Here is a 124,882-nt window from a genome sequence, read left to right as displayed (position 1 = left end):
GAGGGATGACAGGAGAGAGAGAGGAGAGATCAGAGCTAAAGGATAGAGGGATGACAGGAGAGACAGAGAGGAGAGGAGAGAGATCAGAGCTAAAGGATAGAGGGATGACAGGAGAGAGGGGAGAGATCAAAGCTAAATGATAGAGGGATGACAGGAGAGAGAGAGGAGATAGAGCTAAAGGATAGAGGGATGACAGGAGAGAGAGGAGAGATGAGAGCTAAAGGATAGAGGGATGACAGGAGAGAGAGAGGAGAGATCAGAGCTAAAGGATAGAAGGATGACAGGAGAGAGAGAAAGAGAGAGATCAGAACTAAAGGATAGAGGGATGACAGGAGAGAGGAGAGATCAGAGCTAAAGGATAGAGGGATGACAGGAGAGAGAGGAGAGAGATCAGAGCTAGAGGATAGAGGGATGACAGGAGTGAGAGGAGAGATCAGAGCTAAAGGATAGAGGGATGACAGGCGAGAGATAAGAGCTAAAGGATAGAGGGATTACAGGAGAGAGATAAGAGCTAAAGGATAGAAGGATGACAAGAGAGAGAGGAGAGATCATAGCTAAAGGATAGAGGGATGACAGGTGAGAGATCAGAGCTAAAGGATAGAGGGATGACAGGCGAGAGAGAGGAGAGATCAGAGCTAAAGGATAGAGGGATGACAGGAGAGAGATCAGAGCTAAAGGATAGAGGGATGACAGGAGACAGAGGGGAGAGATATCAGAGCTAAAGGATAGAGGGATGACAGGAGAGAGAGGAGATAGAGCTAAAGGATAGAGGGATGACAGGAGAGAGAGGAGAGATGAGAGCTAAAGGATAGAGGGATGACAGGAGAGAGAGAGGAGAGATCAGAGCTAAAGGATAGAAGGATGACAGGAGAGAGAGAAAGGAGAGAGATCAGAACTAAAGGATAGAGGGATGACAGGAGAGAGGAGAGATCAGAGCTAAAGGATAGAGGGATGACAGGAGAGAGAGGAGAGAGATCAGAGCTAGAGGATAGAGGGATGACAGGAGTGAGAGGAGAGATCAGAGCTAAAGGATAGAGGGATGACAGGCGAGAGATAAGAGCTAAAGGATAGAGGGATTACAGGAGAGAGATAAGAGCTAAAGGATAGAAGGATGACAAGAGAGAGAGGAGAATCATAGCTAAAGGATAGAGGGATGACAGGTGAGAGATCAGAGCTAAAGGATAGAGGGATGACAGGCGAGAGAGAGGAGAGATCAGAGCTAAAGGATAGAGGGATGACAGGAGAGAGATCAGAGCTAAAGGATAGAGGGATGACAGGAGAGAGAGGGGAGAGATCAGAGCTAAAGGATAGAGGGATGACAGGAGAGAGAGAGGAGAGATCAGAGCAAAAGGATAGAGGGATGACAGGAGAGAGAGAGGAGAGATCAGAGCTAAAGGATAGAGGGATGACAGGAGAGAGAGAGAGAGAGGAGAGAGATCAGAGCTAAAGGATAGAGGGATGACAGGAGAGAGGGGAGAGATCAAAGCTAAAGGATAGAGGGATGACAGGAAAGAGAGAGGAGAGTTCAGAGCTAAAGGATAGAGGGATGACAGGAGTGAGAGGAGAGAGATCAGAGCTAAAGGATAGAGGGATGACAGGAGAGATAAGAGCTAAAAGATAGAGGGATGACAGGAGAGAGAGGGGAGAGATCAGAGCTAAAGGATAGAGGGATGACAGGAGAGAGAGAGGAGAGATCAGAGCAAAAGGATAGAGGGATGACAGGAGAGAGAGAGGAGAGATCAGAGCTAAAGGATAGAGGGATGACAGGAGAGAGAGAGAGAGAGGAGAGAGATCAGAGCTAAAGGATAGAGGGATGACAGGAGAGAGGGGAGAGATCAAAGCTAAAGGATAGAGGGATGACAGGAGAGAGAGAGGAGAGTTCAGAGCTAAAGGATAGAGGGATGACAGGAGAGAGAGAGGAGAGATCAGAGCTAAAGGATAGAGGGATGACAGGAGAGAGAGAGAGAGAGGAGAGAGATCAGAGCTAAAGGATAGAGGGATGACAGGAGAGAGGGGAGAGATCAAAGCTAAAGGATAGAGGGATGACAGGAGAGAGAGAGGAGAATTCAGAACTAAAGGATAGAGGGATGACAGGAGAGAGAGAGGAGAGATCAGAGCTAAAGGATAGAGGGATGACAGGAGAGAGAGAGAGAGAGGAGAGAGATCAGAGCTAAAGGATAGAGGGATGACAGGAGAGAGGGGAGAGATCAGAGCTAAAGGATAGAGGGATGACAGGAGAGAGAGGAGATAGAGCTAAAGGATAGAGGGATGACAGGAGAGAGAGGAGAGATGAGAGCTAAAGGATAGAGGGATGACAGGAGAGAGAGAGGAGAGATCAGAGCTAAAGGATAGAAGGATGACAGGAGAGAGAGAAAGGAGAGAGATCAGAACTAAAGGATAGAGGGATGACAGGAGAGAGGAGAGATCAGAGCTAAAGGATAGAGGGATGACAGGAGAGAGAGGAGAGAGATCAGAGCTAGAGGATAGAGGGATGACAGGAGTGAGAGGAGAGATCAGAGCTAAAGGATAGAGGGATGACAGGCGAGAGATAAGAGCTAAAGGATAGAGGGATTACAGGAGAGAGATAAGAGCTAAAGGATAGAAGGATGACAAGAGAGAGAGGAGAGATCATAGCTAAAGGATAGAGGGATGACAGGTGAGAGATCAGAGCTAAAGGATAGAGGGATTACAGGCGAGAGAGAGGAGAGATCAGAGCTAAAGGATAGAGGGATGACAGGAGAGAGATCAGAGCTAAAGGATAGAGGGATGACAGGAGAGAGAGGGGAGAGATCAGAGCTAAAGGATAGAGGGATGACAGGAGAGAGAGAGGAGAGATCAGAGCAAAAGGATAGAGGGATGACAGGAGAGAGAGAGGAGAGATCAGAGCTAAAGGATAGAGGGATGACAGGAGAGACAGAGAGAGAGGAGAGAGATCAGAGCTAAAGGATAGAGGGATGACAGGAGAGAGGGGAGAGATCAAAGCTAAAGGATAGAGGGATGACAGGAGAGAGAGAGGAGATAGAGCTAAAGGATAGAGGGATGACAGGAGAGAGAGGAGAGATGAGAGCTAAAGGATAGAGGGATGACAGGAGAGAGAGAGGAGAGATCAGAGCTAAAGGATAGAAGGATGACAGGAGAGAGAGAAAGGAGAGAGATCAGAACTAAAGGATAGAGGGATGACAGGAGAGAGGAGAGATCAGAGCTAAAGGATAGAGGGATGACAGGAGAGAGAGGAGAGAGATCAGAGCTAGAGGATAGAGGGATGACAGGAGTGAGAGGAGAGATCAGAGCTAAAGGATAGAGGGATGACAGGCGAGAGATAAGAGCTAAAGGATAGAGGGATTACAGGAGAGAGATAAGAGCTAAAGGATAGAAGGATGACAAGAGAGAGAGGAGAGATCATAGCTAAAGGATAGAGGGATGACAGGTGAGAGATCAGAGCTAAAGGATAGAGGGATGACAGGCGAGAGAGAGAGGAGAGATCAGAGCTAAAGGATAGAGGGATGACAGGAGAGAGATCAGAGCTAAAGGATAGAGGGATGACAGGAGACAGAGGGGAGAGATATCAGAGCTAAAGGATAGAGGGATGACAGGAGAGAGAGGAGATAGAGCTAAAGGATAGAGGGATGACAGGAGAGAGAGGAGAGATGAGAGCTAAAGGATAGAGGGATGACAGGAGAGAGAGAGGAGAGATCAGAGCTAAAGGATAGAAGGATGACAGGAGAGAGAGAAAGGAGAGAGATCAGAACTAAAGGATAGAGGGATGACAGGAGAGAGGAGAGATCAGAGCTAAAGGATAGAGGGATGACAGGAGAGAGAGGAGAGAGAGGAGAGAGATCAGAGCTAGAGGATAGAGGGATGACAGGAGTGAGAGGAGAGATCAGAATTAAAGGATAGAGGGATGACAGGCGAGAGATAAGAGCTAAAGGATAGAGGGATTACAGGAGAGAGATAAGAGCTAAAGGATAGAAGGATGACAAGAGAGAGAGGAGAGATCATAGCTAAAGGATAGAGGGATGACAGGTGAGAGATCAGAGCTAAAGGATAGAGGGATGACAGGCGAGAGAGAGGAGAGATCAGAGCTAAAGGATAGAGGGATGACAGGAGAGAGATCAGAGCTAAAGGATAGAGGGATGACAGGAGAGAGAGGGGAGAGATCAGAGCTAAAGGATAGAGGGATGACAGGAGAGAGAGAGGAGAGATCAGAGCAAAAGGATAGAGGGATGACAGGAGAGAGAGAGGAGAGATCAGAGCTAAAGGATAGAGGGATGACAGGAGAGAGAGAGAGAGAGGAGAGAGATCAGAGCTAAAGGATAGAGGGATGACAGGAGAGAGGGGAGAGATCAAAGCTAAAGGATAGAGGGATGACAGGAGAGAGAGAGGAGAGTTCAGAGCTAAAGGATAGAGGGATGACAGGAGTGAGAGTAGAGAGATCAGAGCTAAAGGATAGAGGGATGACAGGAGAGATAAGAGCTAAAAGATAGAGGGATGACAGGAGAGAGAGGGGAGAGATCAGAGCTAAAGGATAGAGGGATGACAGGAAAGAGAGGAGAGATCAGAGCTAAAGGATAGAGGGATGACAGGAGAGAGAGAGAGGAGAGAGATCAGAGCTAAAGGATAGAGGGATGACAGGCGAGAGAGAGGATAGATCAGAGCTAAAGGATAGAGGGATGACAGGAGAGAGAGGGGGGAGATCAGAGCTAAAGGATAGAGGGATGACAGGAGAGAGAGAGGAGGGATCAAATCTAAAGGATAGAGGGATGACAGGTGAGAGAGAGATCAAAGCTAAAGGATAGAGGGATGACAGGAGAGAGAGAGAGGAGAGATCAGAGCTAAAGGATAGAGGATGACAGGAGAGAGAGGAGAGATCAGAGCTAAAGAATAGAGGGATGACAGGAAAGAGATAGGAGAGATCAGAGCTAAAGGATAGAAGGATGACAGGAGAGAGAGAAAGGAGAGAGATCGGAAATAAAGGATAGAGGGATGACAGGAGAGAGGAGATATCAGAGCTAAAGGATAGAGGGATGACAGGAGAGAGGAGAGATCAGAGCTAAAGGATAAAGGGATTACAGGAGAAGACCAGACCTAAAGGATAGAGGGATGACAGGAGAGATAAGAGCTAAAGGATAGAAGGATGACAGGAGAGAGAGGAGAGATCAGAGCTAAATGATAGAGGGATGAGAGGAGAGAGAGAGGAGAGATGAGAGCTAAAGGATAGAGAGATGACAGGAGAGAGAGAGGAGAGATCAGAGCAAAAGGATAGAGGGATGACAGGAGAGAGAGGAGAGATCAAAGCTAAAGGATAGAGGGATGACAGGAGAGAGAGAGGAGAATTCAGAGCTAAAGGATAGAGGGATGACAGGAGAGAGAGAGGAGAGATCAGAGCTAAAGGATAGAGGGATGACAGGAGAGAGAGAGAGAGAGGAGAGAGATCAGAGCTAAAGGATAGAGGGATGACAGGAGAGATAAGAGCTAAAGGATAGAAGGATGACAGGAGAGAGAGGAGAGATCAGAGCTAAAGGATAGAGGGATGAGAGGAGAGAGAGAGGAGAGATGAGAGCTAAAGGATAGAGAGATGACAGGAGAGAGAGAGGAGAGATCAGAGCAAAAGGATAGAGGGATGACAGGAGAGAGGGGAGAGATCAAAGCTAAAGGATAGAGGGATGACAGGAGAGAGAGAGGAGAATTCAGAGCTAAAGGATAGAGGGATGACAGGAGAGAGAGAGGAGAGATCAGAGCTAAAGGATAGAGGGATGACAGGAGAGAGAGAGAGAGAGGAGAGAGATCAGAGCTAAAGGATAGAGGGATGACAGGAGAGAGGGGAGAGATCAGAGCTAAAGGATAGAGGGATGACAGGAGAGAGAGGAGATAGAGCTAAAGGATAGAGGGATGACAGGAGAGAGAGGAGAGATGAGAGCTAAAGGATAGAGGGATGACAGGAGAGAGAGAGGAGAGATCAGAGCTAAAGGATAGAAGGATGACAGGAGAGAGAGAAAGGAGAGAGATCAGAACTAAAGGATAGAGGGATGACAGGAGAGAGGAGAGATCAGAGCTAAAGGATAGAGGGATGACAGGAGAGAGAGGAGAGAGATCAGAGCTAGAGGATAGAGGGATGACAGGAGTGAGAGGAGAGATCAGAGCTAAAGGATAGAGGGATGACAGGCGAGAGATAAGAGCTAAAGGATAGAGGGATTACAGGAGAGAGATAAGAGCTAAAGGATAGAAGGATGACAAGAGAGAGAGGAGAGATCATAGCTAAAGGATAGAGGGATGACAGGTGAGAGATCAGAGCTAAAGGATAGAGGGATGACAGGCGAGAGAGAGGAGAGATCAGAGCTAAAGGATAGAGGGATGACAGGAGAGAGATCAGAGCTAAAGGATAGAGGGATGACAGGAGAGAGAGGGGAGAGATCAGAGCTAAAGGATAGAGGGATGACAGGAGAGAGAGAGGAGAGATCAGAGCAAAAGGATAGAGGGATGACAGGAGAGAGAGAGGAGAGATCAGAGCTAAAGGATAGAGGGATGACAGGAGAGACAGAGAGAGAGGAGAGAGATCAGAGCTAAAGGATAGAGGGATGACAGGAGAGAGGGGAGAGATCAAAGCTAAAGGATAGAGGGATGACAGGAGAGAGAGAGGAGATAGAGCTAAAGGATAGAGGGATGACAGGAGAGAGAGGAGAGATGAGAGCTAAAGGATAGAGGGATGACAGGAGAGAGAGAGGAGAGATCAGAGCTAAAGGATAGAAGGATGACAGGAGAGAGAGAAAGGAGAGAGATCAGAACTAAAGGATAGAGGGATGACAGGAGAGAGGAGAGATCAGAGCTAAAGGATAGAGGGATGACAGGAGAGAGAGGAGAGAGATCAGAGCTAGAGGATAGAGGGATGACAGGAGTGAGAGGAGAGATCAGAGCTAAAGGATAGAGGGATGACAGGCGAGAGATAAGAGCTAAAGGATAGAGGGATTACAGGAGAGAGATAAGAGCTAAAGGATAGAAGGATGACAAGAGAGAGATGAGAGATCATAGCTAAAGGATAGAGGGATGACAGGTGAGAGATCAGAGCTAAAGGATAGAGGGATGACAGGCGAGAGAGAGGAGAGATCAGAGCTAAAGGATAGAGGGATGACAGGAGAGAGATCAGAGCTAAAGGATAGAGGGATGACAGGAGACAGAGGGGAGAGATATCAGAGCTAAAGGATAGAGGGATGACAGGAGAGACTGGAGATAGAGCTAAAGGATAGAGGGATGACAGGAGAGAGAGGAGAGATGAGAGCTAAAGGATAGAGGGATGACAGGAGAGAGAGAGGAGAGATCAGAGCTAAAGGATAGAAGGATGACAGGAGAGAGAGAAAGGAGAGAGATCAGAACTAAAGGATAGAGGGATGACAGGAGAGAGGAGAGATCAGAGCTAAAGGATAGAGGGATGACAGGAGAGAGAGGAGAGAGATCAGAGCTAGAGGATAGAGGGATGACAGGAGTGAGAGGAGAGATCAGAATTAAAGGATAGAGGGATGACAGGCGAGAGATAAGAGCTAAAGGATAGAGGGATTACAGGAGAGAGATAAGAGCTAAAGGATAGAAGGATGACAAGAGAGAGAGGAGAGATCATAGCTAAAGGATAGAGGGATGACAGGTGAGAGATCAGAGCTAAAGGATAGAGGGATGACAGGCGAGAGAGAGGAGAGATCAGAGCTAAAGGATAGAGGGATGACAGGAGAGAGATCAGAGCTAAAGGATAGAGGGATGACAGGAGAGAGAGGGGAGAGATCAGAGCTAAAGGATAGAGGGATGACAGGAGAGAGAGAGGAGAGATCAGAGCAAAAGGATAGAGGGATGACAGGAGAGAGAGAGGAGAGATCAGAGCTAAAGGATAGAGGGATGACAGGAGAGAGAGAGAGAGAGGAGAGAGATCAGAGCTAAAGGATAGAGGGATGACAGGAGAGAGGGGAGAGATCAAAGCTAAAGGATAGAGGGATGACAGGAGAGAGAGAGGAGAGTTCAGAGCTAAAGGATAGAGGGATGACAGGAGTGAGAGTAGAGAGATCAGAGCTAAAGGATAGAGGGATGACAGGAGAGATAAGAGCTAAAAGATAGAGGGATGACAGGAGAGAGAGGGGAGAGATCAGAGCTAAAGGATAGAGGGATGACAGGAAAGAGAGGAGAGATCAGAGCTAAAGGATAGAGGGATGACAGGAGAGAGAGAGAGGAGAGAGATCAGAGCTAAAGGATAGAGGGATGACAGGCGAGAGAGAGGATAGATCAGAGCTAAAGGATAGAGGGATGACAGGAGAGAGAGGGGGGAGATCAGAGCTAAAGGATAGAGGGATGACAGGAGAGAGAGAGGAGGGATCAAATCTAAAGGATAGAGGGATGACAGGTGAGAGAGAGATCAAAGCTAAAGGATAGAGGGATGACAGGAGAGAGAGAGAGGAGAGATCAGAGCTAAAGGATAGAGGATGACAGGAGAGAGAGGAGAGATCAGAGCTAAAGAATAGAGGGATGACAGGAAAGAGATAGGAGAGATCAGAGCTAAAGGATAGAAGGATGACAGGAGAGAGAGAAAGGAGAGAGATCGGAAATAAAGGATAGAGGGATGACAGGAGAGAGGAGATATCAGAGCTAAAGGATAGAGGGATGACAGGAGAGAGGAGAGATCAGAGCTAAAGGATAAAGGGATTACAGGAGAAGACCAGACCTAAAGGATAGAGGGATGACAGGAGAGATAAGAGCTAAAGGATAGAAGGATGACAGGAGAGAGAGGAGAGATCAGAGCTAAAGGATAGAGGGATGAGAGGAGAGAGAGAGGAGAGATGAGAGCTAAAGGATAGAGAGATGACAGGAGAGAGAGAGGAGAGATCAGAGCAAAAGGATAGAGGGATGACAGGAGAGAGAGGAGAGATCAGAGCTAAAGGATAGAAGGATGACAGGAGAGACAGAAAGGAGAGAGATCAGAACTAAAGGATAGAGGGATGACAGGTGAGAGGAGAGATCAGAGCTAAAGGATAGAGGGATGACAGGAGAGAGAGAGGAGAGAGATCAGAGCTAGAGGATAGAGGGATGACAGGAGAGAGAGGAGAGATCAGAGCTAAAGGATAGAGGGATGACAGGAGAGAGATAAGAGCTAAAGGATAGAAGGATGACAGGAGAGAGAGGAGAGATCAGAGCTAAAGGACAGAGGGATGACAAGTGAGAGATCAGAGCTAAAGGATAGAGGGATGACAGGCGAGAGAGAGGAGAGATCAGAGCTAAAGGATAGAGGGATGACAGGAGAGAGATCAGAGCTAAAGGATAGAGGGATGACAGGAGAGAGAGGGGAGAGATCAGAGCTAAAGGATAGAGGGATGACAGGAGAGAGAGGAGAGATAAGAGCAACAAGATAGAGGGATGACAGGAGAGAGAGAGGAGAGATCAGAGCTAAAGGATAGAGGGATGACAGGAGAGAGAGAGAGGAGAGAGATCAGAGCTAAAGGATAGAGGGATGACAGGAGAGAGAGGGGAGAGATCAAAGCTAAAGGATAGAGGGATGACAGGAGAGAGAGAGGAGAGTTCAGAGCTAAAGGATAGAGGGATGACAGGAGCGAGAGGAGAGAGATCAGAGCTAAAGGATAGAAGGATGACAGGAGAGAGAGGAGAGATCAGAGCTAAAGGATAGAGGGATGACAGGAGAGAGATCAGAGCTAAATGATAGAGGGATGACAGGAGAGAGAGAGGAGAGATCAGAGCTAAAATACATAGGGATGACAGGAGAGAGATCAGAGCTAAATGATAGAGGGATGACAGGTGAGAGAGGGGAGAGATCAGAGTTAACGGATAGAGGGATGACAGGAGAGAGTGAGGAGAGATCAGAGCAACAGGATAGAGGGATGACAGGAAAGAGAGAGGGGAGAGATCAGAGTTAACGGATAGAGGGATGACAGGAGAGAGTGAGGAGAGATCAGAGCAACAGGATAGAGGGATGACAGGAAAGAGAGAGAGGAGAGGTCAGAGCTAAAGGATAGAGGGATGACAGGAGAGAGAGAGAGAGAGAGAGAGAGAGAGAGCGAGAGAGAGAGAGAGAGAGAGAGGGGAGAGAGATCAGAGCTAAAGGATAGAGGGATGACAGGAGAGAGAGGAGAGATCAGAGCTAAAGGATGAAGGGATGACAGGAGAGAGGAGAGATCAGAGCTAAAGGATAGAGGGATGACAGGAGAGAGAGAGAGGAGAGAGATCAGAGCTAAAGGATAGAGGGATGACAGGAGAGAGTGAGGAGTGAGATTAGAGCTAAAGGATAGAGGGATGACAGGAGAGAGAAATGAGAGATCAGAGCTAAAGGATAGAGGGATGACAGGAGAGAGAGAGGAGAGATCAAATCTAAAGGATAGAGGGATGACAGGAGAGAGAGAGGAGAGATCAAAGCTAAAGGATAGAGGGTTGACAGGAGAGAGAGAGGAGAGATCAGAGCTAAATGATAGAGGATGACAGGAGAGAGAGAGGAGAGATCAGAGCTAAAGGATAGAAGGATGACAGGAAAGAGATAGGAGAGATCAGAGCTAAAGGATAGAAGGATGACAGGAGAGAGGAGATATCAGAACTAAAGGATAGAGGGGTGACAGGAGAGAGGAGATATCAGAGCTAAAGGATAGAGGGGTGACAGGAGAGAGGAGAGATCAGAGCTAAAGGATAGAGGGATGACAGGAAAAGATCAGACCTAAAGGATAGAGGGTGACAGGAGAGAGGAGAGGAGAGAGATCAGAGCTAAAGGATAGTGAGATGACAGGAGAGATAAGAGCTAAAGGATAGAAGGATGACAGGAGAGAGAGGAGAGATCAGAGCTAAAGGATAGAGGGATGACAGGAGAGAGATCAGAGCTAAATGATAGAGGGATGACAGGAGAGAGAGAGGAGAGATCAGAGCTAAAAGACAGAGGGATGACAGGAGAGAGATCAGAGCTAAATGATAGAGGGATGACAGGAGAGAGAGGGGAGAGATCAGAGCTAAATGATAGAGGGATGACAGGAGAGAGTGAGGAGAGATCAGAGCAACAGGATAGAGGGATGACAGGAAAGAGAGAGAGGAGAGATCAGAGCTAAAGGATAGAGGGATGACAGGAGAGAGAGAGAGAGAGAGAGAGAGGAGAGAGATCAGAGCTAAATGATAGAGGGATGACAGCAGAGACAGAGGTGAGATCAAAGCTAACTGATAGAGTTTTGACAGGAGTGAGAGAGAGGAGAGATCAGAGCTAAAGGATAAAGGGATGACAGGAAAGAGGAGAGATCAGAGCTAAAGGATAGAGGGATGACAGTAGAGAGAGAGAGGAGAGATCAGAGCTAAAGGATAGAGGGATGACAGGTGAGAGAGAGGAGAGATCAGAGCAACAGAATAGAGGGATGACAGGGAAGAGAGAGAAGAGAGATCAGAGCTAAAGGATAGAGGGTTTACAGGAGAGAGAGAGAGAGGAGAGAGATCAGAGCTAAAGGATAGAAGGATCACAGGAGAGAGAGAGGAGAGATCAAAGCTAACGGATAGAGGGATGACAGGAGAGAGAGAGGAGAGAGATCAACGCTAAAGGATAGAGGGATGACAAGAGAGAGAGATCAGAGCTAAAGGATAGAGGGATTACAGGAGAGAGAGAGGAGAGATCAGAGCTAAAGGATAGAGGGATGACAGGAGAGAGAGGAGAGATAATATCTAAAGGATAGAGGGATGACAGGGGAAAGAGAGAGGAGAGAGATGAGAGCTAAAGGATAGAGGGATGACAGGAGAGAGAGAAGAGAGATTAAAGCTAAAGGATAGAGGGATGACAGGAGAGAGAGGAGAGATCAAAGCTAAAGGATAGAGGGATGACAGGAGAGAGAGAGGAGAGATCAGAGCTAAAGGATAGAGGGATGACAGGAGAGAGAGAGGAGAGATCAGAGCTAAAGGATAGAAGGATGACAGGAGAGAGAGAAAGGAGAGAGATCAGAACTAAAGGATAGAGGGTTGACAGGAGAGAGGAGATATCAGAGCTAAAGGATAGAGGGGTGACAGGAGAGAGGAGAGATCAGAGCTAAAGGATAGAGGGATGACAGGAAAAGATCAGACCTAAAGGATAGAGGGTGACAGGAGAGAGGAGAGGAGAGAGATCAGAGCTAAAGGATAGAGGGATGACAGGAAGAGAGATCAGAGCTAAATGATAGAGGGATGACAGGAGAGAGAGAGGAGAGATCAGAGCTAAAAGACAGAGGGATGACAGGAGAGAGATCAGAGCTAAATGATAGAGGGATGACAGGAGAGAGAGGGGAGAGATCAGAGCTAAAGGATAGAGGGATGACAGGAGAGAGAGAGAGAGAGAGAGAGAGGAGAGAGATCAGAGCTAAAGGATAGAGGGATGACATGAGAGACAGAGGTGAGATCAAAGCTAACTGATAGAGGTTTGACAGGAGTGAGAGAGAGGAGAGATCAGAGCTAAAGGATAAAGGGATGACAGGAGAGAGAGAGAGGAGAGATCAGAGCTAAAGGATAGAGAGATGACAGGTGAGAGAGAGAGGAGAGATCAGAGCTAAAGGATAGAGAGATGACAGGTGAGAGAGAGGAGAGATCAGAGCAACAGGATAGAGGGATGACAGGGAAGAGAGAGAAGAGAGATCAGAGCTAAAGGATAGAGGGTTTACAGGAGAGAGAGAGAGAGGAGAGAGATCAGAGCTAAAGGATAGAAGGATCACAGGAGAGAGAGAGGAGAGATCAAAGCTAACGGATAGAGGGATGACAGGAGAGAGAGAGGAGAGAGATCAACGCTAAAGGATAGAGGAATGACAAGAGAGAGAGATCAGAGCTAAAGGATAGAGGGATTACAGGAGAGAGAGAGGAGAGATCAGAGCTAAAGGATAGAGGGATGACAAGAGAGCGAGATCAGAGCTAAAGGATAGAGGGATTACAGGAGAGAGAGAGGAGAGATCAGAGCTAAAGGATAGAGGGATGACAGGAGAGAGAGGAGAGATAATATCTAAAGGATAGAGGGATGACAGGAGAAAGAGAGAGGAGAGAGATGAGAGCTAAAGGATAGAGGGATGACAGGAGAGAGAGAAGAGAGATTAAAGCTAAAGGATAGAGGGATGACAGGAGAGAGAGGAGAGATCAAAGCTAAAGGATAGAGGGATGACAGGAGAGAGAGAGGAGAGATCAGAGCTAAAGGATAGAGGGATGACAGGAGAGAGAGAGGAGAGATCAGAGCTAAATGATAGAGGGATGATAGGAGAGATCAGAGCTAAAGGATAGAGGGATGACAGGAGAGAGAGAAAGGAGAAAGATCAGAACTAAAGGATAGAGGGATGACAGGAGAGAGGAGAGATCAGAACTAAAGGATAGAGGGATGACAGGAGAGAGGAGATATCAGAGCTAAAGGATAGAGGGATGACAGGAGAGAGGAGAGATCAGAGCTAAATGATAGAGGGATGACATGAGAAAGATCAGAGCTAATTGATAGAGGGATGACAGGGAAGAGGAGAGATCAGAGCTAAAGGACAGAGGGATGACAGGGGAAAGGAGAGATTAGAGCTAAAGGATAGAGGGATGACAGGAGAGAGGAGGGATCAGAGCTAAAGCATAGAGGACTGAGCCGACTGACAGGAGAGAAGAGAGAATATAGTGAAAAGGGGTATTTAGAAGAGATTAGTACAAGAGAAAAGAGAGCAGAGAGAGGAGTGGTGTATTGAGGTCTACTATCTGACTGTACTGACTAACTGACTGTACTGACTATACTGACTAACTGACTGTAACTGACCGTACTGACTAACAGACTGTACTGACTAACTGACTAACTGCACTGACTATCTGACTGTAACTGACTGTACTAACTAACTGACTGTCATTGACTATACTGACTAACTGACTGTAATGACTAACTGACTGTAATGACTAACTGACTGTAACTGACTAACTGACTAACTGACTGTAGCTGACTGTACTGACTAACTGACTGTGCTGACTAACTCCTGTGAAAGATTCAGGATCCTCTTATGAGAGATTATAGATCTACCCTATGAGCAAAGAGATTGTGAGAGAGAGAAAACACACATACACTTACATAAACAGTCGTAGAGCATACATACTTTAAGTCATTTAGCAGATGCTCTTATCCAGAGAAATTAAGGTTAAGTGCTTTGCTCAAGGGCACATTAACAGATTTTTTTCACCTAGTCGGCTCGGGGTTTTGAACCAGCAACCTTTCGGTTAATGGCCCAAACCTTTCGGTTAATGGCCTTAACCACTATACTACCTGCCGCCCCACACACACAACCCTTGTCCTCTCTTACCTTCAGTCACATAGTTGTGGTCTCGGAGGAAGCTGTGGTTCAGTGTTCGGGTGGTGTCAGTGTCCTCGCCCATCAGCAGGGGTGCGGTGTGCGCCCGTCCCAGGGGGGCAGCTTAGATCCGTGGGGGGGGTCCCGGCCAGCGCAGGGTCCATACTGCCCAACGCCTCCTCAGCACAGGGGCGCAGAATGAATCATTCTGGGACAGGGAGAGGGCCGACGACACGGATACGCAGGCAGAGCAGTGAATGACACAGCAGCTCTTACACAAACACACATTCAATGACACACACACAGAGGTTGAGAGCGATGGATCTTCGTTTCTCCGTCGATGCTCCAAGGGGGAGGGGAGGAGGAGGTGTTGAACCGAGCCCCGGACTCAGTCAGTATCTGCAGTGCTGCTTCTCCTGCTGGGGTGCTCTCTCTCTCACACACACACACACACACACACAGAGAGACCTAACACATTAACACACACAGCCCATTGCCTCTGGTCAGGTACTCCTCGACCGAGCATCCATGAAGACAGTCCTTCTCTCTCACAGCCGATGGAGTCCTTCTCTGTCGCTACAGTCGGGATGAAATTCTGTCAGCCTGTTTTTCTGCTGCAGAGTCAGCTCTGGCGTATGTGTGTGTGTGAAAGCATGTCTGTGTGTGTGTGTGAGGGAGAGAGAGTGGTAGCGAGAGAGGGGAATGGAGGGATGGAGGGAGGGAGGGTTTGGGAGGGAGGGAGGTTCTATCCTGCTGATGTGGTACGTGTGTGACACATCAGAATAGACTCCTCCCAGCTAAGCCAATCAGAGACAAGCTGCAATCTGCATGGCCACTGACTGCAACTGATTAGAGACAAGAGGGAGAGAGAGAGAGAATTAAAAAGAGGGAGCGGGGAATGGATGGATGGATGGATGGGAGAAAAAGAGGTGAGGAGAGAGATAGTGGGGGATGGAGGAAATAGAGAGAGAAGCAGTGGGAAAAGAGTGGGATGGAGGATGAGAGGAGAGAGGAAGGGCTGTTATATTGTACCAGTTCAGTGAATGAAATACAGCAGATGTGAAGTATGAACTGGAGGATTTACCTGGAGGCCTGACTACTCTATCTTCCATTCACACACATTATTACAAACTATAACACACGTAGAATCAGAAAGGGGGGGGTCGAGGAGAGAGAGGTAAAGAGAGGTGGAGTGAGATGGGGATGGAGGGTGAAAGAGAGGAGGAGGGGGGGGGTTGAAAATGGAGGGCAGAGAGCATGGAAGTCCCAGTGATATTTGGTTCCATCTCTGCTTCTGGCCCAATACCATTAGGTTTTAACCCCAAACAGGGAACATAAGGCCTGTTTATCAGCTACAACCCCCAATCATCAGCTTTCACCACCATCCCACCACCCTAAACACAGCTACAACCCCCAATCATCAGCTTTCACCACCATCCCACCACCCTAAACACAGCTACAACCCCCAATCATCAGCTTTCACCACCATCCCACCCCCCTAAACACAGCTACAACCCCCACAACCAATACAGCCCCCCACACACCTCATGAAACTAAGATAACCCACTTGATAACTAAAATAACTAAACTAAGATAACCCACTACCATACAGTCTTGCCATCCCACTTAAACATTTTAATATCCATGAGCAATATCTATCATCTCAAACACACACACCTTTCATATCCTTCCCACAATCCAGCTCGATCATCATCCACTCCAGCGCAGTATGTCCTTCATGGGCTGCCATCCCTGACCCTGGCTGCAGACGAGAGGGTTAGACCTCGGGCCTTGTATCCCACAACGACACCGCCACTCAGCCGTGAAGGCTTGCCCACAGACTGTGCCTGTTGCCTTGGCGATGCTGGAACGCAGCCACTAGGTTGGACCCAAGGCACAGAGCGCATCTCAATAGTCTGATGTGGCTTCCTCTCCCCTTCATCTGCACTGATCTGTAAAGGCAGAGGAGGTGACAGCAACGTGGTGGGACTATATCTGCCAGGCATTCAATTCCACCACTCCAGTTGGTTCATGGCAGTACAGATTAAGGGAACAAGACAAGGAGAGGAAGACATTTTAGACTATTGAGATGGAGCCATGGTGTCCCAAACTACAGGGAATATCCTCCCTAAGGGATAGACTGGTAAGGGGGGGTTGGATGGATCAGAGGAAGAGTCAATGAACAGACTGATGTTGTTGGAACCAGTCCAGACAGCATTGCCAAAGTTCAACCCTCAACTGATACATAAACCTCAACATGAATCCCCGGTTTTAATAAACAATTAAAATATATGATGGGATGATTTGATGATAAACTGTTGTTTTATGAATCACTGATAATTAATTAGAATCTCACATCACAAAAAGCATTATTCATAGACAGTCTACAGGTTGAATATTGCTAGACATACTAACTTTCTCACATAAAGCAAACACCATGATAATGGTCTAGCACTTGGTTTCCCAAACTCGGTCCTGTCCTAGCACTACACAGTTGATTGAAATAATCAACGCTTGATGAGTTTGGGAAACCCTGGTCTAGCACTATCATTTATCATGATCACCAAACGGTCCAATCAGAGAGCCTGATGCTGTTGGTGACGGTCTGTTCTAAGTGACCCGGTGTTCTTCCCTCATCCAATCCCCACTCCACTCCAGAACACTCTGCTCCGCTCAGCCACAGAGTTGCCTAGCAACCCACAGAGCAAAGAGCCACTCGGAATACACAGGAACTCCAGAGCGCTGGGATAATGAACTCCCACTCCATCCTGGCATTCCTCTTCCCAACCGGAAGCACATTCACTGTAATTATATTTCCATCATTCTTTTTTCCATGTTTTTCACAAAGGGGGAATATGCTACACACCAGCCTAGTCAGTGCATGGTCTCACCCCTTCCATACACACTGGGTTGATGTGGGTTATAAATTGTTATAAATCTCATAGATAAATCCACAGTTGTGTGAGGACAGTGATAGAATGCTCTGGTATTTAGAATGCTGTACAGTAAAAGATGGTTCACAACGTCAAAATCCACATTTCCACAGACACAAAAGGGCTTACAAGATAGTTTTTTGTATATATTTTCTTATTTGACCCCTTTTCTCCCAAATATCGATCTTGTCTCATCGCTGCAACTCCCCAACGGGCTCGGGAGGCGAAGGTCGAGCCATGCGTCCTCCGAAACATAACACGCCAAACCGTGCTTCTTAACACCCGCCCGCTTAACCGGAAGTCAGCCACACCAATGTGTTGGAGGAAACACCGTTCAACTGATGACCGAGGTCAGCCTGCAGGCGCCCGGCCCGTCACAAGGAGTCGCTAGAGCGCGATGAGCCAAGTAAAGCCCCCTCGGGATCGAACCCGGGTCTGTAGTGACGCCTCTAGCACCGCAATATAGTGCCTTAGACCGCTGCGCCACTCGGGAGGCCAGTGATGAAAGTTTTAAACCAGCATCCGCTGACACCATTAAATCAAATAAAATTAAATTGTATTTGTCACATACACGTGTTTAGCAGATGTTATTGCGGGTGTAGCGAAATGCTTGTGCTTCTAGCTCCGACTGTGCAGTTATCTAACAATTTCATATACCTAAATACACACAAATCTAGTAAGGAATGGAATTTAAGAATACATATACAGTGGGGGGAAAAAAGTATTTAGTCAGCCACCAATTGTGCAAGTTCTCCCACTTAAAAAGATGAGAGAGGCCTGTAATTTTCATCATAGGTACACGTCATCTATGACAGACAAAATGAGAAAAAAATATCTAGAAAATCACATTGTAGGATTTTTTATGAATCTATTTGCAAATGATGGTGGAAAATAAGTATTTTGTCAATAACAAAAGTTTCTCAATAATTTGTTGTATACCCTTTGTTGGCAATGACACAGGTCAAACGTTTTCTGTAAGTCTTCACAAGGTTTTCACACACTGTTGCTGGTATTTTGGCCCATTCCTCCATGCAGATCTCCTCTAGAGCAGTGATGTTTTGGGGCTTTCAACTCCCTCCAAAGATTTTCTATGGGGTTGAGATCTGGAGACTGGCTAGGCCACTCCAGGACCTTGAAATGCTTCTTACGACGCAACTCATTCGTTGCCCGGGCGGTGTGTTTGGGATCATTGTCATGCTGAAAGACCCAGCCACGTTTCATCTTCAATGCCCTTGCTGATGGAAGGAGGTTTTCACTCAAAATCTCACGATACATGGCCCCATTCATTCTTTCCTTTACACGGATCAGTCGTCCTGGTCCCTTTGCAGAAAAACAGCCCCAAAGCATGATGTTTCCACCCCCATGCTTCACAGTAGGTATGGTGTTCTTTGGATGCAACTCAGCATTCTTTGTCCTCCAAACACGACGAGTTGAGTTTTTACCAAAAAGTTATATTTTGGTTTCATCTGACCATATGACATTCTCCCAATCCTCTTATGGATCATCCAAATGCACTCTAGCAAACTTCAGACGAGCCTGGACATGTACTGGCTTAAGCAGGGGGACACGTCTGGCACTGCAGGATTTGAGTCCCTGGCGGCGTAGTGTGTTACTGATGGTAGGCTTTGTTACTTTGGTCCCAGCTCTCTGCAGGTCATTCACTAGGTCCCCCCGTGTGGTTCTGGGATTTTTGCTCACCGTTCTTGTGATCATTTTGACCCCACGGGGTGAGATCTTGCGTGGAGCCCCAGATCGAGGGAGATTATCAGTGGTCTTGTATGTCTTCCATTTCCTAATAATTGCTCCCACAGTTGATTTCTTCATACCAAGCTGCTTACCTATTGCAGATTCAGTCTTCCCAGCCTGGTGCAGGTCTACAATTTTGTTTCTGGTGTCCTTTGACAGCTCTTTGGTCTTGGCCATAGTGGAGTTTGGAGTGTGACTGTTTGAGGTTGTGGACAGGTGTCTTTTATACTGGTAACAAGTTCAAACAGGTGCCATTAATACAGGTAACGAGTGGAGGACAGAGAAGCCTCTTAAAGAAGAAGTTACAGGTCTGTGAGAGCCAGAAATCTTGCTTGTTTGTAGGTGACCAAATACTTATTTTCCACCATAATTTGCAAATAAATTCATTAAAAATCCTACAATGTGATTTTCAGGATGTTTTTTTCTCAATTTGTCTGTCATAGTTGACGTGTACCTATGATGAAAATTACAGGCCTCTCTCATCTTTTTAAGTGGGAGAACTTGCACAATTGGATACTTTTTTCCCCCCACTGTATGGACAAGCAATGACAGAGCGGCATGGACTAAGATACAGTAGAATATTATAGAATAGAATAAAGTATATACATATGAGATGAGTAGTGCAAGATATGTAAACATTATTAAAGTGGCCAGTGATTTCAATTGGCAGCAGCAGCCTCTAATGTGCTAGTGATGGCTACTTAGCAGTCTGATGGCCTTGAGATATAATCTTTTTTTCATTCTCTATGTCCCAGTTTTTATGCACCTGTACTGACCTCGCCTTCTGGATGATAGCGGGGTGAACAGGCAGTGGCTCGGGTGGTTGTTGTCCTTGATGATCGTTTTTGGCCTTCCTGTGACATCGGGTGCTGTAGGTGTCTTGGAGGGCGGGAAGTTTGCCCCCGGTAATGCGTTCGGCAGACAGCACCACCCTCTGAAAAACCCTGCGGTTGTGGGCGGTGCAGTTGCCGTACCAGGCTGTGATACAGGCCGACAGGATGCTCTTAATTGTGCATCTGTAAAAGTTTGTGAGGGTTTTAGGTGCCAAGCCAAATTTCTTCAGCCTCCTGAGGTTGAAGAAGCTCTGTTGCGCCTTCTTCCCCACACTGTCTGCGTGGGTGGACCATCTCAGTTTGTCAGTGATGTGTACGCCAAGGAACTTGAAGCTTTCCACCTTCTCCACTGTGGTCCCGTCGATGTGGATAGGGGGGTGCACCCTCTGCTGTTTCCTGAAGTCCACGATCATCTCCTTTGTTTTGTTGAAGTTGAGTGAGAAGTTATTTTCCTGGCACCACACTCCATTAGCACATTGAGTGCTTAAGTACAGTCTGGTAGATGGATAAACACAATGCCTTCAGCTAGAGACAGCACTGTAATCCCCTAAAGGCAGGATTCAGTACAATCAGTAATGGCAACCTAAATGAAAACATGGACCCTGGGGACCAGACGGTAGAGCAGATTACGAGCAGCCTTGGGCGACAATAAACCTCTAACACCCACTGCTGTCTGTCTCAGTCTCGCTCTCTGACACACACACAGGGGTTTGGTGCGTGACATATTTATTTAATTTTACTGCTAAGGGGGGAAATGGTGATGGAAGGGAACCTTGGGCGGGGGAGAGGCAGCAGAATAGTTTTCTGGAGAATTGAACAAGCAGCCTGAGGCAGAGAAGACACCAAGTGTAACAACATCTATGAAAACAGTTGTTATAAACTCAGCAAAAAAAGAAACGTCCCATTTTCAGGACCCTGTCTTTCAAAGATCATTCGTAAAAATCCAAATAACTTCACAGATCTTCATTGTAAAGGGTTTAAACACTGTTTCCCATGCTTGTTCAATGACCCATAAACAATTAATGAACATGCACCTGTGGAACGGTCGTTAAGACACTAACAGCTTACAGACTGTAGGCAATTAAGGTCACAGTTATGAAAACTTAGGACACTAAAGAGGCCTTTCTACTGACTCTGAAAAACACCAAAAGAAAGATGCCCAGGGTCCCTGCTCATCTGCGTGAACGTGCCTTAGGCATGCTGCAAGGAGGCATGAGGACTGCAGATGTGGCCAGGGCAATAAATTGCAATGTCCGTACTGTGAGACGCCTAAGACAGCGCTACAGGGAGACAGGACGGACAGCTGATCGTCCTTGCAGTTGCAGACCACGTGTAACAAAACCTGCACAGGATCGGTACATCCGAACATCACACCTGTGGGACAGGTACAGGATGGTAACAACAACTGCCCGAGTTTTACCAAGAACGCACAATCCCTCCATCAGTGCTCAGACTGTCCGTAATAGGCTGAGAGAGGCTGGACTGATGGCTTGTAGGCCTGTTGTAAGGCAGGTCCTCACCAGACATCACCGGCAACAACGTCACCTATGGACACAAACCCACCGTCGCTGGACCAGACAAGACTGGCAAAAAGTGCTCTTCACTGACTAGTCGTGGTTTTGTCTCACTAGGGGTGATGGTCGGATTCGCGTTTATCGTCGAAGGAATGAGCGTTACACCGAGGCCTGTACTCTGGAGCGGGATCGATTTGGAGCATCATCGGACTGAGCTTGTTGTAATTGCAGGCAATCTCAACGCTGTGTGTTACAGGGAAGACATCCTCCTCCCTCATGTGGTACCCTTCCTGCAGGCTCATCCTGACATGACCCTCCAGCGTGACAATGCCACCAGCTATACTGCTTGTTCTGTGTGTGATTTCCTGCAAGACAGGAATGTCAGTGTTCTGCCATGGCCAGCGAATAACCTGGATCTCAATCCCGTTGAGCATGTCTGGGACCTGTTGGATCGGAAAGTGAGGGCTAGGGCCATTCCCCCCAGAAATGTCTGGGAAGCCTTGGTGGAAGAGTGAGGTAACATCTCACAGCAAGAACGGGCAAATCTGGTGCAGTCCATGAGGAGGAGATGCACTGCAGTACTTAATGCAGCTGGTGGCCACACCAGATAGTGACTGTTACTTTTGATTTTGAACCCCCACCTTTGTTCAGGGACACATTATTCAATTTCTGTTAGTCACATGTCTGTGGAACTTGTTCAGTTTATGTCTCAGTTGTTGAATCTTGTTATGTTCATACAAATATTTACACATGTTAATTTTGCTGAAAATAAATGCAGTTGACAGTGAGAGGACGTTTCTTTTTTTTGCTGAGTTTATAAGTGAGTTATACCCAGTCTAGTAGGTGGCGTGTACATACGCAGGCCTGTGCCTATCAGAGTTACAGATAGTTACTATTACTATTGTAACTGCAGAATATATTGACAGTTAAGGACATTCCCACATACTGAAGTTCTCCAACGCCAAAAAACACCCCATTTTACTGTAGGTCATGAAAATGTCAGACAATATTTGGGTGACAGCCACGGTGTGTCTAATTAAATGTGCATTTGTTTCCTCTCCCTGGGGGCAAAATATACACACCAAAATATGCACACCAAAATATACAGAGGTTAAAGAATGATTTTCAAGCCTTGAGACAATTGAGACATGGATTGTGTGCCATTCAGAGGGTGAATGGGCAAGGCAAAATATTTAAGCGCCATTGAATGGGGTATGGTAGTAGGTGCCAGGCGCACCGGCTTGAGTGTGTCAAGAACTGCAATGCTGCTGGGTTTTTCATGCTCAACAGTTTACCGTGTGTATCAAGAATGGCCCACCACCCAAAGGACATCCAGCCAACTTGACACAACTGTGGGAAGCATTGGAGTCAACATGGGCCAGCATCCCTGTGGAATGCATTTCACACCTAGTAGACAATGCCCCGACAAATTGAAGCTGTTTTGAGGGCAACTCAATATTAGGAAGGTGTTCCTAATGTTTTGTACACTCGGTATATATACACAAAAATATATCAACAGAAAACACAGCAAAGCCTCTGTGACCCTCCTCATATACACTCACAGAGCAAAGCGATTTTAAGATGTATCTGTATATTTGTCTGACCCCATTCTCTCTAGCACCCACAAACATGGATGACAAGATGAACCTCTAAGTCAGATAGGGGAGAGGCGTTGTGCCGTGATGTGTTGCTTTATCTGTTTTTTGAAACCAGGTTTGCTGTTTATTTGAGCAATATGAGTTGGAACGGAGTTCCATGCAATAATGGCTCTATATAATACTGTACGCATTCTTGAATTTGTTCTGGATTTGGGGACTGTGAAAAGACCCCTGGTGGCATGTCTGGTGGGTGTGTCAGAGCTGTGTGTAAGTTGACTATGCAAACAATTTGGGATTTTCAACACATTGTTTCTTATAAAAAGAAGAAGTGATGCAGTCAGTCTCTCCTCAACTCTTAGCCAAGAGAGACTGGCATGCATAGTATTTATATCAGTCCTCTGATTACAATGAAAAGCAAGACATGCCGCTCTGTTCTGACCCAGCTGCAGCTTAACTAGGTCTTTCCTTGCAGCACTGGACCACACGACTGGACAATAATCGAGAATAGACTAAACTAGAGCCTGCAGAACTTGCTTTTTGGAGTGTGGTGTCAAAAAAAGCAGAGCATCTCTTTATTACGGACAGACCTCTCCCCATCTTTACAACCATTGAATCTATATGTTTTGACCATGATAGTTTACAATCTAAGTTAACGCCAAGTAATTTAGTCTCCTCAACTTGTTCAACATCCACACCAGTCATTACCAGATTCAGCTGAGGTCTCAAATTTAGGGAATGATTTTTACCAAATACAATGCTCTTAGTTTTAGAGATGTTCAGGACCAGTTTATTAGTGGCCACCCATTCCAGGGGCTGGGTGGGTAGGATTGGAGGAAAGGGAGACAGAAAAGGAAACTAAGTAGTGATCAGAGACCTGGAGGGGGGTTGCAGTGAGATTAGTAGGAGAACAGCTTCTAGCAAAGATGAGGTCAAGCATATTGCCTGCCTTGTGAGTGGGAGGGGACTGGGAAAGGGTGAGGTCAAAAGAGGCAAGGAGAGAAAGGAAAGAGAGAGTTGGAAAGAAACGAAGAGCGGTGAGCCATCGTCAGGAAATGAGCCTATCAAGGTGTCAAGCTCATTGAGGAACTCTAAGGACACCTGGTGGGCGATAGATGACAACAATCCTAAGCTTGAGTGGACAAGTGACAGTGACAGCATGGAATTCAAATGAGGAGACAGACAGGTGAGAGAGGGAGAAAACACAAAATCTCCACTTAGGAGAAATGAGTAGCCCTGTGCCACCACCACAACAACCAGATGCTCTCAGACTATGATAGAAAACGTAGTGAGATAAAGTGAGAGCAGCTGGAGTAGCAGTGTTCTCTGGGTGGGGTGATCCATGTCTCCGTCAGGACCAAAAAGTCAACAGACTGAAGGGCAGCATACGCTGAGATGAACTCAGTGTTCTTCACCGCAGATTGGCAGTTCCAAAAGCTGCCAGAGACCAGGAGTTCCACAAGGGTTGTGCGCGCAGGGTACACTAAATTAGAAGGGTTGTAGCCAAGAGGTGGGGAGCTTCTGTAAAGCCTACAGGCAGAGGAGTGAACAGGTATAGAAAACACATAGTTGCCAAAACTACAAAAGAGCTAAATTAGATCTGAAAATGACTAGGTAAGATACTCAAGTGAGAAAGTGGTGTGGAGCCTTCCTCTCTTTCCTTCCTCCAACAATTCGGCAGAACAGTCTTTGACACGACCTGAGGGAACTGTGGAAAGCAGAGAATGTGACTTGCAAAGCCAACAGAAGGCTTCACACACACTTGACGTAAAACAGGCTGACGTGGCAGACATCTTCAACCAGCCTACTATACTGTAAGTGCATGCCTTCTATGCATTATAATGGAGAATAGTGGCAAGACCGCTCTCTGGTGGCAATCAATGGTACTGCACTTACCCAAAAAACAGTACTGTACCTTCTAAAATCTTCTTCGTGCTTTTCCTGACCTTATGGACCAAAGAAAGCATATTGCGAAATAAGATACTGTATCATCATTGTAAGATTGTCCATGAATACACCAGGTTTTATTTCGGTTAATGACTTTAAATGAACAGTACACACGGAGGATGAATAACGTTGAGACAAAATAGGGAATGTTATGCTAATGTATCATACATAATCAGTTTGCACGTTTATCACTTTTGCTAACATACACAAACATGTATAGTAACTAAAGGTAACATCTCTCAGTATAAAAACAACAAGTAACGGTATGACAACCTTTTAAATTACACAACACTTAGAAATGACTTCTTCTCTTCTTCTGTAGAGAGCGCTGCATTCCTTTCTCGCTCTCACCATTTCCTGTCTTCATCATTGTCTCTTGACAGGCGGAGTCATTCCTATGGGACATTCGTTTAAAATGCAAACAGAGTTGCAGGCAGGACTAATTCACATAATATAAAATGCTGAATACAGTTGATTCGGAAAGTATTCAGAATCCTTCCCCTTTTCCACATTTTGTTACGTTACGGCCTTATTCTAAAATTGATTAAATTAATTGTTTTCCTCATCAATCTACACACAATACCCCATAATGACAAAAGCGAAAACAGGTTTTTAGAAATATTTGCAAATGTATTAAAAATAAAACAGAAATACCTTATTTACATAAGTATTCAGACCATTTGCTATGAGACTCGAAATTGAGCTCAGGTGCATCCTGTTTCCATTGATCATCCTTGAGCTGTTTCTACAACTTGGCCTGAATGCCAAGCGCCACGTCTGGAGGAAACCTTGCACCACCCCTACGGTGAAGCATGGTGATGGCAGCATCATGCTGTTGGGATGTTTTTCAGCGGCAGGGACTGGGAGACTAGTCAGGATCAAGGGAAAGATGAACGGAGCAAATGACAGAGATCCTTGATGAAAACCTGCTCCAGAGTGCTCAGGACCTCAGACTGGGCCGAAGGTTCACCTTCCAACAGGACAACCCTAAGCACAAAGCCAAGACAACGCAGGAGTGGCTTCGGGACAAGTCTCTGAATGTCCTTGAGTGGCCCAGCCAGAGCCCAGACTTGAACCCGATAGAACATCTCTGGAGAGACCTGAAAATAGCTGTGCAGCGACGCTCCCCATCCAACCCGACAGAGCTTGAGAGGATCTGCAGAAAAGAATGGGAGAAACTCCCCAAATACAGGTTTGCCAAGTTTGTAGCGTCATACCCAAGAAGATTCAAGGCTGTAATCGCTGCCAAAGGTGCTTCAACAAAGTACTGAGTAAAGGCTCTGAATACTTATGTAAATGTGATATGTTTTTTTTTTTATATACATTTGCAAAAATGTCTACAAACCTTGTTTTGTCATTATGGGGTATTGTGTGTTATCTATGGGGGGAAAAAACTATTTAATCAATTTTAGAATAAGGCTGTAACGTAACAAAATGTGGAAAAAGTCAAGGGGTCTGAATACTTCCCGAATGCACTGTAAGAACACTCATTTTCCATTTCAAAATGTTTTCTCCCATTAGCTCCTACAGAATGTGACCCTGTTTTCCTGTCCCTTTAACCAGTAGAGGGGAGAGCGTTGCCATCCTGGTCGTACTCATCCTCATGGTATGGCAGGCCCTGGTGTACCTTCTGGTAGTGCACCCTCAGGTTGCCCCTGTGGGCGAACCTCTTGCCGCACTCCTGGCAGACAAAGGGTCTCTTCCCCAGGTGGACGTCTCTCTGGTGGGCCCGGAGGTTCCCGCTACGGGCAAAACGCTTCCCACACTGGGTGCAGCCGAACGGCCTTTCCCCTGTGTGGACGCGGGTGTGCACCGTGAGCTCTGACGGAGTCAGGAAGCTCTTGTCGCACACCAAGCAGGGGTACATCCTCACCCCCGTGTGGCGCAGCAGGTGCCTGCGCTGGTGGGATGGGTAGCTGAAGCTCTTGCCGCAGTACGGGCAAGTGTAGGGTCTCGCCCCGCCCAGTGTGTGTGCATGACCTTGTGCGTGTTTGTGAGCGTGTGTGTTGGGGTGTGGTCTGACTGGGTCCTTGGCAGCCAATGACCAGCGGTTCTGATGAACTAGGCCCCTCCCTCTGTCGTCTCTTGGTCTCAGGCCTCTCTGGGATTGGTTGGTTTGGTCGTGTGACTGTCGGAGCTCTCTCTGCTCTAGTACCTGGTCTGGGCTCTGGTCCAGGAAGCTGGGATCCTGAAGCTCTAGAGGAACCCCACTGGCCCAGGGGTCAAGCCCAGGAGACCTGTGGTCGGGTCTGGGAGAGAAATGTCCAACCCGGGGGCCATGGAAGAAGGAGGTGGAGCTCTGGCTCTGAAGAGGTCTAGGGTCTCCCTCCCAATGGGATACTACCAAGAGATAGGAACAAGAAACAACATCATGAAGGGAGCTCAATACACACATTCCAACAATTCCACAAGTATAAAATACAGTATGAACAGACAACGTTTATTTCCTCTAAACCTAGTCCCACCAGGATTCCGTTTAGTTGTGATAGTTGTGGGCCAAAATGCTTGATATTGCTGTGGCAATTCTTACATTTTGCATGGCAATTTGCAATGATTTTGTCACGAAAATGTGGTGACGGGGGAAAAGTTGACCTGTTTTATTGAACCATTTTATGCCGTAAAAGTGGGGTGACTGGTTAAGATTGAAAGCCCTCTTTTTGTAGTGAGGTGATCGGACAGTTATACAGTGCCTTCGGAAAGTATTCAGACCCCTTGACTTTTTCCACAGTTACTTTACAGCCTTATAAAAAATTGTGTTTGATGTAATCCTCAGCAATCTACACACAATACCCCATAAAGACAAAGAGAAAACAGTTTTTTAGAAATGTTTGCAGATTTCTTAAAAATTCAAAACAGAAATACCTTATTCACACAAGTATTCAGACCCTTTGCTATGCGACTCGAAATTGAGCTCAGGTGCATCTTGTTTCCATTGATCATCCTTGAGCTGTTTCTACAAGTTGATTGGAGTCCACCTGTGCTAAAGTCTATTGATTGGACAGGATTTGGAAAGGCACACACCTGTTTATATAAGGTCCCACAGTTGACAGTGCATGTCAGTGCAAAAACCAAGCCATGAGGTCGAAGAAATTGTCCGTAGAGCTCCGAGACAGGATTGTGTCCAGGCACAGATCCTGGGGAAAGGGTACCAAAAAATGTCTACAGCATTGAAGGTCCCCAAGAACACAGTGGCCTCCATCATTCTTAAATGGAAGAAGTTTGGAACAACCAAGACTCTTCATAGAGCTGGCTGCACGGCCAAACTGAGCAATCGGGGGAGAAGGGCCTTGGTCAGGGAGGTGACCAAGAACCCAATGGTCACTCTGACAGAGCTCCAGAGTTCCTCTGTGGAGATGGGAGAACCTTCCAGAAGGACAACCATCTCTGCAGCACTCCAGCAATTAGGCCTTTATGGTAGAGTGGCCAGACGAAAACCACTCCTCAGTAAAAGGCACATGACAGCCCGGTCTGGTCTGATGAAACCAAGATTGAACTCTTTGACCTGAATGCCAAGCGTCACATATGGAGGAAACCTGGCACCATCCCTACGGTGAAGCATGGTGGTGGCAGCATCATGCTGTGGGGATGTTTTTCAGCGGCAGGGACTGGGAGACTAGTCAGGGTCGAGGGAAAGATGAAGGGAGCAAAGTACAGAGATCCATGATGAAAACCTGCTCCAGAGCGCTCAGGACCTCAAACTGGGCCGAAGGTTCACCTTCCAACATGACAACGACCCTAACGACACAGCCAAGACAACGCAGGAGTGGCTTCGGGACAAGTCTCAATGTCCTTGAGTGGCCCAGCCAGAGCCCGGACTTGAACCCGATAGAACATCTCTGGAGAGACCTGAAAATTGCTGCGCAACAACGCTCCCCATCCAACCCGAGAGCTTGAGAGGATCTGTAGAGAAGAATGGGAGAAACTCCCCAAATACAGGTGTGCCAAGCTTGTAGTGTCATACCCAAGAAGACTCAATGCTGTAATCGCTGCCAAAGGTGCTTCAACAATGTACTGAGTAAAGGGTCTGAATACTTATGTAAATGTGATATTTCCGTTTTAAATTTTTTATAAAGTAGCAAAAAATACATATATATACTGTTTTTGCTTTTCTTGAAAAAGTCTAAATACTTTCCGAAGGCACTGTATGTGGTAATGTTAATATTGATTTGACTGTTTCATGCAATAATAGTGTGGTGATTGGCCAAATTTGCAAGCCCTAGCATAACATTCGAGGAGTTGTTGATTTAGCCAAAAAAAGTATCTATTGCAGAATCGCTAAATCCTGGAGGGACTGTAAAACACAAACGTGTGTATTGATTGGTTAAGGATTAAACTTCCTTACACTTCACCTTGGTCCCTGTTGTGTCAGACAAGGGGTCTCCTAGCCTCTGAACCCCAGCAGAAGAGCTCCTCCCTGGCCCTTGGCCCTCCTCCTCCCCCTCTACAGGGGCAGGGTGGGGCTCCTCAAACTGTGGAAGAGGGCAATGTTTAAGCTGAAGGGAGAGAATAAAACATTAATGTGGGGGACAGCGTCACAGCACAGTGTTGAACAGCTTTTGAATAAATTAACCACTGAAAACAACTCAAACCTGCATTACTATTTTTATTCCACCTTTATTTAACTAGGCAAGTTAGTTAAGAACAAATTCTTGTTTACAATGTCGGCCTACCGCCGCAAATCCCTCCCCTAACCCGGACGACGCTGGGCCAATCGTGCGCCGCCCTATGGGACTCCCGAACACGGCCAGTTGTGATACAGCCCGGGATCACACCCGGGTCTGTAGTGACACCTCTAGCACTGCGATGCAGTGCCTTAGACCGCTGCGCCACTCGGGAGACTACCTCCTTGACAGAATAAAATTGTAATAAAACAGCTAAATGAGACTGAAAACATTGAGAAAGACAGACATTCTTATTGTGTTAGAGAATGACTGTGAGTCTGACCTCTTCTTTGATGGAGGACCCCTCCAGCTCAGTCCCCTCCTTTTTCATCCTGGGGGGCTTCTTACACCCGCTGTCCTGGACCAATTTGGGGGTCTCAGAGGCCGCATCCGAATCCCAGCTTGAACCTGAACAGACGGCGCAGGACAGACAACCAGACAGTAGTTTAGGGGTGTTTTCAACCAAAATGTTCCTAAGATCATTTTCAGATGAGACATCCGGTTTTCTTACCAGCTCTTGGTTCAGACTGCTGCCTAGGGCTGCCATCTCCTCCTGTTTTTCTCTCTGGTCCTTCTACCACGTCCAATAGGCCTTCTCCTTCTTCTTCCTCTCCTTCCTTCTTCAGCCTCCTCTCTGCCCTCTCCAGCCTCCCCCTCAGTCCTGTGATCTCCTCTCCTCTCTGCGTCAGCTCCTCCTGCTGCTCACACAGACTGCTCTCAAAGATCTTGGCGATCTCACACACCGCCGCCGCCAGCAGGGAGTCCATGACGGTGGCCAGCTGGGCGTGAAACGTGTTCCTTACAGACTCCAGCATCGTGGCAATGATGGTGTCCCTTACCGCCTGCTCTGGGGGCACCAGGGGTAGATAGGGTGGAGGGTTACACCGAGTCCCAAGGAGAGGAGCACTTCTTTGCTGTCAATCAAGTGGGGTGGTGATGAGGAGGATGTCACTATGGTAGACGATGGAACAGTAATTTATAAAAATGTGACCCTCTATGTGACATGCAGCAATGTTGGAGTCAACCTAGCTACAGCTGTCTCCTTTCCAGTCCACCACAATGATCTGGCCCTGAGCCAGTCTGTGAAGCGTAAGTAGTTACATAGCCAAGTAGCAAACACCACACCCCTCCAGAATCACTGCTCGTAAGCTGGCTAGACCACTAACATCCAGTCTACATGCTATTAATAACATATGAGACTTACCATAAAACAAACACTGAAGACTGTGAAGAGTGCAGCCAGGCGAATCAAGCTAGCTAGACAGCTAAACAAGGTTAGCTCTGGATGGCAGGCTCAGTTAACGTTATTTAACTAGCTCGTTAACAAAGATGCAAGAAACCTGGAAGAGCAGTTGCTGTATGTAGCTACAGTACTTTCTTTATCAGCCGAGTCATTTGGAATTCGTGTAGACAACTCAAACTCGCAGATTTTTAGATTTTTCTATTGACTAAAATGGCTAGCGAAATCTATGGAAGCAAGCCATGTTGATTCTCAGTCTCGCGATGAGACTTTCTCCTCTACGGGATTTGCAATTCCCTAGCCGGATGGATGGAAGTGAGACCAAGGGGGAAATGAGTTTGGAGATCTAAAGCTTTTTTTAATATATTTTTATTAACAACAAATCAATACAAAAAGTACATGGGGGAACACAAGTATATATAAATAATATACAAAGTACAATTGGGCTAGGGGGTACAATATCACATTACACAAGGACCTTAAGGGGCATACACACACTATAATTCTAACAGCTTTTTCGTTGGTAGAGTATTTAATTGTCTTAAAATATAGTTCAATTTATTTTTGTAAGGTAAGAAAATGTGGTGTTTTGTTTGTAAATTTACATTTATGAATATGAAATTTGGCCAAAAGAATAATGAAATTAATTACATAAAATTGTTTCAACTTATTTATATAGTAGGTAAAGAATCCAATCAGTACATCTCTCCATAATAGTGTAAAATCTTCATAAATGTGTTCAATTATAAATCTACTGATGTCTTGCCACAGATTCCTTACATGAAAACAATTCCAAAAAAGATGCAACACCGTTTCTGGGTGGTCATTATAAAAGGTACAATTTGAATTTAGGTTTTTCTTAAACTTCTTCATATAGTGGTTGGCAGGATAATATTTATGAATCATTTTAACAGAGACTTCCTTAATTTTGTTAATAAGTAGGTATGTGTGTGGCAACATCCAACATATATTATCAATAAAACCGTTCCAATAAGGCATAGCTACAACATCCTGCTGAAACAAGGCTTAAATACTGTAGCTCTATTGTTGTTGAATGGACCAATAGAAAAACAAATCTTTCCTACTGATGAGTCAACGTGGTTAATCGTAGGTATGTTCTGAGGGACTTGATACGTTCCTGAATAATAAAGCAACACGGTACGGTTTCTCATTTTGCATTTTAGTCATTTAGCAGACGCTCTTATCCAGAGCGACTTATTAGTGAGTGCATACATTTTCATACTGGCCCCCCGTGGGAAACGAACCCACAACCCTGGCGTTGCAAGCGCCATGCTCTACCAACTGAGCTACAGGGGACTGTAGCTCAGTTTCAACTTTCTCCACAGAAAGTTGAAAAGCATCTAGTCTATCTCTTTGCTTATTTACCGTCAAGATATAACGATAGAGCGGCATGTTAGCCTAGAGATACCCTCAGCCTTGGTTATTAGGACTCGATCTAAAGCACAGACAGAAGGGATAACCCAGACACGTCACAGGGGTTATAAAGTTGAAGCATCCAGTTTAGAACGTTTTCTCGCCACCAAATATGGTAGTGAGAGGAAGTCCAGTCGCGGGTAGTGTTAATTTTCTCATCGATTAAACATCTGATCTCAACATTTTTCTGTTCCCAAAACGAAAATCTGTTACGAACACAGTGCACTAAGTTTTATGGACATGATTCTTTGCCAAAGTTTCCAAAAATTGCGTTGTTTAGGAGTGCAAGATCGAAATAAGTTTGTGCACGCGCACGTCACAGAGGAGGCGTTCCCTAACGAAGATATGCAAATACATGCAACAACGGGCCAATAGGATCTCGCGCTTGGTCCTGCCCACTATGCTTCATTTGCTCCCATTGGAAACGACACAGATGAACTATCTTGGGTTAGTTATAAATATCTTTGTCGAAAGCCTTGTACGCATTGCAGGCCTTAAACCTCAAATCTGTTTTGTAAAACTGACTGGCCAAACAGCAAGTTACAAGTGACCAAATCGGATGTGTGTGTGTTCAGATAGCAGTCATTTGCTGACATGGCTACGCTAGTTGTCATAGTAACGAAGGGTGTGCGAACAGTGGTATAGGCTGATTGGTAACCATCAGAAGTTATGTAGCAAGCTAAGGTGACAACAATGCCTGCCATGGACGTTTTCCAGTTGCTTTGAATGTTTAAAATCATAGGTATCCAACTATCAAAACGAGTCCTTTTTGGCTAGCCACAGCAGTCAACTATACAGCGGTTTATCATTCTGGCACATTCACTAATTTGTTTAAACAATTTGCAAGCTAGTTAGCTACCACAAGTTCTTGCCAAACTGTCAACAGAGTAGCTAGCAAGCAACAATATATGCCAAATAAGTCTAAAAAACACTTGAGGGCAAATAAATCTTCAAATAAAAGCTTCCTGCCATCCAGGACCTCTATACCAGGCGGTGTCAGAGGAAGGCCCTCAAAATTGTCAAAGACTCCAGCCACCCTAGTCATAGACTGTTCTCTCTGCTACCGCACGGCAAGCGGTACCGGAGTGCCAAGTCTAGGTCCAAAACACTTCTCAACAGCTTCTACCCCCAAGCCATAAGACTCCTGAACAGCTAATCATGGCTACCCGGACTATTTGCACTGCCCCCCCCACCCCATCCTTTTTACGCTGCTGCTACTCTGTTAAGTATTTATGCATAGTCACTTTAACTCTACCCACATGTACATATTACCTCAACTACCTCAACTAGCCGGTGCCCCCGCACATTGACTCTGCAACGGTACCCCCCTGTATATATAGCCTCCCTACTGTCACTTTATTTTACTTCTGCTCTTTTTTTCTCAACACTTTTTTTGTTGTTGTTTTATTCTTACTTTTTTTGTTTAAAATAAATGCACTGTTGGTTAAGGGCTGTAAGTAAGCATTTCACTGTAATGTCTGCACCGGTTGTATTCGGAGCATGTGACCAATAAAATTTGATTTGATTTGAAATCAGATATGACCACTCCGACAAGTCACATTGCCAGGACTCATATTTGTATCTGACTTCACACCACCTACAAAGGTGGTTTGAATTATCAGATTCCACGTGTTTTTTGGCTGTTCAGACTGCATGAAAATGAACAGATTCAAATTGGATATGCAAAGAAAATTGGATTTGAGTCACTTCAATGTGAACACAGCTTTTAATTGTGACACACCAACCTAAAGATCTAACGACTTGAAATAATTATTGCAAATGAGGAACATGTACTATTTGTAATCCTTTATTACTGAGGTCTCTCTATTGCCCATGTTTGTGCAATCATTGTAATTCATAAAAGGTCACTAAGAAATTGGGTGATCCATGAACACCCCTATTGGAGTATGCATGACCTATTAAGGTAAGTCAACCTCCAGTAAATACAGATATTATTAATGTAAAAAAAAAACTGATTTTCAGTATTTTCAGAGTCAGAAACATGGGTATTTTCTGCCCTGTGCTTTTCTTGACAACATAGGGAATGTACAGTACAATGAACATGTTACATTTGTCATAATAACATATAAATGATAGACGTGTTTACATGGAACTAAAACCATAAAACTAAAAACATGGCTCCAAGGCGTTGAAATCAAATCGCCATAAACCGGTCTGGCACTGACTTTAAAAAAGCGTGATCCTGCAACCCCCAGAAAACAGATTTATCCCCATATCACAGGTTGAACAGTGATACCCATATTGAGCACCATATCACAAACATTGATCACCATATCACAAGTTTTTGTGAATCACAAGTCTTTGTGAGTTTGCGCTTTCTTCGTCCTCTCTCAGCATCATGTTAGTTCACTGGGCACAAGGGTTGGGGTCAATTCCCTTTTCACTCAGTCAGTCAATGATAACAAAAACGCTCAATGAAAATAAACAGCACTTTTCAAAATCACAAATGTAATTTCAAATGGACGTAATAATCTGATTTCCTTAATGTAATTCGAATTGACCCCGGCCCTGCTGAACACTCCAATGTGACTGGGCCGAGCCATGTGGGGACAGACTCAGGCATGGACAGTTTCATAGTGGATTCTCAGGGAGTTACTGTTGTGGAAAGTCCTGCTACAGCGAGGACAGCGGGACCGCGGGTTTGGTTTCTTGAATTGGTGGACTTGTAGCAGATGTCTTTTACGTTCGGCCATGGTCTCAAATTGCTTGACACACTTGAGGCATTGGTACTTCTTTCCCGGGTGGGCGGACCTCCTGTGGCTGATCAAGATGGGGTGACAGCGGAATTTCTTGCCGCACTCTTCGCAGCTGAGCGGTTTCTCACCTGTGTGGATGCGGAAGTGTTGAACGAGGCTAATCTGTGAACTTAGCAGCTTTTTACACACTGTGCATTGGAACAAGCCGTCTGTTTCTATCATTTGTTTCCGTTTGCTGTTTGCCTTTGCACGTCGATCGTCTTTGCTCTTTGATTTGATGGCAGGTTGCTGCTCAGCACCGTTAGCAATGGGATCCTCCACTGGTGCAGTCCAGGAGAGGTCTCCGCTGCTCTCCTCACCCCCGTACACATCCGCATGGGCTTTACGCAAATGCAATATCAGGAACTGCTTTACACGGAACCTCTGCCCACACTGGTTACAAGGGTACGGTCTCTCACCTGTGTGAATGCGTTCGTGGTCCTGCAGGGAATTTGCAGAAGTGTACTCCTTATGGCAAACGTGACAAGAATAAAGTTCTGGATGTGTGCTGCCTTCTTTGGGGGAGCCAACTTTGTTGTTTGGGGAGGTAGGATTGTCTTTGGGGGGTAGTGGTTTAGCCTTGCTGGCAGGGAGAGGTTTCACTTTGCTGGGAGAGAGAGGTTTGTTGATGGGGGAAGTAGGCTTTGTTCTGCTGGGGGAGAGGGGTTTCACTTTGTGGTTGATAGAGTTGGACTTTTCTTTGATGCTAGAGCAAGGTTTGTTATTTTCTGTTTTGCCGTGGCTGTTCAACGTGTGCACACGGAGTGCACTTGGATACGGAAACTTTTTGGGACACTTAGGACATTTGTATGTCCCCTTGTTATGAGACCTCATGTGCACAGAAAGGCCAAACTCTCTGTGAAAGCCCTTCCCACAGTATTTGCAGCAGAAACTCTTGTCAGTTCCAATGGTTGTTGCTTCTTCCTCTGCATTAGTTTCCATTTTTAAATGCTTTCTTCTCCTTCCTACCTTCTTTTTCACTATGTCACTCGTTTTCCCATGTCTCCCCTCACTGTGTTTGCTTTGTAAGTCACTATCTTTTCCTTGTCTTGTGCGGTGCCTCAAGACATTCTTGTCTGACAAGACGCTGCTCTGGGGTTCCGGATTTTCTTGTTTGGACGTGCACAACAGACTACCATGGGTCTTCCTCAGCCCCCGCCCCCGCCCCCGTCCTACTGAACCACAACCGTACCCTGACCCGGCCACGCTCAGTTCAGGTAAGTCTTTTAACCGTCTGGTTAACAACTGCTCCGCAGCCGACCCTGTAGGAGAGAGGAGCATGGGGTCAGTAATGATGTCCTGCACCAGGAGCTGAATTACAATTACGAGGTGCAAGGATGATTTACTCTTACCTTTTCGTGGAGGACTCCTGGCTAGGGCTGTCAGCAAGTGGTTATCAAAATCTTCAGCCTGCTAAAACACAGACTCATAATGAATATGCTCACAACCAAAAACGCCACCAAAGTACTACTAAAGCAGACGTTAAAAGAGTGACTTTCATGAGAAAATAAATAAAATCATGGAAAACCAGATGTTTTAGGCTTAGTTATAGTGAAACATCAATTCTGGTCTTCATTTTGACAGCTCGTTGTAAATGTGATATATTTAGGTGTTTTAGTAGCAAATCTAGCTCTTTTTGCCCCTCACAGTTCAACTCTACCATTGAAATCGTGATGTAGAGGTGCCTTAAGAAGGTGCCTCCACGTCATCTCAAGGGAGTGGTTCGGTATGAAATACACACCCTTCTAGATGTGCTGGGTGGTACCACCTCAAGGCTTGCTATAAAAGCAGGTGACAGTGTTATTTGGTAATGGTTTTGGTAAGTGTGCCAATATATTTAGCATTACGCTTCCTTGACTAGACTACTGACGTTACACAAAATTCAAAAGGCAGTAAGGCATATTTCCCCATATGACCAAATTAAAAAATTTTGCTTACTGTTTCATACACATCTATGAGCTTTTACAAAGAAAGAAAAAACATGTAGGCAATGAGGATTATATGTTTATATTCGTAGCTACATCCATCGTAACAACAAATAGATGATAATGGTGGTTCTTAAACTTGTTGTACTTTCTCCCAACTGCTATGACAGATTGGTGGTGCATTGTGAGTTTTAATCCCACATGCGGCAGATATTCAGTACCAGTCAAAAGTTTGGACACACCTACTCATTCCAGGGTTTTTCTTTATTTTTACTATTTTCTTTAATGAGAAAGTATTGGGATCAGGTACAACTACGTTTACCCACCCCCAAAATGAATATTTATGAACAATTCTCCCAACCTGAATGCATTTTTTAAAAATGTGAATGGGTTGAGCAAAGGCTGAAATTGGGGTTGAGAGTTACCCTTTACCCTAATTAACAGAAGCCACTTTTTTTGTTCAGCCCGTGTGCTACATTTGGGTGTGCATGATGACTGTCTGTTTACTGATTCAGGTTTCCCACACTGGACCGGTCACTGACCTCTTGTTTGATGTTAGGGATGCGCCATAGAGACACACTCAGTGGTCGCAGGTCCACCCATGGCCCCTCATTTTCCTTTTTGATCTTCAAGGGTGGAATTAAGGAATCTTCTGACTGAAGGGGCTCGCACCAATCGGGTACTGCATAGAAACCCAAAGATAGAAATGTAATGACACAGAATAATAAAGCTCAGCTGACACCAACCGGGAGAAAAAACATGCAGATCATGTCTACAGTGTCAACAAGCCCTGAAATTGTATGTTGCTATTTGTCTACACATTATCAAGTTACCTTCGTCTTCTATCTCAGCAATTGTCGTCACATCAGAGACTGTTTGCCCAGAGGTGTTGGCAGCCATATCGTCCAAATCCTCTCTTTTTCCACCCTCCTTCAACCTCATCTCTGCCCGCCTCAGCTTCCCTTTCAATGCTGAGATCTCCTCTACGCTCTGCGTCAGCTCTGCCTGCTGCGCACTCAGACTGCCTTCAAAGATCTTGGAGATCTCACACACGGCCGCAGTGAGCAGGGAGTCCATGACGGAGGACAGCTGCATCCTGAAGGTGTTCTGCACCTTCTCCGACATCTCTGGTCCCCCTGGCTCCACCTCCACCTGGCTCAGGTTTGTGTGATGTCACCCAGGTTCTAGAGCTGGAAGCTCAGCTGTCAATCAACAAGAATCATATAAACATCAGTGGGTACACAGAATAACAGTAAAGTTACAGTACAGTAGACTAACACTGTATTCAATATCAGGAAACTATTTTTGGCTTATTTGACCAAATTCAAAAAGGTAAAGCTAAAGTTTCTAACTTTAAACTTTAGAAAATACTGCTGGGATTGTTTTCAAACTAAAGAAACGATGCTGATTAGCTGTGTCTGTGATCAAAGAGGTCTTGCAGAAGGTGCTACTTTAATTTGATGCTTTGGTTAAACCTTTTTTGTCATCAACATAACATTTATACCTCACATTCCTTAATTATTTAACTTTCAAAACCGGATTTATCCGGATGTATGCCGCTGTAACGTTAGTTACAGTACGTTAACGTTACACAACTCGAGATGAAGACATTGTGGGCTAGTACAAACGAGTTTAAAATGTCGTGTGTGCCACATAGCTAACTGTATTAACGTCTATACATGCACGTTATACTGTTTTAAATGTTGTTATCATTTGCAAAGGTGTATGCATTGCTTACAGACGAGCAAGTCCAACACAACATGCAGTAAATGTGCAAAGCTAGCTAGCTGGGGATCCGCGCGCGAAAACGTAAACATGGCAGACACATTGATGCAGTCTGTCGGTCAGCACGAACCTGCAAAAACAGCGGTCTCTAAACCAACTGACTACGTTGGCTTGGTCGTCGGCGTATATTTTCAATGTATGGAGCATACAATATTTACTGTTAGAACTGTACGCTGTAGTGCAAATGCTCGAATTAGCTACTACACCACAATTTTCCGAGTGGACCTCGCCTCTCCGCCTACCCTCGCGATTTTACATATCCAATAAGATTCGGATGTGTCCCTGAGCACTGGCACGAGATTCCAATAGGGTCAAGCTGCGACGTCATCTCTCAGAGCAGTCATCCGGTAGGTAACGTTCAAAGACACAGCTCACAGTGAGTGAATATAATTTTTTTGTTGTTGGCATAACTGAAATTCCTTACTGTCATCTCTGCAGTCCATGACAAACGTCCGATAACCTAATCGTGTCTTGAGTGGCACCTTTCGAAACCCCCACTTCTCCTTATATGGTTCCTTTCGAAACGTCCATTCCTTTTGACACCCCCACTTTTCCTGAGAGATGCACTGCACTGAGAGATGACACCAGTAGATGGTAGCATAGAGAACCTGAGGGATGACTGCTCTGCGAGATGATGTCGCACCTGGACCCCCCTCCGAGATTACCTAAAAACACGCCACTTCCATACAGCTACGACTTTTTCGTAACAGGTTAGGAGAAGTTATGTAGCAGATTAGGAGAATTAGGTTAAGGTTAGGAAAAGGGTTAGCGAAAATGCTCTACTAACCTGCTACGAAAAGTCACAAATATGGTCCGTCCTTTACCTCAGTGGCACAAATCTAAGGTCAGTTTCGCATTGTTGGGAAGGGCCATAAGTAAGCATTTCACTGTTAGTTTCTGAAGCATGTGACATAACATTTGATTTGAAATTTGATTTGACTTTTGCTTTTCACTTCACAGAATCACTGCTCAGGATGGGGTAAGGTTTAGCTGATCCTAAATCACTGGTTAGAGGCAACTTTTATCTGGAGCCTCTCCCCTTGAAACAGCAAACTGAGGGTATTTACCAGAATCTGGACAGTCATTAACACTGTTTGAGCAATCAATTAAGAAATAACAACATTTAAGTTTATTATTTTTTATTCACATACACTTGCTTAGCCTTTCCTTTTGGGGGATTGCGGGAGGTAAATGTACCCCCCTGTAATTTTCAATGCCCTCACGACAATTCTCATCTAGGGTTCTCTGACAGAGCCGGACAATCCGGGTCAACCTCTGCCAGCACCACCTGGGAGGGACCACATGATAGGTGAACTTGTCTTCAGCATCACTTTCCTCGTCTGACATGAAATTGGGGTCTGCTCCAACCAAGAAGTCCAGATCTTCTAGGGCGAGGAGCTCTCCTCCCACCTTTACTCTCTGGAAGAGCTGAAATATTACAGAGAAAGACCTTGAATAAACAGCATTATAACTTGGTGAAATTGTGAATACAGACATTATATACACTGAGTGTACAAAACATTATGAACACCTGCTCGTTCCATGACAGACTGACCAGGTGAAAGTTATGATCCCTTATTGATGTCACTTGTTAAATCCACTTAAAAAACGAACTAGGCAAGTCAGTTAAGAACAAATTCTTATTTACAATGACGGCCTACACTGGCCAAACCCGGACGACGCTGGGCCAATTGAGCGCCGCCCTATGGGACTCCCAATCACGGCCGGTTGTGATACAGTCTGGAATCGAACCAGGGGGTCTGTAGTGACGCCTCAAGCACTGAGATGCAGTGCCTTAGACCGCTGCGCCACTTGGGAGCCCAATAAAATCAGTGCATATGAAGGGGAGGAGACAGAAATATTTTTAAGCCTTGAGACAATTGAGACATGGATTGTGTATGTGTGCCATTCAAAGGGTGAATGGGAAAGACAAAATATATAAGTGCCTTTGAACGGGGTATGGTAGTAGGTGCCAGGCACACCGGTCTGTGTGAAGAACTACAATCCTGCTGGGTTTTTCCCGCTCAACAGTTTCCCGTGGGTATAAAGAATGGTCCACCACCCAAAGGACATCCAGCCAACTTGACACAACTCGGGGAAGCATTGGAGTCAACATGGGCCAGTATCCCTGTGGAACGCTTTCAACACCTTGTAGAGTCCATGCCCAACAAATTGAGGCTGTTCTGAGGGCAAAAAGGGGTGCAACTCAATATTAGGAAGGTGTTCTTAATGTTTTGTACACTCAGTGTATATTCCCAAGCTTTCAACGTGAATATCCTAGATGAAGTAAGACACAGGATTTAAAAAAATATTATAATATCTGATTGGTGTGTGGTTATATTGAGTGGTGTGTGTTACTGATGTTACTGTGTGTAACTACTTCATGTTACTGTATAACATAACCTGGCTCCTCCTGCTGGTGAGGATTTTGTACTTGATCACCTCCACGCTGCCCTCCAGCTCAATCTCCCTTGAGCCTTCCAATACTCATAAGCCCTGTAACACGCCTCTATGGGCAGTGAAAAATAATTGTTACAATACTGTGGATATGATACAGCATTGACTAATTTTACTGATATCCCAAGATAAATGGATTAGGATGCACATATTTTTGAAGAGGAGGTATTCTTTACATTGTCACCACACATTCTGTACATGTCTGGTAGCTACAGAAAATTAACTCACTCACTTCTGATGAGACTGTCGGGCCCCCAGTTTTGCCTCAATCCTTCACAATCTGCATCACTGCTTTGGTCACCTCCTCATTGTGAAGGGACCTGAAGCTGAAAAATGATAACCTAAGATTATTAAAAGAAACACAAGTGTGATCATTTAGTCATTTAGCAGACGCTCTTATCTAGAGCAACTTACAGTTAGTGAGTGCATACATTTTCATACTGGCCCCCCGTGGGAAACGAACCCACAACCCTGGCGTTGCAAGCGCCATGCTCTACCAACTGAGCTACAGGGGACTACAACTGTAGTTGACAACTAGACTTAGCATTTTCCTCTACAATGGAGTGAGTAATCAACTGAAAACCATGAAATGTTTGAGTAAATCAAACTAACAAAACCAAGCAGCTTTTCAAAGAGTCAATGGCCTTGTTATTAAAGTACATACCAGTCATTTGGGCCGAATCTCCATTTCAGCTCCTCCCCAAGCTGCTTATGGGACTGTCTTACTGTCACCTGTTAGGAATAAAGAGATACACAGTACAATAACTGACCAATCCAATGTGGAGATTAGAGAGGCTAACAAATGTATATAGCTAGCAACAGAGCGCTCCTAAAGTATTGGGACAGTGGCACATTTTGTTGTTGTTTTGGCTCTGTACTCCAGCACTTTGGATTTGAAATGATAGAATGACTATGAGGTTAAAGTGCAGACTGTCAGCTTTAATTATTTGAGGGTAGTTTCATCCTTATCGGGTGAACCGTTTAGAAATTACAGCACTTTTTGTACATAGTCCCCTCCATTTTAGGGTACCAAAAGTATTGGGACAAATTCATTTATGTGTATTAAAGTAGTAAAAAGTGTAGTATTTGGTCCCATATTCATAGCACACAACGACGACATCAGGCTTGTGACTCTACATATTTGTTAGATGCATTTGCTGGGTTTTTCTTGGTTGTGTTTCAGATTATTTTGTGCCCAATAGAAATGCATTATATATTTAAGCAAGAAGTCCAGAGCGGGTATGGTATTTGGCCAATATACCACAGCTAAGGGCTATTCTTTCGCACAACGCAACGCTGAGTGCCTGGATACAGCCCTTAGCCATGGTATATTGGTCATGTACCACAAACCCCTGAGGTGCCTTATTGCTATTATAAACTGGTTACCAACTAATTAGAACAGTAAACAAGTCATTTTATGTCATTTCCGTGGCTTTCAGCCAATCAGCATTCAGGGCTCAAACTACCCAGTTTATAAAATGTAGTGTCATTTTGGAGTCATTTGTATTGTAAATAAGAATTGAATATGTTTCTAAACACTTCTACATTCATGTGGATGCTACCATGATTACGGATAATTCTTAATGAATCGTGAATAATGATGAGTGAGAATGTTAGACGCACAAATATCATACCCCCAACACATGCTAACCACTCACCATTACAATAACAGGGGAGGTTAGAATTTTTGGGGGGGAGGTATAATATTTGTGCATCTAACTTTCTCACTCATTATTCTCTATTCATTCATGATTATCCATAATCATGGTAGCATCCACATGAATGTAGAAGTGTTTAGAAACATATTCTATACTTATTTAAAATAAAAGTGGCTCCAAAATGACACAATACATTATTTACCATTCATTTCTATCGGGCACAAAATAATCTGAAACACATTTCAAATCCAAAGTGCTGGAGTACAGAGCCAAAACAACAAAACATGTCAGTCCCAATACTTTTGGAGCTCAACACTGTATGTTGTTTACAACAAGCCCAGTGCAATGATTTCATATCAAACTCACTAATAATTCCAGCAGAATAATAATCATTGCAGCTCTTGATGTAACATGAGGGTGAAAGGTAACTGAGGGTGAAGGCTGCTCCTCATTGGTCCATGGTGCTGGGAGTTGAGGTGGAGGCTGAGGCTTACTGGTCCACGGTGCAGACAAGTCAGGGTTACTATGGGGGACATCGGTGTATGGGATCGTCAGGGTTAGCACATCCCCCCCAGTCTACCTGTGCATAGGCCTCCTCTTTGACATGGACCTCATGGGCCTCTGTCAAAGCGTTGAGTCCCTCTGACTGGAGAATCTCATCCTGTTTGATACCACAACCCTCCTCTGCTCCTGAGGAAAGGCCAGAACCAGATATAGTATTCATGGTGTGTGTCAGCTTTAACCTGTATAGTCGATGTTACCTCTGTCTAAACTAGTATCAACACAACCCATCAACATGGTATTACCATGGTAATTAGTTGGGCCGGGACGATACCAGTATTGCAATATTCTCTCCATGGCAAACATGAAATAGACAGAACTCTTTGGTCCTTTAAAAACCTGCTGTATGTAAAATAGTGTGCTATAGCTTGGAAAATAAATAATGATGTTTGTTTCCAACATTCGTGCTATTTTCCCTAAAGAAGTCAAATCTGCTTCGTGTTTTGTTTCCTTGCCATGATACTAATGAGTATCGTGATACTGGTATGGTCCCGGCCCTAGTAATTACATTAGATAGATATAATCAATCCCAGAGGGGACATTCAGTTGTAAAAGCACTCACCTGACAGAGCCTATTCTCTCTCCTCAGTGTCTCCAGCACAACCACATCTCCTACACATCCCCCTCTGCTCTCTCTCTTCTTTCTCTACTCCTTCTCTTCAACTTCCCTCCTCTTCCGCTCCTCCCCTCCACCTCTGCTCACACCGCTGCAGCCTCGCCTTCAAGACATCCACTTCCTGCTTGCTCCGTGTCACTTCCTCCAGGAAGCTGTCCTTCACCAGCCAAGTGATCTCATGCACGGCTGTTTTGAGGACCGTTTCCATGACTCCATTGTGTTGGTACTGGAAGGTGAGGATGACTTCTGACATAACTGCAACAACATCAACTCAACACTGGAAAATATAGTTCACAGCCAGTCTTCTATGGATGAGCTGCCCCCCTTGTTTCCCAGTTTGGTTCACTATATTAATGGAAAGACTGGGATTTAGCCTCCTCCAGATCACACCAGTGCCCAGAGAGTCAGGGATCTTCCTCCTGGAAACGGGCAAGCTGTCAAAAACACCAAATGTGGTCTTGATGTGCCTCAAATATCTTGTCAGTATTAGGCAGCTCACCTACCAATGATTTAGCCCAGAAACATGCTCCTAATGAACAAACCCTTACTTACACCACTTTTTGCCTTTGGTTAGGCACATCAAATAATCAATTTCTCAAGCTTGCTAGCTAGTGTAGCTAACTTTAGCTACATACAATAACACAGGGTAGTAGCAGCTTTCTGACCATTTGACTCAAATAAAACATATTCGTAGCACTTCTCAGACGGAAGTTTTTGCTGTGCATCAACAAATCAGCTAGTTACAAACATCCTATCTCTCCTAGAACTGTAAACAGAAGTAACCGAGACAGGTAGCTAGCTACTGTAATAAGCTAGCTAACAGCTACTAGCTAGACTGGGGTTTCCACTAGATAACAGAGACAGGTAGCTAGTTATTCTTCTTCGATGAGGTTTAACGGCGGTTGGCATCTACTAGACTGGAGTATAACTCCCTTATAAACTCAGCAAAAAAAGAAACGTCCTCACTGTCAACTGCGTTTATTTTCAGCAAACTGAACGTGTGTAAATATTTGTATGAACATAATAACATTCAACAACTGAGACATAAACTGAACAAGTTCCACAGACATGTGACTAACAGAAATTGAATAATGTGTCCCTGAACAAAGGAGAGTTCAAAATCAAAAGTAACAGTCAGTATCTGGTGTGGCCACCAGCTGCATTAAGTACTGCAGTGCATATCCTCCTCATGGACTGCACCAGATTTGCCAGTTCTTGCTGTGAGATGTTACCCCACTCTTCCACCAAGGCACCTGCAAGTTCCCTGACATTTCTGGGGGGAATGGCCCTAGCCCTCACCCTCCGATCCAACAGGTCCCAGACGTGCTCAATGGGATGGGATCCGGCCTCTTCGCTGGCCTTGGCAGAACACTGACATTCCTGTTTTGCAAGAAATCACGCACAGAACAAGCAGTATGGCTGATGGCATTGTCAATCTGGAGGGTCATGTCAGGATGAGCCTGCAGGAAGGGTACCACATGAGGGAGGAGGATGTCTTCCCTGTAACGCACAGCGTTGAGATTGCCTGCAATGACAACAAGCTCAGACCATGACAGACCCTCCACCTCCAAATCGATCCCGCTCCAGAGTACAGGCCTCGGTGTAACGCTCATTCCTTCGACAATAAACGCGAATCCGACCATCACCCCTGGTGAGACAAAACCGCGACTCGTCAGTGAAGAGCACTTTTTGCCAGTCCTGTCTGGTCCAGCGACGGTGGGTTTGTGCCCATAGGCGACGTTGTTGCCAGTGATGTCTGGTGAGGACCTACCATAAAACAGGCCTACAAGCCCTCAGTCCAGCCTCTCTCAGCCTATTGTGGGCAGTCTGAGCACTGATGGAGGGATTGTGCGTTCCTGGTGTAACTCAGGCAGTTGTTGTTGCCATCCTGTACCTGTCCCGCAGGTGTGATGTTCGGATGTACCGATCCTGTGCAGGTGTTGTTACACGTGGTCTGCCACTGTGAGGACGATCAGCTGTCCATCCTGTCTCCCTGTAGCGCTGTCTTAGGCGTCTCACAGTACGGACATTGCAATTTATTGCCCTGGCCACATCTGCAGTCCTCATGCCTCCTTGCAGCATGCCTAAGGCACGTTCACGCAGATGAGCAGGGACCCTGGGCATCTTTCTTTTGGTGTTTTTCAGAGTCAGTAGAAAGGCCTCTTTAGTGTCCTAAGTTTTCATAACTGTGACCTTAATTACCTACCGTCTGTAAGCTGTTAGTGTCTTAACGACCGTTCCACAGGTGCATGTTCATTAATTGTTTATGGGTCATTGAACAAGCATGGGAAACAGTGTTTAAACCCTTTACAATGAAGATCTGTGATGTTATTTTGATTTTTACAAATTATCTTTGAAAGACAGGGTCCTGAAAAAGGGAAGTTTCTTTTTTTTGGTCTGTTTAGTTTACTTTAAAAAAAAAATATATATATATATATATATTTAAAAAATAATCAACAAATACCCTACCATCTAACCCTACACTCACAGAAAACCCACCACCCTACGCCACTATTTAAATCTATCCAGTCCAACCTCAGGCCAACAGCCTGAAAGGACGGGACACCACCACTCAACACACCCTGTAACTCTTCTGACGTCAAGTCTCGTATACCCAAATACCTCTCTGCAGCTGCCACCACAACCTCAATTTTCTGCAACTTACGTACCATCCCTGCAGTACAGTTGACAACCATTGCTATAAACGCTAAAAATCCAATGTTACTGAAGTGCATTCGGAAAGTATTCAGACCCCTTCACTTTTTTCACATTATATTACGTTACAGCCTTATTCGAAAATGTATTAAATTCTCTTTTTTTCCTCATCGATCTACAAACAATAACGCATAATGACAAAGCAAAAACAGGTTTTTAGAAATGTTTGCCAAAAAATAAAAAATAAATGAAATATACATTTACATAAAAGTGTTCAGACCCTTTACTCAGTACTTTGTTGAAGCACCTTTTGCAGGGATTACAGCCTTGAGTCTTCTTGGGTATGATGCTACAAGCTTGGCACACCTGTATTTGGGAAGTTTCTCCCATTGTTCTCTTCAGATCCTCTCAAGCTCTGTCAGGTTGGATGGGGAGCGTCGCTGGACAGCTATTTTCAGGTCTCTCCAGAGATGTTAGATCGGGTTCAAGTCCGGGTCTGGCTGGGCCACTCAAGGACATTCAGAGACTTGTCCCGAAGCCACTCCTGCATTGTCTTGGCTGTTGGAAGGTGAACCTTCGGCCCAGTCTGAGGTCCTGAGTGCTCTGGAGCAGGTTTTCATCAAGGATCTCTGTACTTTGCTCCGTTCATCTTTCCCTTGATCCTGACTAGTCTCCCAGTACCTGCCGCTGAAAAACATCCCCACAGCATGATGCTGCCACCACCATGCTTCACCGTAGGGATGGTATTGGCCAGGTGATGAGTGGTGCCAGGTTTCCTCCAGACATGATGCTTGGCATTCAGGCCAAAGAGTTCAATCTTGGTTTCATCAGACCAGAGAATCTTGTTCCTCATGGTCTGAAAGTCCTTTTGGTGCCTTTTGGCAAACTCCAATCAGGCTGTCATGTGCCTTTTACTGAGGAGTGGCGTCCTTCTGGCCACTCTACCATTAAGGCCTGATTGGTGGAGTTCTGCAGAGATGGTTGTCCTTCTGGAGGGTTCTCCAATCTCCACAACTCTGGAGCTCTGTCAGAGTGACCATCGGGTTCTTGGTCACCTCCCTGACCAAGGCACTACTCCACCGATTGCTCAGTTCGGCCAGGCGGCCAGCTCTAGGAAGAGTCTTGGTGATTACAAACTTCTTCCATTTAAGAATGATGGAAGCCACTGTGTTCTTGGGGACCTTCAATGCTGCAGACATTTTTTGGTACCCTTCCCCAGATCTGTGCCTCGACACAATCCCATCTCGGAGCTCTAACGATAATTCCTTCGACCTCATGGTTTGGTTTTTGCTCTGACATGCACTGTCAACTGTGGGACCTTATATAGACAGGATAGTGCCTTTCCAAATCATGTCCAATCAATTGAATTTTCCACAGGTGGACTCCAATCAAGTTGTAGAAACATCTCAAGGATGATCAATTGAAACAGGATGCACCTGCACTACTCTAACCCTGGAAACCTCAACCTGCTTCTCTCGCACTGGACATTTCTGATCCCCAGCCCCATGGGCACTCCTGCAATTAACACATACCACTACTTTCCCCAATGCTACTCATTCCTTTGTCTCATGCCCTGCTGTACACTTCTCACACCTTGGAACCTCCCTCCTACACACTGCTGCCACATGCCCATAAGCTTGACACCTGTAACAACGTAATGTGTTCGGCACAAAAGCTCGTACTGGATAACTTACATACCCTAACATCACTTTGTTGGGCAAAGACTCAACATCAAAACTCAAAAGACCAGACAACGACTCTTCTGTTTCTCCACTCACGCCACCCTGTCTGCATCGCACCAAATGACGAGCATCACAAACACCGGGAATCTTCCCCTTCAGTTGGTCAATTTTCACATTTACCGTTACCCCAGTAATCACTCCTTTCAATGGCGCACTTTTCTTGAGAGACGACAGGTAGCTAGCTACTATAATAAGCTAATAGCTAGACTGGAGAGGTTGGTACACGCCCATGGTCTGTGACATCGAGGTGATCATACTGCGAATGCGCAGAACTTGTACATCTTTTTCTTTGAGGTGGGAATCTCTGTCAAATGTATTTATTTCCCAGAGGAAGATATCTGTTACTCTATGGGCCGTTGTGGTTCGGAAAAGGCTACTTACATATTACTATTTTACGTTTAAGATATCTGTGTGTGTATGTCGCAGTTAATAACATCGTTTGACCAACCATTTAAGAAAGGATGAGAATAATTTCTTCATAGAGTTTTATTCCTCAACATCAAATGCATCAGCAACTATTGATACATTGAACATAGTACACGTGGGCAGTTATTTCCCCCCTCTGATTTTCTAAATCAACCTGCTTCATCTCAAAGGTCTACTACCTTGCTGCATGAACCTGTTCATGTCTTTTCAGGTCCGCTCTAGAATAGAATCTGTTCCCACAATCCGTGCAGTGGTAAGGCCTCTCTGCAGTGTGAAGGACCCTGTGTTTCTCCAAGCCGCTCTGAAGGCTGAAGCTCTTCCCACACTGAGAGCAGCTGAATGCTCTCTCCCTCATGTGGCGCTGCATGTGTACCCTGAAGTGGCACATGTACACAAAGCCCATACCGCACTGAGAGCAGGTGAAGGCCTTCTTCCCTGTGTGGTGGTACTTCTGGTGGTCTTTCAGGTTTCGGAGCTGAGGGAAGCTCTTCCCACAGTGTGGGCAGCTGAAGGGTTTGACCCTCAGCTGTGCCGTTGTGTTGATGCTCTCGAGGGCCCCCATAGCATGCTCTGTCCCCTGGGTGGGTATCACTGACCTTGAGAGTAGGTGCTGCTCCTTCCTGGTCCATGGTGCTGGAGGTAGTGGAGGCTCACTGGCCCATGGTGCTGGAGGAAAAGGCTCACTGGCCCATGGTGCTGGAGGAAGAGGCTCACTGGCCCATGGTGCTGGGAGTGGAGGTGGAGGCTGAGGCTCACTGGTCCAAGCCCCAGCAAGTGAGCTCAATCTCTGCAGACGACTCAGGCTCACTATGGAGGCATCTGTGGATGTGACCATCTGGGTAACCAGATCCCCCCAGTCATTGGGTTCTTCTTTGATATGGATCACATTGGCTTCCTTCTCTTCCATCCTTTCAGAGACACAGGAAGAGCTGGGTGTGGCCATTTCCTGTGGACCCTCTCTCTCTGGGAGAGCGCTGGGTACATCTGGCTGGAACATCTCCTGTTTGATAACACAACCTTCCTCTGCTCCTGAGGATAGAACAGAACAAAGTTATAGATCCTATATCAGGTGTGTGTTAGTCTGATTAATCAGGCTGTAATACACAATTAATTGGTATATACAGCCTGAAACTAAATGCCTGCAAAATTATGTAAATGTTCCTTACAAGCCAGAATAGTGAATAAAACTACATTTAAACTCTAGCGGTTGTCTGTGTGGTCTGTCCTTCAGCTGCTCAAAATTTGAGACAAAATATCCACAGGAAAGTATTGTTTACTCAACTTTTTAAAGAGTCGGTAGGTATATGGTCGTTAGGTATACAGTGAGGGAAAAAAGTATTTGATCCCCTGCTGATTTTGTATGTTTGCCCACTGTCAAAGACATGATCAGTCTATAATTTTAATGGTAGGTTTATTTGAACAGTGAGAGACAGAATAACAACAACAAAAAACAGAAAAACGCATGTCAAAAATGTTATAAATTGATTTGCATTTTAATGAGGGAAATAAGTATTTGACCCCTCTGCAAAACATGACTTAGTACTTGGTGGCAAAACCCTTGTTGGCAATCACAGAGGTCAGACGTTTCTTGTAGTTGGCCACCAGGTTTGCACACATCTCAGGAGGGATTTTGTTCCACTCCTCTTTGCAGATCTTCTACAAGTCATTAAGGTTTCGAGGCTGACGTTTGGCAACTCGAACCTTCAGCTCCCTCCACAGATTTTCTATGGGATTAAGGTCTGGAGACTGGCTAGGCCACTGCAGGACCTTAATGTGCTTCTTCTTGAGCCACTCCTTTGTTGCCTTGGCCGTGTGTTTTGGGTCATTGTCATGCTGGAATACCCATCCACGACCCATTTTCAATGCCCTGGCTGAGGGAAGCAGGTTCTCACCCAAGATTTGATGGTACATGGCCCCGTCCATCGTCCCTTTGATGCGGTGAAGTTGTCCTGTCCCCTTAGCAGAAAAACACCCCCAAAGCATAATGTTTCCACCTCCATATTTGACGGTGGGGATGGTGTTCTTGGGGTCATAGGCAGCATTCCTACTCCTCCAAACACGGCGAGTTGAGTTGATGCCAAAGAGCTCGATTTTGGTCTCATCTGACCACAACACCTCTGAAACATTCATATGTTCATTGGCAAACTTCAGACGGCCCTGTATATGGGCTTTCTTGAGCAGGGAGACCTTGCGGGCGCTGCAGGATTTCAGTCCTTCACGGCGTAGTGTGTTACCAATTGATTTCTTGGTGACTATGGTCCCAGCTGCCTTGAGATCATTGACAAGATCCTCCCGTGTAGTTCTGGGCTGATTCCTCACCGTTCTCATGATCATTGCAACTCCACAAGGTGAGATCTTGCATGGAGCCCCAGGCCGAGGGAGATTGACAGTTCTTTTGTGTTTCTTCCATTTGCGAATAATCGCACCAACTGTTGTCACCTTCTCACCAAGCTGCTTGGCGATGGTCTTGTAGCCCATTCCAGCCTTGTGTAGGTCTACAATCTTGTCCCTGACATCCTTGGAGAGCTCTTTGGTCTTGGCCATGGTGGAGAGTTTGGAATCTGATTGATTGATTGCTTCTGTGGACAGGTGTCTTTTATACAGGTAACAAACGGAGATTAGGAGCACTCCCTTTAAGAGTGTGCTCCTAATCTCAGCTCGTTACCTGTATAAAAGACACCTGGGAGCCAGAAATCTTTCTGATTGAGAGGGGTCAAATAGTTATTTCCCTCATTAAAATGCAAATCAATTTATAACATTTTTGACATGCGTTTTTCTGGATTTTTTTGTTGTTGTTCGGTATCTCACTGTTCAAATAAACCTACCATTAAAATTATAGACTGATCATTTCTTTGTCAGTGGGCAAACGTACAAAATCAGCAGGGGATCAAATACTTTTTCCCCTCACTGTATGGTTCAGTTCAGCACCAAGGTAAAGTTAGTTTTATATTGGATATTTGGTTCTCTCATCAATAGCTATTGAACCAAGCATGCCATGACCATGAAAATAAATCTTGAATAAAAAAAATAAAAAAGTGTGGATTGTTCTCCATCCTCCCGATTCAGAATATAAACATTTTATACCAATAAAACTAACTTTACCTCTGTGCCGAACCAAACCATATAACTACCTGCTCTTTAAAGTCGGGTAAACAATACTTTTCTGTGGATATTTTGTCTCAAATTTTGAGCAGCTAAAGGACAAACGGAAACCGGTACGCCCTCCGACGAACCATTAAAAGTGTTCCAGCCTGTATGGACATTGTTTTGTGAACAGTAATGAACAGTTTCAGCATTTCTACATGCCGTGTTGCATTATTCAAGTGTGCAAACTAGTGTGCAAACTAATGTGCAGCATGAGTGGGGACTGGGGAGCGAATGCAGCCCAGACAGCTCTAGCAATGAATGAGTAAGTGGAGCAGGCACTTTGCTTTCCGTGCTATAAAGGGGCTGCGCTGATACAGACTTGATCCTCTCAATCACGAGACACATTTGACAGAAGTACAGAACGTAGCAAAAATTCTAGTGCTGAATCGTACATTTAAAAAAAAAAAGTTACGAAGTTTCGGTATACTGTGCAACATTCATCTGCATTGACCCTATTTGCACAGACTTTTTTGACTCATCATATACGCTGCTCCTACTGTTTACTATCTGTCCATTTATTCTGAGTTATATGTACATATCTACCTCAATTACCTCGTACCCCTGCACATCGACTCAGTACTGGTACCCCTTCTGTATAGCCAAGTTATCGTTACTCATTGTGCATCTATTACTACTTTTATTATTACCTGGTACTTTTTTATTACTTCAAAATGTTATTTCTCTCTGCACTGTTGGGAAGGGCTCGTAAGTATTACACTGTTAGTCCACACCTGTTGTTTACGAAGCATGTGATGAATAACATTTGATTTTAATTTGAGTACGTTTTAATTAAATTTGATTCAACATTGTAAGGACGTTTCAGGCTGTATATACCAATTAATTGTGTATTACATCCTGATTAATCAGACTGTGTATGTGTATGGACTCTCCTCACTCACCTGACAGAGCCTCTTCTCTCTCCTCAGTGTCTCCAGCACAACCACATCTCCTACACATCCCCCTCTGCTCTCTCTCTTCCCTCTTCTTTCTCTGCTCTTTCTCTTCAACTTCCCTCCTCTTCCTCTCCTCCTCTCCGTCCCTCCATCTCTGCTCACACTGCTGCAGCCTCTCCTTCAAGACGTCCACTTCCTGATTACTCCGTGTCACTTTTTCCAGGAAGCTGTCCTTCACCAGCCGAGTGATCTCATGCACGGCGGTTTTGAGGATCGTTTCCATGACTCCATTGAGCTGGTACTGGAAGGTGAGGATGGCCTCTGACATAACCGCAACAACATCAACTGATCACTGGAAAATCAACCCCCCCCACCCCTTCCCTTACTGGTACCAGTCCCAGAGTTCACAGCCAGTCTTCTATGGATGAGCTGCCCCCCTTGTTTCCTAGTTTGGTTTACTATATTAATGGAAAGACTGGGATTTAGCCTCCTCCAGATCACACCAGTGCCCAGAGAGTCAGGGATATTCCTCCTGGAAACAGGGGCAAGCTGTCGAAAACACAAAATGTGGTCTTGATGTGCCTCAAATATCTTGTCAGTATTAGGCAGCTCACCTACCAATGATTTAGCCTAGAAACATGCTCGTAATGAACAAATTAATAAACCCTTACACCCCTTTTTGCTTGTGGTTAGGTGTATAAAATAATGCATTTATCAAGCTTGCTAGTTAGCTAGCTAGCTTTAGCTACAGATAATAACGCAGGGTAGTACTGTAGCAGCTCTGTTGATTTCAAAAAATATTCTTACCACTTCACAAACGTTGTTTTTTGTTGTTCGTCAACAAATCAGCTAGTTACAAATATCCTGTCTCTCCTAGAACTGTAGCTAGCTAGCTACTGTAATACGCTAACAGCTACTAGACAGACGGCTAGACATAAAATATAACTAACACAAGATGGTTAATCTGTGTCGTTTACAGCGGGAGCAAATGAAGCATAGTGGGCAGAACAAGCAGCAAAGCCAATCACGAGCTAGCGAGATCCCATTGGCATGTTGTAGCGTTATTTGTATCTTTCCGTAAGGGAACGTCTCTGTGAAGTGCGCGTGTGCACAAATTCAATTGAACCTTGCACTCGTTCTAAACAACGCAATTGTTTTAAATGTTGGCAAAGCGTCAAGTCTATAAAACCTAATGCACTGTGTTTGTAACAGATTTTAGTTTTGGAAACAGAACAATTTATTGAGATCAGATATTTCATTAATTAGAAAATTAGCAGGAAGTCGGCCAAGTTTCACCTAGTTCCATCCTCTCCCATTACCCGCAACTGAACTTCCTCTCACTACCATATTTGGTGCTGAAAAAACATTCCAAACGGATGCTTCAGCTTTATAGACCCTGTGACGTGTCTGGGTTACCCCTTCTGTCTTTGGCTAGACTGGAGAGGTTGGGTCCGGTCCCTCTGGTCTGTGACAACGAGGTGATCATACTGCGAATGCGACTGCGCAGAACTCGTAAATATTTTTCTTCAACGTTGGAATCTCTGTCACGTATTTATTTCCAGAGTAAGTTATGTTACTCTATGAGCCATTTTCATTCGGACAAGGCCACTTACTTACTACTCTTTTACTTAAGATATTTGTTTGTGTATGTAACAGTTAACACTGTGTGACCAATAATTTAGTAAGAAATGATGAGAATAATTTCTTCATAATGTGTTTTATTCCTCTCAACATGAAATGCATCAGCAACAATACATTGAACATAACTGCCCAGGTGTACTATTTCCCCCCTCTGATTTTCCAAATTAACCTGCTCCTTCTCAAAGGTCTACCTTGCACTGGATGTGTTCATGTCTTTTCAGGTCCGATCTAGAATAGAATCTGTTCCCACAGTCCGTGCAGTGGTAAGGCCTCTCTGCAGTGTGAATGACCCTGTGTCTCTTCAAGCCGCTCTGAAGGCTGAAGCTCTTCCCACACTGAGAGCAGCTGAACGGCCTCTCCCCTGTGTGGCACTGCATGTGTACCCTGAGGTGGCACATGTACACAAAGCCCTTCCCGCACTGGGAGCAGGTGAAGGCCTTCTTCCCTGTGTGGTGGTATTTCTGGTGGTCTTTCAGGTTTCGGAGCTGAGGGAAGCTCTTCCCACAGTGTGGGCAGCTGTAGGGTTTGACCCTCAGCTGTGCCGTTGTGTTGAGGCTCAGGCCGTTGGGGCTTGTCTCGAGGGCCCTCATAGCATGCTCTGTCCCCTGAGTGGGTATCACTGACCTTGGGAGTAAGTGTTGCTCCTTCCTGGTCCATGGTGTTGGAGGTAGAGGTGGAGGCTCCCTGACCAATGGTGCTGGAGGTAGAGGTTCTCTGGCCCATGTTGCTGGAGGATGAGGCTCACTGGCCCATGGTGCTGGGAGTGGAGGTGGAGGCTGAGGCTCACTGGTCCATGCCCCAGGATTTGAGCTCAATCTCTGCAGACGACTCAGGCTCATTATGGGGGAATCTGTGGATGTGACCATCTGGTTTACCAAGTCCCCCCAGTCATTGGGCTCCTCTTTGATATGGACCACATGGGCATCCCTCTCTACCATCCTCTCAGAGACACAGGAAGAGCTGGGTGTGGCCGTTTCCTGTGGACCCTCTCTCGCGCTGGGTCCATCTGGCTGGAACATCTCCTGTTTGATAACAAAACCTTCCTCTGCTCCTGAGGAGAGAACAAAAAAAGAGTCAGAGATTCTATATTGTGTGTGTGTGTGTGTGTGTGTTCCTCTCACCTGACAGAGCCTCTTCTCTCTCCTCAGTGTCTCCAGCACAACCACATCTCCTACACATCCCCCTCTGCTCTCTCTCTTCCCTCTTCTTTCTCTGCTCTTTCTCTTCAACTTCCCTCCTCTTCCTCTCTTCCTCTCCGTCCCTCCATCTCTGCTCACACTGCTGCAGCCTCTCCTTCAAGACGTCCACTTCCTGCTTGCTCCGTGTCACTTCCTCCAGGAAGCTGTCCTTCACCAGCCGAGTGATCTCATGCACGGCGGTTTTGAGGACCGTTTCCATGACTCCATTGAGTTGGTACTGGAAGGTGAGGATGGCTTCTGACATAGCTGCAACAACATCAACTGAACACTGGAAAATCAACCCCCCTTCCCTTATCGGTACCAGTCCCAGAGTTCACAGCCAGTCTTCTATGGATGAGCTGCCCCACTTGTTTCCCAGTTTGGTTCACTATAATGGAAAGACTGGGATTTAGCCTCCAGATCACACCAGTGCCCAGAGAGTCAGGGATCTTCCTCCTGGAAACAGGGGCAAGTTGTCAAAAACACCAAATGTGGTCTTGATGTGCCTCAAATATCTTGTCAGTATTAGGCAGCTCACCTACCAATGATTTAGCCCAGAAACATGCTCGTAATGAACAAATTAGTGCATTTGTAAAGTATTCAGACCCCTTGACTTTTTTGACATTTTGTTACATTACAGCCTTATTCTAAAATTGATCAAATAAATTCCACATCAATCTACACACAATACCCCATAATGATAAGGCGAAAACAGGTTTTTGAAATGTTTGCAAATGTATTACAAATAAAAAACAGAAATACCTTATTTACATAAGTATTCAGACCCTTTGCTATGAGACTTGAAATTGAGCTCAGGTGTATCCTGTTTCCATTGATCATCCTTGAGAACTTGATTGGAGTCCACCTGTTGTAAATTCAATTGATTGGACATGATTTGGAAAGGCACACACCTGTCTATATAAAGGTCCCACAGTTGACAGTGCATGTCAGAGCGAAAACCAAGCCATGAGGTCGAAGGAATTGTCCGTAGAGCTCCGAGACAGGATTGTGTCGAGGCACAAATCTGGGGAAGGGTACCAAAAAATGTCTGCAGCATTGAAGGTCCTCAAGAACACAGTGGCCTCCATCATTCTTAAATGGAAGAAGTTTAGAACCACCAAGACTCTTCCTCGAGCTTGCCTCCCAGCCAAACTGAGCAATCGGGGGAGAAGGGCCTTGGTCAGGGAGGTGACCAAGAACCCGTTGGTTACTCTGACAGAGCTCCAGAGTTACTCTGTGGAGATGGGATAACCTTCCAGAAGGACAACCATCTTTGCAGCACTCCACCAATTAGGCCTTTATGGTAGAGTGGCCAGACGGAAGCCACTCCTCAGTAAAAGGCACATGACAGCCTGCTTGGAGTTTGCCAAAAGGCACCTAAAGGACTCTCAGACCATTAGAAACAAGATTCTCTGGTCTGATGAAACAAAGATTGAACTCTTTGGCCTGAATGCCAAGCGTCACGTCTGGAGGAAACCTGGCACCCTCCCTACGGTGAAGCATGGTGGTGGCAGCATCATGCTGTGGGGATGTTTTTCAACAGCAGGGACTGGGAGACTAGTCAGGATCGAGGGAAAGATGAACGGAGCAAAGTACAGAGATCCTTGATGAAAACCTGCTCCAGAGCGCTCAGGACCTGACTGGGGGTGAAGGTTCACCTTCCAACAGGACAACGACTCTAAGCACACAGCCAAGACAACGCAGGAGTGGCTTCGGGACAAGTCGCTGAATGTCCTTGAGTGGCCCAGCCAGAGCCCGGACTTGAACCCGGAATTGAACCCGATCAAACATCTCTGGAGACCTGAAAATAGCTGTGTGGCGATGCTCCCCATCCAACCTGACAGATCTTGAGAGGATCTGGAGAGAAGAATTTAAGAAACATCCCAAATACAGGTGTGCCAAGCTTGTTGCGTCATACCCAAGAAGACTCGAGGCTGTAATTGCTGCCAAAGGTGCTTCAACAAAGTAATGAGTAAAGGGTCTGAATACTTATGTAAATGTGATATTTGATTTTTTATTTTTAATACAATAAGGCTGTAATGTAATAAATGTGGAAAAAGTCAAGGGGTCTGAATACTTTCAGAATGCACTGTACACCACTTTTGGCTGTGGTTAGGTATACCAAATAATGCATTTCTCAAGTTTGCTAGCTAGTAACGTTAGGTGGTTTTGGCAGTGCGTGTTGAGACAAAACCTCTAAAAGGATCATACTATTAAACAGACTTTCCAAACGTGGGTCTGTTGTAGACCCACTCCCTCCCTGATTACCTCATGTCAAAATAAAAGTCCTGCAGGTGCGACATATGTGGACAAAAAATGAATACCTTGTGCTGGAATTTTATTTTGACATGAGGTAAGGTTAAGCAGAGAGGAAGACCCACGTTTGGGAAGTCTATTTAACAACACGATCCTTTAGATATGTGTCAAATTCCCCCGTCATAATTACTAACCATCCTACCCACCTGCAAAGTACGTTGAAATTGAATTATATTTAACTCCTGGCTTCCCACGGACTGTTTTTGTGCAACCCAATACAATACTGTAGAAAGCAACGCTAAATGTGTAAATACACCCGCGTTGCTAAAAGCACCTAGCTAGTTATGCTACTGACAATAACACGGGGTTGTGTAGCAGCATTCTGACCTTTTGACTCAAATAAAAATATGCTTACCACTTTCCGAACGTTGTTTTTTGTTGTGCGTCAACAAATCAACTAGTTACAAACATCCTAGCTATCTCTCCTAGAACTGTATACATGGGTAAAAAAAAGACAGGTAGCTAATGTATATTAGTGATGTCATGATTTATACCGGAACTCCGAGACATGCGTAGAAATCGCTAATCAGTTTTTTTTCGAAGCAGTGTGCTGACGCTTGTATTGCTTTGTCAGAAGCACGTGATAAATGGCGTCTGAAGCTTCGTTTTGTCGAACAACCACCTGATCCATAGGTTTCGTTAAAAGCCAAAAAAGCCACCCCAAAGATGTTATCTGTGGCTACCCTGAGCACGCGCTGCGGCGTTTGCGAAGTAAACTATAATAATTTGGCTGTTCTAAATTATTTCGACCAGGAGGTGCCACTAGTGTACAACCTGTTGATCAAAGCCTCGCGTAATTAACCTATTTTCCACACAATCGACTGGAAATGCTAAATGCTTCATGAAGCTTCGTTTCCCCATCACTACTGTATGTTATAGCACAGATTATCCATAATAACTAAACTAATAGCTAACTAACTAGACTGGTTGGGTCCCGCCCCCCGATCTGTGACATCGAGGTGACCATACTGCCAATGCGACTGCGCAGATCTGGTACATATTTTTTTAAATCTTAGAATCTCTGTCTAAAGTACAGTTCCAAATGTATTTATTTGCCAGAGTAAGTTACTCTATGGGCCGTTGGGACTCAGACAAGGCTACTTGCTTATTACTCTTTTACTTTTAAGATATATGTGTGTGTATGTAACAAATAAATAACAGTGTGACCAATCATTTATTAAGAAAGGATGAGAATAATTTCTTCATGAAGAGTTTTATTCCTCTCAATATGAAATGCATCAGCAACTATTGATACGTTGAACATAGTACACGTTGGCAGTTATTTCCCCCCTCTGATTTTCTAAATCAACCTGCTTCATCTCAAAGGTCTACCTTGCTGCATGAATCTGTTCATGTCTTTTCAGGTCTGCTCTAGAATTGAATATGTTCCCACAGTACGTGCAGTGGTAAGGTCTCTCTCTAAAGTGTGAAGGACCCTGTGTTTCATCAAGCCACTCTGAAGGTTGAAGCTCTTCCCACACTGAGAGCAGCTGAACGGCCTCTCCCCTGTGTGGCACTGCATGTGTACCCTGAAGTGGGACATGTACACAAAACCCTTACCACACTGGGAGCAGGTGAAGGCTTTCTTCCCTGTGTGGTGGTACTTCTGGTGGTCTTTCAGGTTTCGGAGCTGAGGGAAGCTCTTCCCACAGTGTTGGCAGCTGTAGGGTTTGACCATCAGCTGTGCCGTTGTGTTGATCCTCAGGCCGTAGGCGCTGGTCTCGAGGGCCCCCACAGCATGCTCTGTCCCCTGGGTGGGTATTACTGACCTTGGGAGTAGGTGCTGCTCCTTCCTGGTCCATGGGGCTGGAGGTGGAGACTCCCTGGCCGCTGGTGCTGGAGAAAGAGGCTCCCTGGTCCATACCCCAGGATGTGAGCTCAATCTCTGCAGACGACTCAGGCTGATTATGGGGGAATCTGTGGATGTGATAATCTGGGTAACCAAGTCCCCCAATTCATCGGGCTCCTCTTTGATATGAACCACATGGGCCTTCCTCTCTTCCATCCTTTCGTATACACAGGAAGAGCTGGGTGTGGCCGTTTCCTGTTGACCATCTCTCTCTGGGAAAGCACTGGGTCCACCTGGCTGGAACATCTCCTGTTTGATAACACAACCTTCCTCTTCTCCTGAGGATGGAACAGATCAAAGTTATAGATCCTATATCAGGTGTGTATGTGTGTGTGTATATATATATATATACACACTGCTCAAAAAAATAAAGGGAACACTTAAACAACACAATGTAACTCCAAGTCAATCACACTTCTGTGAAATCAAACTGTCCACTTAGGAAGCAACACTGATTGACAATACATTTCACATGTTGTTGTGCAAATGGAATAGACAACAGGTGGAAATTATAGGCAATTAGCAAGACACCCCCAATAAAGAAGTGGTTCTTCAGGTGGTGACCACAGACCACTTCTCAGTTCCTATGCTTCCTGGCTGATGTTTTGGTCACTTTTGAATGCTGGCGGTGCTTTCACTCTAGTGGTAGCATGAGACGGAGTCTACAACCCACACAAGTGGCTCAGGTAGTGCAGCTCATCCAGGATGGCACATCAATGCGAGCTGTGGCAAGAAGGTTTGCTGTGTCTGTCAGCGTAGTGTCCAGAGCATGGAGGCGCTACCAGGAGACAGGCCAGTACATCAGGAGACGTGGAGGAGGCCGTAGGAGGGCAACAACCCAGCAGCAGGACCGCTACCTCCGCCTTTGTGCAAGGAGGAGCAGGAGGAGCACTGCCAGAGCCCTGCAAAATGACCTCCAGCAGGCCACAAATGTGCATGTGTCTGCTCAAACGGTCAGAAACAGACTCCATGAGGGTGGTATGAGGGCCCGACGTCCACAGGTGGGGGTTGTGCTTACAGCCCCACACCGTGCAGGACGTTTGGCATTTGCCAGAGAACACCAAGATTGGCAAATTCGCTACTGGCGCCCTGTGCTCTTCACAGATGAAAGCAGGTTCACACTGAGCACATGTGACAGACGTGACAGAGTCTGGAGACGCCGTGGACAACGTTCTGCTGCCTGCAACATCCTCCAGCATGACCGGTTTGGCGGTGGGTCAGTCATGGTGTGGGGTGGCATTTCTTTGGGGGGCCGCACAGCCCTCCATGTGCTCGCCAGAGGTAGCCTGACTGCCATTAGGTACCGAGATGAGATCCTCAGACCCCTTGTGAGACCATATGCTGGTGCGGTTGGCCCTGGGTTCCTCCTAATGCAAGACAATGCTAGACCTCATGTGGCTGGAGTGTGTCAGCAGTTCCTGCAAGAGGAAGGCATTCATGCTATGGACTGGCCCGCCCGTTCCCCAGACCTGAATCCAATTGAGCACATCTGGGACATCATGTCTCGCTCATCCACCAACGCCGCGTTGCACCACAGACTGTCCAGGAGTTGGCGGATGCTTTAGTCCAGGTCTGGGAGGAGATCCCTCAGGAGACCATCCGCCACCTCATCAGGAGCATGCCCAGGCGTTGTAGGGAGGTCATACAGGCAAGTGGAGGCCACATACATTACTGAGCCTAATTTTGACTTGTTTTAAGGACATTACATCAAAGTTGGATCAGCCTGTAGTGTGGTTTTCCAATTTAATTTTGAGGGTGACTCCAAATCCAGACCTCCATGGGTTGATAAATTTGATTTCCATTGATAATTTTTGTGTGATTTTGTTGTCAGCACATTCAACTATGTAAAGAAAAAAGTATTTAATAAGATTATTTCATTCATTCAGATCTAGGATGTGTTGTTTAAGTGTTCCCTTTTTTTGAGCAGTGCATCTCTCCTCACTCACCTAACAGAGCCTCTTCTCTCTCCTCAGTGTCTCCAGCACAACCACATCTCCTACACATCCCCCTCTGCTCTCTCTCTTCCATCTTCTTTCTCTGCTCTTTCTCTTCAACTTCCCTCTTCTTCCTCTCCTCCTCTCTGTCCCTCCATCTCTGCTCACACTGCTGCAGCCTCTCCTTTAAGACGTCCACTTCCTGCTTGCGCTGTGTCACTCCCTCCAGGAAGTTGTCATTCACCAGCCGAGTGATCTCATGCAGGGCAGTTTTGAGGACCGTTTCCATGACTCCATTGAGTTGGTACTGGAAGGTGAGGATGGCTTCTGACATAGCTGCAACAACATCAACTGGAACAACACTGGAAAATCAACCCCCCCCCTTCCCTTATTGGTACCAGTCCCAGAGTTTACAGCCAGTCTTCTATGGATGATCTGCCCCCCTTGTTTCCCAGTTTGGTTCACTATAATGGAAAGACTGATTTAACCTCCTCCAGATCACACCAGTGCCCAGAGTCAGGGATCTTCCTCCTGGAAACAGCGGCAAGCTGTCAAATACACCAAATGTGGTCTGAATGTGCCTCAAATATCATGTCAGTATTAGGCATCCATCCTACCAGTGATTTAGCCCAGCAACATGCTCGTAACTAACAAATTCATAAACCCTTGCACCACTTTTTACTTGTGGTTAGGTGTTCCAAAAAAACGCATTTATCAAGCTTCCTAGTTAGCTAGCTAGCTTTTGCTACAGATAATAACACAGGTTAGTAGCAGCTCTGTCCATTTCACAAAATATTCTTACCACTTCCCAAACGTTGTTTTTTGTTGTTCGTCAACATATCAACTAGTTACAAATATCCTATCTCTCCTAGAACTATACACATACGTATCAAAGACAGCTAGCTAGCTAGCTATTGTAATAAGATAACAGTTACTAGATAGACGGCTAGACCAAGATGGTTCATCTGTGTCGTTTACAGTGGGAGCAAATTAAGCATAGTAGGCAGAACAAGCAAGGAGTGGGCAAAGCCAAGCACGAGCTAGCGAGATCCTATTGGCACGTTGTAGCATTATTTGCATATTTCCGTTAGGTAACCCCTCCTCTGTGAAGTGCGCGTGTGCACAAACTCAATTCGACCTTGCACTCCTAAACAACCGCAATATTTTCAAACGTTGGCAAAGCGTCAAGTATATATAACCTAGTGCACTGTGTTCGTAACAGATTATAATTTTGGGAAAATAAGAATGTATTGAGATCAGATGTTTCATTGATGAGAAAATTAGCAGAAAGTCGGCCCAGTTTCACCTAGTTCCATCATCTCCCACTACCCGCAACTGGACTTCCTCTCACTACCATATTTGGTGGTGAAAAAACGTTCCAAACGGATGCTTCAGCTTTATAGACCCTGTGACTTGTCTGGGTTACCCCTTCTGTCTTTGGCTAGACTGGAGAGGTTGGGTCCCGTCCCTCTGGTCTGTGACATCAAGGTGATCATACTGCAAATGCGACTGCGCAGAACTCGTAAATATTTTTCTTCAACGTTGGAATCTCTGTCACATGTATTTATTTCCAGAGTAAGTTATGTTACTCTATGGGCCATTTTCATTCGGACAAGGCCACTTACTTACTACTATTTTACTTAAGATATTTGTTTGTGTATGTAACAGTTAACACTGTGTGACCAATAATTTAGTAAGAAATGATGAGAATAATTTATTCATAATGTGTTTTATTCCTTTCAACATTAAATGCATCAGCAACAATACATTGAACATAGCACACGTGGGCAATTATTTCCCCCCTCTAATTCTCCAAATTAACCTGCTCCATCTCAAAGGTCTACCTTGCACTGGATTTGTTCATGTCTTTTCAGGTCCGCTCTAGAATAGAATCTGTTCCCACAGTCCTTGCAGTGATAAACAGACTTTCCAAACGTGGGTCTGTTGTAGACCCACTCCCTCCCTGCTTACCTCATGTCAAAATAAAAGTCCTGCACGTGCGACATATGTGGACAAAAAATGAATAACTTGTGGAGGCATTTTATTTTGACATGAGGTAAGGTTAAACAGAGACTTCCTGGAGAGCAGAGGGCTAGTATCACCACATCAGAGTCGGTTCAGGAAGGGTAGGGGAACTATGGATCCAGTGCTAAGAAGCAGAGGTCAGGAAGGCTCAGGTGAACAAGGAGACTGTTGTAGCTGTCTTTTTTGATGTGGAGAAGGCGTATGATATGATGTGGAAGGAGGGGTTGTTAATCAAGCTTGATATTATGGGGGTAGGAGGAAGAACGTACAACTGGATAAAGGATTTCCTGTTTGGAAGGTCTATCCAGGTGAGGGTGGGGAAGTCTTTTTCAGGCAGCTACTTGGTGGATAACGGTACACCACAGGGGAGCGTGATTAGTCCTCTGTTGTTCTCAATCATGATCAATGATGTTAACTCTCAGGTACAGCCGGGTATAGGGAGGTCATTATTTGCAGATGATGGGGCCTTATGGAAGAGGGGAAGAAATGTGCCATACGTAGTCAGGAAGGTACAGGAAGCAATTTATGAGGTAGAGCGGTGGGCATTAATGTGGGGATTCAGGTTCTCTGTAGAGAAAACTCAAACAGTGTTCTTTACTAGGAGGAAGGTGGGAGATGAGGTATGCTTGAGGTTATATGGGAGAAACTTGGTGCTAAATGTGATGCGCTGTCTGACGGGGAAGGTGACGGGGAAGGAGTGGGGGACTGGGCATTCCTCATTGAAGACCATGTATGTTGCATTGATCCGATCTGTAATAGACTATGGAAGTATAGCATATGGTTCGGCAGCCCGGACCTCACTGGAAAGGCTAGATGTCATACAGGGGCAAGGACTCCGAATATGTAGTGGGGCATTTCAGACGTCCCCAGTGGCTGCATTACAGGTGGAGATGGGGGATATGCCATTGCAGATTAGGAGGCAGCAGCTGGCAATTAATTATTGGGTCAACCTACAAGGACATGGGGTGTCTCATCTTGCGAAAGGGATTTTACAGGCATGCTGGGAACATGAGCGAAGACAGAACACAAGCTTTGGGTGGGTGAGTAATACCCAGGCGAAGGAGATGGGACTGTATGGAAGGGAGTTTAGTCCAACTGTAGTTATTCCTGTAAATCCACCATGGCTACTCCCGCCTCCAGTAGTTGATCAAGAAGTGTTGGAGAGACTACAGAAAGATAGGGAGGGTGTTGATCCAGCTGATTTCTTTAAGAGACGTCTGGAAACTGTGTATCATGATTTTGTGGCCATTTACACAGATGGTTCAAAAGGATCCAAGGACAGGACGTACTGGGTCAGCATTTGTAGTGCAGGAATGTGGGGTGGAAGTCAGGAAATGTATTACAGATCATCTGGCTGTATATACGGCAGAGCTGATGGCCATACTGTTGGCCCTGCAGTGGGTGGAGGAAGTCAAATAAGACAGAGTAGTTATTTGCTCTGATTCATGTGCAGTGTTAATGAGTCTCCAGTCCTTTAGCTCACGTAGCTGACAAGACCTGCTTTATGAGGAGCTACAAACCCATGGCAGGATTAAACAGATGGGTATTCAGATAAGATTTACTTGGGTCCCAGCCCATGTGGGGGTGGAGGGGAACGAGGCAGTAGATGAACAGGCTAAACAAGCACTTAGTAGTGGGGATGTTGATGTTGAAGTTTCAATGAGCAAGGCAGGGTCAAAAAGACTGATATATACAGTGATGGTGCAGAGATGGCAGGAGCAGTGGAATAGAGATAATAAGGGAAGGCTTTTATTTCAAGTACAGAGGAAAGTCGGGGAGGGAGGACGGCAGGAAGGGACAGAAGAGAGGAGGCTATTTTTACAAGATTAAGGGTGGGACACAGCCAGTTGAATAAGACATTACATGTGATAGGAAAGCAACCATCAGGAAAGTGTGATTATTGTCAGGAAATAGAGACCGTGGAGGATGTATTGCTACAGTGTGGGCAGTATCAGAGGGAAAGAGAGAGGATGATATCTAGTATGAGGGAGAAGGGGATACAGGAAATTACTTTAAAGAGTATATTGAGTAGAACGTAATTAGATATAATCTAAAATATGTTATTATATTTTTTAAGAGAAACGGGGTTGGAAGGTAGGATTTAGTTTCTCCCCGTCTCTGGCCCACACTCCAGTACAGTAGGTGGCGGTAATGCACCATAACGTTGGATGCCAACCACCCCACTGAAGAAGAAGATGATGAAGAAGAAGAAGAAGAAGAAGGTGAAGCTGAGTTTCACCCACGTTTGGGAAGTCTATTTAATAATACGATCCTTTAGATATGTCTCAAATTCCCCCGCAATAATGACTAACCATCCTGCCCTGCACAGTAAATTGAAATGGAATGGTACTTAAATCCTGGCTTCCCACGGACAGTTTTTGTGCAAACCAATACAATAGAAAGCAACGCTAAAGTGTAAATACACCCGCGTTGCTAAAAGCACCTAGCTAGCTAAGCTACAGATAATAACAGGGTTGCGTAGCAGCTTTCTGACTATTTCACTCAAATAAAAATATGCTTACCACTTTCCAAACGTTGTTTTTTGTTGTGCGTCAACAAATCAACTAGTTACAAACATCCTTGCTAACTTTCCTAGAACTGTAAACAGAGGTAAAAGAGACAGGTAGCTACAGTACATTAGTGATGTCACGTTTGATACCGGAACTCCGAGGCTTGCGTAAAAATCGCTAATCAGTTTACTTCGAAGCCATAGATTCTACCCGTGTAATAGCCTGATTTCTAAATATATACCTGATGTTACTAGTGAAACTGAATCTATTGAACACTTATTTTGTAATTGTTTACATAGTGAGGTGTTGTGGACTGATATATAACTATATCTTGGCAACAAAATGCATACAACCATTGAAATATGTTACTACACTGATAACACAATTGAACGTCAATATGTCATAAATCTCTTTATTTTATTAGGAAAATGTTTCATACACAAATAAATATTTTTGAAGAAAAAGCCCATTTTTATATATATATAAAAAAAGAAGATTTGGAAAACTATTTAGAATCATTAAAACGTATACAAAACAACATTAAAAAATATATATTCGTTACATGTCTGTATCTGATTTGATATAATGTGGATTTGTATTATTATTATTATTATTATTATTATTATTATTATTATTATTATTTCTCTCTTCCTAATTTATTTGTGTAATCCCTCTGGCTGTTCTGTTTGTGTTTTACATGTTACTGTTTAATACATTTTAAAAAGTCAGATATATTTTTTTAACGATTTAAATAAATACAAATACATACATATAAAAAAATGTGTTTGGCATCGTTTGCCGCGTTCAAAACAACTGGGAACTCGGAAATCTCCGACTTCAGTGCGTTCACATCAACTCGGGAATAAAACGAGCTCCGATTTCAACCGTCATCTAACTCGGAATTCCAACTCCGTCCTCTTTCTAGAACTCCTGACTTTTCCGACATGAAGATCACAGACGTCATGATTTCTTCACCTCGTAATTTTCGAGTTTCCAGTTGTTCCCATTTCACATAATCCACATAAATATTTGATAACTAATAAAGTAAGAGTAGTCTCTTACAATATCCTTCACAGATATTATCCTTGTAATAGTCTTATTTATAAATATGTAATTAATGTAGAAAATAAGTGTAGCTTTTGTGAATTAAAAAATGAGACTAGAGCTTTTATTTTGTGATTGTTTGCATAGCGAAATATTTTGGACAGATATGAAAATACACATTAGTTATAAGATGGGTCAACCTGTAAGCATTACCAAATGTGATGTTATTTTTTATTTTACATACATGCACAGTGACTGCCAATACATTGTGAATTAGTTAATTTTATTGGGAAAATGTTTGATCCATAAAATGAAGTTCAGGGGTCCAACATTTTTTTACAAATTTTTTTCTAATTGATTTAGCGTATTATTTAACATCCCTGAATGGTATAAATAGCAATTTGTCAAAGAACTGTCTATTTGTCCAATTTTTTGTTGTGTGATATTTGTATATTGTTTGGTTTTGTACAATATTCGTGTGATGTAATAAATATATTAAAATATATATAAAAAATATATATATATATATAAATAAAATTTTAAAAAAGAAGAAAAAAAAGTTTACGTCGAAGCAGTGTGCCGATGTTTGTATCCCTTTATCAGAAGCACGTTATCAATGACGTCCGAATCTTCGTGTGGTCGAACAACCACCTGATTGGTTTGCTCTTGGTTTCTTTAAAAGACAAAAAGGCCACCCCAAAGATTTATCTATGGCTACTGTAATAATTCGGCTATTATAAATTATTTTGACCAGCAGGTGCCACTAGTGTACAACCTGTTGATCAAAGCCTCGAGTAATTAACCTATTTTCGAAACAATTGGCTGGAAATGCTCAATGCTTCAAGCTTCGTTTCCCCATCACTACTGTATATTATAGCACAGATGATCCATAATAGCTAAACTAATAGCTAACTAACTGGACTGGTTGGGTCCCGCCCCCTGATCTGTGAAATCGAGGAAATCATACTGCCAATGCGACTGCGCAGATCTGGTACATATCTTCTTTGATGTTAGCAAAGCACAGTTCCAAATGTATTTATTTGCCAGAGTAAATTGTGTATTTTTAATGGATTATCAGATAAAATTGAGTTAATCATGAACATATAGTTAACATTCTTTGTGGCTAACTGAATTGGGCCGTTTGTTTTTGTCTTCAAACACAGTGAAAAGAGCCAGGGTTGAACAGAGTTTAAACTAAACATGAGTGTTTTTGCAAGATAAGGATTGATTGATTGTAGTACTCTGAACTTAATGAAAGTTGAGTTTGTCTCTGAGAGTGGCTAAAGGAAGTGGGCGGAGCAATAAAAGAGCGGGAAAACTGAAGAGGACTATATAGAATGGAGGGAGACTGTAAGGGGGGGCCATTCTGCAGACAGGTATCGGCTTTGTTGAAAACTTTAATAAAGTAATTTCTTGATGCAACAAAAACTCTGTAAGACCTTATTTGTAATAAAGTATAGTGTTTATTTTCCACAACAGTTACTCTATGGGCTGTTCGGGCTCAGACAAGGCTACTTGCTTATTACTCTTTCACTTTTAAGATATATGTGTGTGTATGTAACAAATAAATAACACTGTGTGACCAATCATTTATTAAGAAAGGACGAGAATAATTTATTCATATAGAGTTTTATTCCTCTCAACATCAAATGCATCAGCAACTATTGATACATTGAACATAGTACACGTTGGCAGTTATTTCCCCCCTCTGATTTCCTAAATCAACCTGCTTCATCTCAAAGGTGTACCTTGCTGCATTAATCTGTTCATGTCTTTTCAGGTCTGCTCTAGAATAGAATCTGTTCCCACAGTCGTTGCAGTGGTAAAGTCTCTCTCTAAAGTGTGAAGGACCCTGTGTTTCATCAAGCCACTCTGAAGGTTGAAGCTCTTCCCACACTGAGAACAGCTGAACGGCCTCTCCCCCGTGTGGCGCTGCATGTGTACCCTGAAGTGGGACATGTACACAAAGCCCATACCGCACTGGGAGCAGGTGAAGGCCTTCTTCCCTGTGTGGTGGTACTTCTGGTGGTGTTTGAGATTTCGGAGCTGAGGGAAGCTCTTCCCACAGTGTGAGCAGCTGTAGGGTTTGACCCTCAGCTCTGCCATTGTGTTGATACACAGGCCGGAGGGGCTGGTCTCGACGGCCCCCAAAGCATGCTCTGTCCCCTGGGTGGGTATCACTGACCTTGGGAGTAGGTGCCGCAACTTCCTGGTCAATGGTGCGGGAGGTAGAGGGGGAGGCTCCCTGGCCAATGGTGCTGGAGGTAGAGGTGGAGGCTTTCTGGCCAATGGTGCTGGAGGTAAAGGCTCCCTGGCCCATAGTGCTAGAGGAAGAGGCTCACTGGTCCATGGTGATGGTGCTGGAGCAAGAGGCTCCCTGGCCCATCCCCCAGGATGTGAGCTCAATCTCTGCAGACGACTCAAGCTCATTATGGGGTAATCTGTGGATGCGATCATCTGGGTAACCAAGTCCCCCCAGTCATCGGACTCCTCTTTGATATGGACCACATGGGCCTTCCTCTCTTCCATCCTTTCAGAGACACAGGAAGAGCTTGGTATGGCCGTTTCCTGTGGACCCTCTCTCTTTGGGAAAGCACTGGGTCCACCTGGCTGGAACATCTCCTGTTTGATAACACAACCTTCCTCTTCTCCTGAGGATGGAACAGAACAAAGTTTTAGATCCTATATCAGGTGTGTGTGTGTGTATATATATATATATATATATATATATATATATATATATATATATATATATATATATATATATATACATACATACATACACACACAGTGAGGGAAAAAAGTATTTGATCCCCTGCTGATTTTGTACATTTGCTCACTGATGAAGAAATGATCAGTCTATAATTTTAATGGTAGGTTTATTTGAACAATGTGAGACAGAATAACAACAACAAAATCCTGAAAAACGCATGTCAAAAATGTTATCAATTGATTTGCATTTTAATGAGGGAAATAAGTATTTGACCCCCTCTCAATCATAAAGATTTCTGGCTCCCAGGTGTCTTTTATACAGGTAACGAGCTGAGATTAGGAGCACATTCTTAAAGGGAGTGCTCCTAATCTCAGTTTGTTACCTGTATAAGACACCTGTCCACAGAAGCAATCAATCAGATTCCAAACTCTCCACCATGGCCAAGACCAAAGAGCTCTCCAAGGATGTCAGGGACAAGATTGTAGACCTACACAAGGCTGGAATGGGCTACAAGACCATCGCCAAGCAGCTTGGTGGAAGGTGACAACAGTTGGTGCGATTATTCACAAATGGAAGAAACACAAAATAACTGTCAATCTCCCTCGGCCTGGGGCTCCATGCAAGATCTCACCTCGTGGAGTTGCAATGATCATGAGAACGGTGAGGAATCAGCCCAGAACTACACGGGAGGATCTTGTCAATGATCTCAAGGCAGCTGGGACCATAGTCACCAAGAAAACAATTGGTAACACACTACGCCGTGAAGGACTGAAATCCTGCAGCGCCCGCAAGGTCCCCCCATTCAAGAAAGCACATATAAATGCCCATCTGAAGTTTGCCAATGAACATCTGAATGATTCAGAGGAGAACTGGGTGAAAGTGTTGTGGTCAGATGAGACCAAAATGGAGCTCTTTGGCATCAACTCAACTCGCCGTGTTTGGAGGAGGAGGAATGCTGCCTATGACCCCAAGAACACCATCCCCACCGTCAAACATGGAGGTGGAAACATTATGCTTTGGGGGTGTTTTTCTGCTAAGGGGACAGGACAAATTCACCGCATCAAAGGGACGATGGACGGGGCCATGTACCGTCAAATCTTGGGTGAGAACCTCTTTCCCTCAGCCAGGGCATTGAAAATGGGTCGTGGATGGGTATTCCAGCATGACAATGACCCAAAACACACGGCCTAAGGCAACAAAGGAATGGCTCAAGAAGAAGCACATTAAGGTCCTGGAGTGGCCTAGCCAGTCTCCAGACCTTAATCCCATAGAAAATCTGTGGAGGGAGTTGAAGGTTCAAGTTGCCAAACATCAGCATCGAAACCTTAATGACTTGGAGAAGATCTGCAAAGAGGAGTGGAACAAAATCCCTCCTGAGATGTGTGCAAACCTGGTGGCCAACTATGTAATGTAAATGTAACTACAAGAAACATCTGACCTCTGTGATTGCCAACAAGGGTTTTGCCACCAAGTACTAAGTCATGTTTTGCAGAGGGGTCAAATACTTATTTCCCTCATTAAAATGCAAATCAATTTATAACATTTTTGACATGCGTTTTTCTGGATTTTTTTGTTGTTATTCTGTCTCTCACTGTTCAAATAAACCTACCATTAAAATTATAGACTGATCATTTCTTTGTCAGTGAGCAAACAAACAAAATCAACAGGGGATCAAATACTTTTTTCCCCTCACTGTGTGTGTATATATATATATATATATATATATATATATATATATACATACACATATACACACACACACTACCGTTCAAAAGTTTGGGGTCACATTTACATTTTAGTCATTTAGCAGACGCTCTTATCCAGAGCGACTTACAGTTAGTGAGTGCATACATTTTTATTTTTTCCATACTGGCCCCCTGTGGGAATCAAACCCACAACCCTGGCGTTGCAAACACCATGCTCTACCAACTGAGCTACACCAGAAATACAGTGTAGACATAGTTAATGTTGTAAATGGCTATTGTAGCTGGAAATGGCTGATATTTAATGGAATATCTACATAGGCGTACAGAGGTCCATTATCAGCAACCATCAGTCCTGTGTTCCAATGGCACATTTTGTTTGCCAATCCAAGTTTATCATTTTAAAAGGCTAATTGATCATTAGAAAACCCTTTTGCAATTATGTTAGCACAGCTGAAAACTGTTGTGCTGATTAAAGAAGCAATAAAACTGGCCTTCTTGTGACTAGTTGAGTATCTGGAGCATCAGCAATTGTGGGTTCGATTACAGGATCAAAATGGCCAGAAACAAATAACTTTCTTCTGAAACTTGTAAGTCTATTCTTGTTCTGAGAAATGAAGGCTATTCCATGTGAGAAATTGCCAAGAAACTGAAGATCTTGTACAACGCTGTGTACTACTCCCTTCACAGAACAGTGCAAACTGGCTCTAACCAGAATAGAAAGAGGAGTGTGAGGCCACGGTGCACAACTGAGCAAAATGACATATACATTAGTGTCTAGTTTGAGAAACAGACGCCTCACAGGTCCTCAACTGGCAGCTTCATTAAATAGTACCCGCAAAACACAAGTCTCAACGTCAACAGTGAAGAGGCGACTCCGGGATGCTGACCTAGGCAGAGTTGCAAAGGAAAAGCCATTTTTACCAGTTTTGCGGGTACTATTTAATGAAGCTGCCAGTTGAGGACCTGTGAGGCGTCTGTTTCTCAAACTAGACACTAATGTATATGTCCTTTTGCTCAGTTGTGCACCGTGGCCTCGCACTCCTCTTTCTATTCTGGTTAGAGACAGTTTGCGCTGTTCTTTGAAGGGAGTAGTACACAGCGTTGTACGAGATCTTCAGTTTCTCGCATGGAATAGCCATTTTTTCTCAGAACAAGAATAGACTGACGAGTTTCAGAAGAAAGTTATTTGTTTCTGGCCATTTTGATCCTGTAATCGAACCCCCAATTGCTGATGCTCCAGATACTCAACTAGTCTCAAGAAGGCCAGTTTTATTGCTTCTATAGCACAACAGTTTTCAGCTGTGCTAACATAATTGCAATAGGGTTTTCTAATGAGCAATTAGCCTTTTCAAATGATAAACTTGGATTAGCAAACACAACGTGCCATTGGAACACAGAACTGATGGTTTCTGTTAATGGGCCTCTGTACACCTACGTAGATATTCGATTAAAAAAAAAAAAATCAGCCGTTTCCAGCTACAATAGACATTTACAATGTCTACACTGTATTTCTGATCAATTTGATGTTATTTTAATGGACAAAAAAAATGATTTTCTTTCGAAAACGAGGAAATTTCTAAGTGACCCCAAACTTTTGAATGGTAGTGTATATCTCTCCTCACTCACCTAACAGAGCCTCTTCTCTCTCCTCAGTGTCTCCAGCACAACCACATCTCCTACACATCCCCCTCTGCTCTCTCTCTTCCATCTTCTTTCTCTGCTCTTTCTCTTCATCTTCCCTCCTCTTCCTCTCTTCCTCTCCGTCCCTCCATCTCTGCTCACACTGCTGCAGCCTCTCCTTAAAGACGCCCACTTCCTGCTTGCTCCGTGTCACTTCCTCCAGGAAGCTGTCCTTCACCAGCCGAGTGATCTCATGCACGGCGGTTTTGAGGACCATTTCCATTACTCCATTGAGTTGGTACTGGAAGGTGAGGATGGCTTCTGACATAGCTGAACACTGGAAACACTGGACATCAACTCAACACTGGAAAATCAACCCCCCTTCCCTTATCGGTACCAGTCCCAGAGTTCACAGCCAGTCTTCTATGGATGAGCTGCCCCTCGTTTCCCAGTTTGGTTCACTATAATGGAAAGACTGATTTAGCCTCCTCCAGATCACACCAGTGCCGAGACAGGGATCTTCCTCCTGGAAACAGGGGCAAGCTGTCAAATACACCAAATGTGGTCTTGATGTGATTCTATTATCTTGTCAGTAATATAAGGTTCACCTATCAATGATTTAGCCCTGAAACGTGCATGTAACGAACAAATTAATAAACCCTTACTTACACCACTTTTGGCTGTGGTTAGGTAAACCAAACAACACATTTCTCAAGCTTGCTAGCTAGTAGGTGCTTTTAGCAACGCATGTGTATTTACTTACACTGTTTAATAATAAGATCCTTTAGATATGTCTCAAATTCCCCCGCCATAATGACTAACCGTCCTGCCCACCTGCACAGTAAGGTGAAATTGAATTGTATTTAATTCCTGGTTTCCCACGGGACTGTTTTTGTGCAACCCAATACAATAGAAAGCAACGCTAGTGTGTAAATACACCCGCGTTTCTAAAAGCACCTAGCTAACTAAGCTAATAACACAGGGTTGTGTAGCAGCTTTCTGACCATTTGACACAAATAAAAATATGCTTACCACTTTTCGAACGTTGTTTTTTGTTGTGGGTCAACAAATCAACTAGTTACAAACATCCTACCCATCTCTCCTAGAACTATATAAAGAGGTAAAAGAGACAGGTAGCTACTGTATATTAGTGATGTCGCGTTTAAAACCGGAAATCCGAGGCATGCGTACAAATCGCTAAGCAGTTTATTTCGAAGCAGTGTACGGATGCTTGTATGGCTTTATCAGAAGCACGTGATCAATGACGTCCGAATCTTCGTTTTGTGGAACAACCCCGATTGCTTTGCCATTGGTTTCGGTGGAAGACAAAAAAGTGATCCCAAATATTTTATTTGTGGCTACCCTGACGTCAACTATAATAATTTGGCTATTCTAAATTATTTTGACCAGCAGGTGCCACGAGTGTACGTGTTGATCAAAGCCTCGAGTAATTTACCTATTTTCGACACAATTAGCTGGAAATGCTCAATGCTTCAGGAAGCTTCGTTTCCCCAACACTACTGTACATCATAGCACATATTATCCATTAGAGCTAAACTAATACCTAACTAGACAGTAGAGGATGGGTCCCGCCCCCACTGATCTGTGACATCGAGGTGATCATACTGCCAATGCGATTGCGCAGATCTGGTCATTATTTTCCTTTGATGTTAGAATCGGTCTAAAGCGCAGTTCCAAATATATTTATTTGCCAGAGTAAGTTACTCTATGGGCCGTTCGGACTCAGACAAGGCTACTTGCTTATTACTCTTTCACTTTTAAGATATCTGTGTGTGTATGTAACGAATAAATAACACTGTGTGACCAATCATTTATTAAGAAAGGATGAGAATAATTTATTCATGAATAGTTTTATTCCTCTCAACATGAAATGCATCAACAACTATAGATCCATTGAACATAGTACACGTGGGCAGTTATTTCCCCCCTCTGATTTTCTAAATCAACCTGCTTCTTCTCAAAGGTCTACCTTGCTGCATGAATCTGTTCATGTCTTTTCAGGTCTGCTCTAGAATTGAATCTGTTCCCACATCCCGTGCAGTGGTAGGGCATCTCTGCAGTGTGAATGACCCTGTGTTTCTTCAAGCCACTCTGAAGGCTGAAGCTTTTCCCGCACTGAGAGCAGCTGAACGGCCTGTCCCCCGTGTGGCGCTGCATGTGTACCCTGAAGTGGGACATGTACACAAAACCCTTATCGCACTGGGAGCAGGTGAAGGCCTTCTTCCCTGTGTGGTGGTACTTCTGGTGGTGTTTGAGATTTCGGAGCTGAGGGAAGCTCTTCCCACAGTGTGGGCAGCTGTAAGGTTTGACCCTCAGCTGTGCCGTTGTGTTGATGCTCAGGCTGTAGGGGCTGGTCTCGAGGGCCCCCACAGTATACTCTGTCCCCTGGGTGCGTATCACTGAGCTTGGGAGTAGGTGCTGCTCCTTCCTGTACCATGGTGCTGGAGGTAGAGCTGGAGGCTCCCTGGCCAATGGTGCTGGAGGAGGAGGCTCCATGGTCCATGGTTGTGGTGCTGGAGCAAGAGGCTCACTGGTCCATCCCACAGGATGTGAGCTCAATCTCTGCAGATGACTCCGGCTCATTATGGGGGAATCTGTGGATGTGATCATCTGGGTAACCAAGTCCCGCCCGTCATCGGGCTCCTCTTTGATATGGACCACATGGGCTTTCCTCTCTTCCATCCTTTCAGAGACACAGGAAGAGCTGGGTGTGGCCGTTTCCTGTGGACCCTCTCTTTCTGGGAGATCGCTGGGTCCACCTGGCTGGAAGATCTCCTGTTTGATAACACAACCTTCCTCTGCTCCTGAGAATGGAACAGAACAAAGTTATAGATCCTATATTGTTTGTGTGTGTGTGCACATCTCACCTCACTCACCTGACAGAGCCTCTTCTCTCTCCTCAGTGTCTCCAGCACAACCACATCTCCTACACATCCCCCTCTGCTCTCTCTCTTCCCTCTTCTTTCTCTGCTCTTTCTCTTCAACTTCCCTCCTCTTCCTCTCCTCCTCTCCGTCCCTCCACCTCTGCTCACACTGCTGCAGCCTCTCCTTCAAGACGTTCACTTCCTGCTTGCTCCGTGTCACTTCCTCCAGGAAGCTGTCCTTCACCAGCCGAGTGATCTCATGCATGGCGGTTTTGAGGACCGTTTCCATGACTCCATTGAGCTGGTACTGGAAGGTGAGGATGGCTTCTGACATAGCTGCAACAACATCAACTCAACACTGGAGAATCACCCCCCCCCTTCCCTTATTAGTACCAGTCCCAGAGTTCACTGCCAGTCTTCTATGGATGAGCTGCCCCCCTTGTTTCCCAGTTTGGTTTACTATAATGGAAAGACTGGGATTTAGCCTCCTCCAGATCACACCAGTGCCCAGAGAGTCAGGGATTTTCCTCCTGGAAACAGGGGCAAGCAGTCAAATACACCAAATGTGGTCTTGGTTGTGCCTCAAATATATTGCCAGCGCACCTACCAATGATTTAGCCCAGCAACATGCTTGTAACGAACAAATGAATAAACCCTAACCCTTATCTACACCACTTTTTGACTGTGGTTAGACGTATCAAATTAGTTTCTCTAGCCTGCTTGCGAGCTAAGCTAACTTTAGCTACATACAATCGCACAGGGTAGTAGCAGCTTTCTGAACTTTCAGCAAATATTCTTACCAATTCCCCAAACGTTGTTTTTTGTTGTGCATCAACAAATCAACTAGTTACAAACATTTTATATCTACTATAACTGTACACGGAGGTAACAGCGACAGGTAGCTAGCTACTGTAAAAAGCTAGCTAACAGCTACTAGCTAGACTGGGGTTTCCACTAGGTAACACAGCCACAAAGTCAGAATTGTCTATATCGCAAGAATTCATTAAATTAAAAAAATGCTTTTTGGTCTTAATTTAAGATTAGGGGTAGGGTTACGCATAAGGTTAGCGGTGTGGTTAAAGTTAGGTCCAAAATCACATTTTAATAAGAGAAATTGAAAACATGCGGGGTTTAATACTTTGTGTCTGTGGTAACTAGTGACGACAATAGACTGTAGCGGTTGGGTCCCGCCCCTTTGGTCTGTGACATCTTGGTGATAATACTGCGATTGCGCAGAACTCATCAATCTTTTTCTTTGACGTGGGAATCGCTGTCAAATGTATTTATTTTCCAGAGGAAGATATCTGTTACTCTATGGGCCGTTGTGGTTCTGACATGGCTACTTACTTATTACTACTTTACTTTTAAGATATCTGTGTGTGTATGTCACAGTTAATAACACCTTTTGACCAACCATTTATGAAAGGATGAGAATAATTTCTTCATAAATACTTTTATTCCTCTCAACATAAAATTCATCAGCAACAATACATTGAACATAGTACACGTGGGCAGTTGTTTTCCCCCTTTGATTTTCAAAATGAACCCGCTCCATCTCATTTTTACATTTTAGTAGACTCTTATCCAGAGCAATTAGGGTTAAGTGTCTTGCTCAAGGCCACAGACATATTTTTCACCCAAGTCGGCTTGGGGATTAGAACCAGCAACCTTCCGGATACTGGCCCAACGCTCTTAACCGCTATGCTACCTGTCACCCATCTCAAATATCTACCTTGAGTTTGAGTTTATTTTTACAGGGTCAGTGCAAATTAATCAATGTTTCAGTAAAAGTGTCCGGTTTTAGCTAGCAGGCTAATTTTCAACCGCAGTCCCAGGGCAGGTTATTAAAAACAATAACAATACAGACAAAGAATGTGCAGTGAGCACATACAGAGCAACATAGGACAAGCAGCACGCAGACAGAGCAATAGCACAAAAAGCAACAAAGTGACTACCTTGCTGTATGAATCTGTTCATGTGTTTTCAGGTCTGCTCTAGAATTGAATCTGTTCCCACAGTCTGTGCAGTGGTAAGGGCTCTCTGCAGTGTGAATGATCCTGTGTCTCTTCAAGCTGCTCTGAAGGCTGAAGCTCTTCCCACACTGAGAGCAGCTGAACGGCCTTTCCACCATGTGGCACTGCATGTGTACCCTGAGGTGGCACATGTACACAAAGCCCTTAAAACACTGGGAGCAGGTGAAGGCCTTCTTCCCTGTGTGGTGGTACTTCTGGTGGTCTTTTAGGTTTCGGAGCTGAGGGAAGCTCTTCCCACAGTGTGGGCAGCTGTAAGGTTTGACCCTCAGCTGTGCCGTTGTGTTGATGTTCAGGCCGTAGGGGCTGGTCTCGAGTGCCCCCGCAGCACACTCTGTCCCCTGAGTGGGTATCACTGACCTTGAGAGTAGGTGCTGCTCCTTCCTGGTCCATGGTGCTGGAGGTATAGGTAGCGGCTCCCTGGCCCATAGTGCTGGAGGAAGAGGCTCACTAGCCCATGGTGCTGGGAGTAGAGGTGGAGGCTCACTGGCCCATGCCCCAGCGTTTGAGCTCAATCTCTGCAGACGACTCAGGCTCATTATGGGGGAATCTGTGGATGTGATCATCTGGGTAACCAAGTCCCCTGAGTCTTCTGGCTCCTCTTTGATATGGACCACATGGGCCTCGCTCTCTTCTATCCTTTCAGAGACACAGGAAGAGCTGGGATTGGCCAATTCCTGTGGACCCTCTCTCTCTGGGAGAGCGCTGGGTCCACTTGGCTGGAACATCTCCTGTTTGATAACCCATCCTTCCTCTGCTGCTGAGGACAGAGCAAAGTTATAGATCCTATATCAGGTATGTGTGTGTGTGTGTGTTCGTGCATCTCTCCTCACTCACCTGACAGAGCCTCTTCTCTCTCCTCAGTGTCTCCAGCACAACCACATCTCCTACACATCCCCCTCTGCTCTTTCTCTTCAACTTCCCTCCTCTTCCTCTCTTCCTCTCCGTCCCTCCATCTCTGCTCAAACTGCTGCAGCCTCTCCTTCAAGACGTCAACTTCCTGCTTGCTCCCCGTCACTTCCTCCAGGAAGCTGTCCTTCACCAGCCGAGTGATCTCATGCACCGCGGTTTTCAGGACCGTTTCCATGACTCCATTGAGTTGGTACTGGAAGGTGAGGATGGCTTCTGACATAGCTGCAACAACATCAACTCAACACTGGAAAATCAACCCCCCCTTCCCTTATCGGTACCAGTCCCAGAGTTCACAGCCAGTCATCTATGGATGAGCTGCCCCTCGTTCCCAGTTTGGTTCACTATAATGGAAAGACTGGGATTTAGCCTCCTCCAGATCACACCAGTGCCCAGAGTCAGGGATCTTCCTCCTGGAAACAGGGGCAAGCTGTCAAAAACACCAAATGTGGTCTTGATGTGCCTCAAATTACATGTCAGTATTAGGCAGCTCACCTACCAATGATTTAGACCAGAAACATGCTCGTAATGAACAAATTAATAAACCCTTACACCACTTTTTACTTGTGGTTAGGTGTATTCAATAATGTATTTCTCAAGCTTGCTAGTTAGCTAAGCTAGCTTGAGCTACACATAATAACACAGAGTAGTAGCAGCTTTCTAACCATTTGACAAAATAAGCTTACCACTTTACAAAAATTGTTTTTTGTTGTGCTTCAACAAATCAGCTAGTTACAATATCATAGGTCTCCTAGAACTTTACACAGCGGTAACAAAGATGGGTAACTAGCTAGCTAACGTTACTTTAATAAGCTAACGGCTACCACTGAGGTACAATGACAGCTGCTAGCTAGACGGCTACTGGAGAGGTTGGTTCCCGCCCCCTCGTCCGTGACATCGAGGTGATCATACTGCGAATGCCATTGCGCAGAACTCGTAAATATTTTTATTTGATGTTGGAATCTGTCAAATGTATTTATTTGCCAGAGGAAGATATCTGTTACTCTTTTGCCCGTTGTGGTTCGGACAAGGCTAATTACTTATTACTATTTTAATGAATCGGTTTGTGTATGTAACACCATTTGACGAATCATTTAAGAAAGGATGAGAAAAATGTATTCATAATGTGTTTTATTCCTCTCAACATTAAATGCATCAGCAACAACACATTGAACATAGTACACGTGGGTAGTTATTTCCCCCCTCTGATTTTCTAAATCAACCTGCTTCATCTCAAAGGTCTACCTTGCTGCATGAATCTGTTCATGTCTTTTCATGTCCGATCTAGAATTGAATCTGTTCCCACAGTCCGTGCAGTGGTAAGGCATCTCTGCAGTGTGAATGACCCTGTGTCTCTTCAAGCCGCTCTGAAGGCTGAAGCTCTTCCCACACTGAGAGCAGCTGAACGGCCTCTCCCCTGTGTGGCGCTGCATGTGTACCCTGAGGTGGGACATGTACACAAAGCCCTTACTGCACTGGGAGCAGGTGAAGGCCTTCTTCCCTGTGTGGTGGTACTTCTGGTGGTCTTTCAGGTTTCGGAGCTGAGGGAAGCTCTTCCCACAGTGTGGGCAGCTGTAGGGTTTGACCCTCAGCTTTGCCGTTGTGTTGATGCTCATGCCGTAGGGGCTGGTCTCGAAGGCCCCCACAGCATGCTCTGTCCCCTGAGTGGGTATCACTGACCTTGGGAGTAGGTGATGCTCTTTCCTGGCCCGTGGTGCTGGAGGAAGAAGCTCACTGGCCCCATGATGTGAGCTCAATCTCTGCAGACGACTCTGGCTCATTACGGGGGAATTTGTGGATGTGATCATCTGGGTAACCAGATCCCCCCAGTCATCATGCTCCTCTTTGATGCTGACGACATGGGCCTCCATCTCTTCCATTCTTTCAGAGACACAGGAAGAGCTGGGTGTGGCCGTTTCCTGTGGACCCTCTCTCTCTGGGAGAGTGTTGGGTCCACCTGGCTGGAAGATCTCCTGTTCGATAACACAACGTTCCTCTACTGCAGAGGACAAAACAGTACAAAATTAGAGATCCTATATCATGTGTGTGTGTGTGTTTATATATATATATATATATATATCTCCTCACTCACCTAACAGAGCCTCTTCTCTCTCCTCAGTGTCTCCAGCACAACCACATCTCCTACACATCCCCCTCTGCTCTCTCTCTTCCCTCTTCTTTCTCTGCTCTTTCTCTTCAACTTCCCTCCTCTTCCTCTCCTCCTCTCTGTCCCTCCACCTCTGCAGCCTCTCCTTCAAGACGTCCACTTCCTGCTTGCTCCCTGTCACTTCCTCCAGGAAGTTGTCCTTCACCAGCCGAGTGATCTCATGCACGGCGGTTTTGAGGATAGTTTCCATGACTCCATTGAGCTGGTATTGGAAGGTTAGGATGAACTCTGACATAGCTGCAACAACATCAATTCAACACTGGAAGAAAGAAAAAAAACACTTCACTTCTAAAGTTCATAGTTGCCTTGCCTCTCAGTGAGTTCAACAAGCTATGAAACTGGCACCTAGCTTCCAGATTACACCAGCACCCAGGGAGTCCACCCTGTCAAATGTGTGTGTGTCAAACAAACTGTCAAATACATGATAAGGGTGACCATGGAGTGTGGACTGTCATCTTGCCAGTGAAATAGGGAAGCTCAGCGACCAATAGCCATTCAGGCAATCAAAATGCTTACCTGTTAGAAATAGCTAGATATTTAAGACATTATTAGCGTCATAGCTAGTTAGCACTACCAGAGATACTAGTTAGCTAGATAGCAGAATGTTGTCCAGCATATGTCCTGCTTTTCTTGCTAGCACAATAGCAAATGTTAGCAAGCTAGCTAACGTTAACCTAGCTAGCTTGTGATACCACAGGAGTGGTAGCAGCTTCATTTGACTCGAATAGAAAGTTTCCTTAATACTTGCCAAACGCTGACAAATGGTTCGTGTCAATCAGCTAGTTGGAAACGTTCAATCTCTCATCCTAGTGCCACAAAGTGTGTAACAATATGCGCTGACTGTACACAGCTAGCTACCTAATAACATTAGACGGCTGGGTCCCGCCTCCTAGAACGTGCTTCAAGGGGATCATCATGTGAAGGCGATTGCGCAGAAGTAGTCTCACCTGTGGGCTGTGCTGTGGCATTCTGAGCCCTCTATAAGATAAACTGTTTCTGGGGCCACTAGTTTTTTAAGTACAGAAACCATCCATGGCTCAGGGACAGCTACATATTCCTACTTATTTCCTTGTTTTTACAAATATTGAATGGTCCATTACACAATGACACACAACCAGATAACAATAAACAGCGTTCAATTTATTGTTACATCAAAGGTCACTTGACTGGGCATGCATTCACTTCTCATTTAATGTTTTAGCATTCTTGGCGTCGATTAAAACTTTGAAAGTTTTGTTGTCCCAGGCCACATTTTGTGGCTCCATGTCAAAGAAGTCCACATACATCCTGCAAGACAGATTTAATGCGTTAATTGCGTGTTTCAATGTGTGTGCGAGCGTGTGTGTGCATTCCATTATACCTGTCAGGGGAGATGCCCAGGCCAAAATTGCATTGAACCAACGTGGAATAGATGTTGCATTAACGTCTTCACCCTGTGGGACAGTTTAACACATACGTTTACTGTATCGACAACCTTCTAGATTCTCAATATAGAATCTAAATAGAGATTCTGAAACTCACCTTAACCGGTAATTGCATAGCTTCGGCCAATTTCGCTGTAGCTTCAGATAGAAGTTCTACAGGGACGTTATCCCTGCATACGTTTGTGTGCACCACAAAAATCGGCATTGTTGGTCTGGTTAGGTAGAAGAAGCTGTTGTGGTCCTCAGCACAGGTAGATAGATAACCTTCACAATGTTCCACTGGTGGAAGACTCCTTCTTAAACATACTGGGCGTGGGAATGTATGAGCACCAATAGCAAGTATCTTATATTTGCATGTTCCTGCTTGAAACTATACCTGTTCTTTAGGTGCTGTAAGATAATTGTAACCTTATAAAGTGACTTGTTCTGGCCTGTAAGTAAATTCTTGTTTGACAGGCCTTACCAGTAAAAAAACAATTTATTCAGATCAACATTCCCAGACATTCCCTTGTGAGGAAAGGTGGGGCTGAACACCAGCTTAACTCTGTATTCAAAGTAGCAATTTTGCCCTCCACTGGTTAGTAAACTCTCCATATCCCCTCCTACACTAGCAACATGATATGAATCCTATAGTCAGTGTGTTTAGTGCCCTTTGCCCTATTATTACGTTTTTGTTTTCCTATTAATTCACATAGGCTAACCATTGTGATTCATGTTATTTACCATCTTCTGCTTTTTAAGAATAAACAGGCATCGGGGTAAAAAAAAAATCATATCATTTCGATGCCCCCCAACACATTCATGTTACTTACCTTACAGATCACAAAGTCAGCTGATTTCCACTCCATTCATATGCAAATACATTTGATTCATACACTTGATTGTCTGGCTGGCATGTTTTCATTTTAAACAGGCCTTCCCTTATCTACCCTGAAATAACATTATTTCAGTAGTCCTCTATTATGATAAAAAATAAAATCATAGCTCATTAGTACACCCTTGTGGTTGAATATATATCTATTGTATGTCCAAGGATACAACAATGAATCATGTTGAACTAACAAATACCATCAAGGGATACCTTACAATTTACAATAATGAACACCTTATGAAACAGCTGTGAAAATCAATTTGGCAATATTTTAGATTTAAATATATAAACGTTGATATTTTTTTGGTACGTGTGTCAATTTACTTTCACAGATTTTTTTGTACACTCACATGGCAATCATAGACTGAAATACTGAATTCTGGTGTGTGGAATAGAGAGGAGGTGGGTGCTGTGTGGATGGGAGGTTCTGCCAGTCACTTGTTTTCAACAAGCAGTCAGTCTCTGAAGAGGGACTCGAAGAGGGAGACTGCAAAGTCCAGGCGCTGCTGCTCTCTGTGTTCTGAGTGTTTGCAGTGCTAATGTTTTTAGCTAATCTGTGAATCTCACATTATGTGCCCAGTATGATAGTTTTCTTGATCTTTCTTAGCAGATAATGACAACATGACAATAACAGTAGCTGATGTAATGAAAAGTTGGATGGTGGACGGTAATGGAGGACATCGGGTGGATCCATGTTTGGGTGTTAGGCAGAACCCCTAGGTCCTGGAGAACAGGAGCAGAGTATAGTGGTCAGGGTAGGAGACAGACGTAATCAAGCAAACACACAGGTTACAGGTTTATCAGGTATGTCAAAATATATGCTTGGGTACCACATTGACATCTCTGATCTGCATGCCTCAATAAATGAATGCTAGAACATTGGTAGCCAGGATTAGCGATATGTATCTAGTCTCCTAATAATTGCATAACGGTGCAAGTTAGACACATGTTATCTTTTGTTTGCATGTGAGCATGTCTTTTTTAGTCGGTCCTGTCAATGTTAAGTGATCACACATGCCTCAGCACACATAGAAGATTACTTTGCCTGCTTGCAAATGTGTGCTAAAAGTGGGGATGTTTCATAGTATTTGTTATCTTAACTCCCCACCACCAATGAACAATTATTTATTGCACAAACACACACACACACACACACTACTGTAGCATCTTGTTTACATTTCTCACATTTTAGGCGTCCAGCTTTGGCCTTGGATGGATCATGTTGCAATGAGATGGGCACAGAGGTATGTATGTACAGTCCTTTTCAGTGTGGCAGCAAATTAGTTGAACAGGAGAAGAGGATGTGGTTGCTTGTGGAGAGAGAGCAGTGTGGGTGGTGGGTAGAACAGCTACAGTGATGCTGATTGGTTGCTCTGGCTCATCACTTGTTGACTAAAAAAATATATAGATTTAGAAATTAGTTCGACCTTGCCATAGTTCAACAGCTGAAAAGCCTTCATTAACATACTCCCAGAGATAGCAAGACATTCAGTATTCCCTGAATGAAGTAGCGTACCCATCCCCATTTACAATTTCATTAATCATTGAAATAAATTATACAATAGCACATTCAATGACATTATTATTGTAGAGTATAGGCTACTCCTGTATCTACCTTGTACAATACCGTAATCAGTGAATGAAGTAGTGTACCCATCCACATTTACAATTTAATTTATCAATTAGATAAATAATACTAGCACATAGTTACATTATTGTAGAATAGGCTACTCCTGTATCCACACTATATTAGGATACCGTTATGATTTCATTGATCTTGTCAGGCATGATTTTAAGGTCTTCGATCGAAGTTGTATGTCATACCTCGTTCCCTTCTTCAGTGAAAAGTAGTTATGCATCTCCCATTCAATTCAGTTCGAGTGTGAATGTGTAGGCATAGTGACAGTGGAAAAAATAAACCCATAGCTCCAGCACACAATGGCATGTAGGGGTAGTGTATTACAATGTAAAATATGTATATATCCTATAGTACAATGGCATGTAGGGGTAGTGTATTACAATGTAAAAAAAATTATATATATATATATCCTACAGCACCACGTGTGCATATTTTCATTCACAATTTAATTCAGCAATGAAATAAATAATACTGGCACATCAAATTACGTTATTATTGTACACTAGCCTACTCCCCTATCGACACAGTAAATAATATTGCCTACGTGCTTTCGACAATATGTTATCAACTGGTTATCAACAAAAAGTAATTATTTTCAAATAAATCAAATTTGCCTTATCAACACAGTAGGCCTAAATATTTCCTAACGATATCACAACTTAAATATAGCCTACTTACTCCTCAATCGGATCAAGCACACCTTGGTAATTATTTTAATCGTCTCTAAGTTAGCTATTGGGGCAGATCTGCCGCTTGTAAAAAAAGTAATAAAAATGAATGTCTGTGTCGCCGCCGAGATTTCAAATACCGTGCCCGTCTCTCACTCTATGAACGGTCACTGCTATCCGGATTCCTTGGGACGTCCCTACCCTGAACCCTAAACCCTAAACTATAACCCTTAACTAACACTAAACTTGACAATTTTACATTTATACTTGATTGAGGTAGGGACATCCCAAGGATTCCGAATAGCACGGACCCTCTGGGAAAGCCTATGAACTCCTCTATTCGACTGAAAGCCATGGCCACAACTCTTATTGGTTGTCTGATGTAGGCTACTGGAACTGGTAACAACACAGTCTGTGATTGGCTAACAACATTTAGATCTGTATACAGCAAGATAAGATAACATAACATGCCATGAGGTGTTGAGGGAAAGACAGATTACCTATAGATTGGACATCATCTTTTCTAGGCAATAGGCGATATGCACAGGCGAGCATGACGTATTTCCGGTTAAATCTCAGGATGGATGTAAACTTCCGGTTACCGTAGAATGCTATGCTACCGTATGCTTGCATTGAATGCTTGTCGTCAAAAACATACGAAACGGATAATTTTCGTCGTTTATCTTAATGTTTATGTTAATGTTTTTACTTGTAATACTTCGTCTTGACTTATAACACGATGACGTGTAAACGTACGAAAGTGTCCTTTCAAAAACGGGATGACAGCTCTTCCAGCCATCACTGCTGTGTGCCGCAATGTACAGTGTCTGTCAGATGCAATTCTTCTGTTAGTTTTTTAAACTTTTCCCAAAGACAGTGAATTACATAAACGGTGGGTGATTAACATTCGACGAGTCAACTTTCTTACAACAAACACATGAGTCTGCAGCCGACACTTTCTAAGTGAAGATGTGACTCAGCTGGGCGCAGACGTCTGAAGAAGGGAGCTGTTCCAGTGCTGTTTCAATGGAACAATTTCAGTCTTCCAGCCCCACGGCCCGGAGTTTGGGAAAGGACCGAGCGTCCCAACACAGAAACCATGAATGATCCGTCTGTGGAATTGGACTGTCCTCCTGACCATGACTACTGCAACAGTACTGAACCTGCTGCGCTGGATATGTCCCTTGACCACAATGAAGAACTTAGTGTAGAGATAGCAAGGCTCCGAAATCAAATTGAGGAGATAACTATCAGCAGCAAGTTCTGATTGGAGTGGTTTGCTGGATCTGATGATGTCATAAGGTTTTTCACAAGGTAAATTAAAATGTCCAATGTGTTTAATATATAGGCCTATGCATTTGAGCTGTCAACAATGACTAGGATTATTATCTGTTTAAATGTTGCATGTGTGATGTGTGTTGTTGTAAGCTACTGGAAACCTTGAATTTCCCTCGGGATGAGTAAAGTATCTATCTAAAACTATCTAGATCTAGGCTATCTACTAGCACATTAATTGTATTTTAAAATACTGAGAAGAGCAGTAAGCAAAAGGACTGACGTGTGCGTGGTCCAGCTTCTGACCTTAGTGCCAAATGTTCTAAGATGTTGTATAACTGTCAATAAGGATGCTAACATGCTTGCAATTTAATGTTGTGTATGGACACTTAACATATAGAAATGTAACACGTATGTCCCACAGGTTTGCAAGTCATGCCCACCTGATGGCCTTTTAGAAGCAGATAGAGCCAGCCACCTGTAAGATCATACGGGTGACAAAAACACGAAGTGTAGCAAAGACTGATGAGGTCCCTCACACTGGCAATGCAACGGTGAATATATTTTACAGTTGTTCTTACAAAGCAAGATATATTGCATCATCTTATCATCTTGAAAGTTAAGCCAGTAACAATATATTTGTGTAATGAGGTAATAGTGGAATTCTTACTCTTTTCAGGTTCTTCAACCCATTGACGAATTTTCTCTTCATGAATTACTTGTCATTGGGTCTGATGCAGAAGGATCTGGCCCACAGATTCAAAATCCACCAGTCAACTGTAAGCCGCATCATAAATACATGGGCTAACTTCCTGTATACTGTACTAGGGGCTGTGGGTATTTGGCTAGAACATCAGCAGTTTGAAGAATAGCTGAGTGGAATATGTTACTGTCATTGCAGTCATCAAGTCAGGAAAAAGTAGTAATCTCATTATTGTTTACATTTCAAACCAAACTCCAATTTGTTTACAACAGACCCAACAACAACGCATGGCAATTCCCACTCAGCTACCCTGGTCTGTATTAGGCTACCACTGTTCAGCTATCGTGAAAACCACTAAAGTTCTAAAGTGTTCTCTTAGCAATGGCAATCAAAGCTGTGGTAACATTAAACTAGTAAAACGTGTTGAACGGAACCTTGAACAAGTTCAACAGAACTTTGAACGTGTCACTTAATCTAGTCCTACTCTCAGCTGGTGTGGTGGCTTTAGTTTCTTCATTGAGAGCGGTAGCAGTGGGCTCTCACAGAGATCTCATTTGTAACCCTGTTTTTACCTGATACTTTCATAAAAGTACAAACACATGAAGTGAGAGGTATATACACATGATTCAACTTTATTTAAAGCATGATTAACCTGAAGCAGGACGGAGTCATGACTTAAAACACCAAAGCAAGGCTTCTAGCTCAGGCTAGCTAGCGTTAGCATATTACCTTCAAAGTTGCAAAGAAAAGAAGAAACGTAAAATTTGAAGCCTTTATCCAGTTTGCTACGTGGTGTCGTACTGGATGTCCGGACGAGCCTCCGTATGTCATTAACAGATACTTTAGGCAACTCCAGCAAACACCTTGTAAACTTCATCTCTGCCATCATAACGGTCTACTGTCACTGTCTAATGTTTTTTTCCGGTAACCGGAAATGCCCAAGCATCCTTAAGCCAATGCGGATGTGATGCGTGCATAGAGCCTATTAGCAATAACAGGAAATACACAAGCAGTAGGCTACACTATAGCTCAAGGTGGCTACTTCGGAATGATTTAATTAAAATAAATATAAACTATGCACCTTATGACATGCAGGCGTCACGCAGACATTAGTAAGGCGTTGGTATCATGTCATGTCAGTCAGACATTCAATGGTAGGCGACAGCCACATGGTGGTACGGTTGCCTAGGCTTAATGCTGGCACATATCACCCCCCATAGTGAATCTCATTCTAGTTATGTGAGAGATACTGGCCCGCTTCTCACACAGCCACCATCACGAGTCGGCCACGCGTTGGTCTCTAACATATACTATGCCCACATACTCTAGTATAGCTGTGGGGCTTACAAGTCTGAATTTCTTATAGTCTAATTTTCAAGACTTCAATGTACAGCAACATGTTTAGGCGTCACTGCAGGACACCCGCCATATGCATATGCACACATGCTCAGCTGTGGGGCTTACAAGGCTCGAATTTCATATACTTTTCAAGACATCAATGACCTCACATAGGGGACTGGGTTGAATTTGGTTAGGGGTGGGCCAACAAGGTTCAGAAAAAGAAGCCCTGATATGGTGGAGTATGCAGAGAGGCGCAGGTTGAGATGCAAATCAGATTCATTTGAGAAAATCCCCGCTCGCATTCTGTACTGGAGATGGGGATGATGCTGACCGCCATCAACAGCTCTTTAAGTCCATCTGGAATGTCTTCTTTATCATTACCATTAGTGTCCCTGTACTGCCTGTTGGCCCGTATGACCGTACGTGGACTGTCAATGCCAAAGCTCTCGAAAAACTCCCTCTGATTAAGGACTCTGTCGCTGGGTCTTCCACCTTTCAGTTTGACGCCTTGGAAAGAGTTATCCTGAATCTCTCTCTGGCTGAGTTGTGTGTCGGCCTGGTTGCTCTGCCATTGCACTGAACACCCTCGCTTCCCTGGTGACTGCCCTGTGTGCAGTAATAATTGTGCAGTCTCTCTTTTGGAGCTCGAGTGACAATTCAGATAGTTATTGAAGTGCATCACACATAAGGCCTAGATTGTTAACAAACGCATGCGAGGATATGCGCATGGCAAGGCCACTATAGCTCTGACGGGTCACTCCGTTGCCGGAGGCATCCTCAGCTGCTGTGGTGAATGCTTGTGAAGAGCCGGCTAATTTTTCTATAGTTCTAAATCTGGATGCCACCCTTCTGGTGTCCAAGATCCTGCCGATTTTGCACAGCTGAATGTCTAAACTCTCTGTGCACTCCCCAGCTCCTTTCGGTTTTTGTTGGAAACGCTATAAAGCGCATTTAGCTTGTCCATAAGTATTTTTAAATGATTACCACATTGCCTACTGCGAGCTCAAGGCTGTGTGCCGAGCAGTGCCAAACAGTTATATTAGGGAAGAGGGCCTGGAGCCTTGTCGCTAGTCCGTTCTTGCGTCCCAGCATGACAGACGCACCATCACACGTAATTCCAATGAGGGTTTTGGAGAGAAAGTCATCAGTAAACTTTACACCTCTAATGCAGATTACGGACAATTCCTCCAGCAGAAAAATCCTCCAGTTCCACAAGATCAACAAAAATGTTTACTGGTACGTCAATAACTGCCAGCTGAAGTCTGATGTATACAATCAAGGCACTATTTATATTCAAACTAGTAGCCTCATCGAGCATTAGGCTGATTTTGGGAAAGCACCGTACTATTCTTTCAAATAGTTTTCGCTTCATTTCAGATGAAATGTGTTGCTCTATGTTGGAGCAAGCAACATTGGAATGGAGAATTCTCCCCATGTCAAGTCCATTTAACTACTGACAGTCAATTTCTTGCTCAAAACCGTGAGCGGGTCTGTGACGTTTAGCCTCCTGGTAACCTGTTCGGAAGACTGGCTGTAGTGTCTATGTTTTTATTTTGAGCATTAACTACAACCTGTGTTAAGGTGTCTTCTTTAGCCTTGTCTACAATGCTTGCTGCCGCTAAATGGGCCTTGGTTTGGGCATGTTCAAAAACCTTTTTTCTGAGGGCTCTTTGTTGCTTTGTTATGTCGGAGGCAGAGGATGTTACTGCACATTCCACCCACTCTTTTGCTAGTTTCATCCCGCCAGTCTTTTCCGGGCCTAAACTCCCTACCTTTTTGCATGTTGTACAGCTTAGCTTTGAATTTTGCTTTACAAGGTTATACGTTTGCTTGATCTTGAACTGAGCCTCCGTCCAAATTGCATCTGCTCCGGGCACTTAGTTGGTGGATGCACTGCCCCTCAGTTTCAAATACAAAAAAGAGAGCAGGTCTGAAAACAGTGTGGAAGGATTAGGATGATTGCATAGAATGATCTCCACGCTTTTACATGATGGCTTTTCTGGGAGGCGGGAGAAATAACCAGGAGGCAACTTGATTTAACTCTGATGAACAAATGGTATAAATAATGCCGCGTGAGGTACCGGAGCCGGGCAAATAGGTGACGGAACAAACAAGGTCAAATCTGAGAGGGAACAGGATCCGGCTCAAATTAAACACAGACTATAGGTATACGGCTGGCCAATCAGATGGCTCAGATTACCGTGTCTGTAGTAATGTAGCAGGCATAAAATAAACCACAGTCAAGTTGATACTGTGAGATTTCAAAATGTTTAAAACCATGACTAGAGAGAGACTGTCAAAGAATACAGCTTAGAGCTGCACTTTTTATGAGTGAGTTCATGTTTAAATTCTTACTTAGCACTGTCAACACTTTGTATTCAACACTTTTATAAGCCATAAAATGCACGTTCTTCCTATTTCCACTCAGCGCTACACAGTGGCGACCCCTCATTCAGGGCACACCTGTTTTGAGCCCCACATTTTTTGCAGGATTGCCTGTTTTGCATGTTATTTTGGCATTAAAACGTGTCACATATCAGTTTGCAAACAATGTAAAAAATATATAATTGAGTTAATAAAGCCGCATACAAACATGGTCTCTTTTTTGTTTTCTTGAGTAAGGCAGCTCCAAAATGCAGGTGTTTCAGCCTAGCTCAGCGCTTTCTATGGTAGTGGGGCAAGCCAGCAGAAAATAGGAGCGTTGCGCCATGATTGGCTCAGTGTATCACTCATGGGGACACTACATCACCTCTAAGTCCTTAGTAAGGGTAGACATTGAAAATTCAAGCCCTTTGGGTCCTGCCATAGAGTTACATTAGAAGTGCCCTTCCAAGAAGGCTCAAGGTCATTGGCCACATATAAAATGACCTCAAATCACGTTATATGTACAGTAGCTTTGATTGGACTGATCATGTCAACATCTTACTTTCAAAATCTTAGCTAGCAGTCATCATCATGAATCAAGTTGACAATCTCCTGGCAAATCCTTTTTAATTCTTGTCATATTAAGATAAATAATGAAGAGAAATTATAGATAAAACGTATCGGTGCTCATCGGCCATTGGACATAAACATAACACAACAAGTTGGAAATCGCAAATTCAACAATGAGTGGTTAGGAAGGAATCGGTGACAGTGGCTAACTGCAAGCATTGCAACTGGGAAGTCGGGAATAAACGAGCTCTGACTGGGAAAATACGTTTTGAACGGTCATCCAACTTGGAATTGTAAATCCGGCCTCTTTCTCTTTCTTTGATGACTAAATTTGCCCACGATGGACCGCCTCGCCACATTCCTATTCAAGGGAGCACATCACAACAAGGTGAGTCCAAAAATGTCTTATATGCTGCTGCATAAATGATGTAATATGCCAGGGAGATATGTATACTGTAGCTAAGAAAGTAATACTAAGTGTATGGTGTGTAGTAAGCTGTTAGTAGCCCATGTGCCTCACCCTAATAGTTTGGTCTATTTTCACCTCTTAATTTCGCCTACTGTTCTGAATCGGTGGTGCACATGCAGCCTATAACCTGTTTTTGAGAAATGTAATCATCGAATATTGTAAGAGCTTCCATTGTCTGCTTATATGCCCCCTTTATTTATCCTACGGTTCTGACTTGGTGTACAGGTAGAACACTGTAGGAACGGCCCATGTTCTGAATTCTGTTGCTGTACATTTCAAAAGTGCTGAACAAATAGTTATTGACTACGTCCGTCCTGGCTCGCTCATTAATGTCTTAATCAAAATTACAGAAGGCCTCTTATCTGCTTGTCGTCCCCTTATGCCATAGTTTTTACATCTCAATTGTCAGTAGAAACCACATTTGTTTAAGCAAGTCAGCCATATCAGCTATGTTTTTTTAAAAGGCAGTAAATGATGCTGAATGAACTGTTTCGCTGCCAGACAAGGCTCCACTGATAGCCAGGTGTAGCAGTGGTAAGGTGTTGGGACTGCTGTTGGGACTCTGCTGTTGGGACAGCTTTATGTAGAACCTAACAGTTTGTGGGCACCGTTTGTCACCGTTATAGTGCAATTAATGCATTGTTTAGTGTTGTGTTGTGTAGTGGCTTTCTGGCATGCATCCCACATTTTGTTTTTTGGGCCCCACCAAGATTTACATGCTTAAATCGCCACTGGCGCTACAACAAGCACTGCAGCAGTAATGAATGAGTACGAAAGTGTATCTATAGGCTTGTGTTGTTGATATTATTAGCGGCTTGGGTCTTTTTTAATATTGAGGAATATTTCACTTTCTCTGTTCATAGGAGTAACAACATGGATTTGTGCATGAGGCAGAAATAATGCGGTGCAACTCGAGTTTCATCATCAGCTGGAAGACGGTGTCCCTTTTTGGTCAGTGGAGGAAAGGGAGAGGGGAGGGACGTTGAGAGGCGGACCCTCGTCTGCTGCTCTCTCCCTCCGCTGAGACTGACCATCAGATGCAGGCACCATCAGCCCAGTAAAATATAAATAAAAGGACAATTATTTAAATGTATGCTCACTTAGCTGTGCTTCACAAGTAATACAACAACATATCTATTACTGGTGTGATCATATAGCCTACCTCAAATTTTGAAATATAATTTTAAAAAATGGCCCGAACAACAATTGAAGCAAAGCCAATGTGCGTTGATAATGTATTGGGCCTGTAGTTTATTACTGCACAAACTTCATTGCTACAGTACTGTTTTTAATTGGTTAACGTTACATAGGCTTACGTTTTTTAAAGTCATGTTTAAAAAAATCTGAGCGGTAGCTCTCGGCTTGCATTTTGACTCAGAAAGTGATCTTGACTCAGAAAAGGTTGGTGGCCACTGTTCTAGAGTTTTCCCGGTTAACACTATCAACGTTTCCCTTTACTGTGGCAATTGGGATCAAATCAAAGCAATATTAGCCACTTTCAATGCAACATAAACAAACTATACCTGAGATTTTGTTGTAGGCAGAACACATCGGAGTATGATTCTAATGCATTGACACGCACGACTCAGCGACTCAGCCCGTACTCTACACAGACCGGTGTGGCATAAACAATCAGAGCTGCAGTAGTCCTATATGCAAATAGACCATTGCCATATATGGATCTGGACTGTGTTTGCAGCATGAGTGGTCGTGAGTAGATACGCTTGTTTTGAGATCAAAGCCACGTTTGCATATTTTGTTCATATCTTTTGCTACAGTCGTTTGTGAGTTATTAGCCCAGTTATAGATAATTTGTAGTCAGCAATAGGGGAGTGATTGCTTCCTACAAGAGCACAAAACATGTACATTTCTAGACATCTTCGAAAAGTGAGTCAGGTAAAGAGCTTTTTTTTTTGTCTTAAAGGGGTAGTGTTGTATTTTGAGACAGGCTTTAATAAGCTAAGTAGCCAATATGCAGAGGGTAGCATAATCTGTCTGATTCTCTGTAATAATGGTATGGAAATAATAATGCATTTTATTTTGTAAAGTGGTTTCTTGCATCAAACAACACAACATTTTCAGTCACCTCCTTGTCTGAATGACAAGTGGATAAACAGGTTAATGTCAAGCCCTGCATGTTTTTTTCCAAAGGTGTCATGGAATTTAGGCCTACATTGAACACCACACATTGGCTGCTACTGTAGGCTGAATGATAGAACAGCTATTTTCAATCAATCAATCACTCACATTTTATTTATAAAGACCTTTTTACATCAGCAGATGTCACAAACTGCTATACAGAAACCCAGCCTAAAACCCCAAACAGCAAGCAATGCAGATGTAGAAGCACGGTGGCTAGGAAAAACTCCCTAGAAAGGCAGAAACCTAGGAAGAAACCTAGAGAGGAACCAGGCTCTGAGGGGTGGCCAGATCCCTTCTGGCTGTGCCGGGTGGAGATTATAACAGTACATGGCCATTAAAGCCAGATTTTTCTCCAAGATGTTCAAACGTTCATAGATGACCAGCAGGGTCAAATAATAATCACAGTGGTTGTAGAGGTTGCAACCACTGTTTTCATGTTAAAATGTTATGGGATGCATTTTCTCCATTGTTTTTGATGGTAGGCCACTCTGGTAGGCCTACATTATGATCAAATAGCCACAGTAGCCTACTTGGCCACTGTTAAAACTGTAACTTAAAGCCAGTGGTGGAAAAAGTACTCAATTGTCATTGTAGTGGCTAAATTGTCCAATATAATTGTCCCAATACCATTTCCATTCTAATCCTTTAGCCACGATGGAGAGTGGTGAAATGTTAGTCTTGACGCATACAAATCCAATGTCCAGAGTTTGATTGAAGTTGAAAAATAATAATACATTTATTTGTCATTCTTCTGAATACAAAATGTAAAGAATCTACCAAAACGAATTCTGATCATTAAAACTAATGAAACAAACAGCATGGTAAACATGGTCTGGTATGGTCAAAATATTGTGTGCTGCCATTCCAGTCACTCCCCGTAGGCCTTGGAGCATGAATGCCTTTTAACTGTATTCTACTTTGGCCTGTAGAGGGGGTACACACACTTGACAGGGGATTAGTGGCAAACACACATACAACAGAAATGCATCATGAATTGGAAACATACAAATATACAATTTGACCAATTTGGCTCCTACACACCGGCCCCAATTGTATTTGGTGTGAAATCAAAAACAATGATTTACTTAACTTGAAGGAGCCTTCCTCTTAGACTGCAACTTCTTACGGTAGGCAGATCTTGATATTGGTCTTTCTATAATGTTGGTTCTTGTCTTCAGGCGTACTGCACGTACTAACCCCTTGGAATCAGGCTTGGTCTCAAGAACCTTTACAAGTATCCATGCACTACGTGGTACTGTGGGGTCCATGACCAGAACCACATCTCCTTCACTGAAGCTGCGTTTCACTTTACCCCACTTTTGTCTTTCCTGCAAGAGTGGCAGGTATTCCCTGTGTCCATCTCTTCCAAAATAAGTCTGCCATGTACTGGACTTCCTTCCAACGTCGTCTGATGTACAGGTCGGTTTTTTGAAAGGTTCCAGGGAGTACGACAGGCTTAGACTTTAACAGTAAAATGTGATTTGGGGTGAGTGCTTCTAGATCCAGGGGGTCGTTGGTTACTGTGGTGATTGGGTGGCTGTTTAGAATGGCCTCTACTTCACACAGCACGGTGTGCAATCCCTCCTCATCTAGGGTCTGTTGTTTCAGGACAGAATGGAGCACCTGGCGAATCATCCGAATGAGCCTTTCCCAGATTCCTCCATAGTGGGACGCCCCAGGGGGATTGAAACTCCATTGCATTCCATCCTGAAGTAGAGCCTCTTGGATCTTGCCTTGGTTTAAAGCAGATAGAGCTTCTCTGAGTTGTTTCTCAGTACCAACAAAGTTAGTTCCATTATCAGATCTTACACATTGTACTTGTCCTCTTCTGCACATAAATCTTCTTATGGCGTTGATACACAAGTCTGTGTCAAGAGAGTAAGCAATTTCAATGTGTAATGCTCTAGTGGACTTACATGTAAAGATCACTCCATATCTTTTAACATTTCCTCTTCCTATTTGATTTCTATTGTACTGTAGGTAATCATCTATTGGTTAAGTGAGCTCAAGGTGAAGCTGAAGGACGGAGGGGGAGGTCGTCGGGTAAGCTTGGCTTTACACATAGCTTGGGCTTTGTCGAGTAAGGCTTAAACTATGTATTTAGATTGTAGTTAGGTATTGTAGGTAGTTATTGTGGGTTGTTGTATGTAATTATTGTAGGTTAGTATTGTATTCGGCTGTGCCCAGCGTAGCCCAGCGTAGCACGAAGCTAGCTAGCTAGCTAACCCACCACCGGGACTAGCTGGCGAGTAGCTATTAGCAACGGTATAGTTATTTCATGCCTGAGAGTGCCTGTAATTACGCCAGCTGGCTGCCTACAATAATTACATACAATAATTGCCTACCATTCAGCTGTTTCCTAACCTCATTGTCTGAACCGTTAACGTTAGGTAGCAAGTGGCTACTGTGCTTGAAATATTAGCTAGCTTGTTGCTACCTGGATAGCTACTAGTAAACAATAGCTGGAACGACCGTGTGAACAGACGCGAACTGGCTGAGTCAATTCAGTGGCTAGCTTTGCACTTGGCTAGCTAACAGTAGCTGCTAGGGGTAAGTCATAACCTACATTTGTTTTGTTTTTTTACATATTGATAGCCCGAGTCGTTCAAGGAATTTGGGACATGGGTGACTAGTTAACGTTAGTTTGACGCCTTGATAAGTTCCTTTCCTGAGGATGGCTCACCCCTCACAGTTCTGGGGGATTTCAACCTCCCTACATCTACATTTGACTCATTTCTCTCTGCCTCCTTCTTTCCACTCCTCTCCTCTTTTGACCTCACCCTCTCACCGTCCCCCCCTACTCACAAGGCAGGCAATACGCTTGACCTCATCTTTACTAGATGCTGTTCTTCTACTAATCTCACTGCAACTCCCCTCCATGTCTCCGACCACTACTTTGTATCCTTTTCTCTCTCGCTCTCCTCCAACACTACTCACTCTGCCCCTACACAGATGGTAATGCGCCGTCGCAACCTTCGCTCTCTCTCTCCCGCTACTCTCTCCTCTTCCATCCTATCATCTCTTCCCTCTGCTCAATCCTTCTCCCTCCAATCTCCTGATTCTGCCCCCTCAACCCTCCTCTCCTCCCTTTCTGCATCCTTTGACTCTCTATGTCCCCTATCCTCCCGGCCGGCTCGGTCCTCCCCTCCAGCTCCGTGGCTTGATGACTCATTGTGAGCTCACAGAACAGAGCTCCGGGCAGCTGAGCGGAAATGGAAGAAAACTAGACTCCCTGCGGACCTGGCATCTTTTCACTCCCTCCTCTCTACATTTTCTTCATCTGTTTCTGCTGCTAAGGCCACTTTCTACCACGCTAAATTCCAAGCATCTGCCTCTAACCCTAGGAAGCTCTTTGCCACATTCTCCTCCCTGCTGAATCCCCCCCCCCTCCTCCCTCTCTGTGGATGACTTCGTCAACCACTTTGAAAAGAAGGTTGACGACATCCGATCCTCGTTTGTTAAGTCAAATGACACTGCTGGTCCTGCTCACACTGCCCTACCCTATGCTTTGACTTCTTTCTCCCCTCTCTCTCCAGATAAAATCTTGCGACTTGTGACTGCAGGCCGCCCAACAACCTGCCCGCTTGACCCTATCCCCTCCTCTCTTCTGCAGACCATCTCCGGTGACCTTCTCCCCTACCTCACCTCGCTGATCAACTCATCCTTGACCGCTGGCTATGTCCCTTCCGTCTTCAAGAGAGCGAGAGTTGCACCCCTTCTCAAAAAACCAACACTCGATCCCTCTGATGTCAACAACTACAGACCAGTATCCCTTCTTTCTTTTCTCTCCAAAACTATTGAGCGTGCCGTCTTTAGCCAACTCTCTTGCTATCTCTCTCAGAATGACCTTCTTGATCCAAAACAGTCAGGTTTCAAGACTGGTCATTCAACTGAGACTGCTCTTCTCTGTGTCACGGAGGCTCTCCGCACTGCTAAAGCTAACTCTCTCTCCTCTGCTCTTGTCCTTCTAGACCTGTCTGCTGCCTTTGATACTGTGAACCATCAGATCCTCCTCTCCACCCTCTCCAAGCTGGGCATCTCCGGCGCGGCTCACGCTTGGATTGCGTCCTACCTGACCGGTCGCTCCTACCAAGTGGCGTGGCGAGAAGCTGTCTCCGCACCACGTGCTCTCACCACTGGTGTCCCCCAGGGCTCAGTTCTAGGCCCTCTCCTATTCTCGCTATACACCAAGTCACTTGGCTCTGTCATATCCTCACATGGCCTCTCCTATCATTGCTACGCTGACGACACACAACTAATCTTCTCCTTTCCCCCTTCTGATAACCAGGTGGCGAATCGCATCTCTGCATGTCTGGCAGACATATCAGTATGGATGACGGATCACCACCTCAAGCTGAACCTTGGCAAGACGGAGCTGCTCTTCCTCCCGAGGAAGGACTGCCTGTTCCATGATCTCGCCATCACGGTTGACAACTCCGTTGTGTCCTCCTCCCAGAGTGCGAAGAGCCTTGGCGTGACCCTGGACAACACCCTGTCGTTCTCCGCTAACATCAAGGCGGTGACCCGATCCTGTAGGTTCATGCTCTACAACATTCGGAGAGTACGACCCTGCCTTACACAGGAAGCGGCACAGGTCCTAATCCAGGCACTTGTCATCTCCCGTCTGGATTACTGCAACTCGCTGTTGGCTGGGCTCCCTGCCTGTGCCATTAAACCCCTACAACTCATCCAGAATGCCGCAGCCCGTCTGGTGTTCAACCTTCCCAAGTTCTCTCACGTCACCCCCCTCCTCCGCACACTCCACTGGCTTCCAGTTGAAGCTCGCATCTGTTACAAGACCATGGTGCTTGCCTATGGAGCTGTGAGGGGAACGGCACCTCCGTACCTTCAGGCTCTGATCAGTCCTTACACCCAAACGAGGGCATTGCGTTCATCCACCTCTGGCCTGCTGGCTCCCCTTCCTCTGCGGAAGCATAGTTCCCGCTCAGCCCAGTCAAAACTGTTCGCTGCTCTGGCACCCCAATGGTGGAACAAGCTCCCTCACGACGCCAGGACAGCGGAGTCACTCACCACCTTCCGGAGACATTTGAAACCCCACCTCTTTAAGGAATACCTGGGATAGGATAAAGTAATTATTCTACCCCTCCCTTACCCCAACCCCCCCCCCCCCCCCCAAAAAAAAAATAAACAAAAAATAAAATAAAAGAATAACAAAAAAATAAAACATTGTAAAGTGGTTATCCCACTGGCTATAAGGTGAATGCACCAATTTGTAAGTCGCTCTGGATAAGAGCGTCTGCTAAATGACGTAAATGTAAATGTATATGACCAAAGTAATCCACACCTTCGTTGGTAAATGGTGGGATGTCTGGCATGATCCTTTTAAGTGGCAAATCTGCCATCTTCTGCTCACCAATCTTGCCTCTTTGCCTTCTGCACACAACACACTCAATTCCTTGCTGCAGAGTTTGCATTGGTGATCCAATACCTTTGACGGAAAAGTGAGAGCATGTGATTCCTTCCATCATGTCCTGTTTGTTGATGTATGTGGCGGAGGATAAGTTATGATATGTGAAGGTCTTTGGAGAGAATGACAGGGTGCTTGACTTCTTCAGGCATAGCTGCCTTACACAGCCGTCCTCCGACTCCGAGAACTCCATCCACAAACACTGGATCCAACTTATAAGTGCTACTTCCTTTCTTGACTGTAGATGGTGTCATTGTCAAAGTCAAGATCTCCTCTGGGAAGCGAATGATCGCCTCCTCTGCATTCAACAGTTCGTCCAGACTTACAGCTTGCCCACCACATGTTGTCTTGTAGGCTTGAATCTTGTCTTTCACCATCTGGTTCTGTGAGCGTGTGTTTATGCTGGTGAGATTTAACTGGATTTATTTTCTTTCCTGTACAAGTGACTGTAACACTTTTTTCACTCTCAGGAACCAACTTCATCCAAGTGTAGAAATAAGATAGCAGCTTGTTGGTGGGATTTTCAATCTCATTGACTATAGCACTGCACACAACAATACTATTTTTGATCTCAGGGTCATCAAATGTGAGGGAAACTGAGTTAATGTGTTCCAGGGGCCACTCCACTTCCGGTTTCCATAGAAACACTGTGCCATGGATCCACCTTTTACACTCCAGAAACTTTTTTCCATTCAGTCCTCTCGAGGCACACCAGCAGGATTTAGCCTAGTATCCACATACCTCTACTGTGATACGGATGTGTTCTGTCTGATAACAGAGATCCTATTGGCCACAAATGTTTGAAACCTTGTACGCTCATTGGCTATGTACTTGAGCACTGACTGACTCTCTGTCCAGAACACAGAGTCGTCCAGCTTCAGCTTTAACTCTGTACGCAGCACCTTGTCCACCTTTACACTCAGTACTGCAGCAGCCAGCTCCATGCGAGAGATGGTTATCTGCTTCAGAAGTGCAACTCTGGGCTTCCCCATGACAAGAGATACATGAACATCACCCCTTTGATTCATCAGTCTCACATAGCTTACTGTTCCATAACCTAGCTCACTGGTACTGAGAAATGGTGCAGTTGAGCTTGAGTGAGTGGGCTAAAGTTAGTTGGCTTAATACACCTTTCAATCTTAAAGTTGACAATTTTTCAAAATCCCTAGTCCATTTCATCCACTTTTCAGAGAAACATGTGGGGATATTCCTATCCCAGCCACAGCTTCTTCTACACAGCTCCTGTAACAGCAGTTTGGCAGGCAGAGTGAAGGGAGTGAGGAAGCCCAGGGATTCATATATAGACCTCACCATGGATAGAATTCCTCTACGTGTGTGGGGTTTGTCTTTAATAGTAACATTAAAGGTAAATGTGTCGCTCTCCACACACCATTGTACTCCCAATGCCCTTTCAATGGGAAGTTTGTCTCTGTCCAAATTCAACTGTTTCACCTCTTTAACTCTGTCAGCTTCTGAGATGGAGGCTAGTACAGTTTGGCTATTGCTCACCCACTTGGAGAGATGGAATCCTCCTTTATGACAAGTAGCTGTGATAGCTTTGGCAAGTTGCACTGCCTCCTCTTTAGCGGATACTGATTTCAGGCAGTCATCAACATAAAAATTATTTCTGATTGTGTCAACCACCTCCGGATGACAACATGCCACTTGAGTAAAAGTAAAGATACCTTAATAGAAAATGACTCAAGTAAAAGTGAAAGTGACCCAGTAAAATACTACTTGAGTAAAAGTCTAAAAGTATTTGGTTTTAAATATACTTAAGTATCAAAAAGTAAATGTAATTGCTAAAATATACTTAAATAACAAAAGTAAAAGTCAAAATAATTTCTTATTCCTTATATTAAGCCAACCGGACGGCACAATTTTCTTGTTTTTTAAATTTATGAATAGCCAGGGGCACACTCTAACACTCAGACATAATTAACAAATAAAGAATGTGTCTTTAGTGAGTCCGCCAAATCAGAGGTAGTAGGGATGACAGTGTGAATTGGACCATTTCCCTGTGCTGCTAAGCATTCAAAATGTACTTTTGAGTGTCAGGGAAAAGGTATGGAGTAAAAAGTAGGAATGTAGTGAAGTAAAAGTTGTCAAAAATATAAATAGTAAGGTACAGATACTCAAAAAAACGACTTAAGTCCAGTACCAGTCAAAAGTTTGGACACACCTACTCATTCAAAGGTTTTTCTTTTTTTTTAAACTATTTTCTACATTGTAGATTAATAGTGAAGACATCAAAACTATGAAATAACATATATGTAATCATGTAGTAACCAAAAAAGTGTTAAACAAATCAAAATATATTTTATATTTGAGATTCTTAAAATAGCCCCCCTTTGCCTTGATGACAGCTTTGCACACTCTTGTGTCATGACGCTCATGTGATGGTCCCACGTGAGAAGCCCAAGATCAGAATACAGAGAAGCAACAGTCTACAGATCTCTCTCTCTCTCTCCCGTGGTCATTTTTATGAACACAGGATTGATTGATGTGGGGGTTTTTATGACCCCTCGCGCCTTTCCTAAATGGTTTGCAACAAACGACTCCTTGTTGGTCCCTGGTATTGGCGATCTGAATGTCTCTGTGTTACAGGGACAGATAGCCGGCAAAACATTTTTCTCCTAAAGATTGGACATTGGAACGTTATTTCTGACATCTAAGTGGTTGGAATGGTTGGTGGGGATCTAAAGAATAATCATGTCATATTGTTTATTGTTTTGTGATGTCATTAAGGATGGTATTACTAAATAACTGTATCTCTGGAAGTGTACACATTGCAGTTATCAGGTTTGCCTCTAAATGTTGTATAAGATATATGATTAAGTATGAGAATATGTTTGTGAAGATAGCAATGTGATTTTAACCTTTTAAATGAGAATGTTTTTTCAAAGAAACTTTTGCCAGTCAGTAACCATGCCCAAGTAAGCACAGACATTGGGTCGGCATGATAGAACACCCCTTTTTACCCGAGCATAAAAAGCTTTGAAAAACAAATCAATCTTTAGACCAGCAGATGTGAAGCGTGAGCTAAACGTTACAAAATGGTTAGACCAGAAAGACCAGGAAGCTACACGGCTTAAAATGGTTAGACCAGAAAGACCAGGAAGATACATGGCTTAAAATGGTTAGACCAGAAAGACCAGGAAGCTACACGGCTTAAAATGGTTAGACCAGAAAGACCAGGAAGATACATGGCTTAAAATGGTTAGACCAGAAAGACCAGAAGACGTTAGTCCACACGTTTGAAATGGTGAGAAACTCTGACACTCTCAATCTCTACACAAGAAGAATTAACTCATTAGACTGTAGCATTACCAGTCTGCAGCTGGCATGTGTAGTCGTCTAGAGAACTTTCACTAAAGACACAAGTTTGGAAGGACAATCTGAAGAGTCGTGGTCAAAGGTTTTGAGAATGACACAAGTATTGGTCTTCACAAAGTTCGCTGCTTCAGTGTTATGAGATATTTTTGTCAGATGTTACTATGGTATACTGAAGTATAATTACACGCATTCCATAAGTGTCAAAGGCTTTTATTGACAATTACATTAAGTTTATGCAAATAGTCAATATTTGCAGTGTTGACCCTTCTTTTTCAAGACCTCTGCAATCCGCCCTGGCATGCTGTCAATTAACTTCTGGGCCACATCCTGACTGATGGCAGCCCATTCTTGCATAATCAATGCTTGGAGTTTGTCAGAATTAGTGGGGTTTTGTTTGTCCACCCGCCTCTTGAGGATCGACCACAAGTTCTCAATGGGATTAAGGTCTGGTGAGTTTCCTGGCCATGGACCCAACATTTCGATGTTTTGTTCCCGAGCCACTTAGTTATCACTTTTGCCTTATGGCAAGGTGCTCCATCATGCTGGAAAAGGCATTGGTCGTCACCAAACTGTTCTTGGATGGTTGGGAGAAGTTGCTCTCGGAGGATGTGTTGGTACCATTCTTTATTCATGGCTGTGTTCTTAGGCAAAATTGTGAGTGAGCCCACTCCCTTGGCTGAGAAGCAACCCCCACACATGAATGGTCTCAGGATACTTTACTGTTTGCATGACACAGGACTGTTGGTAGTGCTCACCTTGTCTTCTCCGGACAAGCTGTTTTCCGGATGCCCCAAACAATCGGAAAGGGGATTCATCAGAGAAAATGACTTTACCCCAGTCCTCAGCAGTCCAATCCCTGTACCTTTTGCAGAATATCAGTCTGTCCCTGATGTTTTTCCTGGAGAGAAGTGGCTTCTTTGCTGCCCTTCTTGACACCAGGCCATCCTCCAAAAGTCTTCGCCTCACTGTGCGTGTAGATGCACTCACACCTGCTAGCTGCCATTCCTGAGCAAGCTCTGCACTGGTGGTGCCCCGATTCCGCAGCTGAATCAACTTTAGGAGATGGTCCTGGCGCTTGCTGGACTTGCTGGCGCCCTGACGCCTTCTTCACAACAATTGAACCTCTCTCTTTGAAGTTCTTGATGATCCGATAAATGGTTGATTTAGGTGCAATCTTACTAGCAGCAATATCCTTGCCTGTGAAGCCCTTTTTGTGCAAAGCAATGATGACGGCACGTGTTTCCTTGCAGGTAACCATGGTTAACAGAGGAAGAACAATGATTTCAAACACCACCCTCCTTTTAAAGCTTCCAGTCTGTTATTCTAACTCAATCAGCATGACAGAGTGATCTCCAGCCTTGTCCTCGTCAACACTCTCACCTGTGTTAATGAGAGAATCACTGACATGATGGCAGCTGGTCCTTTTGTGGCAGGGCTGAAATGCAGTGGAAATGTTTTTTGGGGGATTAAGTTCATTTTCATGGCAAAGAGTGACTTTGCAATTAATTGCAATTCATCTGATCACTCTTCATGACATTCTGGAGTATATGCAAATTGTCATCATCAAAACTGAGGCAGCAGACTTTGTGAAAATTAGTATTTGTGTCATTCTCAAAACTTTTGACCATGACTGTGTTCTAACAGATAAACTCTACAAACTACAGGATACGCTGAAGTATCCATTCTAACCACCACTATGACCAGAAACCCTACCAAGGACATTGGGATCTCTGGTGGGCAAACCAGAGTCCTACATCATCAACTCAACTATCGAGGACAGCTACATGTAAGTACATGTTGCATTTCTAATCCGAATGAGAGGTGATTAGGGTTCTAAGCATTTGAATTTCAAAGGGTGGCTATTTGAAGAATCTCAAATATAAAACATATTTTGATTTGTTTAACACTTTTTTGGTTACTACATGATTCCATATGTGTTATGTCATAGTTCTGATGTCTTCGCTATTATTCTACAATTTATAAAATAGTAAAAAATTAAGAAAAACCCTTGAATGAGTAGGCGTGTCGAAACTTTTGACTGGTAGTGTAGTACTTTAAAGTATTTTTTACTTAAGCACTTTACACCACTGTTTAAAGCAGGTACAGCCTCAGTGTTCACAGTAAACTGAAATTGGAGGGAACATTGGTTTTAACCATGTTTTGAGGCTATGCAGAATACAGTGTTTGTTTACATTTGTATTGTTTACAAACATTGGAGTAAAACAAGCATATATTTTGGCTTTGAAGTATGATTTACTAAAGAATTTCTAAATAAAACGGATTAAATTAATTTTAACACACTTTACTTTTAAAAAACTTCCCTTTCCTAAAAACAAAATTTCATGAAATAAATATAACAGTGTTATCTGTAGCCATTTATTTCCTTTTATAGTTTATTCGCCTAAGCATGACCTTCATCCACATACCAATTTTTTTCCCCAAACATTGCTTTTTTTGTGTCAGCAATTATACATTGTTCTAAGAGGGGGCTAGTTATCCCCTAGTACATTATCATTAATTTATTAAAGTCCAAAAATGGATGTAGCAACTAGGGATACTAGCTTTAACACAGGAAATGTACACTACCTTTACTGTGTTTTAAAAAGTTTCGACCATTCTGTGCATGCGAGTGGGGTGTGGCCTCTGAAATGCAAGTCTCTCCTTAGCTGGAAGTAATTTGCCATTGTTGCGTTTATAGTAGTGATGGGAAGTTCGGCTCTTTTTACTGAAAATCTTTTCGACTCGTTCAGTCAAAATAACAAATCTTTCGACTAATTTCGTTCATTTGAGTGAGTAATGCCCAGAGCACACAGGACGCCTGCCGGCGAACGATGAACTGAAAACTCGATTCTGGAAGCCTCTCGTTCACAATAGAGGGCTTATTGGAGCTGTCATTTGTGACTGAGACATGTAAACGTGTGCTTTAAACAATATACATTTGTTGATTGCTAGGCATACAAATAAGATTAATTATTGATACATTTTAAACAAAGTTGTAGCCGCAACCGGACTAGATTGTGAACGACTATTGGTGGAATGCATTGCTTAAATGACTGGGTGATAAGCACAATGTCGTCCGCGAACTGCAGCCCCTCAAACGATTCGTTCTCGAGAGGGAGTTGAGCAGATTTTAGAGGTTGTGTATGTTTTGGTTCTGCAAAGCTCAAAGCTGTGTCCATCATAACATTTAATAATCAATTAATTGCATTCATTATTGCATCATGCGATCAATTATTAGTTCTAAACATGTATTATTCTTCCCTATACTCGTGATCTATTCCCTGCGAGCACGTCTCTGGAGCCGCTGAGCCAGAGGAGCGTGTATTAAGCCTGCTGTAGGATTCATTGAGAACGAACGACTAAAATGAACGACTCACTCAGGCAAAATTGAAAAAGAGTCGTTCAAAAATAATGAATCGTTCGCGAACCGCACATGATTCGTTTATAGGCGCTCTATACACTGCCAATGGACCATGATACTACTGCTTACTTCCTGCCACTAGAGTGGGCGCAGTGCTCTTCTCTCAATTGCTCAACATTCTCAACATTGCTATATAACACCAACGTAAAGAACCAGCTGCATTTGCCTGTCCATGACTGACTTCAGGAGCGGATATACAATTATATTTTCCTGATAAGAGACTTTTAGACTGACTATGGACTGTTATACTAATGATTATCTTCTTGCTTGCCTTTCATATTTATAGAATTAATACTCAAAACAACACAATAATCAAGAGTTCACTTTTGATGCAACATCAATGCCGTTTATTCATCCACTCTTCTTTCATTTCCTCAATGAAAGAACAGCGCTGAATGTTGTGTTGTCCCGGGCCACGTTTTGGGCCTCCATTTTACAGAAGTTAATGTAGATCCTGAGACAGACAAATGGAATGGGTCACAATTTTCAATTTGTGTGTGTGTGTATATATGCAAGCATGCATGCGTGTTATGTACCTGTTAGGAGCGATGCCCAGATGTTTGTTGAGCAGTTCACACAGTAGTTTAGAATACTGCAGGTTATGTTCCTCACTGATAGCTCCAATGCTGTGGACAGAACCGTGTGTGCAGGGGGCAGTGGTTCCCCCAAACGTCATCATCTGGTCTGGAAAGATGTGAATGAAAAAGTACTGCAGAAAACAAAAGATTTGTATCTACCATAATGTCAAGCCGTGTCAATACGCTTTTATTTACTTTGTTTAATGGCTTAACACAATGTGAATGATTAATAGTATGTTGACAGTCAGTCAGTCACACCCATTCTTCTCAAAGTCCCTCAGTTCTAAGAGCTAGTGCTGGTCCACAAGTGTTTTAGGTACAGATTATAGCTGTAGATTTTAGTTCCATTTAATTCATTCCTTCCTACTACATGTGTTTGTGAGCTATGGAAAAGTTAAGACACGGTATACAACACTATTTGAAATGGGTTCTGTACATTAACAATTAGCGCTATAGTTATTTTCTTTACTCACCTCAGGTCCTGGATTTCCCATGGCTTTGGACAGTTCCAGTAGTTTCAGATAGCAACCTGGTCTCAGAGCATATCATATTATTTTGTATGTAAATCCGAGATACTCCTTTTAGTATGATATGTTACGCTTCGTATGGTATGTACACTACATGACCAGAAGTATGTGGACAACATCTCATTCCAAAATCATGGGCATTAATATGGAGTTGGTCCCCCCTTTGCTGCTATAACAGCCTCCACTCTTCTGGGAAGGCTTTCCACTAGATGTTGGAACATTGTTGCGGGGACTTGCTTCCATTCAACCACAAGAGCATTATTGAAGTCGGCACTGTTGTTGGGCGATTAGGCCTGGCTCGCAGTCGGCGTTTCAATTCATCCCAAAGGTGTTTGATAGGGTTGAGGTCAGGACTCTGCGCAGGCCAGTCAAGTCCTTCCACACCAATCTCGACAAACCATTTCTGTACGGACCTCGCTTTGTGGAAGGGGGCATTGTCATGCTGAAACAGTAAAGGGCCTTCCCCAAACAAAGTTGGAAGCACAGAATCCTCTAGAATGTCATTGTATGCTGGAACTATGGGGCCTAGCCCGAACCATGAAAAACAGCCCCAGACCATTATTCCTCCACCACCAAACTTTACAGTTGGTACTATGTATTCGGGCAGGTAGTGTTCTCCTGGCATCCGCCAAACCCAGATTAGTCCGTCGGCCTGCCAGATGGTGAATCGAGATTAATCACTCCAGAGAACGCATTTCCACTGCTTCAGAGTCCAATGGCGGCGAGCTTTACACCACTCCAGTCGACACTTGGCATTGCGGATGGTGATCTTAGGCTTCTGTGCGGTTGATCGGCCATGGAAACCCATTTCATGAAGCTTCCGACCAACAGTTCTTGTGCTGACGTTGCTTCCAGAGGCAGTTTGGAACTCAGTAGTGAGTGTTGCAACCGAGGATAGACGATTTTTACGCGCTACAACACTCAGCGGTCCCGTTCTGTGAGCTTGTGTGGCCTACCACTTCGCGGCTGAGCCGTTGTTGCTCCTAGACGTTTCCACTTCACAATAACAGCACTTGCAGTTGACAGGGGCAGCTCTAGCAGGGCAGAAATTTGAAGAACTGACTTGTTGGAAAGGTGGCATCCTATGACGGTGCCGCGTTGAAAGTCACTGAGCTCTTCAGTAAGGCCATTCTACCTCCACTGTTGGTCAGGAGATTGCATGGCTGTATGCTCGATTTTATACACCTGTCAGCAACAGGTGTGGCTGAAATAGCCGAATCCACTAATTTGAAGGGGTGTCCACATACTTTTGTACATATAGTGCATTATTTTGTGGATGTCCATCATCCAATGTTACAAATTGCAATTCGTACAATATGTTACAAATTTGCAAAAGGTACAATATGTTACGAATCCCAATTTGTTGTAGCTAAGGTTAGCTAGGTGGCTAACGTTAGCTAGGGTAGGGTTAAGGTTAAAGGGGAAGGGTTAGCTAAAAGGGTTAAAGTCAGGGGAAGGGTTAGCGAACATGCTAAATAGCTGCAAAGTAGCTAAAAAGTAGTTACAAATGTGCTAATTAGCTAAAATTGTCCATGATGAAATTCGAACACGCAACCTTTGGGTTGCTAGATGTTTGCGTTATACACCCACCCACCCTACTTTCACTTTTGCCTTAAGTAGAGTTCTGTTTTATGTAACCATACCAAACGTAACATATCAAACTAATTTGAGTGTCTTGGATTTATATTTACTAAGTTACCTCTAGTCTATGATACCAGGCTGCAGATAAAAGTGCAGCAGGCATGGAAACTTTGGCTACATTGTGTTCACCATGAAAACTGGCATGGTTGTAAGTTTACTTGAAGCAAGAGCAAGACATATTGGTCCTCAGCACATGCAGTTTACCTTTCTACACGTTAGGCAACTGTGTGGGCATATGAGTTGTGGCGGCTGAAGTGTTTTTCATCCACCAGTGGCAACATACTTCTTATCACAAGAGAAGGTGTTATTAATCTAATATCAGTACTATAATCTCAATTCAGAACGGTCTCCAATGTATTCTGATACCATTCTATCCAGTGACCCTGATTGAACCCCAGAAAAGGTGCAAGGCACCACAGATGTGATGGGGTGGAAGTGTGATGACCAGCTAGATGTCATCACCTGTTGATGGTTGTATGTATAGCGCAGGTGGAGCGTGAATATATCAATCTTTGACTTGACATCTTAAAATACATAAATACGTTACATCAGGCAATTACCAGAAATTGCAGAGGATAAATACACAAAAAGTCAAGACATGTTTCCATTGCTGTCCTCTATTGGTGGACAAGGACTGCAGGGTAAACATAAAGTGACATGGGCACTCTGTACCATACATTCAATCATATACGAAGTCAAATTATTTACATACGTACAAAAGGCAAATATACACACCTAGCAAATCACTCCACCAGCAGAGTGGCTTACATTTGGCTAGGAGGCTATCTCACTTTTTTTTCCTTCTGTACCTTGAACTTTACCTAACAATTGAACACAATAGATTGTCTGTGTGAGGTAATGTTGAATTGCTTCATGCATGCTCTCAATTAACGCAATGCAAAGCATCCAGTAAAACAAGTCAAAGACAAAGGAAAAACAGAACAAGTTGTAATCAATGGGAATCACTTTATTGGAACATCAAAGCCAAGGGTCCAGTGCAAATCAAGGGTCTGTTATAAAGCAAGGGTCCATTTAAGTGCATTTATCAATGCTGCTCTACGTCAGCACAGCAACTGGGCATCTCTGCTCATCTCTCCACAGCCTACTCTAATGCTGTACTACCGTTATTAAGGTGTGGGGGAAAGGAGGGGTCAGCTCCCATTGAAGTTTAGATCCCCTGATTAGCCGAAGGTAGAGTTGTTCCAGGCCACATTTGCTGCCTCCATGTCAAAGAAGTTCACGTAGATCCTGACACAGAGACACAAGAGGAATGGGTTAATATACTGTATGAACACTCCATATGGATGTGTATGTCTCCATTACCTGTCAGGGGAGATGCTCAGGTGTTTGTTGAGCAGTCCACACAGTAGTTTAGAGTACTGTTTCTGAGCTCCTTCGATCTTTCCAATGCTGTGAAGGGAGCAGAGGGCACAAGGGTCTCCTTTCCCTCCGAACATCATCAACTGGTCTGGGACGATGTGCACAGCGAGGTACTGAGAGAGACACACACACACACAAATAGAGCATACAGTCAGTGGGAGCTGGAACAAGGCCTGAGAAATTCCAACCATGACAGTGAAATTGCTCATGTAAACCTGTAATAAATAAGAACTAGTTATTGGATTGCGCATTACAGTATTTCTGTCCTGGACCTATCAAAATACAGCAGATCTGCCGCACTGTAACCCTGTTCTATTTTTGGAATACTACGATCTGCACATGCCCAGTTGTATAACGGTTCTGTTATAGATTGGTAAAGACTAAAGAGGTCTCAACTGCAACAAAAGGGGTACCCTGCAATGCAATTTTCGGTGCAGAAAATGCACCAGCATCAAAGCAACTAACTATCTACAACTGGGGCAAAAAAAGGCATTGCTGTGCCAAGTTTGAAAGACTCACCTGCACAGGTTTGCCCATCGCCTTGGCCAGTTCCTCTGTGGCCTCAGACAACAGTGCAGGCGGAATGTCACTCTTCGCCACATTAGTATTTACCAAAAACATAGGCATGATGATTGCTTCGCTGAAGTTCTCTGTGTTGCAGGAATATTAACCGTGTTTAACGCAGCTATGGTAAGGATGCAAGCTTGAAGGAAGCTCCTTCTTCTTCTGAGTTTTTATTGGCGGACTACAAACCAAGAACGTGTATTGCCGCCACCTACTGGGTGGGGTGAAAACTGACATTTTAACGCAGAAATATCTGGAAAAGGGGGAAGGCCGGGTGAAAAACACACGACCGTCAAAGACAAGTAAATAGCGACCACAAGCGGCTGTTCAGCGTACCTATGCTCTGTACTGGGTCTTGGTTACGGAATGTAGGAAATAAACGGGACATTGACGCCCCAATTCGACAGAGACCGTTGAATCATAGAGAAGAGTTTGAAAACTGGCGGAATCGATTATAAAAATGTGTGCCTTGGGCTGAAGTTGATTGGAATATTCAATCACGCAATGTGCGCACGTTTAGTTTACAGTTGGAAAGGCTACGCCTGATTGGAACAGGATGCATTTCGATTTCTTCCTGGTTATGAATGTCCTAACTACCCTCAAAGATTACTGAAACTGTACACACATTGAGTTTTAAATGAAATGACGCTATATTTGTATTTGTTAAAGTCTCCTGTATTGAGGCAAATCATATATTACGTACGGTCATATGCTCACCAAACGTTGAAATGCTGCTTCTTCAAGAAGAAATTAAAACGGACATTCACAACATCATATTCAACCTACAAATCTTTTCCCACCAACTGCACCCAGTTCACTGCGTTCTGCAAATGGCTAATCTCGAATAATAAACATTCTATACTGTATCCCATGTAGGTTATGCTCCTCTGGATCCTGCTGTCTGTTCTCTCTCCCAGTGAAGGTGAGTTGATGCTATGACACTGTTGATTAGGCCTGCCACTCTATACAGTGTGTCCTGGACTAAAAGCACTTTCAACAGTGACGCTTCATTGAACATGGTTAGTCCAGGAGTAGGCTTAATCTGGGTATATGAGACTGTCCCTAATGTATTTTACATGGTTCTAGTGATGTCAATAAATAATTTTCTTAACCGTTTTTTTTTTTTTTGTAACTGTCCAGTGTTTCCAGAGTTCTATTAAATATGCTATAATAAATTACATTGAGTGAAGTAGTTTTCCTTAAACATTTTTTAGTTAATTATGTTAAAAAGCAGCTTTTCTATGTTTGAATGGTGTGAACATGCCCCAACAGAATGGCGTGGGCATATAACAATCATTAAAAATGTTACATGAGTAGACAGCTGAATGGCCAGCTCAGCCAATTAGCCAACGTGAGGTCATGTTCTATGAGGAAATAGAATAAAAAAATGAAATGGTCTGTTTGAGATACAAGTTTGAGGTGGGGTTTTTCTCCAATTTATGCTTTGGCCTAAAATACAAGTATAGGATCAGTCAACAACATTATCTAGGTATGAGTTAACAGAATATAACTTTTAAAAGTGAAAGTTTCACCATTATTTTGACAAGGAGTCATGCTGAGACCAAGGTCTCTTTTACAGATGAGCCCTGTAATTACAAAAAATATACACATCATGACGCAGATGCTACGTTACAGGACTGTTTTGCTAGCACAGACTGGAATATGTTCTGAGATTCTTCCGATGGCATTGAGGAGTACACCACATCAGTTACTGGCTTCATCAATAAGTGCAACGATGACGTCGTTCCCACAGTGACCGTACGTACATACCCCAAACAGAAACCATGGATTACAGGCAACATCCGCACTGAGCTAAAGGGTAGAGCTGCCACTTTCAAGGAGCGGGACTCTAACCCGAACGCTTATAAGAAATCCCATGGCGCCGGAGAAGATGGCTGCCGTTTTACAGCCCTCTAACCAATTGTACTATTATGTGTGTTTTTTCACGTTATTTGTAATTTATTCTGTACATAATGTTTCTGCCACTGTCTCTTATGACCAAAAAGAGCTTCTGGATATCAGGACAGCGATTACTCACCTCGTATTGGACGAATATTTTTTCTTCAACGAGTCGGACGTGAAGGATATCCTACAGACACCTGACAAGGCCCAAATCCCTGTCATTCGCATGAGAAAGAGACTGAGATATCGTGGACGTAGGTTGGGGTGCCTTGTAATGATCCGACGGCGAGCGAGTGAACTGCCTCTTCCATCAATCCTATTAGCCAATGTTCAATCATTTGAGAACAAATTGGATAACCTAAGATTACGGTTATCCTACCAACAGGACATTAAAAACTGTAATATCTTATGTTTCACCGAGTCGTGGCTGAACGACGACATACAGCTGACGGGATATACGCTACATCGGCAGGATAGAACGGCTGACTCCGGTAAGACAAGGGGTGGCGGTCTGTGTATATTTGTAAACAACAGCTGGTGCACAAAATCTAATACTAAGGAAGTCTCAAGGTTTTGCTCGCTTGAGGTAGAGTATCTCATGATAAGCTGTAGACCACACTATTTACCAAGATACTTTTCTTCTATATTTTTCGTAGCTGTCTATCTACCACTACAAACCAATGCAGGCATTAAGATTGCACTCAAATGAGCTGTATAAGGCCATAAGTAAACAGGAAAACGCTTATCCAGAGGCAGCGCTCCTAGTGGCCGGGGACTTTAATGCAGGGAAACTTAAATCCGTTCTACCTCATTTCTACCAGCATGTTAAATGTGCAACCAGAGGAAAAAAACTCTAGACCACCTTTACTCCACACACAGAGACGCATACAAAGCTCTCCTTCGCCCTCCATTTGGCAAATCTGACCATAACTCTATCCTCCTGATTCCTGCTTATAAGCAAGAACTAAAGCAGGAAGCACCAGTGACTCGGTCGTTTGGAGCACTCCCTCAAATCGTTTGGAGAAAATATTAATATTTTTTCAGCTTTGTTCAATTGTATTCTTCATACTATAAAATAATGCCATAGAATTATAAGCAAATCTTGTCTGCTAAATGAACTAGTGTAGCCCACAGCCTTTTGGCATAGCCACAGCCGCCACATCAGGACCTAACAAAAGGACAACTCAGAGTATGCTATTATTTTCTTCTGAAATAGACTACATTTTCTTCATATCATGCTTCTTTAGACTTGTCTAAAATAAATAATAGATTTATTGTGAAGGTGTAGGCTATATTACATGGATTTATTATACTTTTTTTAATGGCTTGTAGGCTATGTGTGGAAGCCAGGAGATGCTAAATGTGTTTATGTTAATTAACGGTCAAATACCGTGAGACCAACAGTTATTTGCTTGACAATCACCGGCTGACGACATTTGGTGACCGCCACAGCCCTAGATGTGACCGATAAAGATGAGGGCCAGTACTCTGTCTCGCTCCCTTTCAACAACAACACATTCGATGTGTTCAGCTTCAGAGTCAAAGGTCAGATAGAGCCAATAAGTAACATGTTCTCTTTTCAGGTGCTGAGACGCTCTCTGACTTTGGGTCTCTCTCTCTCTTCACCTCTTAGATTGTTCTAAGGAGGTGACAGTGCTTTATGGTAAGGAACTCTATAGTGTCCAGAGCTGCGTACCTGATAGACTCTTCTGCATTCCGACACCGACTCCCTGTCCCTGTGGAACCGCACCGACCCCAAGACCAGTGAAGGCGGCAGGTGGAGGTTTTGAGGAGACAAGGGACAGGATGGCTGGTAGCTTGTTAGTGCAGAAACTTACCCAGGTTGACAAGGGCCACTACACCATCAGATTCCAAGACGAGAAGTTCTTGGAGAGATATCGGATCCATGTTAAAGGTGAGGGGGAGTGATTACTCCAACAGGGCAGGGGTCAGTTCTGGGTCACATTTGAATTGCAGTCCTCTATCTCTCTCTCTGAGTGGCGTATCAGTAAAACACTCAGCGCTGGTGAGGACTTCACCATCTCCTTCCCTGTGGATCCCTCCTCTATGGACCTCACATACCACACCGAGACCCGCTCAAAGGACTTGGGCCCTGTTAAGTTGATGGAGTGGGGGAGGCTGGTGGAGAGGCGGTTTTGTGATGACCGGTTCCAGCTCCTCACCCAGGATTTTAAGATAAAAAGGCAGGTTCACGCTCATAGACAAGGATGGGAACCTGGTCTTGGTTGCAGATCTGACGTGGAACGCTCAAATACACTACATTACCAAAAGTATGTGGACACCTGCTCGTCAAACATCTCATTCCAAAATCATGGGCATTAATATGGAGTTGGTCCACCCCTTTGCTGCTTTAACAGCCTCCACTCTTCTGGGAAGGGTTTCCACTAGATGTTTGAACATTGCTGTGTGGACTTGCATCCATTCAGCCACAAGAGCATTAGTAAGGTCGGCACTGATGTTGGGCGATTAGGCCAGGCTCGCAGTCGGTGTCCCAATTCATCCCAAAGGTGTTCAATGGGGTTCGAGGACAGGGCTCTGTGCAGGCCAGTCAAGTTCTTCCACACCGATCTGGACAAACCATTTCTGTATGGACCTCGCTTTGTGCATGGGGGGATTGTCATGATGAAACAGGAAAGGGCCTTCCCCAAACTGTTGCCACAAAATTGGAAGCACAGAATCGTCTAGAATGTCATTGTATGCTTACGCGCTTGTGTGGCCTACCACTTCGTGGCTGAGCCGTTGTTGCTCCTAGACATTTCCACTTCACAATAACAGAACTTACAGTTGACCGGGGCAGCTCTAGCAGGGAAGATATTTGACGAAGTGACTTGTTGGAAAAGTGACATCCTATGACGGTGCCACGTTGAAAGTAACTGAGCTCTTCAGTAAGACCATTCTACATTATATTGTCTATGGAGATTGCATGGCTGTGTGCTCGTTTTTATACACCTGTCAGCAACGGGTGTGGCTGAAATAGCCGAATCCACTAATTTGATGGAGTGTCCACATACTTTTGCCTGTACATGCCTCCATCCATAAAGCTTCATCATCTCCAAATGTCCATACCATCCCAGAATAGAATAACCCTCACATCTCCACAGCCCCACTGACTACTCTCTATATGGCTACCTATGGCATGGCCTTATTTCATTATCAATATCAGGGTCATATTACTCATCCACTCTACACTCTCTCTGAGAAAAGCACACTTTCAGGTTCTACCAAAAGACTGGACTTGCATCATGCTGTTTTTTTTTCAGGAGAGGGGTTGGATGTGCAAGCGTTTACGCCTGAGGGTTAAGATAAATACATTCAGAATGCAGCCTAGTTGCAGGTCTGGTTGGGGGCTGTTCCCTTTAACTGCCCCCCTCCCCCTCCAAAGCTCTCTCTCTCTCTCTCTCTCTCTCTCTCTCTCTCTCTCCAATTTCAATTCAATTTAAGGGCTTTATTGGCATGGGAAACGTGTGTTAACATTGCCAAAGCAAGTGAAGTAGATAGTAAACAAAAGTGAAATAAACAATAAATATTAACAGTAAAAATTACACTCAGAAGTTTCAAAAGAATAAAGACATTTCAAATGTCATATTATGTATATATACAGTGTTGTAACAATGTGCAAATAGTTAAAGTACAAATGGGAAAATAAATAAACATAAATATGGGTTGTATTTACAATGGTGTTTGTTCTTCACTGGTTGCCCTTTTCTTGTGGCAACAGGTCACAAATCTTGCAGCTGTGATGGCACACTGTGGTTTTTCACCCAGTAGATAAGGGAGTTTATCAAAATTGGGTTTGTTTTCGAATTCTTTTTGGATCGCTGTAATCTGAGGGAAATATGTGTCTCTAATATGGTCATACATTTGGCAGGAGGTTAGGAAGTGCAGCTCAGTTTCCACCTCATTTTGTGGGCAGTGTGCACATAGCCTGTCTTCTCTTGAGAGCCAGGTCTGCCTACGGCGGCCTTTCTCAATAGCAAGGCTATGCTCACTGAGTCTGTACATAGTCAAAGCTTTCCTTAAGTTTGGGTCAGTCACAGTGGACAGGTATTCTGCCACTGTGTACTCTCTGTTTAGGGCCAAATAGCATTCTAGTTTGCTCTGTTTTTTTGTTTGTTCTTTCCAATGTGTCAAGTAATTCTCTTTTTGTTTTCTCATGATTTGGTTGGGTCTAATTGTGTTGTTGTTGTTGTTGTCCTGGGGCTGTGTGGGGTCTGTTTGTGTTTGTGAACAGAGGCCCAGGACAAGCTTACTTAGGGGACTCTTCTCCAAGTTCATCTCTCTGTAGGTGATGGCTTTGTTATGGAAGGTTTGGGAATCGCTTCCTTTTAAGTGGTTATAGAATTTAACGGCTCTTTTCTGGATTTTGATAATTAGCGGGTATTAGCCTAATTCTGCTCTGCATGCATTATTTGGTGTTTTACGTTGTACACGGAGGATGTTTTTGCAGAATTCTGCATGCAGAGTCTCAATTTGGTGTTTGTCCCATTTTGTGAATTCTTGGTTGGTGAGCGGACCCCAGACCTCAGAACCATAAAGGGCAATGGGTTCTATAACTGATTCAAGTATTTTTAGCCAGATCCTAATTGGTATGTCATATTGTATGTTCCTTTTGATGGCATAGAAGGCCCTTCTTGCCTTGTCTCTCAGATCGTTCACAGCTTTGTGGAAGTTACCTGTGGCGCTGATGTTTAGGCCGAGGTATGTATAGTTTTTTGTGTGCTCTAGGGCAACGGTGTCTAGATGGAATTTGTATTTGTGGTCCTGGCAACTGGACCTTTTTTGGAACACCATTATTTTTGTCTTACTGAGATTTACTGTCAGGGCCCAGGTCTGACAGAATCTGTGCAGAAGATCTAGGTGCTGCTGAAGGCCCTCCTTGGTTGGTGACAGAAGCACCAGATCATCAGCAAACAGAAGACATTTGACTTCAGATTCTAGTAGGGTGAGGCCGGGTGCTGCAGACTGTTCTAGTGCCCTCGCCAATTCGTTGATATATATGTTGAAGAGGGTGGGGCTTAAACTGCATCCCTGTCTCACCCCACGGCCCTGTGGAAAGAAATGTGTGTGTTTTTTGCCAATTTTAACCGCACACTTGTTGTTTGTGTACATGGATTTTATAATGTCGTATGTTTTTCCCCCAACCCCACTTTCCATCAATTTGTATAGCAGACCCTCATGCCAAATTGAGTCAAAAGCTTTTTTGAAATCAACAAAGCATGAGAAGACTTTGCCTTTGTTTTGGTTTGTTTGTTTGTCAATTAGGGTGTGCAGGGTGAATACGTGGTCTGTCGTACGGTAATTTGGTAAAAAGCCAATTTGACATTTGCTCAGTACATTGTTTTCACTGAGGAAATGAACTAGTCTGCTGTTAATGATAATGCAGAGGATTTTCCCAAGGTTGCTGTTGACGCATATCCCACGATAGTTATTGGGGTCAAATTTGTCTCCACTTTTGTGGATTGGGGTGATCAGTCCTTGGTTCCAAATATTGGGGAAGATGCCAGAGCTAAGGATGATGTTAAAGAGTTTAAGTATAGCTAATTGAAATTTGTGGTCTGTATATTTTATCATTTCATTGAGGATACCATCAACACCACAGGACTTTTTGGGTTGGAGGGTTTGTATTTTGTCCTGTAGTTCATTCAATGGAATTGGAGAATCCAGTGGGTTCTGGTAGTCTTTAATAGTTGATTCTAAGATTTGCATTTGATCATGTATATTTTTTTGCTCTTTGTTCTCTGTTATAGGGCCAAAAAGATTGGAGAAGTGGTTTACCCATACATCTCCGTTTTGGATAGATAGCTCTTCGTGTTGTTGTTTGTTTTCCAATTTTCCCAGAAGTGGTTAGAGTCTATGGATTCTTCAATTACATTGAGCTGATTTCTGACATGCTGTTCCTTCTTTTTCCGTAGTGTATTTCTGTATTGTTTTAGTGATTCACCATAGTGAAGGCGTAGGCTCAGGTTTTCTGGGTCTCTATGTTTTTGGTTGGATAGGTTTCTCAATTTCTTTCTTCGGTTTTTGCATTCTTCATCAAACCATTTATCACTGTTATTATTTTTCTTTGGTTTTCTGTTAGAGATTTTTAGATTTGATAGGGAAGCTGAGAGGTCAAATATACTGTTTAGGTTGTCACACCCTGGTTCTGGGACTCATTATTGTTGAGCCAGGGTGTGTGCAGTCTATGTGTTTATGTTCTATGTTGGGTGTCTAGGTTGTTGTTTTCTATGTTTGGTCAATGACTCCCAATCGGAGGTAACGAGTGTCAGCTGTCGGCTCGTTATCTCTGATTGGGAGCCATATTTATACTGTGTGTTTTCACCTTGGGGTTGTGGGTTTTTGTTCCGTTTCAGTCATAGTCTCTGTTGGACTTCACTTTCGTCTTTTGTTTTGTATTGACGTGCGTTTCTAATTAAAGTCATCATGTTCACTCAACGCGCTGCGTATTGGTCTGCTCCCTTTATAGACGATCGTGACAGAAAAACCCACCATAGAAGGACCAAGCAGCGTGTCCAGGAGCAAGACAGCTGGACATGGGAGGAAGCGCCTGGTAAGGAGATCGAGAGGCTGGCGATGGCCCAGGTGGGCAAATCGTGGTCCTGGGAGGACATGCTCGGGGGCAAGGGACCTTGGGGGAAGATCAAGGCCCTGGCGAGAGAGGAGCAACGGCGTCAGCAGGGCCATCATCGTTGGAAGGACGAGAGGCAACCCCAAAAAGTTTTTTGGGGGGGGCACATGGCTTGGACGACGGGGCTAACGGAGGCAGAGAAGGGGCGAATTCAAGAGGCCACCAGGTTACGGGGGCTACTGGTTAAAGGAGGGAAAGGAGATGTAGAGGCACGGCGTGAGAGACTGAGGTGTGTATCCAGTCCGGTCCGGCCCGTTCCAGTTCCCGGGGTAGAGCCAGTGGTGTGTGTCCCCAGTACGGTCCGGCCTGGTACGGCCCCTCGCACCAAAGGGACGGTGCGCGTCTCCAGCCCGGTCCGACCTGTTCCTGCCTCTCGCACAAGGCCTACGGTGTGCGTTGCCAGCCCAGCCCGGCCTGTTCCTGCTCCACGCACAGAACCTACGGTGTGCGTCGTCAGCCCAGCCCGGCCTGTTCCTGCTCCACGCACAGAACCTACGGTGTGCGTCGCCAGCCCAGCCCGGCCAGTTCCTGCTCCACGTACTAAGCCTACGGTGTACGTCGCCAGCCCGACCCGGCCTGTTCCTGCCACTCGCACCAAACCTACGGTGCGCGTCGCCAGCCCGGTCCGGCCTGTTCCTGCCACCCGCACCAAGTCTACGGTGCGCGTCGCCAGCCCGACCCGGCCTGTTCCTGCCACCCGCACCAAGTCTACGGTGCGCGTCGCCAGCCCGACCCGGCCTGTTCCTGCCACTTGCACCAAACTGACGGTGCGCGTCGCCAGCCCGGTCCGGCCTGTTCCTGCCACCCGCACCAAGTCTACGGTGCGCGTCGCCAGCCCGACCCGGCCTGTTCCTGCCACTCGCACCAAACTGACGGTGCGCGTCGCCAGCCCGGTCCGGCCTGTTCCTGCCACCCGCACCAAGTCTACGGTGCGCGTCGCCAGCCCGACCCGGCCTGTTCCTGCCACTCGCACCAAACTGACGGTGCGCGTCGCCAGCCCGGTCCGGCCTGTTCCTTCTCCCCGCACTAGCCCTGAGATGCGTGTCCTCAGCACGGGACCACCAGTTCCGGCACCACGCACCAGGCCTATAGTGCGCCTCAGACGGCCAGAGTCTGCCGTCTGCCCAACGGGGCCTGAACTGCCTGTCTGCCCAACGCCGTCTGAACTGTCCGTCTGCCAAGCGCTGCATAAGCCGCCCGTCGGCCATGAGCCTTCAGAGCCGTCCGCCAGACCGGAGCCGCTAAAGCCTTCCGCCAGACAGGAGCCGCTAGAGCCTTCCGCCAGACAGGATCAGCCAGAGCCTTCCGCCAGACAGGATCAGCCAGAGCCTTCAGCCAGCCAGGATTTGCCATTCAGTCCGGTGCTGCTCTTTAGTCCGGTGCTGCCCCTTAGTCCGGTGCTGCCCCTTAGTCCGGTGCTGTCCCTTAGTCCGGTGCTGCCCCTTAGCCTGGTGCTGCCCCTTAGTCCGGTGCTGGCCCTTAATCTAGTGGGGTTAAGGTGGAGGGTGGTCATTTGGAGGAGGCTACGTAAGCGGGTAGTGACTATGGTGGGGTGGTGGTCTAGGCCGGAGCCAGAACCGCCACCGAGGAGGTATGCCCGCCCAGCCCTCCCCTGTTTGGGGGTTTTGAGGCGCGGTCGCAGTCCGCGCCTTTAGGGGGGGGTACTGTCACACCCTGGTTCTGGGACTCATTATTGTTGAGCCAGGGTGTGTGCAGTCTATGTGTTTTTGTTCTATGTTGGGTGTCTAGGTTGTTGTTTTCTATGTTTGGTCAATGACTCCCAATCGGAGGTAACGAGTGTCAGCTGTCGGCTCGTTATCTCTGATTGGGAGCCATATTTATACTGTGTGTTTTCACCTTGGGGTTGTGGGTTTTTGTTCCGTTTCAGTCATAGTCTCTGTTGGACTTCACTTTCGTCTTTTGTTTTGTATTGACGTGCGTTTCTAATTAAAGTCATCATATTCACTCAACGCGCTGCGTATTGGTCTGCTCCCTTTATAGACGATCGTGACATAGGTTTTCTACTGCCAAGTTTACACCTTCACTATTACAGTGGAACGTTTTGTCCAGGAAGTTGTCTAGAATGGATTGAATTTGTTGTTTCCTAATTGTTTTTTGGTAGGTTTCAACACTACTTTCCTTCCATCTATAGCATTTCTTAATATTATTCAGTTCCTTTGGCTTTGATGCCTCATGATTGAGTATTGCTCTGTTCAAGTAGACTGTGATTTTGCTGTGGTCTGATAGGGGTGTCAGTGGGCTGACTGTGAACGCTCTGAGAGACTCTGGGTTGAGGTCAGTGATAAAGTAGTCTACAGTACTACTGCCAAGAGATGAGCTATAGGTGTACCTACCATAGGAGTCCCCTCGAAGCCTACCATTGACTATGTACATACCCAGTGTGCGACAGAGCTGCAGGAGTCGTGACCCGTTTTTGTTGGTTATGTTGTCGTAGTTGTGCCTAGGGGGGCATATGGGGGAGGGAATGCTGTCACCTCCAGGTAGGTGTTTGTCCCCCTGTGTGCTGAGGGTGTCAGGTTCTTGTCCAGTTCTGGCATTTAGGTCGCCACAGACTAGTACATGTCCCTGGGTCTGGAAATGATTGATTTCCCCCTCCAGGATGGAGAAACTGTCTTCATTAAAGTATGGGGATTCTAGTGGGGGGATATAGGTAGCACACAGGAGGACATTTTTCTCAGTTGAGATAATTTCCTTTTGAATTTCTAACCAAATGTAAAATGTTCCTGTTTTGATTAATTTAATAGAGTGAGTTAGGTCTGCTCTATACCAAATTAGCATACCCCCTGAGTCCCTTCCCTGTTTCACACCTGGTAGTTTGGTGGATGGGACTACCAGCTCTCTGTAACCTAGAGGGCAACCAGTGGGTCCGTCTCCTCTATACCATGTTTCTTGTAGGATGACAATGTCTGTATTTCCGATTTCTTTGGTGAAGTCCAGATTCCTGCTCTTTAGGCCAAAGGCAGATGACCTCAGGCCTTGGATATTCCAGGATGAAATAGTGAAGGCTTTGTGTTCCATAAAGTGTCTAATGTTGTTGGTTGTGTGGTTTGGCCTCAGGCCAGTAATTGTGAGCAGAGCCTGCTGAGCATCTGGTACATGCCATTGCTCTCTCTCTCTCTCTCTCTCTCTCTCTAATCACCCTGAGAGATTCCGCACTGCCCTAACAATTGTTTCACTCACTTTCTCTCAAATGAAGAAGGACCGGTTGGGAGAAAATCCAGAGAAGGAGAGAATGAGGGAGACAAGGCGTCACATGACACGCTTGACTTCCACATACTTTTGTATATATAGTGTATGTTAGGCGCACTCAGCTCTCACTAAAAGTTAATAGTTTCAGTGACAGCCTTTCGTGAGCATTGACAATTTGCATTGAATTAGACACAATACAAGATCATATAAGACATTAAAAACAATAATTCAATGTTGCTAATTATGAGAATAACTATCATTTTCAGTTGTGTTAACGCTGACTATAGCCACTAACTTTACAACCTAAACATCTGAATACACACAAATGACAAATACTTCAGCTGTGTTCGAATACCCATACTAACATATTGTATACTACAGTACATACTTAATGAGTATATACTACATACTATATACTATTAGTTCATTTTAGTATACTGTAAACTAACGGTATCCTTTCAGTTGTGCGTACTAGCGCTTCGCCTGTCTACCGGAAGTTGATGCTGATCCTATGCAACCTCTTGCTAGCTTGTTAGCATAAGAAATTACTAGCATCTTACGATTTCAGTGTGTTCGTAAATTCAGTCTGGAGTGCCAGAGTGCGCTCTGGGCATTCGTAAATTCAGAGCGTTTTCAGATTGTCCGTTCCTAAATTCAGATCGTTCAGAGCGCACACTGGATGCTCTGGCCGAGGAGTCAAGCACCCAAGCTAACTGGCTAACGTTGGCTAGCTTGCTAGCTACTTCCAGACACAAATGAGAGAACACCTCACTCATTTTACTCGCCCTAGCAGAGCTGGTTAGGCTGTTTTCATGTTATCCAGAGCGTTGGTGACTGTAACTGTGCCAACGTTTACTGACACCAGCCATATTCAACGGGTGTTGAGCTTTGGTAAATTAATCCGTAATTCTGCGCTCTGGCACACTCAGACGAGAGTGCTCTGAAATCGGATACTGGATAGCCAGAGCAAATTTACCAATGCACCCTAACAATGTCCATTGAGAACGCACAACGACTATACCACTTAGCTAAGAATGACGTGAATAATCAAGTCAATAAACGTTGGGTAGTTAGTTAGATAGCATATAGTTAATATACTGGCAAGTTCGATGTATTAGTAGCCAACTAACGTTAGGTAGATAGCTAGCTAACATACCGGTACATACTGCTGTAATGATATGCTATGCGGTTTGTTAGGATAGCGTAGCTAACAAATTGTCAGCCAACATAACGTGTAACTTACTTGAAAAGTCATTACTTTATTACATTGCTCAACATTTTCTTAACATTTGTCATAACTAGTTAAAGCAATTAATTTTTATCCGCTCTCTTCGGACTTCGGCTGCATATTTTCCGCCATTTTCTTCAAATCTGAAAACATTGTGAAGCCACACTCATTTTCTGAAGAATTGCATTATGGGCCCTAAAAGCACGGAAATAGTGTCCACTGCTTGTATACTTCGTATTTTGG

General features: G+C 44.4%; 11 protein-coding genes and 1 long non-coding RNA gene across 23 annotated transcripts in view; all 12 read right to left on the bottom strand.

Moving 5' to 3' along the window:
• The window catches only part of LOC311105157 (serine/threonine-protein phosphatase 2A 55 kDa regulatory subunit B gamma isoform), a 47,730-nt gene extending 33,074 nt beyond the window's left edge, over positions 1-14,656 (bottom strand). The window contains exon 1 of one of the 2 annotated variants that reach the window (XM_084147203.1): positions 14,271-14,656. In XM_084147203.1, the coding sequence (XP_084003329.1) occupies positions 14,271-14,343 (73 nt within the window). In that variant the 5' untranslated portion in view covers positions 14,344-14,656. The remainder of the gene's footprint in view (positions 1-14,270) is intronic. The other variant, XM_084147202.1, reaches the window with a different exon arrangement.
• Positions 14,657-26,143: 11,487 nt separating this feature from the next.
• LOC311104942 (uncharacterized protein) lies at positions 26,144-30,992 on the bottom strand. Of its 2 annotated transcripts, none has more exons than XM_084146928.1 (5): positions 30,692-30,992; positions 29,999-30,438; positions 29,771-29,895; positions 29,169-29,319; positions 26,144-27,166 (listed from the first exon to the last, which is right to left on the bottom strand). In XM_084146928.1, the coding sequence occupies exons 2-5, from the start codon at positions 30,300-30,302 to the stop codon at positions 26,382-26,384; spliced, it is 1,365 nt and encodes a 454-aa protein (XP_084003054.1). In that variant the 5' UTR covers positions 30,303-30,438; positions 30,692-30,992; the 3' UTR covers positions 26,144-26,381. The 2 variants fall into 2 exon arrangements, with proteins under 2 accessions (XP_084003054.1, XP_084003055.1); XM_084146929.1 differs by having other exon boundaries at positions 29,169-29,295.
• A 2,961-nt stretch (positions 30,993-33,953) lies between these two features.
• Positions 33,954-39,068, bottom strand: LOC311104816 (zinc finger protein 711-like). The gene is made up of 5 exons (XM_084146743.1): positions 38,698-39,068; positions 37,676-38,044; positions 37,385-37,524; positions 36,270-36,330; positions 33,954-36,179 (listed from the first exon to the last, which is right to left on the bottom strand). The coding sequence occupies exons 2-5, from the start codon at positions 37,965-37,967 to the stop codon at positions 34,738-34,740; spliced, it is 1,935 nt and encodes a 644-aa protein (XP_084002869.1). The 5' UTR covers positions 37,968-38,044; positions 38,698-39,068; the 3' UTR covers positions 33,954-34,737.
• A 707-nt stretch (positions 39,069-39,775) lies between these two features.
• On the bottom strand, positions 39,776-44,158 carry LOC311104801. Of its 4 annotated transcripts, XR_014610187.1 has the most exons (6): positions 43,866-44,158; positions 43,109-43,432; positions 41,749-41,816; positions 41,317-41,410; positions 41,031-41,136; positions 39,776-40,055 (listed from the first exon to the last, which is right to left on the bottom strand). It is a non-coding gene; the product is annotated as an uncharacterized lncRNA (long non-coding RNA). The 4 variants fall into 4 exon arrangements; XR_014610184.1 differs by having other exon boundaries at positions 39,776-41,136; positions 41,317-41,425; XR_014610185.1 differs by having other exon boundaries at positions 39,776-41,136; positions 41,313-41,410.
• A 4,635-nt stretch (positions 44,159-48,793) lies between these two features.
• LOC311104748 (uncharacterized protein) lies at positions 48,794-53,739 on the bottom strand. The gene is made up of 3 exons (XM_084146645.1): positions 53,590-53,739; positions 52,789-53,331; positions 48,794-49,771 (listed from the first exon to the last, which is right to left on the bottom strand). Exons 2-3 carry the CDS (start codon positions 53,108-53,110, stop codon positions 48,918-48,920), a joined length of 1,176 nt encoding a protein of 391 aa, XP_084002771.1. The 5' UTR covers positions 53,111-53,331; positions 53,590-53,739; the 3' UTR covers positions 48,794-48,917.
• A 741-nt stretch (positions 53,740-54,480) lies between these two features.
• LOC311104757 (uncharacterized protein) lies at positions 54,481-79,950 on the bottom strand. 3 transcript variants are annotated; one of them, XM_084146654.1, is made up of 3 exons: positions 79,829-79,950; positions 55,545-56,057; positions 54,481-55,474 (listed from the first exon to the last, which is right to left on the bottom strand). In XM_084146654.1, the coding sequence occupies exons 2-3, from the start codon at positions 55,864-55,866 to the stop codon at positions 54,603-54,605; spliced, it is 1,194 nt and encodes a 397-aa protein (XP_084002780.1). In that variant the 5' UTR covers positions 55,867-56,057; positions 79,829-79,950; the 3' UTR covers positions 54,481-54,602. The 3 variants fall into 3 exon arrangements, with proteins under 3 accessions (XP_084002780.1, XP_084002779.1, XP_084002781.1); XM_084146653.1 differs by lacking the exon at positions 79,829-79,950 and adding an exon at positions 58,273-58,810; XM_084146655.1 differs by lacking the exon at positions 79,829-79,950 and adding an exon at positions 58,273-58,772 and having other exon boundaries at positions 55,545-55,989.
• On the bottom strand, positions 59,121-62,672 carry LOC311104941 (uncharacterized protein). The gene is made up of 3 exons (XM_084146927.1): positions 62,503-62,672; positions 61,713-62,231; positions 59,121-60,044 (listed from the first exon to the last, which is right to left on the bottom strand). Exons 2-3 carry the CDS (start codon positions 62,032-62,034, stop codon positions 59,278-59,280), a joined length of 1,089 nt encoding a protein of 362 aa, XP_084003053.1. The 5' UTR covers positions 62,035-62,231; positions 62,503-62,672; the 3' UTR covers positions 59,121-59,277.
• Positions 68,857-74,866, bottom strand: LOC311104703 (uncharacterized protein). 2 transcript variants are annotated; one of them, XM_084146585.1, is made up of 3 exons: positions 74,351-74,866; positions 73,325-73,844; positions 68,857-69,930 (listed from the first exon to the last, which is right to left on the bottom strand). In XM_084146585.1, the coding sequence occupies exons 2-3, from the start codon at positions 73,644-73,646 to the stop codon at positions 69,056-69,058; spliced, it is 1,197 nt and encodes a 398-aa protein (XP_084002711.1). In that variant the 5' UTR covers positions 73,647-73,844; positions 74,351-74,866; the 3' UTR covers positions 68,857-69,055. The 2 variants fall into 2 exon arrangements, with proteins under 2 accessions (XP_084002711.1, XP_084002712.1); XM_084146586.1 differs by having other exon boundaries at positions 73,325-73,861; positions 74,351-74,829.
• On the bottom strand, positions 75,156-77,150 carry LOC311105179 (uncharacterized protein). Of its 2 annotated transcripts, none has more exons than XM_084147234.1 (2): positions 76,216-77,150; positions 75,156-76,143 (listed from the first exon to the last, which is right to left on the bottom strand). In XM_084147234.1, exons 1-2 carry the CDS (start codon positions 76,535-76,537, stop codon positions 75,305-75,307), a joined length of 1,161 nt encoding a protein of 386 aa, XP_084003360.1. In that variant the 5' UTR covers positions 76,538-77,150; the 3' UTR covers positions 75,156-75,304. The 2 variants fall into 2 exon arrangements, with proteins under 2 accessions (XP_084003360.1, XP_084003361.1); XM_084147235.1 differs by having other exon boundaries at positions 75,186-76,137; positions 76,216-77,126.
• On the bottom strand, positions 77,647-79,749 carry LOC311104758 (uncharacterized protein). Its single transcript, XM_084146656.1, has 2 exons — positions 79,071-79,749; positions 77,647-78,990 (listed from the first exon to the last, which is right to left on the bottom strand). Exons 1-2 carry the CDS (start codon positions 79,363-79,365, stop codon positions 78,155-78,157), a joined length of 1,131 nt encoding a protein of 376 aa, XP_084002782.1. The 5' UTR covers positions 79,366-79,749; the 3' UTR covers positions 77,647-78,154.
• A 306-nt stretch (positions 79,951-80,256) lies between the features above and the next one.
• Positions 80,257-83,006, bottom strand: LOC311105055 (uncharacterized protein). 3 transcript variants are annotated; one of them, XM_084147044.1, is made up of 4 exons: positions 82,831-83,006; positions 82,670-82,742; positions 81,235-81,568; positions 80,257-81,141 (listed from the first exon to the last, which is right to left on the bottom strand). In XM_084147044.1, exons 3-4 carry the CDS (start codon positions 81,542-81,544, stop codon positions 80,384-80,386), a joined length of 1,068 nt encoding a protein of 355 aa, XP_084003170.1. In that variant the 5' UTR covers positions 81,545-81,568; positions 82,670-82,742; positions 82,831-83,006; the 3' UTR covers positions 80,257-80,383. The 3 variants fall into 3 exon arrangements, with proteins under 3 accessions (XP_084003170.1, XP_084003169.1, XP_084003171.1); XM_084147043.1 differs by lacking the exons at positions 82,670-82,742; positions 82,831-83,006 and adding an exon at positions 82,058-82,186; XM_084147045.1 differs by lacking the exons at positions 82,670-82,742; positions 82,831-83,006 and adding an exon at positions 81,826-82,175.
• A 27,652-nt stretch (positions 83,007-110,658) lies between these two features.
• LOC311105178 (macrophage migration inhibitory factor-like) lies at positions 110,659-112,606 on the bottom strand. The gene is made up of 3 exons (XM_084147233.1): positions 111,606-112,606; positions 111,030-111,199; positions 110,659-110,954 (listed from the first exon to the last, which is right to left on the bottom strand). The coding sequence occupies exons 1-3, from the start codon at positions 111,711-111,713 to the stop codon at positions 110,888-110,890; spliced, it is 345 nt and encodes a 114-aa protein (XP_084003359.1). The 5' UTR covers positions 111,714-112,606; the 3' UTR covers positions 110,659-110,887.
• Between the last annotated feature and the right edge of the window lie 12,276 nt (positions 112,607-124,882).

This window comes from Coregonus lavaretus (genome assembly GCF_964263955.1).
Source record: "Coregonus lavaretus genome assembly, chromosome: 29".
NCBI classification, from domain to species: domain Eukaryota; kingdom Metazoa; phylum Chordata; class Actinopteri; order Salmoniformes; family Salmonidae; genus Coregonus; species Coregonus lavaretus.
This window is presented reverse-complemented; position numbering and strand designations above follow the sequence as displayed.

Excerpts from the sequence above, each read along its gene's own strand:
- LOC311104757 (XM_084146654.1), bottom strand. The coding sequence starts at position 55,866 with ATGTCAGAAGCCATCCTCACCTTCCAGTACCAACTCAATGGAGTCATG. Across the intron at positions 55,475-55,544 it reads GAGAGAAGAGGCTCTGTCAG|GAGCAGAGGAAGGTTTTGTT; the intron begins GTGAGAGGAACA and ends TTCTCTCCTCAG.
- LOC311104748 (XM_084146645.1), bottom strand. The coding sequence starts at position 53,110 with ATGTCAGAGGCCATCCTCACCTTCCAGTACCAGCTCAATGGAGTCATG. Across the intron at positions 49,772-52,788 it reads GAGAGAAGAGGCTCTGTCAG|GAGCAGAGGAAGGTTGTGTT; the intron begins GTGAGTGAGGAG and ends TTCTATCCTCAG.
- LOC311104758 (XM_084146656.1), bottom strand. The coding sequence starts at position 79,365 with ATGTCAGAAGCCATCCTCACCTTCCAGTACCAACTCAATGGAGTCATG. Across the intron at positions 78,991-79,070 it reads GAGAGAAGAGGCTCTGTCAG|CAGAGGAAGGATGGGTTATC; the intron begins GTGAGTGAGGAG and ends TGTCCTCAGCAG.
- LOC311104941 (XM_084146927.1), bottom strand. The coding sequence starts at position 62,034 with ATGTCAGAAGCCATCCTCACCTTCCAGTACCAACTCAATGGAGTCATG. Across the intron at positions 60,045-61,712 it reads GAGAGAAGAGGCTCTGTTAG|GAGAAGAGGAAGGTTGTGTT; the intron begins GTGAGTGAGGAG and ends TTCCATCCTCAG.
- LOC311105179 (XM_084147234.1), bottom strand. The coding sequence starts at position 76,537 with ATGTCAGAAGCCATCCTCACCTTCCAGTACCAGCTCAATGGAGTCATG. Across the intron at positions 76,144-76,215 it reads GAGAGAAGAGGCTCTGTCAG|GAGCAGAGGAAGGTTGTGTT; the intron begins GTGAGTGAGGTG and ends TTCCATTCTCAG.
- LOC311104942 (XM_084146928.1), bottom strand. The coding sequence starts at position 30,302 with ATGCTGGAGTCTGTAAGGAACACGTTTCACGCCCAGCTGGCCACCGTC. Across the intron at positions 29,896-29,998 it reads GCAGTCTGAACCAAGAGCTG|GTTCAAGCTGGGATTCGGAT; the intron begins GTAAGAAAACCG and ends CCGTCTGTTCAG. Across the intron at positions 29,320-29,770 it reads GGTCCTCCATCAAAGAAGAG|CTTAAACATTGCCCTCTTCC; the intron begins GTCAGACTCACA and ends CTCTCCCTTCAG.
- LOC311105178 (XM_084147233.1), bottom strand. The coding sequence starts at position 111,713 with ATGCCTATGTTTTTGGTAAATACTAATGTGGCGAAGAGTGACATTCCG. Across the intron at positions 111,200-111,605 it reads CGATGGGCAAACCTGTGCAG|TACCTCGCTGTGCACATCGT; the intron begins GTGAGTCTTTCA and ends TGTCTCTCTCAG. Across the intron at positions 110,955-111,029 it reads CTGAGCATCTCCCCTGACAG|GATCTACGTGAACTTCTTTG; the intron begins GTAATGGAGACA and ends TCTCTGTGTCAG.
- LOC311104703 (XM_084146585.1), bottom strand. The coding sequence starts at position 73,646 with ATGTCAGAAGCCATCCTCACCTTCCAGTACCAACTCAATGGAGTAATG. Across the intron at positions 69,931-73,324 it reads GAGAGAAGAGGCTCTGTTAG|GAGAAGAGGAAGGTTGTGTT; the intron begins GTGAGTGAGGAG and ends TTCCATCCTCAG.
- LOC311104816 (XM_084146743.1), bottom strand. The coding sequence starts at position 37,967 with ATGTCGGAGAAGGTGCAGAACACCTTCAGGATGCAGCTGTCCTCCGTC. Across the intron at positions 37,525-37,675 it reads TGCTGAGATAGAAGACGAAG|TACCCGATTGGTGCGAGCCC; the intron begins GTAACTTGATAA and ends GTTTCTATGCAG. Across the intron at positions 36,331-37,384 it reads TCCCTAACATCAAACAAGAG|CAGGCTGAAGATTTTGATAA; the intron begins GTCAGTGACCGG and ends TCTGTGTTTTAG.
- LOC311105055 (XM_084147044.1), bottom strand. The coding sequence starts at position 81,544 with ATGTCAGAGTTCATCCTAACCTTCCAATACCAGCTCAATGGAGTCATG. Across the intron at positions 81,142-81,234 it reads GAGAGAAGAGGCTCTGTTAG|TAGAGGAACGTTGTGTTATC; the intron begins GTGAGTGAGGAG and ends TGTCCTCTGCAG.